The 144,179-nt window shown below is 40.4% G+C and overlaps 1 pseudogene; it reads right to left on the reverse strand.

Annotated features, from left to right (window-relative positions):
- Positions 1 to 57,967: 57,967 nt before the first annotated feature.
- LOC127644991 (tripartite motif-containing protein 29-like) lies at positions 57,968 to 104,815 on the reverse strand (annotated as a pseudogene).
- Positions 104,816 to 144,179: the final 39,364 nt, after the last annotated feature.

Consider the following 144,179-nt stretch of genomic DNA (forward strand, 5'->3'; position numbering starts at 1 on the left):
AACATTTTTTCTGCATTGTTTTTTCTAAACCCTGTCGTTCCGTGCTGATCCGGACCACTTGGCTTGGTTACGGTTTCATTTTCCACTATGGTGCTGCAAAATCAGGATTAGAATGTACGTAACTGTGATGATTAGGAGGGGGTGGCCGGGCCGTGAGGATGCACGCCTGCCACTGAGTTGCCCCAATCAGTGGGAGAGAGGGATAAGTGGGATCCAGAGACACCAGAGAGAGAGACACACACCTGTGTGTGCGTGAATAAGTGTTTTGTGTGCTGAAAAGCACTTTTATGTTGTGTCTATATGAAACGTTTTAGTTATTAAAGTCTATGTGAATTGTTCACCCAGTTCCCACTTCCTTCTTGATAGGGAAGGCAGGGATCTACCACATTGGTGCAGAAACCGGGGATTGGAGGAAGATGCGGCGTCAGGAGCCCGCTGCCAAGCGGAGGATCCCCTGCTGTCTGCCAGGAGGCGAAGGAACCCGCTGCTGGTTGCCAGGGGGCAAAGTCCAGTGCCATCGCCAGGCGTTGTGGAGGATTGCTGCAGCTGGCTGAGGACTGATAGCTGGCGTGGTCGGGTTTGTTTTTTTACCCTCTATCTCGGGCTCTCCCAGTCTCTTTCTCCCTACCCATCCCCTCGTCCTACTCAGGTTCCCAGGAGAAGACCGGAACAGCCGAAGTGGGGATTGGCAGAAGGTCAGGCTGGTTGGTTCCCCAGCCTGAATCAGGCGTTGGGAGGAGGGCATGGCCGGGCCATGAGGATCCATGCCTGGCGCTGAGTTTCCCCAATCAGAGGCAGAGAGGGATAAGGAGGAGCCGAAGAAGCCAGACAGAGAGAGACGCACGCAGCTGCTGCTGTGTGTGTGTGTGCGTGTCAATGTTTTGTGTGCTGAAAAGCACTTTTATGTTGTGTCTACTTGAAACGTTTGTGTTATTAAAGTATATACCACAGTTAGTTTCGGTCCTCGAGAGAAGTTCCATGAGCATTGATGGTGTGACAGCATCAGCACTCGGACGCTTCACTGTGTGTGTATCACTCCGGGTTCATGCTGTTCTAAACTAAAGTGTATCTGTTAGGAGTTACTGGCTTTATTTTTGAAATTACATATTTTAGCCAGCAGGTGGTGGCAAAAGATAGTTTTTGTTTATTTGTATTTTTTGTCATTGTTTACATAGAACTGTGCTCCGTGATTATTTGCTTGTATTACTAATACATTACCAAAACTAGGAAATAGCTTTAAATGGACAACTTCAGGATTAAGGCTCATGCTGAGAGACACAACAGACTGATTTATTACAGAACTGATCTAACCTTTTATCGGAGTTTCCACATTGGATACATACTGTTTAAAATGGCAGAGGACATCGCTGTTTCTATAGTGAATGACTCTTGCACACCGGCTACCACAAAATAGAGAGGAATACTGCTGCTTAGATGTCTATTTTCCACTGAGAAATATCTGATTGGGTGTGGCAACAGGTGATTGTACTCTCTCTCTCTCTCTCTCTCTCTCTCTCTCTCTCACACACACACACACACACACACACACACACCCGTCTATCCTTGTTTATCCAATAACTTGTTAGAAACAGCACAAGCCGTGATACTATTTCTGAAGTTAACTTTTGAATTACTAACGGAGGCTTGGACGAATAATTTGTTTTGAACCAGCAACTGCAGATTCTGATCCATCACGTAAGAAAGTAGTTCCATGCACAAATGCATTTTTATGACCGTACTCGGTTTTTCCTAATGTTTTAAAATGTACTTGTTCATTGAACTGTTGTATCAGCACTGCTGTAATTACCTACGGCACTCATGCCTGCGGCCGAATCACAGCTGTGCTGATGTAAGCCATATCGCACTCTTGCTCGTGTGATATTGCTTAAATACGTAAATTGTTCACCCAGTTCCCGCTTCCTCCTTGATAGGGAAGGCAGGGATCTGCCACAGTAACAAATTTGTCAGTTGGCGATGGTGTGAGAAGTAAATATTGGAGTAAGTGGGGCTTGTGTTCATTTCAACCATTCCGTTTCGAGCACCCACCCATGTACCACCTTGAACCAGATTGTGGCCACTCACCCTGCACTGCCTGTAGTTCACTGATTCTTGAAGGGAGAAAAACGTCCTATATACAAAAGTCCTCTATGCCAAAAATCTGTTATAACAAAAATACTGAAAAAGTTAAATCTAAAGGAAATGTTTCTAAAGGAAACAATTTTTTTTTAATGAATGCTCTAAACTTGAAAGCACATGTAACTTAAGCTTTCCTCAGCAAGAGGTCACAGTGTTAAACTGCCAAACTCTCTACATAGACTCCAATAATGTATTTCCCTGTTTTTCACAAAGCTGGCAGTGGCCCTGGCTGAATATTTCTTACTCTTTACTTCAGCCTGGCATTTTTGTTCAGTCTTGTTCTCATGTTGGCTAGAAGAGAGATTGACTTACAGTATTTCCAGCAGGCCTGTGCATTCTAAGCTATAACTGCACCAGTTTAAAGACTTGTTCACACCGAACGTCATAATGCTGCATGATCTCAGCTGCTCAATCACAGCTAATGAGAACTTTTTTATTTTTAAATATACAGTTATTAGGAAGAGGATTTTGGAATGGCACAACATGCAGACATAAGCAATCAACAGAATGTCCTGTAACTGTGAGTTGGTTGACACAAGGTCATAACAACTGTTTAATACCTGATTGCTTGGTTCTGAAAAATATAGTAATACTTGTCACTAGTGAATTTTTTTAAGTATTGTCATGTACAGTGAAGTCCCCTCAGGACTACAGGAAACAGAGGATAGTTAAAAAAAATCTTAGTGAAACTGAACTTTTAATAACTTAGCGAAACTGCCATCGGACTCCAGCAGACCTTTCATTAAAGGTCATTGATCCAGACTTTAATTAAGGGCAGCATTAGAGAACCACCTTCTGGCACATTTAACACAGCTTTGATGTTCAGTCATTCATTCAATTTCCTTAAAAGCCTCGCAGAGCACTGATACACCTTCACAGTGATAATGGTGAGGATTGCATTGAATTCGCTTGAGAAACCTGAGGTAGAACTGGACAGTTTAACACTTCCTGCGTTGAAGGAAAATTTCTCTAAGTGTGCTGAGGCCAAATTGGGAAGAACACCATATGCAGTACAAAAGCAGTACATCAGTGTTGTTTTGTGAGTTTGAAACAAAATTACATCATTTGCCATTCAATATGATCCCACGGGAAGTTGATATGTTGCTACTGAAAGTTCCAGCACCCTGACATAGACCCCATTCTGCCGAGTAAAGCCGGGTGGACACAGTAAGAGTTGGGGCAAGGAAGAGGCAGGAAACGGTTGAACAGTCAACATAAAATGTTATGTTATAAATGAACTTAAAACAACATAAAACATAAGGACACACAAAAACACATGCAGCTTGGCCACGTGCATCTCTCTCTCTCTCTCCATCATGGCCCAGCCACGCCCTCCTCCTCGTCACACTCCTCCCCCAAACTATTCAGGCCGGGGTGCCACCATTCTGACTACCACCACCCCCAGAGTGAGTGGAGACACATAGAGAGAGAGAAAGAACTTGCTTGCGTCGCCTGGTCCTCAACCTCTTCTCCGCCCTCTGGCGGATGCCAGCTCGCGCCTCCCCGGCGGACGGCAGTGAGTCCTCCAGGCCTTGGTGGATGAAACCACTCCTCTTCTAGGCAGACTGCAACGGTTCCTCTGGCTCTCACCGGACGACAGCTAACTCCCCAGGTAGACGGCCGTGGCTGCTCACCTGGCAGATGACAGTGGTGAGGACTCTGCGACAGTGCATCCCTCCTTCTTCCCAGGTTTCAGCACCAATGTAATGCGGTTCAAGATGGGCAAGGAGGCAGGAACCGGCTGAACAGTCAACGTAAAGTTTAATGGTGTAAATTAACTTAAAACAACATAAAACATAAGGACACATGAATACACCAAGTGCATTTCTCTCTCTTGAACCAGCGTCTCTGGCTACCCTATATCTCACTCTCCCACTGATCAGGTGATTCAGTGCCAGCCGTGCTCCATCATGACCCGGACACGCCTTCCTCCTCGTCACAAGGAGATTGCTTTATTCCTTGTGGCAGTAATAGCATAAGATTTAGAAATACAAAAATAAATATTTCTTTTTAACAGTCCAAATGCTATCTGACTTTTGACAGATTTGGATATCAATGGGAGGATTTTAAGTCTGATTTTAAGACAGCATACAACAATCATGTCAGTGTATGACTGCCAGTTACCTCATGATATAAACCACTCAAAAAGTTATATACTATACTTGTATTCTAAGGGCAAATTTGATGTTTAGAGCAGAATTCTGAGTTATTTTAGTGGAGTACCTGTTTGTACCTAATTGTGCTTCAGATGTGTCAATGCATGGATCAGACATTAGAAGATCCATGAAGTCTTGTCCACGTGAATGTGCTTTAAAGTTGCACGTAGCAGGTGATGTGCCGAAATCTGACTCCCCACCAGATCCTTATACCCTGCTACCTGATTGGTCCCTATCCCTAAAGTCAACCCCTAACCACAGTAGGGAGGCATTGGTCCCAATCCATAAAAGTCACCCTTGCACCTAAACATAACCACACTAGGAAGTAAAAAATTAGAATGACACCTGCTAAGTTAAAAAATCTTGTTTTAGCGCAGCGGTTGATTAACAGATAGAACTTTCACCCTAGAAGTCCTTGGTTTCACCAGAAGACTCACACTTGATGAGTAAAACAAATCTATCATATATCCACTATTGTATATAAACTATTATAATGGATGCTACATACCCATGAATGTAGCCTGAGAACTGAAATCAATACAAGTATGACGGATAAAAATAGAACATGATGAACTCAGTCTGTCAGAGTGCTAAATTTTTTTTTTTACCTTTCTGTCAAATATCCTTCAGAGATGTGGTCGTGAATAATATGGAAAAACACAGTTGTAATGCGCCCGTTTTCTCCAAATGTTTAAAAGCGTCATGAACACTTAGTTTTCATTGAATGTACAATATGTTTCCCAGATAGCAATAAGTCGGCGGGCCGCTGGCGGTGCTCCGGCGGCAGTAGAAGCGGCAGAATGGCGATATCGCAAACACGTTTGACGGCGCACCACCGGCGGCAGCCGCTTTTTAAAAGTGGCAGCCGCCTTCCTACCGCCTTCGTTCCGCGGCCGGCCCGCTGGCCATCCGCCGTTCCGCCGCCGTTATATCGAAGGCGGACCTTCCGCGGAGCGTCGGAGGCAAACGCTTTTTCAAGCGATCTGCGCGCTTATTGTATATATATATATATATATATATATATATTTTTTATATATATATATATATATGTATATATATATATATATATATATATATATATATATATATATATATATATATATATATATATGTATATCTATAGCATGCAGTTTATCAAGAATAATGATTGATCAAACAAGACAAATTTCCATTTGGCGTTTTAATTACACATTTCAAAGTACAGTAACTGTCATTGAAACAAGATGTCAGATCACTGAAATATAAATAACAGAAAAATACAAACATTATATATACACACACACACACACACACACTAAAGAACATGCAGGTTTCCAATTCAATTTTGTTAAAAAAAAAAAAAAAAAGTAACACTTACAATAATTGTTAATAATATAAAGAGGTCAGCTCTGGGATGAAAAGAATTACCAGTAAACATAAGCAATGAGGATATTTGGTACCAAAGAAAGTGCAGGATACCAAATAAATTTAGGTATAACATCATATTTACAAGTCATTTCTAACAATAGGTTAAGTGGTAATAATTTAGAGTAAAGCTCTGGAGTAGAATATACCATTATAACTGCAATGCTGACCTGTGGCACAAGGATTTACAAGCTATATTTAACAATAGAATAAGATTTAAGCACTGAGACGGAATGAAAGTAGAATTTTTGGTACTAGTTAATGTGCAGTATCAAGTATCAGAGGTATGAAATAGGATTTACAAACTATAATAGAATCGTTAAGCACTGACGAAATGAAATAAGCCAATACTAAAGTCACGGTAAGTAGAATATTTGATACCAGATAATGTGCAAATATCAAGTATTAGATGTATAATCTAGGATTTACAAGCTATATTTAAAAATAGAATAGTTAAGCACTGTAACAATGAAATAAGCAGCAAATTGTATATGAAATAATTGAGATCTTTGGTATCAAGGAATGTGCAGGATAACAGGTATAATATACAGTTTGACATTCAACTTACACATGACAACAAGTGGTAATAAATATAATTAACAGCAGAATATCTGGCTGTAGAGAACACAGCCAATCAGAATGTCTGGAGAGGTTGGGGACTGCGTGGCGTAGTGGGCTAAGAATCACCGGTTTTCCCCGACCTCCAGAATGAGGCAGTGCAAATTGGCATATCTTCAGTGATTCCTCGTGCACCTGTATAAAAGGACAAACCATCCCATATTCATCCAAGGAGCTGCCCTCAAAGCAGGGTCACGAGAGAAAAGAAAAAAAAAAAAGAGCAATTTCCACAGTGAACAGTGTGGATTGGGTGAGTGTAGTCTGACACTTTTAGCAGGCTTTTTTAGGGGTCTTGATGTTACTGACTGCAGGATAAAGAAAGGGGTCCAGTTGTCAGTGATGCTAGGGTGTCAGTAGTCAGCCTAGGTTTAAGGGGTCGACTGTGGGTCCCTCTCAGCTGTGCGGCGCCTTTTTCCACCTTCATGTTCAGATGCTCCTTTTAGGTAACGCGTAACGTGGCATCCTGGGTTGCCGGGTTCTTCCGGATGGCTCCTGTAGAAAATAAAGATCTGTCATTCCATTTGAATGGCATAAGGTCATACACATCTACTTAAATATAAAAAAAATATCCAACTTACTTTGAACAATGGTCTTCAGGAACATGTCTCTAAAACATGCTTTATCCCCTACACCAGTCCAGGTTGTATTGATGGAAAGGTGATTAGAGAAGATACTCTGAAGCATTCACCACACGGTTGTCTTTAGGTCCCTCCCACATTTGATTGCCAAAAACCGAAGCTGAAAATAAAAAAAAAACATGTTACAAATGACATTTCTCTGAAGCTTCTCATAAATTTAAAATGTGACAGGCTGTGGATTCAGACTGTAGAATATGCAGTGTACGATCTTAATTTTACTTTTTAGATTACCCTATGGCGTTATAAACGAAATCGGCAGACTTACAAATCGTTGCTGGAGCTCTTTATCCTGCCTCAAACTGTTGTCAAGCAACGCCAAATCTTCCTGGGTGTCAAGGGGGGAGTAACAGATCCCCTGGCAGTGATAACTCTCCAACAGACACATTGGCACTAAAATGTTGCATCATAGCATTTTGTTGTCCATGCTACGCACAACATCGCCAAACTCCAAGACGTCGCAGCATTAGGGTTTGATCTGCACCTACAGGGGTTCCCAAAATAAAAGAATAAAGTAGTCAGTCCTGGTCCTTCAACTACTAAACTATGACATTTATATCTAGGTCTACTACATGTACAGGTGGCCCCAGTGGGAATTAAAACAACAACCACAGGTGTTGTTTGCAAGTTGTACCTGATTGCCCAGTGCGAGCAAATGTCTTCAACATTGTCCCAACTTGCTTCACCTGCTCTTGAAGTGAGCCGCTGTCACCTGGGAAGTAACAATATATTGATTAGCAATACACTAAATATAATAGTAATATAATATAACCACAATTATCATACCAGTAACTTTCCCTGTAATGTCTATCCACAGTATGTTATGCATGGCATACAAGTTCATAATGAAGAACCCTTATGATAACATCAATTTCATTTTTTTTCTTTGAAGCAGAATATTTGTTTGTAAAAGGGGAGGAAAAAGAAAATAATGAAATATTGGTATACAGATTTTGGTTGATATATCATACTGTGCAGTGAAATTTGCTATTGTTATATCCCTACTCACCTGAAGGATGGATAGATCAGGCAAATCTCCAGTCAGGCCTTTGTAGAGTGTGTGCTCCTTTGAATAACACTTTCATGAGTGGGAAGTGGCATATCCACAGGTATTTTAATTCAAACATGCAACATATTGTAATAAATCTACAATATTCAGCCTTTACCTTACACCCTCGGTTGTTGCTCTACACTTTTATTATATTAAAAACTTATTTATATAGCTTGCTCACTGTATAATCATGATAGCCTAATACTTATAACACAAGATTGCATCTTAAACGAATGACTGAGTTGAAAACTTGAATAAGAACGCATTTTACACAGAGGGGACCAGCTAGGTAAACTTACCTGCCTACAATAACTGTTTTCATTTGATTTGAGTTACATTAAACATGAATAACCTTAGCCGAGTCCCCAGGAACATCGGGCTATTAAAGTAACAAGCCTATAACTGCGATCTTATCAATTCTAGCTTCACCATACACTCAAACTGTGAGGTTTATCTGCTTTCTTCGTGGACCTGTAGCACAATGCCCTGACAGTGACTTCACCTGTGCCCTGATCTTTATTAGAAACTGAGAGGACAGCAAGTTAATATAATTTATATTACAATTATCACAAAAATTAACAAACAGTCTGCTTTAAAACTAAGAAAAAACAAGCTTCTATACTAACCTTACATAAAAAATGAACACGTGGCGAACTAGCTTAGCCGCTATCTGCCGGCACACCACATTAGATTAAAATACTTACCCTTGTAGTTGTGCAGATAACTCGATATGTAGAGTTTAAAGCCCTTGTCCCTCTTGCTTGTCGGAGCAGGGGACCAGGCATCAACAATGCGATGAACATCGCTGACGCGTATTTTCGGAAGATTCTGGAGACATAGAGTAAAAACAGACATTTTGGGCAATGTGCAAGTAAACCGGAAACAGATATGGCGACAGCGGAACTTCACAGTTCAGTCTTTGTCATGTGTTTTAGCAATACATTTAACATTTATAATGCGTTTTATTGCCTTTACAGGGACTTTAACACTTTCTTAAACATTTGTACAGGTCATAATTGCAAAACCTGTAAAAGGTAGAATAACAAAAAAAATCGAGGTTGGAAAAAATGTAGACATAAACCAAATTTCTGCGCAACTGTGAAACCAGAGGATAATTTCGCTTTTTCATTGAGTTTATCCTTCATGTCAAAACAGGGATTTTCATGTTTATGATAGATATCACCATGGTTGCAAATTAATAAAAAAAATTAAAGTATACCCGAGATTTTGGCCATGTTGCAGATGTCTTTCACTGTTCACTGATAGTCAGGCATTCGTGAAAAGTCTAACTTCATCAATTTATTCTGCTAAATTGTTCATACCATGAATTAAATATCTATTTTAAAACCTAATCAGAATCATAAAGATATTTATTGCCAAGTAAGTTTTACAAAAGGAATTATTTTTGGTTTATTGGTGCATGTCTCAAATGCGCAGCAATCAAAGAAATGTAAACAATTTTCAAGTGCATAAAATAATTCAATATATTTTACATATATTACTGTATAATCGCTTCAGAGTTTCAAAGTAATTTAAATGTCATTTTCTAAACCTTACCTTATCATGGAATCAAGAGTCAAGACTCTGTTATAAACCCTAATGGCTTTGGAGCAAAAAATAATAATAGCCAACATGGCTGGACGATTTTGAGAGTAGAAATTCTTGTATTTCAAAGATCAGCCCGAGGCAACCGCCAGAGAAAATGAAGCGGGCGGCCCGCCAGCTTTTCGCGGGCGGCAACTCGCAAGAAATGGGAGTGACGAATTCGGCGGCAAACGTTTCATCCCCGCCAGTGGGACGCACCTATAGCCGACAGCTTAGGGACGGCGGCAAAAAGAAGCCGTGCGGATATTTTTTCCTATGTGGGTTGTTACGCCTTGTCTTGATAGGGCAACATGCAGGTAGATCGCCAAATTGGCTCGTTCAACCGCACATTTTTTCAACATATTTAAAAATGATCGGGAGGTCGTAAGCTGCTCATAAGCCGCTTGTCTTTGCTTGTAACTTCTCTCAAATGATGCGAGCCGCGACCACACAAGTACCAGTGCATGATGAAAATTGCACCATGTACACCCGGTGTAACTAACAAACGCCATCTCTCATCACACATTTTTCACAAATTCAAATCTGTTTACCCTTTTCCTGTGGTGCTACATGGCTTCTGGGCCCTGCATGGAAACCTGGAAATAATCATGTTCACTTAATCAATGAAGAGTGCGATTCTGATGTAGCATTTTACCTCTTAAGTATAAATACAAATGCATTCCTCTTCACTGTATACATCATTTACAACTAAAAACAACTTGCTTTTGGTGCCCCTCTGTGGACATACATTCAAGAACACTTCCAGCTTTGGCCAATGGGGGATGTGCTTCAAATTTTGGTAAACACAGATTTTAGATGAAGAAGGATCGACCTATTGCTACCAAATTCACAGTGAAAACAGTCTGTAGTGTCAAAATTCTCTAAAAAGATAATGTCTTGCCTGAGTGGGGTTGGCAAGTTGGTGCTTCTAACCAGACCAGATTTCGTCACTAAACCACCTTCACTGCGCCAATACAGAATGTTGAGATCACAGCTGGCTTGTCTAATCAGATTATCATTTAAGGTGTTTTGGAATCATCATTCCTGCCACCCACAGCATCAACTGTCAGTCACTTGACAGATGATAAGACTGAATGCACTTTAATTGCAGGTGTCCTTATTACTGAGCCAAACAGAACCTCAAATGAGAGAATGTTGTTTGTCACTGAAATGTGATGACACGACTTTGACAGAACACTTAACAGCTCCGTTTTCTGTTGTTTTTCTCTGTGTGTGCTAGAGAGACATTTTTGTAGAGAAGTCATTTACAGCTTTGCTACACAGATTATGAAATGTCCACAAAAAAAAAATGCTTTTTCAAAGCTTTCCTTTGTTTTGGGCTACTATTTGAAGTATTACATGTTTTTGACATAGCCCCTTTGAAACCATCCTTCAGTGTCACATGATGTATTTGTTTTGTCTCTCATAAATGACATAAAGCTGTTGCCATTTGCTGTCATGTCCAATATAGTTGAAACTGCTACATTGTTCAATAGGCATTGATGTGCAAATATATTTATAATCATAACAAAATCAGATTTTAGAATGAGGCATTTTCACAGATTAGTTTCCTTTCAATTAAATGAAATTATTGAATTGTATTCTAAAAGAGGATGTAGAGATATAACATCTGTAATACTTTTCTCAAGTTGACAGTTACAATTGTATATGATCAATTGTCTTGACAAGTATGGTGGTATTAAACGATTTTATAAAGAATACTAAAATAATATTTAGACTTTACCTCAGTAAGGTAGCATCCAAAGTGTTAACTCAAGGTTGATTTTGTCTAAATCTACACAGGCTCAAAACATGATGCATCTCACCAACAAAATCATCATCTGGTTCTCTCTGGCAGCCGTTGTTTGGGACGACATGCTTGACTGTTTTTCCAGCACTGCTGGTCCAGCCAGTAAATACGGCCAAAGTGATGCCAAATTTCGCTGCTATTTCTGGCATTCCTTTACCAGACCAGTGAGTCCAGACCTTCTGCAAATCTGGTGCTGTATGACACCTTACCAACTGATCATCAATCTTCCAGAAGCCTGGTGTAGTGTAATGACAGTCACTGGCAAAGAACAGTTGTTCCTGAGTTTGCTCAGGTTGGGAATATAGGATATAGACTGCAGATGGGTTTGGAAGAAGAGAGAGAATAAACAAGCATAAGGGACACAAAATGAAAGCTGTAATTAGAAAAATATATAGCGTGATGAAAAAATGCTGTAGATTCAGATGTCCTTTCCTCTATTTAACCAAGCATGGACAGAAGATTGTAGATGCTGGCAGGGTTAGTAAGCCCAGTTCTGGATGTGTGCTATTCAGAAGTATACTTTCCCTTTATAAGACATAAATACACTGTTGTTTTTGTGTATTTATACATTGACATTGTATAGTATATGTGAAAGAACTGCTAATAATTTACAATAAGGTTGTATTAGTAAACATTAGTTAATGTATTAGGTATTAAGAGCTAAAAAATATCTGTCTAATTCATGTTCTGTTCCCTTTTTTTTTTTTTTTTACTAATGTTTTAACATTTAAACTTTTTCAGCATGAATGCAATACAACTTACCTGAACTTTCTGAATCCAAAGAATAATGCTGTATTTTATGCTCATTGATTTTATTTCTTATTGAGTTTAAGACTCTAAAAGATATTGCTGGGGGGGATGACACAATTATAATATTCTACTACTTTTCCAAAGTTTTCCCATTGCAATTCTTTTCAATAATGATCTGTTTATTATGAGATATAAGATAATATTTTAAGATATTTTGAAATCACTTCCACAAGTTTTCTGTTGTTCTTTCTGTGTAAACAACACATACACGTTCACGTGGGGTGACCGAACTCAACTGAAATGAGAATAATTCCTTAGGATTCAAAGAATGCAGACAGTGCACGCTTAGGTCAGTCCATCCTGTTATAATGGACTTATTCAACAGAGCGTTGCTAATGCAGGTGCACACACACACACAAACACATGTCACTGACAAGGTGTTAGGATGAGCTTATTAAATTCTGCATTTCCATAAACAGCCCTGGGGGCAAGAGGGAGAGACACTCTCCAACATGCTTCTGGACTGAGTGTTTGTAACACTCTATCTCCCTGAAAATCTACATTATGTACAGTGCTGTGAAAAAGTATTTGCCCCATTCTGATTTCCTCTGTTTTTGTGTATATCTCAAACTAAATTGTTTCCAAAATTCTAACAAAATCTAACATAAAAGCTATTTCAAAGGCTCTGGGTCTCCAAAGAACCACAGTGAGAGCCAAAATCTCCAAATCGAGAAAACTTGGCACAGTAGTGAACCTTCCCAGAAGTGGCTGACCTTCCAAAATTCCTCCAAGAGCACAGCGACGACTCATCCTGGAAGTCACAAAAAACACAAGGACAACATCCAAGGAACTGCAGGCCTCTCTCGCATCTATAAAGTTCACTGTTCATAACTCCACTATCAGAAAGACTCTGGGCAAAAACACCTTCCATGGAAGAGTGGTGAGGCAAAAACCACTGCTAACCCAAAAGAACATTAAGGTTGTCTGAATTTTGTCAAAACACACAATGATGATCCTCAAAGCTTTTGGGAGAACGTTCTGTGGACTGATGAGTCCGAAGTGGAACTGTTTGGAAGACAGGGGTCCCGTTACATCTGACATAAATCAAACACAGAATTCCACAAAAAGATCATCATACCTACGGTCAAGCATGTTGGTGGTAGCGTGATGGTTTGGGGATGCTTTGCTGCTTCAGGGCCAGGGTGACTTGCAATAATTGAGGGAAACATTAATTCTCCTCTTTACCAGAAAATCCTAAAGGAGAACGTCCGGTCATGAAGCGAAACTGGATTTTGCAGCAAGAAAATGATCCAAAACATAGGAGTAAGTTCACCTCTAAATGGCTCAAAAGAAGCAACTTTGGACAACTTTTTTGCTTCAATAATAAAAAATAAAAAATACATGTATATGTATATATATATATATATATATATATATATATATATATATATATATATATATATATATATATTAGAGCTGTCAATCGATACAAATTTTGTATCGAATTAATTACATGGTGTCCCGATTACTTAATCGTGATTAATCGAGTTTAAACACATATAAAAAAATTTGCTGAGAAAGCCCCTCATATAGCAATAATTCAATATATAATGATGAAATAATGATATATACTTTTTCACAGCACTGTATTTCTGCACCAATGAAATATGTTGTACATTGATTTGCTGGTGATTTTGGAGGGAAAATATTCCAGCCTCCCTCCCATCCCCATCTTTTTTGGCTTTGAGGTCAATACAGGGCCGGCGCTACCTTTAGGCGAACTAGGCAGTTGCCTAGGGCCTCGGCCTTGGAGGCGGGGCCTCCAAAACATACACATGCTTATCCACCAATCAAGAGCAGCAAAATACTATGCTGTTTGTCCATTGGATATAACAATTGTCATTCACCTGTAGTTAAACCAATTAATATCACCGTTTACATGCGAGTCACTCCCAACCTCTGAATTTATGAATGAAGAGATTGTAGATGAATAAAATCCAACTTTTCTGCAAATTTATCTGATGGCGCTGGCGTAACTCATCCTTCAGGGGCTGCTAAGCGTAAGGCTAAGCAGGCACGCAAAGAAAGTGCAGCTCGTGATTCAGGTATCATCTATTTTTGAGTGATTGTAATGTATTGTAAAAAAATAAACTGATTCTAACGATCAGCGTCATTTTGAGATAGATCATTTGACGGTTATTTCCAGTTCAAAAGAGCGCGAGCGCCGTTGATGGACTGAATTCGCTTCTGACACTTTGAATCCGAGCGTATGTAGCTACAATGCAGAATTTTGTTAGAAAAAAGAAATACGTTCTAAATGAACCGTCCGAAAGAGTCTGATTCGCGGAACTGAATCGGACTTCCAGTCACTGTTGGAGAGATAGAGGCGAATTCATGATTAACTGTTGAACTGAATCTTACAAAGGAGTCGATTCTCCTCGATGGAATCGATTACAACCTGTGGAATAGAATCTTGATTCCTAACGCCTCTGAATCAAGGAATCGATTCTTTTAGAATCGATTTCCAGCCCTAGTCAGGAGCTCACTCGCAAAATACTACAGAAAAATTTAAGTTTGTCAGTCAAAGAGCAAACGCACTATACTAAAGCATTGTTTATTGTGTTTTAAAACAGTCTGTATATCTTCTAAAACGCAGATGTTTAGCCTACATTAACTGCTCTAGTCTATCATAATAGACTATAGACCATAATAGACTTAATTTTTATCATTTTCCAATCATAAATACTGTTGCAATATTTATTGAAAATAAGTATGCAATCTTAAGCATATGAATAAGCACACAATTACAGTTGACGAAATGAACTTGTCTTTTCACTTCCACTAGCAGCTGATTTGTGTATCATAAGGTATTTCTCTACAATACATTACTAATATGACTATATTTAGTCTATCAAAAACAAAACTGTTCATTATCCCAAATAGTGAGTTAGTGAGTTACCATAAATAAATTACTGAACAAATTACTGCAAAAAACTTCCTGACTGCTAAAAAAAAAAAACATGGCTTTTCAGATGATTTTTTTTTTTTGTTTACCTAAATTAAAGTTACATTAATATGCACATTTAAGTAAAAATATAAAAATACTGATAACAGGTTTTGTATAAATAAAATGGTTAGGAATCATATTTGTTTTCAAGTCTTTTTTATTAAATGATGTTTTATTAACAAAGTTCGGGAGGAGCACATTCAGATAATCAACGAGATAAGAGGTATATATACTGCAGACTTACCTCTGTTCATTGACAGTTTATCAGCATCCCTCCACCGCCCCCATCTCCTCACTTTGATTTTTAATAATCTCTTACTGGATGTAAACAACACAATCCAAAATACAATGCAATCTAATGTAATCTGACCAAAATTCAGAGCCTGGAGCCCTCCCCTGGACAGCATGCCAAATACGCATAATCTTTACTCTATTTAATTTGATGTAAGTGTGAACTCGTGAATTCTGAAAGGTGGAGGGGAGGAGGGCATGGCGGGGGGCCTCCAACATACATTTTGCCTAGGGCCTCCAAATGTCTAGAACCGGCCCTGGGTCAATAGAATATTATTCCATTATCTCTATCATTTGTGACAGCATACTTTGCGCTGCATTTATGCTTAAAGGGATATTTCACCCCAAAATATACAGTAAATGCTGTCATTATTTACGCACCCTTGTGATGTTCCAAACAAGTATGACTTTCTTGCTTCTGTGGAGCACAAAAGGAGATATTAGGTTCAGTCTCAGTCACCATTCACTTTCATGGCTCAAATGTACAAGTACAGGGGACTGAGGCTAACATTCTGCCTCCTTTTGTGTTTTACAGGAGAAAGAAAGTCATACAGTTTGGAACAACCCAATGGTACAAAAATGATGCCAGAAATGTTATTTTCGGAGGAAATATGTCTTTACATACCACTGAGATATTGAACTTACTGAATGGGGAATTACAATCAAATCTTTTTTCAAATGCAGAATAGGGCTAAACGCCTACTGAAATGACTATGCACCACCTTTACAATCACACACACACACACACACACACACACACATATATCCTGAGCTTTGAGCAAGATGCTCTTTACTGTCGATTTCCCACATGGTTTTGATGAGTGGAATTTTTTTGCTCTCAGACTGTGATGGTGGAGAGAGAAGATATTGTAATGCCTGATCAATCTGCAAGCGAGCGTTTCCACGGAGATGCATTAGTCCACTTGCTCGAGCAGAAGATTCCAGAGTATTTCTTAACATGGGCCATTTCAAGAGAGACTGTGTGCCTGTTAGAGAGAGACAGTGATAGAGCAATTGGGACTTTACCAGCAAATCCAGAAAACTGATGTCACCAACACTGAAAAAAAGAAAATAAAAATGCATTGGATTTACCTGAAATATATGCATAGCATTATTTTTTTTATTTTTTTCATTTTATGTCAGAACAACTAGAAAACCTTGTTAGATGCACACAAACGTATCAGTTATCAATTCAACTTTATTTACTTAAAGGAATATTTCATGTTCCCCAAAACCTCAGATCTGTACTTGATTGTTTGAGTTAATTATAGACTTTAAATCTTAATTTTATGGATTTGTAAAATGAAGATCATATCACTTCTGAAGTCATGGATTAAACCACTGGAAATTTATGGATAGGGTTGGGAGGGTTACTTTTGAAACTTATTCCACTACAGATTTCAGAATACATGCTGTTAAATGTCATTTGTAACTTATTCTGTTAGATTACTCAAAGTCAGTAACGTATTCTAAATACTTTGGATTACTTCTTCAGCACTGGTAGATTTTTTCACTTGTTTTGACTATAAAAACTCTGCCAGTACAGTAAGACAAAACACACAAAAATACATTCTCTGAAAAACCTAAATATCTTATGCAGTGTTGTTTCTAAAAGGATTTATAGATATTTTTACAGGAAAACTATACAAAGATTATTATCAAGAATACGATTTTTGCCCAAATATCAAAGGTCTTACTAGAAAAAATTAATTATGATCCAAAGTGAATTTTCTTGATAAAAAAATATGATTGCATCATTTATATGTATAAATGTTTTCCATCTGAATGGACTAAATATTAAATGAAACAAATGACAATAAATTCAAAGTAATCTCTTAAGTACTCAAAATACTTTTTGAATGTAACTGTATTCTAATTTCCAATGACTTAAACTTTAACTGTAGTGGAATACAGTTACTTATATTTTGTATTCCGTTACTCCCCAACCCTTCTTATTACTTTTATGCTGCCTTTATGTGCTTTTTGGACCTTCAAAGTTCTATCCAGAATTCACTTGCATTCTATGGACCAACAGAGCTGAAATATTTTCTAAAAATCTTAATTTGTGTTCAGCAGAAGATAGAAAGTCATACACATCTGGGACAGCATGAGGGTGAGTAAATGATGAGAGAATTTTCATTTTGGGGTGAACTATCCCTTAAATGGCATAGAGGGATTAAGTTGAAATGATCAGAAGAAGAGGTTGATCGTTCAGCATACCTTTACTCCAGTCACCATGACCTTTAGTCAGTCTTTGTGCCAGATCCTAGCAGGAGACTCATGCTTCACCTCTCTGATCTCTGCTGTCTCAATAATGATTCTAATTGTGCCTGTCTCACAATTGTCTGTCATGTGTTTTTGCTTTTTTTCTCTCATTCACTCTCCCTCTCTCTTTTATAAGAGTTTTGAAATCCTTTGCATGCAACCATTACTGAAAATCAGAAGTTGATGAATGTACATGCAGTGCTGTACATATACACTGTATACTACATATACATACAGTACATATACAAATATCTATAATTACTGTGTATATAAACTGCAGAATTTTCTGTAAAGCTGCATTGAAACTATGTGTATTGTGAAAAATAATGAACAAATACATAGATGAAATGAAATTTGAAGCAGTGTCCAGTTGTTTGACATGCTATAAATAATTCAAAACTATCTTTTCAAACACTTCTTTGATCATTATTATACACACAAAATACATTATACATATTAATTGAAAGACTACATGGGATATTGTACTTTTAAAATTGTATTTGTCACACCAGAGGACTGTTTAAAACTAATTGCTAAAGGCAAAAAGGCAAACTTCAAAAGGCAGCACAAGATACACCTTTTCCCTTTTTCCCAAATTTCAATCTAAAATCTTTTTGTTGAATCAAATAAAGTGTATTGACATTATGTATGTGAACTACTCACAAATATACAGTACACATATACATACTATACATATACATGTGTAGTACAGAACTGTGCAAAAGTCTCAGGTGCATTTTATTTTTAACTTAAGAAAAATATGTGTCTTAAAATTGTTGTTTTATATATTTTGCTTTTAGTGTATCAGTAGGAAATATACATTTTAGATTTCAACATTCCCTTTGGAAATATAATTAATCAGAAGTAGAACAAGGAGCCCTTCAACAGATGGTATGGCCCCCACAGAGCCCGAATCTCAACATCATTGAGTCAGTCTGGGATCACATCAAGAGACAGAAGCAATTGAGACCGCATGAATACATAGAAGAACTATGGCAAGTTCAACAAGAAGCTTAGAACACCATATCTGCCAACAACCAAGAAAAGGTGTAGCTAGGAGAATTTGTGCTGTTTTGAAGGCAAAGGTGGTCACACCAAATTTTTATTTAGTTTTTTTTTTCTCCTTTTTTCTCATTTACTGGACTTTGTATAATGTTACTTGAAAAACATTAAACAATTTATGGCATTATTATATTTAAATATGCTATTATTCTGTATATTATATGTTATAAACAAACATATGCAGTATAACTCATTATAATGCCTATACACTGTATAATGGATGACACTACACTGGATTTCAGTGTTCATGCCTTCAGAAAGCCAGGTACAAATTGCCAGTGGCAGAGGAGATAAAGCCATCAGTATCAGCCACACCGTAGAATTCACTTCATTAGGCTGATGGTGAGAGAACTAGCCACAATCTGGAACCATTGCAAATGAAGCCAGAGCAAGATGAGAGAAGCTGCCAGTATGACAACATTGCCACCTAGAGCCCACAAGTATAAATGCAAAGTGGAGGTAAAGGGAAGAGTTTTGATATTCAGGGACAGATGCAGAGTTGTTCTTGCTCTGCATTGTAAGGTAAGACTAGATCTTGCCTCTAAAATAGATAATAAGCAACAGTCAGTGCATATGGGCAGAATTAGGAAATCAGTGTTGAAAAGGGAAAAAATAAGAGAGATGTTAATTCATTTTTAATCTGATACACATATACAAATAATATAATCCAATTAATTATTTGCCAATAAAATTGAACCAATTTAACCCAAGAGGTGCTAGGTATGGTGGTAATGTGGTGAGACAACCACATGAGACAACACTGGATTAGGTTAAAGAAGCTTTCATAAAACAACAGTTCAGAATCCTGTCTTAGATTCACCCTCATGCTGTACCAAACCCATATGACTTTCTTAGGTAGGGTGCAAAGGTGAATGTCTCCTTTTTTTCCATACAATGAAAGTGAATGGTTATTGAGGCTGTCATCCTGCATTACACCTCCTGCACCTATTTGTTTGAAGACTTAATTAATTGATGTACTTAACATGATTTTAAACCATTTGTTATAAAAAAAAATAATAATTAGTGCTCAGTAGGTGTGTGGCTTCAGAAAGCATCTTCCTCTACCAGGAACAAAAGAAAGAAAGAAAAAAAGAATTGTCAGTTCTCTCCACATCAAAGGCAATGGGGACCACAGCCTGCTGTTAGCTGAGTGCTCTATTGGTCTTTAGTAAACATAGCTTTAGTTCTCCTAGCCTGTTGTTATCCATGTAGGGTGCCTTCAATTCCCTGTTTCAGAGATTGTCTGACCCCTGATGATGCTCCATTATCAACGTGGAAGCATAAACTGTCAAACATACTCCCCCGCCCACTGCACATAGAGTTGTACCATTGTGTGATGTAAGTCAAAACTAATATTCTGAAAATTGCTGATCATTACTGTAACAAGGCAGGTGAGAAATGAGGATCTAAATGCAGCTTTAATAAACAAAGATAAAAAGTAACTCAGAATATAAAGAAAACAAAACACAGGGAACCAAGTGCATAACAAACACATGTGAAGACTGACAAAGAAACCAGGGGAAACAAGGGCATAAATACACAAGGGCAAACAAGGGAATGAGTAACACCTGGGGAAAACAATCAGGGGAAACCCAATCATGAAAGAATACTACAAAGGACTACAAAACTAACAAAAAACAGGAATAATTAACTAAACTAGAATTTCAACATAACAGTCTAAGCAAAATACGGGGAATATGTGACCGAGTCCCCCTTTAAGGAGCGGATTCCAGACGCTCCACAAAAAAAATGAATTATCCATGGGGTGTGGGGGGAAAGGGGAAACAAGCAGTTCAAGGGGCAACGGGAGCAGAGGAACAAGGCCAAGACAGGGAGACTTGAGACCAAGGCAGAGCCGGAGGAATGGAGAGCCAGGGCGACGTTGCATGCTCGAAGGACCAAGCTGGAGCCAGAGGTTCAGAGGGCTGAATTGGAGCTGGAGACCAAGGAGACTAGAGCAGGTCAGGCGGACAACTAGGAGACCAGAGCAGATCAGGTGGATGGCCAGGAGATCAGAGCAAATCAGGCAAATGACTGGGAGACCAGATAAGATCAGGCGGATGGCCAGGAGACCAAGGAGACCAGAGCAGATCAGGCGGACGACCAGGAGACCAGAGCAGATCAGGCGGACGACCAGGAGACCAGAGCAGATCAGGCGGATGGCCAGGAGACCAGAGCAGATCAGGCAAATGACTGGGAGACCAGATCAGATCAGGCGGATGGCCAGGAGACCAGAGCAGATCAGGCAAATGACTGGGAGACCAGATCAGATCAGGCGGATGGCCAGGAGACCAAGGAGACCAGAGCAGATCAGGCGGACGACCAGGAGACCATGGAGACCATGGAGACCAGAGCAGATCAGGCGGATGACCAGGAGACCATGGAGACCAGAGCAGATCAGGTGGATGGATAAAAAAATTTTTTTTTTTACTTTAGCATTTTACATTCTTTTTAAAATAAAATTATTATTATTTTTTTATTTTTTATTAAAACATGGAATTAAACTTTCTAAAAGTAATATTATTGTGATTTGTGAAGCATCTACATTTTATGGCTGATTAAGGCCTTGTTTTACTCTATAGACCATGGGAAAAGTTACTCCAAACAGCAAAAATATTCACTTAATTTTTTTATTTATTTTTCATACAGTTAATTTGAAAAGGTACAGCTGAACAAATCATAATCCAATCCCCACGTTATATACAGTCAGTATTGCTATTGCATGATTTGCACCAGAGACAATATTTTTTTTTTCTGTAAAAAACTGTAGAACTTTCGAAAACTATATAGACAATGAATTCATGATATTTTAACTTTTTAATTAATGTTTCTTATTACATATTTTCCATCAAATTTTCATTGTGGTAAATTAGGACATGCAGACTCTGATATTCCAACGAAATAAAACAAAGAAATAAATTAATATTATGTATTACACACAGAGTTAAATCTATCAAATAATATGACTCAGTTCAGTATCCTGTTAATAATATTAGTAGCATAAAATGTTTTCCTGATAATGACCTTTTAGCTTTTACCAGTGTTCCAACTGTTCGTCAGTAATAGACTTGGTTGGAGACTCCTCAGTTCCTCTTTACCCTGAGTGTAAAAGTCCACACATCTTTCATTCTTATTTCTTTCTCAGATCTAGACAATGTGTTATCATGCTGGAAGGCCAACCTGCTCTCCCGCAATCACCTTTAATCAAACATAGACTCTGTCATATTACAGTTATATCAACCCTTAACACTATCACCGGTCTGTTACCCTTTCACCCCTGACAAGCTCATGTAACAAACTCCAGTGACCACGACTCATGACAACAAGCACCAGTTTTGTGCTCGGCTGCCCTCAACAGCTACATATTACAGCTGTGGCTAAAAGTCCTGTCACGGCCGTGATTTTGAAAATAGCAGGAGAATGAGGATGACACGAGAGGGGATGTGCACCCTCTGTCCCCTGTCATTCCTTGTTATTGAGAACTTACCGGAAAAATCACCTGAGGGAATCAAGGTCCATCTGGCTCCCGTCACAATCAACTTGTCACAAGCTGATGGCTCCAACACTGAGGCCTCTCTCTGTTTCTTTACTTATTTTAGTCATGACAACTCTCCGAAAGATTTGTCATGTTAATATATGACATATTGTTAGGATATTGGCGGACTAAATCTGCTAATGCTACTGCTGCTGCTGCTGCTTCAAAACAAGTTAGAAATATTCAATATAAAATATTCAGACTGAGTTAAGCATGTGGACATGCTGCTGCCACAATTACAGAAACACAATCATGCTGATTGAGCATGTGTGAACATGCTGCTGCACAAAATGACATTACAAATATTCCCCATGTAGAATATCTAGATATGTGGAGCTGGGGTGGAGGTGGGTTTCTGAGAACAATCTCTTGCAATGCACTGCAGTGAAACAGGCTTGTCTGCAAAACTGAGCCTTTTAAATATTACACAATATAGACAAGTTGATTGGCTACCCGATTACATGTCAAGGGACGAATCAGCTTACACAAAGTGCTCTGATTGGCTTAATATGTCACATGTGAGTGAGCCGACTGGCTAACAAATAACAATCTCAAGAACCTATAAGCTTGCGCCACTTAGAGTTTCAGGGCTGTTCTTGGGTCGTTTCTCTCCTGCATTATCTTTCTTTCTTGCGTATTTTCTCCATATCAACCTTGTTCGTTTTTCTACACCTCGACTCTTGACCACTTTCTTTTTCTGCAGTGAACACTATTAAAAACTAAGGTTTCAATAAGTAACACAAACTGCATTTACATTCTGATGCTCGTTTAATTATCTGCAGGGCTGTAGTTAAAAATTATTGGGTCCGGTACAAAATATATTCAACGGGCCCTCTCCAGTTCTTCCATCAACGTGCACTGTTTTCACTGTTGTGCGCTGTCTCCATGTTTATATTCATATCTCCCGCTGAACGCGCTTAGATGCGCTACTATATGGAACAGACTTTTTGCCCAGAACTTGGGTCTAAACTAAGCAGGCTGGCACTAAGGGTAATGCCAGCAGGACTGTGCTGTACATATGATTCAACTCTCTGGGGATTATTCATTAACATGACACTTTGAGCAGAGTTTGAGTGTGTGTGGTCTCTGAGAGCAGATGTTTGCTAGAGGGCATCTTTAATTTCGCATCTACACATAAAACGCTACGTTGTCTGAAAGAGACACAGCAAAGTGCCACGTTCAAGAAATCTCGTCCTACTTATAATAACTGTTATGCATTTCTTTAAGCACTTAGCATGTAGTTTATGCCCACCTGATTAGTTTATCTATTTCACTCTTAATAAAGACAAAATAGTGATAAATTAAAACAAAATAACCTAAAGAATAACGCTTTATATTGAATCAATGTATTGTTTTAGAAGAAAATGTAATGATTTTAATAACATGAACCCATGATGAACTCTATTAGAGAGAAAAATACAATACAACCAGAATATAATGAGCATGTTATGTTGTCTTTTTAATCAGGTTACATAAAAACAATTAAATTAACCATAATGTTCTGAATTAATACCAGGATCAGATTCTGCATTTTATAATGATTAGATTATTTTTTTATTTTATCAACCAACAATTACAGTATGTATTGCCCATCTAGAACTACACTGTTTACTGGAACAAGAGGAGACAATACCAAATAAATAATAATGAATGATCATGGAAACGGCTGATTCATTAAAAAGAGCCATTAAAAAGCAGACTGTAATATGAACTTTAATCAAGGCAAATATCACATACATAAAAAAAGGAAAGAAAAAGAAAACCCAGACTGGACCCAATTGAAGACTTTTTAATTAAATGTTTAATGATGACATGCCGGCCTTCCACAATGTCTTAATTAATACACTGAAGTCAGTTCATTAATAGACTTTAGTCAGTTAAATAAATAGATTTGAATCAATCTGGTTTAATAAGCAAAAATCAAATGATGTTACATTTCTAACATAATCAAGACTTTGGCATTCTGCCTTTCACTTTTTATCCTTGTTATAATAACTTGGTCTCTTATGGGAATATTTATACTATAGATAGTTATATGAGTTTAAACTTGAAGTAGGCAACCATGTACTCCTGAACAATGCTTCCTAAAGTTGAAGAAAAATATATATTTTTAGAGTGCTTTCGAAGTCTTTAAATGATGATTGGTTACTTTAATTCCCATATAAATATTCAAAGCTAAATTATTGCAAATTATAGTGCACAATATTCCTCTGATTTGTGTTATTATCCTAATCACTTCCACATGCCTGTATAACATGTTCACTAGCTAAAGATGACAGTATTTCTGCTACAGGACTACAAAAATCTTCTTGCACTGTGCCTTGAATTTCCAGTCTGAATCACAGACCATACCGATGAGCAGAGAGGGTCAGGTTTAACTTTGGTGTCTGGGGCCGGATTAACATCAGGAGATGAGTGCATAGCTCTATGAGATGTTCATACAGTCTCTGCAGGAAGGTCAAGAATAATTGGATTACCTTAAAACACCTGATGTCTGAATTGGTGTAATTATATCAGTGGAAGTAAAGCTATATAATCCTGATTTCATTCCTTATTTGGACATTTTTATAAACTTTTGATCAAACAGCTGTTTCTTTTGAAATTCCTGTAAAAAAAGAATGTATTCCATAAACAAAGCCAATTTCCTACCCTCTTGTTCTCCCTCTCTTCCCCACAAACATACACACATGCAGACAGGAGCCCGTCTGCCTTTTTCACAAGCCATTAGCTGCTGGAGCTACATTAGAAGGCTGGAGGAGCCGAGCAAACATTTCAGCAAGACACAGATGTCAGGATCAAAAGTCAAAGAAGTTGCTCTGAGCTGCATGGAGGATCCGTGTGTGTGTGTGTGTGTGTGTGTGTGAGTGTGTGCAGGTGCGGATCTAGAAATTGTTTTATGGGGTGGCAAGGGGGTGACATGTAGTCTATGAGGGGTGGCAACACTAAAGCAAGTGCCCATGCATAGTTATTATTGATTTAAGGTACCAAGCTTCATTGCAGCAAGTACTAGTTCATTAATTGGAGTCAAATTATAAATGTCCATGAATTTGTAATACAACTGAATTTCCACAGGAACCACATAGTTACCATTTTGACACTGATTTGCCAAAAAAATACCTATGCTTGCATAATAAAAAATAAGAGCACCAAGACATTGTCAAATTCTAATTTCTAAATGTTCCTATGCTTCACATAGGTGGTGACGTTCTGTACTAAACATCACCACCTTTGTTATGTGTACTCATGGATGGAAAATGCATGCATATCCCATGTTATTCTACTAATAACGTCCTGTAGGCCTATCACCATTGTAACAGCTGGAATAATGAGTTTCAAAGCAAAGATTAACACAAAGATAGGTCTAAATATAAATTAAACTGTAAAGAACTTTTATTGTGAGAGGCTGTGCTGCAAAACTCATGAATATTTACAGGGTTGGACTGGTAATCTGGCAAACCTGGCATTTTCCCGGTGGGCCAACGCACTCTGGGGGCGAACAGGGGAGGACTGGCCATTGGGAGAACCTGATCGGGAAAAAAGTTTTGGGCTAGTTGCCATGTAAAATCCCAGGCCAATTTCTCTTCCTAGTCCAGACCTGAATATTAATTATGTTATGCACAGTAAAAGATTATTTTAAATTACCTGTTTTGATCAACAGTCATACTTAATGAAAGCACCCACATACATATTTAACATAATATGGTAATTTAATTTCTACATCTGCAAATATGGGGCCTGGGATTTTGTTAATCAGAAAGGTGAATACATAGATCAGCACCTTGATGGATTCTAATTTGCCCAAATATAACTTTTTAATGGAATAAAACAAGATTGCATTTTTACATCAGTGGATGGGCATTACACTTTAAATACTAAAATGCAATAAAAGATGCGGGGAGATGAGAGTAGCTGAAACACAGACACATTTATTGACGATTTTGTATGTGAAAGAATGTCAAACTTCGAAATTCAGTCAGCCACAAACTCTCAGCACCGAAAGCGGGAACGCGCCTGAACACCCGTGAACGAGATGCCACAGTTCACAAACAACCATCTCCCATCACACAAACCGGCCATAAAACACTCTGTTTATATAGGCAGGAAACATACTGCGCACCGGTCCGCCAGATCAACAATCAGCTCACATGCTTACCCCACAACTGAGAGCGATAAAGAGAGAGATGGAGAGAAAGAGAAAAAGACAACACACACAAACACGGTCGAGAAGGCCATCACAATGGGGGGCACGAAAAAGAGCGCGAGCTGCGGCAAAACTGCTGACACAAAACGACAATAATAACAGCCGCAACGAACACTTCTCCTAACATTTCAAATAAAACATTTGTGCGCCAAAACATTCAACACAGATGAAATAGAAACGCTATCTCAAGAACTGGAGATATTTAATCTGGATTATACACATACTTGACAAAAGCTATTTAAAAAAGTGGCGAGGACATATTTTACCCCTCTCCACCAATAACTGACAGCCATGTATCTAATAATCATTCAGTGAATACTCTTTTTTTCCATGTATTTGTCCATGTGGTCATTGCAAAAAGGTCGATGTTGTGTGTGTGTGTGTGTGTGTGTGTGTGTGTGTGTGTGTGTGTGTGTGTGTGTGTGTGTGTGTGTGTGTGCGTGTCAGATAGACAAACATGGACAAACATCTAGTTATGACTCTGTTGGTTATTTACTCTAATTCTATTGTCGTGTTAATTAAATATTTGATAAAATTAGGACTAAAATAAAAGAAGCAGTTCTATATATAGTTCAATCTGAATCTGACATTACAATCTCAACATCTGACAAGTGCAGGCCTATTTGAAAATGTCTTAGTCATCATCAGAATTTAAGCTGAAATGTGTCATTTCTGGACCCCTACTGGCATCACCAAACAGAATTGGAAAAAAATTGAGAGTTTTCAAGCAGGTTTCCTGAACATGTATTGTCTGCCATTGGTCCATCAAAGACAAATTCACACAAGTGGTTGAGCTAATGTTGCTATTTTGATTTCTTGACTGCCATGGTCTGTCCCACTCTTTGTCGGCACACTGATGGACTCAATTTGAGGATGGTGTTGCTTATTTGGACCTATACAATGGGTCAGCGAAACAGAAGTTTAGTAACAAAACACATTTTCATCACATTAGAATCTGACATAGAAACATGATGGAGCACATGCAAGATTTCACACTGAATGTCCAAAGCTAAATAAAATGAGATGACTACATCGACAGAAAACATCACCTATTTTACAATGAGTGTATATTATGTTCAATTACAGCCATACAGCATATAAGATTCAATATGAAAATGGATTTTACACTTTTAGTGAGGAGCAGTAATATACATGACTTACCAACTGGAGTTCTCCATAATTTTGCTGCAGGTTTCCCATCCTACAGTTGCTATAGTGGCAAATCGGCTGCTAATAAGAAACACCGAACCCATCTGAGCAGGATTTAACCTTATAGTTGAACGTCATAAACTTTACAGTTTATTACGTACAATGTGTCAGGCTGGTTGGGCTGCTCAAACCAAGGAGCTGGAAGACCTGGAGAGCTATCCGCTAGCATTCCAATTCAAAGGGATCTGCTCGATTGGCGCAGTTTCCTGGAAGGACACAATCTTGAGGCTGCCATTTTTGCTCATGGGCGCATAGTTCTGGGATCGATGACCGATCACTCGTCAATGGTAGGCGAAAATAAGTTTTTAAGTGCTCTTCAAACAATCTGTCCCTGGAAAAAGATGCACTATAATAACATTTAATTATTGTGATTTATATCTTGCTTGCTGTTGGCTTGCCATACTGCTCTTGATGAGGTAACTTATAGTCACTTGCATTTTTTTATAATTAGCACTATATTAGCAATTGATGTACCATACCATGTTTTTGTGTTTTTATTGGCTCTTAGTCTTAGCAGTTAACTCATATTTAAATTCCTATTTACTTAATTTGTGTACTTTCTTGTTAAGACACTTTAAGCTGTGGCGCTTATGTGGGTTCGAATCTGGCCTCCATAGTGGGTTCAATTTATAGTGGGTTCAATTTCCTGTTATCTCTTTTACTTTCACTATTAATAAAATGGCAATAGCTAAAATAAATAAACAAAAACAAAACATGATTGAAGGCCTACTGTATGAATTTCCATGTAAGATGAGTGAACAGAATCAGCTGCTGCAGTTTAACACACACACACACACACATACACACACACAATGGTTCATGGACCAGATGGTTCATTTGTAGCTTCTAGATCCTGCAGAACTGGCGCATCACCAACTGGGTCATGCATGCACACATTGAAAGAAAAAAAAATCCACCATTTCTTAATTAAGACATACAAAACCACACACACACTCTCCAACCTTACATTTCCCACTGCTGTCATAAAGGATCTGAACTCTGTCATACAGTATGAAGTGTTGAATGCTCCTAATATTAATTTGCCCCCTGCAGAGCCTTTTGATTGTCAGAAAGCTGTGGTCAAAATGATTTTCATATTCAATTTGTTGATAGAAAGAGGGTGTAAACTGTCATAAATAGTTGTGTTCAAGATCTTACAGAACACAACTCAAAATTAAATTCTGACTGAGTCCTCAGGAGACATTTAGACAGAAATGGAGACCTTTGGAGCTCCAAGTATCATGTCTTGTCCTGCCAATTTAAACACTGGCATAAAAAGGCGACTTAATGTCTGCCTCAGGACTTTCTGAACATTTAGCATTTAGAGTTACCACATTTAATTTGGTGTTTTTAACTACTAAGATTATAAATTAACCATATGATACAATCGGCACTATTTTAAGAGCCGATTGTATCATATTTTTCGCTGGTGCGAATTATCGAAGACAGAAAATTCATAAGAAGTTCATAGTTTAAAATGGGCTTGTATGCAATGAATTAGAAGAATAAAAATATGGATGTATATTCTTTTGTGCATTAATTACATCCTTGTTGAATTTTAGGCATATTTCTATGACAGTGACATGCTCCTTTTATACACATGGAAAATGTGGTCCTTATTAGGATTTGGATGTAGGCGCATTTGAATTATAGAGAATGTGAGTATTATTAATCATATTGATCAAGTGACACACAAATCTTGGTTAACAGTGATTGTATTGGCCTTCCAGGTTAGGCTGTGGATTTTTGCATGCACGTCACTTCTACATGATGATTTTTTATGTAAAAAGTATATTAATACACACACACACACACACAAAACCGGGAGCTCTCTAGCACAATGTATGTTTTCACGTTATGAGAGAGTGCCGAAAAGCTTGTTTCAAAACTCTGGTTCTTAAAGGGGCCATGTCTAATTTATAACTACAGTTAAATTAAATGACATTTCTCCACTTGGCTACATAAATATAATTTATAAACATTTATTAGAGGATCAGCCTCATGAGATGAAACATCTCGTTTTCATGGGGGTCCTCAAATTAATGAACTGATTAATTAAAATAATTGGGTGGTCAAGAAATTGGATATAATCATCCAAACATTTTGCCCTCTCCAACTACTTCCACCAGCCTATTTTGAAGTAACTTAAAAATCCCTTTACAACATGGTGTGAATTATGGGGGGTCTAGGGGGGACTCAGACCCCCTGGAAGACTCCTGGGACAGCTATTTAGCGAATAACCTGATTGGAATCTTAGCTGGTGGTGTAATCTCCAAACTGCTAATGTATGAACTGATTTTAAACTTTGCGCTGAGATGAGATGTGTGTCTCAAATGTCTTAGCACAATGACCTACAGTATTTTTGTGCTTTGCACAACTTCATTAACATAAAATACACCCACCGTTTGCACACATACACCCAAAGATAGCGCAAACACTCCCATCCATGGCCACTTGCACTTTGTGCTGGCACAAAAATTGCGCTTACATTTAGTACACTCATGAATATTTGATAAGACATAGCACAGTTGTGCATTGCCCTGCGCTTAGCATGTTCACAAAAATAGAACCCAGTGTACAGTACAATGTAAAGTGTCCATATGTGTACATACAGTATGTATGTTCAGGGGTGATGTTAGGTTTAGGGTGAGGGGCAACAGTGTAATAAATGATGCAGATTCTTTAAAGGTAATAAGCAATGTATGTACAGTGTGTTCACAATGCTAAAGTAGTAAATTATCATTGTATCAAATGCTTCATACTTTTATTGTAACAACATGATCACACTGGAACTCCACATGTTTCAACCAAATGATGTTTATCACAAGCACCATCTACCATCAGTCATTTCTGCATCCATTTAAGTGTGTTCACCTTTTCCTGTGATGCTACTGATTTGCATGACTAGTCTCAGAGACACAGGTGAAACCATAGAAACCAGGAAGTAATCGCATTTACATAATCAATGATGAGCATGATTCAGTTGTCGCATTCTCTTTCGTTGACTAGCGCTTGCAAGGGGCCATCTGAAAAATCCACCCACAAAAAATATAACAATTTCCAGAGTTCCAATACATTGCCTATTAAACACATCAATAAATGTGAAATGTTTCTTAGCTTGACATAAAAATGGCAATCTAGAATAAACTTCATATTATGCAGGCCAAATTGTTTTATTTTGTTAAGTGTACCCATGGATGGAGAGCGCATGCATGCCCAATGTTATTCTGCTAATAAAATCCTGTAGGCCCATCAACTTTGTAACATCTGGAATAAGCCATTTGAAAGCAAGTTAGTTCAAAATAAAAACAAACTCTAAGTACTTACAGTATGTGGCATTGCTGTGAAACTCATGAATATTCATTATTTTATTCACAATGAAAGATTATTTTAAATCACCTATTTTGATAAACAGTCATTCTTAATGGCTGATTCAAGCACCCAAATAGATATTTTATATAATATGTTAATTTCATCTCTACATCTGCCACTATCAGTCTTGGGATTTTGTTTGTCAGTAGATGAACACATAGATCAGCAATTTAATCAAGAACATGCCTGACTGGTCTAGTGGTTTTAGTGTTATATACCAAGCTTGCATCTGCATGTCAGTGGCTGGGTGTTACACCTTAAAAATAAAATTCAATAAAAGATGTGGGAGACACCGCCCCTGGGGTGAACCCAAATCGGATTGATTCTGGTGCACTAGGTGAGATATAGACCATAACATGACCCATCCCCTAGCCCCCCAAAATCATAATATCCTTTTAATGATTTAGTAATAATAGTATATCGTTTCTTGTTAATTATATTATCAGCATAAAAGGCTGAATTTAGCCTACATTAACATAATATTTGAGTATTTGATATATGGAAATACATTTACATTTTAACCTTGTACTCAGTTTGTAATTCTTCTCTAGATAACTGACTAGAGAGAAGCATAATGCTTATGTTATTAAATTGAAAAGTTTTTTGAGTAAATACACCAGCTAAATGGAGCCAATGGAGACGGAATGTGTGAAATGGATCAAACAAAAACTGAATTGGAGCATACAAGACATGGAATGGATTGAGAAACAAAGCTGACATAATTTTTTATTAATCAAAGAACGCTGTCTGTAAGACCCCTAATGTAAAGTGGGTCAGCATTTACTGATAAAAGAAGGGAAAACAGCCTTTGTACCCACAAGGAGGGCTCACAAGATGTGTAAGTTCACATACATATTAAGCACATTCTGCAGAGAATTGACAAAGGTTGTAACCCCCTGCTGGCCACTTGTCAGAATTTTCTGAAATGCTGGGATATTATTCATACTGATGTCCAGAGCCTGTAATAGTGGGGGGGGCCAGTTGCCAACTCCGCTTATTATGAGGGACAAAAGATTCTGGGGCCCAAAGTTTCAGGGGGCCTCACAACAAATTCTAAACTGTATTTTTTGATAGGAAAGGGGCCCAGAGCAAGATACAGTCAGGGGGCCCAGATTGCATTGCTATGGCCCTGCCTTGACCCACCATGAAGAGCAGCAGTCAAATATCCCCATCTATTTTTTATTTAATTTAATTTGATGCACAATTTATTTTGGGACTAAACTGAATTTGAGCCCTGAGTTTAGAAATGTAGTTCACACTGTACTAGAACGGTTCTTTATATTCAAGTCTCAAGGCTCACTCTATGTGGAGTCCAGTGGATGTCACCATCATAAATGTCCTTGTAACATTGACTTTAAGAGATGTGACCCACTCTCACAGCAAGTGGTGCCTGAACCGCTGGACCAGAAAAATCAGCAGTGAAAGTATTGGGCAACTTTAGCGTCCACCCTGCTGGGTTCTGCCATTTCGCCCACGGGGCCAGAGCCCCAACCGGTCAGAGGCGCTTTCTGTGGCTGCACTCACAGGGCTGTGGACAGGGGGTCATAGCAGGCACAACAAACAAACACAAGGGAGGATTTCATGGGTTGTGGAGATGGGTGTTGAGGTTTGTGGACTATAATAAACCAACATGATCACACGGGAAGTCGGCATGTTGCGTCAGCAGTGTGAGAGCCTCAGTTCAGATCCGGTGTTTTAACCAGGAAGTACTCCTATACACATTATATGTGAAAAGGGCGATTCGGATGTTGCATTTTTCCCTCTAACGTCCCATTTTTACTCTACTGATGGTTAGGTTTGGGGTTTGTTTTGGGAGTTACATTTGATAAAATATGCATTCCTCTTCACTCTATTAAAGCCTGTAGAGCTGAAAACAACTCATTCAAAACTCGCTTTTGCCGCCCCTCCATGGACATATCAACACTTACACCCAACAACACTTACCGCTTTGGCCACTGGGAGCAGTGTTTCGAATTTCAGTAAGCACAGACTGATTTCAGCTAAAGAAAAGTCAACTTACTGTTTCCGATTTCACCGTGAGATCAGTGTGATAAACACTGGTACACATTCTGCTGTACCTACAATCTTTGAAAGCTTTGAATGACATTCTCACTATGCCAAAGGCCTGTCTGCATTTTATTGCCAGAGACACTGATTATATTACCAATACACAAACTGGGAAATAAAAGTGTATTGTTATGTTGCTCCTTTTGTTATCTGGGAATGTGCAACCAAACCTTGGACCTATGCAAAATATACTTACGGCAGCAGACTTTAAAAGTAGATCTGGTTTTGGCCATGTGCATTTTAATGTTAGATGTCTTCTTCCCAAAATGGACATGATAAAGCTTTGGGTTGTTTCAATGGATATGGATATTATGGATTTATCAGAAATCAATACCTGATAATGTGATTGCAATTGATGGTTACAATGTTCATACATCTGATAGAGTTGGCAAAGGCGGTGGAGTGGCGATTTATGACAAGTTAAAACCTTGTTATATTTTGAAAAGGTATTTTAAAAGATTTGAAGAACAAGCATCTCTGCATGATTTATACAATAGTGATATGAGCAGAGTCAGTTTAATCCATGATGTGGAGTGTGCATGGGAACATTTTTACAATTCTTTCATGTCGATTTGTAATAGCATACCACGATAAAGAAATTTAGGATCTCTGGGAAAGACAACCCTTGGTTCACAGTTGAATTATCCAACCTGATCAGGGAAAGGAATGTCTCATGAGCCAAGGCTAGAACCACTAACTGCCTTTCTGATTGGACTTCCTTTAGAGTCCTGAGAAATAAATTTACAAGTCTGACTAAAACATCAAGTCAGAATAACACTTAAAATCCATTTCCGAAAATGTAACTAATCCTACTAAATTCTGGAAACAGATAAATTCACTGACATATGGAGCAGAATCGGGGAGCTCTAATTCTAAATTTATAACATCTTTATCATGTACTGATTTACCTAGGGACCCCTTTGTATTTAGACCTATTTCTAGTGTGGAGATCTGTAAAGCTTTGAAGGCTATTGATCAGTCACCTGGACCTGACAATCTGGATCCTTATCTTCTAAAGATTTCAGCTGATTTTATTGCTGAGCCGATTGCTCAAATTATTAATCAGAGTCTCCAGACTAATACCATCCCTAAAATCTGGAAAGCAGGCTATGTTCTTCCTTTACCGAAGGGTGGAGACATTTGAATTTAAACAACTGTAGCCCAATATCCAAACTCTCTACTCTTGCCAAGATTCTAGAATATCAAGTAAACTCTCAACCGAAAAAATTATTGGCTAACAATAATATTTGAAGTGAAAGACAGTCTGGGTTTAGATCAGGTCATAGTACCATATCTGCAGCTATGTTGGTTACAAATTGCCTGATCCAAGATGGCGGCGCGGTAGCACGCAGCGGCCACTCCGGATCCACAATGGTGCTATTTTTGTTAAAAAAGCCCGACTTTTGCAACACATGGACATCGGAGCAACCAGTGTTCGTGTCTACCATCGCCAGACACTACTCAAATATAAGACTCATGCAAAAACCAAGCTGCATGATGACCTGCAGGAGGCGCTACGCGTACTCGGCTTGCTGCGGAGACCAGGCCTCCAGCCCTCGGCGTCGCCTGATGCCGGTGGCCGGGGAGAGGACGTCGTAAGCGGTGTGCGAGAAGCGGAAGCGCGGAAAGAGGGCGGGGGTCCATGCTAGGCTAAAAACAAACCCTAGCCGGCCGGCTCTCCCGTCTATCCTGCTCTCAAATGTTTGCTCCCTGGACAATAAACTGGACTATATCCGACTCCAGCAGGCTACGCAGCGTGAGTTTAGAGACTGCTGCGTCTTTGTTTTCACGGAGACGTGGCTCAGCGACAGAGTTCCGGATGCCGCCATTCAGCTAGACGGGCTCGCCTCGTTTCGTGCCGACAGAAATACAGCTCTCTGCGGTAAGACTCGCGGTGGTGGCTTGTGTGTTTACATCAACACAGAATGGTGCAAGAACTCTATGCTAGTCTCTAGTTACTGTTCATCGCTGTTGGAGCTTGTGACTGTTAGATGCAGACCTTTTTATCTACCACGGGAATTCACCACTGTTTGCATAACCGGAGTTTACATTCCCCCAGCGCTAACGCTAAGGAAGCGCTCTGTGAACTGTATGGGGCTATGAGCGAACTGCAGAACGCTCACCCCGACGGACTGTTTATTGTCGCCGGAGATTTCAACCATGCAAATCTCAAGACAGTGCTCCCTAAATTCCATCAGTATGTGGACTTTGCAACGAGAGGGGCGAACGCGCTTGATCTTGTTTACACAAACATCCCAGGCGCGTACCGGGCGGAGCCCCGCCCCCACCTCGGCTACTCAGACCACATCTCTGTTATGTTAATTCCAGCATACAGACCGCTCGTCAGACGCACAAAACCGCTTCAGAAGCAGGTGAAAACCTGGCCAGCAGGAGCCATCTCTGCTCTTCAGGACTGTTTTGAGTGTACTGACTGGCACATGTTCAGGGAGGCTGCAACATATGGCGATTCTACCAACTTGGAGGAATACACAGCATCAGTGACCAGCTACATCAGCAAGTGCATTGATGATGTCACTTTCTCCAAGACCATCACCACACGCTCCAACCAGAAGCCGTGGATGACTGCGGAGGTGCGCACGCTGCTGAGGTCCCGAGACTCCGCCTTCAGAGCAGGCGATAAGGCAGCCCTAAGAACAGCTAGGGCCAAACTGTCACGGGCAATCAGAGAGGCAAAGCGCGTACACGCCCAGAGAATCCACAGTCACTTCCAGGACAGCGGTGACACGCGGCGCATGTGGCAGGGCATCCAGGCCATCACCAACTACAGGACAACATCAGTTGCCTGTGACAAAGATGCCTCCCTTCCAGATGCGCTGAACGACTTCTACGCTCGGTTTGAAGTGCAGAACGACGTGATGGCGAGGAAGTCCACCCCTCCTCCCAACGACCAGGTGCTCTGTCTTACCACGGCAGATGTGAGGAAAACACTACGTAGAGTCAACCCACGGAAGGCTGCTGGACCAGACAACATTCCTGGCAGAGTGCTCAGAGGATGTGCAGACCAGCTAGCAGATGTTCTTACCGACATCTTCAACATCTCTCTGAGCAGCGCCGTTGTTCCAACGTGCTTCAAGGCCACCACCATCATCCCCATGCCAAAGAAGTCTTCAGTGTCCTGCCTCAACGACTACCGTCCCGTCGCACTTACACCCATCATCATGAAGTGCTTCGAGAGGCTCGTCATGAGGCAGATTAAGACCCAGCTGCCCCCTCACTAGACCCACTGCAGCTTGCGTATCGTTCAAACCGTTCAACGGACGATGCCATCACCACAACCCTCCATCTGGCCCTCACCCACCTAGACAATAAGGACTCATACGTTCGAATGCTGTTCATAGATTTCAGCTCAGCATTCAACACAATCATTCCCCAGCACCTGATTGGAAAGCTGAACCTGCTGGGCCTGGACACCTCCCTCTGCAACTGGATCCTGGACTTCCTGACTGGGAGACCTCAGTCAGTCCGGATCGGGAACAGCATCTCCACCACCACCACACTGAGCACTGGGGCCCCCCAGGGCTGTGTGCTCAGTCCACTGCTGTTCACTCTGCTGACTCACGACTGTGCAGCAATGCACAGCTCGAATCACATCGTCAAGTTCGCCGATGACACGACCGTGGTGGGTCTCATCAGCAAGAACGACGAGTCAGCATACAGAGAGGAGGTGCAGCGGCTGACGAACTGGTGTAGAGCCAACAACCTGTCCCTGAATGTCGACAAAACAAAAGAGATGGTTGTTGACTTTAGGAGAGCACAAGGTGAACACACTCCGCTGAACATCGACGGCTCCTCTGTGGAGATCGTAAGGGCACCAAATTCCTTGGTGTTCACCTGGCGGAGAACCTCACCTGGTCCCTCAACACCAGCTCTATCACCAAGAAAGCCCAGCAGCGTCTCTACTTTCTTCGAAGGCTGAGGAAAGCACATCTCCCAACCCCCATCCTCACTACATTCTATAGAGGGACTATTGAGAGCATCCTGAGCAGCTGCATCACTGCCTGGTTTGGGACTTGCACCGTTTCGGACCGCAAAGCCCTGCAGAGGATAGTGAGGACAGCTGAGAAGATCATTGGGGTCTCTCTTCCCTCCATCAAAGACATTTACAAAAAACACTGTATCCGCAAAGCAACCAGCATTGTGGACGACCCCACACACCCCTCACACAAACTCTTTACCCTCCTCCCGTCTGGCAAGAGGTACCGAAGCATTCGGGCCCTCACGGCCAGACTGTGTAACAGCTTCTTCCCCCAAGCCATCAGACTTCTCAATACTCAGAGACTGGTTTGACACACACGTGTCCTGAGTTGCACTTTAATAACTGTCACTTTATAACTGTCTGCTACCTCAATAACTGCTATGTGCATAGAACATTATCTCATAGTATGTTATGTTTACATTTTTAGAAACTGTCATCTTTTTGCACTACTGAGTACTGGTCGGCGCTGCACTGTCTATTGTCCTGTTCATTGTCAGTAATTTGTTGTACTGTCCTGTACTTTTTGCACATGTTTGCACGTGCACTTTATATAGGTATATATAGGTAGTTTATATAGGTATTATTTCGTTGTGTAGTCTCATGTGGTCCTATGTTGGTCCTTTGTTGTTTTATGTAGCACCATGGTCCTGGAGGAACGTTGTCTCGTTTTGCTGTGTACTGTACTAACTGTATATGGTTGAAACGACAATAAAAACCACTTGACCACTTGACTTGAAATGACATTATAAATGCCTTGGACAGAAAACAACATTATGCAGCCCTATTTGTTGATCTGTCAAAAGCATTTGATTCAGTTGACCATGAGGTTCTGTTAGGTAGACTCAGTGATGTTGGGTTGGATGACAAGAATATAGAGTGGTTTAAGAACTAACTTGCAGATAGAACCCAGTGTGTATTCACATATGGACATAAGTCAAGCCTTTTGGAAATCTCTAAGGGTGTCCCCCAAGGTTCAATTTTAGCCCCTGTGTTATTTTCTATTTTTATAAACAACATTGGGATGGACATGTCTACAGCTAAAGTGCATCTTTATGCAGACAATACAATAGTTTATTCAGTTGCCTCTTCTCTGAACCAGGCTGTTGTTGATCTTCAACTTGCTTTTCAAAAGCTACAAGTCTCCTTATATGATCTTAAACTCACATTTAATACTAAGAAAACCAAATTTATGATGTTTTCTAGAGCCCACTCCCAGACCTCAGATACTGTTTGCATTTATTTTTCAGGAGGGGACTCAATTGAAAAAGTTTCATCTTATAAGTACTTGGGTATCTGGGTGGACAACAGACTCTATTTTAGAGTACATTCTGAACACATAATGAAGAAGCTGAAGGCTAGGCTGGTTTTTTATTATCAAAATAGGGCCTGCCTTAATTTAGCAGCTAGGAAAATGCTTGTACAGGCTACATTCATGTGTTCTAGATTATGGAGATATTATTTACATGCAAGCTGCTTTCTATACTTCGCCGTCTAGACTCTTTGTATCATTGTTCTCTTCATTTTATAAGCAAATCATTGTCTACACTTCATTGTGTACTTTATCATTTTGTCTCTTGGACTTCATTAAGCTTAAGGAGACAGCATCACTGGTATTTTTTTATTTATAAAGGCATGCAGGGAAAACTACCACCTAATTTGTGCAATCTTTTGTCACTCATCAATAGCTGTTTTGATTCTCGCTCCTCTAGATGGCTACTCTACAGTGTACCCAGGATTTGCTCTAATCTGGGTAAAACAGCATTTTCTTATTTTGCGCCTTAGTCATGGAATTTCCTCTAGAACACATTACATCTGAATCACTTTGTTACCTTCAGTGAATTCAAATCTTTGATAAAAAAAATGTATGACTGAAGAGTGCAATTGCTATGCACAAGCTGGATTCTGTAATTGTAGATCCATCGTTTTCATTAATGTGTCCTATTTTTGTCTTATGTCTATTTTTGTTATGTTGATCTTTTAACTTTTTTACCTTGTTCGGTGTGCTTTTTTGGCCAGTTCTCCCTCGAAAAAGAGATTTCATCACAAGGGACTTCTTGGTTAAATAAAGGTTAATAAAAAAAAACCTATGCATCAGAATGAGACTTGTCGTATATATCACTCAAACAATCATACAATAAATTTACTCTCACTATGTTAAGTATAAAATATACCAAAAGATGTTGAGGGGGGTTCTGCACAACCGCTGATCATTTTAGCTAATCGCGGCCGACCCATCGGCCCGCTCTGTTCTTCCAGTGGCCAGGCCGCCCCTGATCGGCCCCAAAGTGCGTTGGCCTACCGGGAAAATGCCGGGTATGCCAGATTACCAGCCCTGCTCCCAACAGATTATTCTCCCGAGAAAAAGGACAAAGTGATCTCACCTGTGTCTTCTCTGAAGTTTCAGAAGAGATCTCAACAATGTCACACACTATGCTCAGATTTACCAAGATACCAAAGTCAGCAATCAAAAGATTTCACTCAGACATTTGAACACAAACATTGAACACAAGTTTTCCATCATCTTCCATGACCTAATTATCTATTCCACATTAATGTATAGCTCAATACTCTTACAGAATTTCAACAATCATCTCATTTCTGTTCCTTTTGGTTTACTCCTGAAGAATTTTAAGAGACACATCTGAGACATTGACTTAAATGAAACAACTGAGAACTTCCATTAAGTATATATATACTGTGTATACCCCTCATGTCCTATAGACTCTATTGTACACTCTTCACCATTGAAAAATGTTAGTCAAGTTCTGTGTTACTCCAGTGATGCCCAATGACAGGCCACACAAATATAATGTTAATGCCTATTAAAACGTTGTGGTCACAACACCAACATTACCTCTAATTATACATGTTAAATAAAGTTCACTAAGGAGGGACTTTAAAGCATTATAATTAAATCAAAGCATGAGAGCAGAAATATTAGTAGAAGGCAACCCATCTGAATCTATTCTATTGCTCTTTTTGTAAAAGGCGCATGTAAAGTTAAGTGTATAAGTGAAAAGGTTGGTACAGAACAAGGTAATGATATTAAAGTGTGGCAATAAATATCCAGTTTTACAACTGACACAGGCTCACAGTGAACAGTCCTCTAGTGCCTCCTATTGACTGTCGTAACAGTCTCAAGAATTAACAGAGCCATTTCAGCCATATAAAAGAGAGAAGAGAGAATTATAGAGGTGCATTCAAGTCATTGTCTACATGAGATGCTTTTAATGTATTTTCAATTAAAGAAACAAATACTGATCCAGACAAAATAATTAACCCACACTTGAGATTTAGTCTACTTGACTTGCATCCTTAGCAACCTGCATTAGTAACAGCCAGTTGCACAGTTACACTTAAATATTTTTAAGGATCACACTGCAACACATTTTTGGCAGCAATTTTGTGTGTAGTCCTGAGAAATATTTCGGATCAGGTTCCATTCCTCTCCTCAATGCCACATTCAGCCTCTCTCTCTCTAAGTCGCTCATGCTGCCTTGAGAGGGAAACATGCTTTTCTGTGACCCGTCTTTGATACTTGTCATGTTTAGGATGGTCTGACTTCCAGCGCATCTCTGATCCGGAGCGAAAGGAGATGGAGAAGGGGGAATGTGTGCTCAGTCAGAAAATATGTTGTGATAACACAGCTCTAGTATCCAATCCGATGTGTCCTTAAGACACCTAACTTTTCTTGCAGGGGTTTGCCAACCTTAAATTTAGTATAGGTGCTGTTTTTGTTCTGTTTGAGTAGTGAATGATGTGTGCAAGCTGTATTGTTTCTACCAAAAGATAACACTTTACCAAAATGTTCCCTTTGTTAAAGGCTAATAGAGGGGTTCATTAATGACTAATAAAACATTTACTAATGCATTCTAAATTTTTATATGTGTTTATAACAAATAGCTTGAAAAGGGCGGCTTTCGTGAAATACTGCCAAAGAGCGAACCATTTTGACTCACTTAACATTTATTCAACTTTAGTAACCTATGAAAATGTATATTCATGTAAAGTGGACATATATGAAACATTTATTAATGTACATAAAGTTATGCATGTTTTATTGGTCACCATGCTTTATTTTGATACATTAAAGTACACTATGTAGTGAAACACAAAGCGTACTGTAGTAAAATGACATAATCCCTCCTAATAATCTTACTATAGGTGTCTATTTTTGCTGCATTGGGACTCAAACATAAATAGGGCATTTTATGTGTTTGATTAAAATAAGTATGAATAAGTGTGCTTATTAGCCATTTATACCATGTGAATTAAAATGTTCACAATTTGGCACGAATTTTGTGTAAGTTGTTATAACTACATATGAATGATTATAATGCATTTGAAAATGACTAGTTAGTCATTAATAAATCCCTTTATAAACCCTTTACAAAGGGGACATTGGTGTAAGGTATTACCCACCAAGTTACTACAGCTATTGTAAATACAACAAGATTTGTACACTGACTGAAGGAAATGTGAGTAGAGCTTGCCTATTTAAAACTGGCTGCCACAGTTATATATGCTAGGTGGTTGCTAGGGCATTTTCTATGTGGTTGCAATGTGATGTTACTAGGAGAGGGTGTTCTGGGTTACTGGCCAAGTCAAAAGAGTCCACCCCACCCAAGACACTGTGACATTCTGATCGCAAGATATGACTTGGATTCCTCCTGTTTTATGGTTCACCAAGCTAAGTGATTGCTTAAAAAAGCAAGAGCAGAGCTGTGCACACCACTGACCCTTCGTGAAGCCTAGCCTAAAAAATGTTGCTAACCAATCCTACCTTAGAAACTGTTGCCATCCAACATTTTCATCCTGACAAGCTTTTTTCTTTTCTTTAATGAGAGTCTGTGGAAGTCATGTGTTTTGGAGTAGTTTTAAGTGGAATTTTACTGGAATTTCCCAAATATGGTGAAACAGTGACACAAAGTACCCGGACAGGATACACTATATTTTCTAAAGAGTTAGCGCATGCTATGGATTTCACTATGTGTCAGCCCTGATTTCAACATGTGCATATGTAATATTAGTAAAAAACACATTTGCTACAAGGTAAATTAATGGTAAGAACTGGCAGTAATTGTTATTCATTTATCTATAAATGCAGACTCAGTCTAAGGATTAGAGATTTGTTTAAATCCCCAACATTAAAGGAATATTCCGTGTTCAATACAAGTTAATCTCAATCGACAGCATTTGTGGCATAATGTTGATTTCCACAAAATTAATTTAGACTAGTCCCACCTTTTCTTAAAAAAGCAAAAATGTGGGTTACAGTGAAGCACTTACAATGGAAGTGAATCGGGGACAATTTTTGAGCGTTAAAATATTCAAGTATAGCCACAAGTCAAAAACAATATGCATGCAAACATGATTTTAGTGTGATAGAAAATCTTTTCTGTATAAAAGTTTCATCCTAAGACAATTTTGCAACTTCGTTGCCATGACGATGTGACGTCAACAAACGCTAAAACCCTAAAATGACTGAAAAAATGACAATTTAAACTACTTTACAGCTCAAATAATTCTACTTTTAAATACTGTTAAAAAAATTTTTACAGAAGAATTAATGCAAGGGCCTTATCAAATTATAAGATTCACATTTCTTCCTTTAAACCCTCCAAAAATTGGCCCCATTCACTTCCATTGTAAGTGCCTCACTTGTTTTTATGGCCATCAACATTTTGCCACAAATGCTGTCGATTGAGCTTAACTCTATTGAATCCGGAATATTGATATAATATTTGATTTATTATGGGTTTATAGTAGTACAAACAACTACTGATGTACCTATAGTATTTTGGTCATTTTGAATGGTACATCTATCCACCTAGTTGCAATGCCACTATATGCAGTTCCTGTGATAATTATGATTCAAGAACATCCATTCAAAATGTTGACATCTCTAATGCCTCTACTGTACCAGGCGACCTCTGGGAAACACTCTACCAACTCTGACTGGCAGGTTAGCATGGCAAATGCGATTAACATTAATATTGCTGACTGATTACCCTCTCTGTGAACTGCGCAATCAACAGCTAGCGTGAATGAAAGATCAGTCATTAGCTTTAGCAGGCCGGGTGTGAACCATGATTACAGCAGTTCTCTCAGCCCACTGAGTGGCCTACTCTAGTGTAGTCGACTGTGTGAGATCAGTGCAAGACTCCTCACTGGGGCATATGCTTGCGTTTAACGCTCCAACCTGCTTTCGCATGGTGAGTTTACATGTCCTCTGCAGTGAAGGGGCTGTGTGTGTGTTTGTGTGTGCATAAAGTTTGTGTGTTTTATGAGTGTGCATTGGGGGTTAATGTCAGTAATCATTGTAGTACAAAGGGTCGGGGTATAACTAGGCCTGGTGTCTGGGACCTTGTGGTGTAGTCAGACTGGTCGTGGTTCTGTGGATGTACTTGCTGATTATTGGAAAAGATGGGATTCAAAAGGTTGACGTGGACCGACAGTCTTCTTAAAACATCTTGAAATATCAATCAACAGGTAAAAATGTAAAATCTCAATGCTAGTTATGATGTATGTTTACATGTATGTTTAGTTCATACCACCAAAGGTCTATCCAAGAAAGCTATCGTCTTAAAAATGTACGGAATCTGAATAAACTGTTGCACAATATATTGTTTTTTGAGTGTGCAATGATGAGTTCAATTTAAACGATAATAAATGCTCCATGTGGTCTACTAGAGCAATAAAAGTGATTGGCGATTGAGTCTAACTTTCTAACTTACATATCCTTATTGGAACAACATAAGGATGAGAAAATTATTTACTTTTCATTTTTGGGTAAACTATCACTTTAACAGAGATGCAAACAGTATTACTAGACTTTGATTGCTATGTGACTGCCTACTGACACAAGTCAAAATCCCACCCACTCCATAATATTCTGGTCCCTAGGTATGAATTGGGTCCTTCCTTCAGTTAGTTAGTCTATGGGATTTCTCTCATTGCATATATATATATTTTTTTTATCTGGCAGGCAAAATGTCTGATTGATTGATTCAAAAAGCAAGAGCATACATAGTACCAACTAGCCTAAAACAGTTGTCTGAACAAACAATTTCATATTGAACAATGTTGCTGATTTGCGAGTTCCCAGGATGCATTGCGACATGAATAAATTGTGTAATTAGGCTTATTTTTTGCTGTTTGCTCACTTTATGTATGCTGTTATTGTTGTTTTTTTCGTTACCACTGTTAGTTAATTGTTGTTTGGGGATTTTAAGAGCTAATCTTTTAACTTAAGGAGGTTTGTTGAATGTCACCGTTATTAAGGTTTGTGTGTTAACGGTTGAGTTCTATTGTGTGTCAATTCAATGTTTAACAGCTGCAACATCTGTCTTGCCAATGACTTCCAAAGCAAAACATTATTTCAGAAGCAAAGATCACAGTGAACTTCATGTAAATGAAATATAAAACCATGTATAAGATAGAAATGCTGAAAAAAAATTGTTAAACAACAAATTGGTAGTTCTCTCAACAAGAATTTTTGCATTTATTGAACAAACAAAATGCAATGTTACTGAAGACAATTATTAAAATAGTTGTTGAGAGCACACAAAGATTGTACGGCATCATGTTGCTTTAATTTTTAACTTTGCTCAATATCTCTTTTTCACTGTGTGGTTAAAACTGCAAGTCTTAATATTAGCAATAGAATAACTACTGATGAAAATGCTGATTCTTAATAGCTGTAAATACATTTGCAATATCATTTTTGCCATAATAAAATAATGTAATTACTCGCTGGAATACCCTGATATTAAAAATGGAATTTCAACAAGTAAAAAAAAAAAACATAATTACTAATAAATGTTAATTGCAATTCACTTGTAGAGTTTTCCAATCTGTCATTCGCTCCTGTTCAAAATGCAATTACAGATATCTTCAATTAATTTCTTTCTAGTTGGAATAACAATTTCAGATATTAGAAATGTACTTCTTACTAGTAGAAATTTTTTATTTTTTATATCAATAATTGATATTTAAGATATATATATAAAAAAATGAAGAGCAATTCAATATTTCTTAAACGCTTTCTTAATAGTTACAAGAACATAGGTATATTAAATTAGCATAGCCACTACTAAAAATGCTAATTGCCGACATCACAAATTTGCACTTTTACTATCTGTAATTCAAATGTTAATATCAGGAATTGATATTTGCACTAGTAATAATGCAATTATTTATGGTAACACTTTACAATAAGGTTAACTTTAGTTAATGAATTAGGTATCATGAATTAAAAATGAACAATATATACTTGGAACCTTATCGTAAAGTGTTGCCAAATTAAATTATAAATAATTGGCAGATCATTTCAATTTGTCTGGTGAAAATGCAGTCACAGAAATGAATAATTATGTTTATTATTATTTATATCAAGAAGGGTTACTTCCAAAAGTAATGATGTAATTTTTTCATATCAAGAATGAATGTTTTTAGTAGTGCAAACAAAATAACTGTTGTCAAAAATGTGCATTTTCAAACAGTAATTTCATAGCTAATTGTAAGAATTAGAATTTTAACTAGAGAAATTAAAATGATAGATATTGTTAATTCATATCCTGCACATGATTAAATGTCCAAAGAGCTTGCTATAAATGACTTCAATACTAAGGAAATATCATATTTCAGTAAAGAAATTTGTTTAGATTTTTTCTATCTATAAATCTTTGTTCTGCAAGCTTAACTCTTCAGGTATAAAAGCACTGTCTGCAAACACTTCATTCGTTTTTCAAGCATTTATTACATGTATTCATTTATTGGCAAGCAATGTGAAAGCATTTTCCAGAATTATATATAAAGCAGTCTGTGATCTGAAAACTCCAGGATTAGGTTGTCAAATTTTTGCAATAGTGTTGATGAACCAAGTCTCATCTTTGCACAATGCCGTTTGATACAGAGGCCCACTGGACACATCTGATTGGGTGAATTCAATGTGCCATCACAATGGGTGAACTCAAAACACCACAGGGTTTGAGAACAGCTTTTTACAGAGCCATGCACTATTATATTCATCCTGGAGAAATTCACTAATTCTCATGCTCCTGTGTGTATTTTCATTTCATAGTAGTTTGGATGCAATGGCTGCACTTTCACCTCTCACATGAGAAAATCAGGCTTTACTCGTATCGGTGGCCATTCCAGCGGTGCATTCGTTACAAATGTGTCCTCATTACTGGCAACAACAATGTATAAAAAGAAAGCTTGTTCGGATAGAACTGTGCCATGTGGAAAGCCAGGGAACCTTCACACTTTGGTTGACTTTCACTTCCACCCACTGGATTTAGCTTTATGCGTCCATGGGTGCTGGATCATAACCCCATTTGTTTAAGTTATTATCGAATCACTTTAACATGTGATTTTCCTAATGTGACACAAATTATGTTGCGGGAGATATAATTGGCAGTTAGTGTTGCCAAGGCCCCAGTGCAGAAGGTAATCTTCAAATTGAGTTGCTTACAGTTTGTAGAACCAAGTGTGAAATCCATAAACACCAAGCCTAGGAGACTACACAACATGTACACGTAAACACACTGGATGGGATGTGAGCCATGGTTTCTGTCTTCTCAAGTGTGTTGAATGATCTTTCTGGCCATTGCACGGCCTAAGGGTCCAGTTATCAAATCTACAGACTGTAACCCAGCAGTGGATTATCAGTCTTGTTTGTGTCTGCATGCGCCTTTATTACATGAGCAAATTTGCTGAGCAAATTTGCATAATATGATCCTCTTCTGAATGCAAAGCAAGATGTGCTCATTGGTTTTGGGTGGCCAAATGTGAGACCAATGTGTATTATTGTGGGAATTATTGTGGGTTGTAATGATTCAAAGCTTTATAACATCAGTTGTTTATGTTTTACAATCAAATCTAACAAGAATTATGGAATTTAACAAGTTATACATTTTAAAATGTAAGTGTGCATGGGGCAAAGGAGAAAATTTCAAAATCAAAATAACCAATATTCTGTGCGCTTGCGTTTCTGCATATGCTAGAGAGGTGCCATTGGTCAAGGCCCAGGAGGCAGCTATACTCCTAGTGGAGTGTGCTTGTAGTCCCAAAGGGGGTGGCACATCCTGGGCCTGGTACTCCATAGAATCCACAATCCAGTGCGTGATCCTCTGTTTGGAGACAGGCCTCCCTTTCCGCTGTCCTCCAAAGCAGACAAAGTGCTGCTCAGAATATAAAAAGCTGTGCGTGTGGTCCAAGTGGATGCGCAAAGCACTCACCGGACACAGCAACAACAAGGATGGGTCTGCCTCCTCCCAGGGCAGTGCTTGGAGGCTCACCATCTGATCCATAAAAGGGGTCATGGGAACCTTGGGCACATAGCCCAATTGGGGGTCTCAAGATCACGTGAGAGTATGCCGGACTAAACTCCAGGCAAGTGTCGCTGACAGAGAACACCTGCAGGTCCCTAACCCGTGAACGTGAGCGTAGTCAGGAGAGCAGTCTAAAATGAGAGAGCCTTTAGCTCAACTGCAGGATATGTTTGATAGCCTCCATCTGCTTCTTGACTGGCGAGAACTGCTAGGCAAAATTCTTGATGGCATCGCCAAACAGGCCAGCTTGGGAGATGGAGCATCAAGGAAGAATTTCTTGTCGGCATCTTTCATCTCGACCAGGTTAAGCCACAGATGGCACTCCTGGACCACCAAGGTTGACATTGCCTGACCGAGAGCCCACGCCGTGACCTTCACATGCAGCTCTTTCAATGCCTTGGCCTGGTGCACTTGCAGGAGGGCCATGGCTATCAGGGCGTAGACAGACTGTCCAGTGGCACTGTAAGCCTTGGTCACCATGAGCGACGTGGACTTACAGGCCTTGGACGGGAGACTCTGGTGATTCTTAGTACTCGGCCAGCTCCACGTCGACTGCAGACTGGGTGACAACACCTGAAGGTGGGAGCCCAGTCGATTCCTCTGCTTCCGACTGGATCAGCTGTGATCGAGAGCTCATCCTGCTCTCGAGCCCCGAATGAGACATCAAACTCGCCCTGGGGTGAGCCAACTGTCTCGTTCCAGGACTCGACCAGGGTAAACGAGCGTTCTGGGGAATGGGAGGTCCTTGGGGGATTACCCGGCAGAACCACTCCCATTGGGGTCCCCAAATCGCCCCCAGCGCTAACCATTGTGACCTTGTACCCGTAGGTAGAAGGACCGGGGCGGAGCAACTGGAGTGGCTTTTCCCCAGAAGAAGGAAAACCACGACCTCAGCGTTGCCATGGTCATGCTCTCGCAGTGAGAGCATGAGCCATTCATGAACGCTGTCTCAGTGTGGATGTAGCCCAAACAGTTGAGACAGCGATCGTGGCCATCAGAGGTGGAGAGGTAATGACATCAACCAGGAACTATACACAGACTGAAAGGCATCTTTAAAAAGATGCTCTCCGTCACTGCCACTCTTTTAGAGGAAAATAGCTGTTGAAGCGCCCAGGGGCATTCTCTGCACTTATCCGTGCACGAGGGGGAGAAACCGCTGAAATGCAGCATATATCCAACAGCATACACAGAGGTGAATGGAACGGCAGTGGAATTCAATGAATGAACTCCGCTTGGGTCCGAAGAAAAAATCTGAATGAGTGGTTGGGAGCCAGCTCCTTTTATACACGTATTTCCGGGGGAGTGGAATGCAAATTCCACTCGCCAATTAACATTGGCCTTTTTTCAAAGTTCAGAGTTGTTTAGGGCTCCCAAGAGCAACCCCTATTGTCACTGCATCAACACAACTTTGAGTGAGTGACAGACATCTTTACCATTAACCAAACCTAACCCTAACTGATAAAATCCAAATCGGGAAAAAAAATAATTAAGAAATGCATTTACTGAAGCAACCTTGTCATTCTGTGTCACTTCTATGCTACTTTCTCTTTCATGCACCTTTGGCTGGTAGTCATCATTACCAAAGTCCAATACTCTATAAGGTGAGCTACCATGCAAACTAATGCTGAAGGAATAAGTGTGTATAAGTAGGTGGGTCTGTAATACAAGTATTACAATGTACAGTTTTATAAGTCATGTGTTAAAGTAAAAGTGTTTTGATATCATACCATAGCAGGGGGTGAATAAAAAAGTGAAAAGTAAGTTTTTATAAAGTCATAATCAGCAATTGTACTCGTGATTTGTGTGAAAATGAATAAAACGCACAGTTGTTGGAGCGCATCTAGTGTTAATTTCACCAGGAAACTACAGCGAAATGTGGACAAATGCATGTAAAAGTCAGTTTGTAATAATTTATATAGAGTAACTTTCATTCTATGAGACCAGCTTGGCTTTATCAAGTAAATCTTCAAAACCGACCTCGCTACCCTAAACCTCTAAACCTAACCGATAACCACACTTTTCAGCTTGCATGCTTGACTGGTCTCAAACCGAGTTCTTCCAAGATCAACGTCCTACACAGTATCACATGAGTTACCATGGAAGCTTATTACAATACATTGGAATAAGTGTGTAAATATAGGTGAGTCTGAAAAACAAGCATTGAAATGTATTGTTTTTCAAATGATGCGTTATAGTTAGTGTTTCAATATAATGACACAGCAGTCTGTGAGTAATATTGCTAAAATAAATGTTTATAAAGTCATGATCAGCCATTGTACTTGTGATCTGTGTGAAAGTGAAAAAACGCACAGTTGTAGTGCCTCTACTGTTCATTGTACACGGAAACAGCAACGAAATGTAGAATTCGGCATATAAAGGTCTGTTTGAAAAAATTTACAATGCAAATTTAGTAACTTTCACAACTTTCATTCTGTGAGACTACAGTAGGCTGCAAAAAATAGCATTGTGAGAGGAACAGGGAAGAAGAGTAAGTGTTTATGATCTTATAACGTTCTCTTGTACTCGTGATTTGTGTGAAAGGGAATAAAATATATTGTTTTTTCATGGTAGGGTCTGGGAGGGGGGGGTGCTAAGGGAGCCACTGTCCCCCTAGATTTCACTTGTTCCCCTTAGAAACATCTGACGCCCCCTACAGTCCAATGAAGGAACAACCACGTGACCACTCTAAAGATCAAAAAGCACCCCACAAAGATTGCATCTTAGTACTGGCCCTGGTTGTTTTAGCACCTCTAGAGTTCATTTCACCAGGAAACTGCAGCAAACGTACAGCGAGCCACATAGATATCAATTTGCAAACTTTTAGGTAGGCCTATAGTCATGTGTTTCATTATGGACATTATGAAAACAGGTTGAAAAAAGTAGTCCCATTACAAAAAGGATGGTTTTGACAGCTTTACAGATCAAATGAATAATAAGCAATTTCTTACAGAAAATGTTTTATCAAAAAGTGTTTTAGTAAAAATTAAACCTTCACATTCCTGCTTTTAGACCCTCTGTAACACTGGCCTCCTCCATTGTAAGTAGATTACTGTAACCTTTGAAAAGTGTTAAAAGTACTTTCTGTGGTAATCAACGCTACGCATACGCTAGCCATGGAGGTGCCATGGAGGTACGTTTATTGAACCTATAAATTTTCATTTAACCATAATTCATACGATGTGAAATAAGATTTTTAAGAGAAAGAGGAAGACTGGAAAGCTTGTTAATTGTGATTTCTATACATTTCAATTTATATTATGGACAGCATATATAAAAAAACTTTCAGATTTAAATGTCATATAACAAATCCACAAACATATGACCAAAAAAAAGGACTGTCTATATCCTTAAATTTACAAGTCAGGGTTATGTGGAAATGTTGAAGAAAAGAGCAGTGTGTGTGTGTGTGTGTGTGTGTGTGTGTGTGTGTGTGTGTGTGTGTGTGTGTGTGTGTGTGTGTGTGCGAGTGTGGGTGTGCGTGTCTCATGATAAGACCGAGAGGCCAAACACACCCTAGGCAGTAGCCCTGAGGTGAAGTCGTTGACAGGAGAACAGGAGAGAGTTATTGCTCAATGACATTAGATGTTTTCCTTCAGTTTCATGTTGCATTGATTTTTCTGAAATACCTCCAGAGCCCCTGAGCGCTGTGACTGCTATTACTGAAGAAAAACAGTGACAAGGACAGAGAGATGGGGAGGGATGAAGAAATGGAACATTACATTTTTTGGATTTCATTTTATTGAGATTTTTGATTACTTTAAAATAAAACTAGCTTTCTAAGGCAATCATCACTAAAGCTATCACTTTTAATTTAAGCTTCATTCATATATGCTATAGACATTAATTATACCTACAATTGTATAGCTTGAACAGTACTCATCTATTCACCTGCCTGTAATGTTTGTCTGATGGATGATAAAGGGGTGATAAAATCCCATAGACTTACAATGAAGGGGGGACTCAAGCCATAACTAGTGACCAGAGTACCCTAGAAACTTTGGGGAGTGGGGGGGTCTTATGACTTGGATCTTCTTTGGATAATTAAAAAATCTAGTCAAATAGTTTATTAAAGTAGTTGTTCTTCAATCTGTTATTTTATAATGGCAATTTCCTTGTTTATATGAAAAAAAAAAATGTGATCAGTGAACACAACCGCTGTTTGCCGCTGTATTACTCAATTATCCTTTGCACGTCCTGGCATTTAATGCAATTTCACAATAACACTCACTCTGCGACTCATTAGCATCCCGTGTTAAATCGCAAGGTTCAACTTGCGACGTAACACAGGGTCACAAATTTTGTACCTCACTCCAGATGTGGTACTACGAGCCAGAATAATCGCTTAACAATGCCCATTGTGTGAATGCACACCTTCATAAACACACACTGTTCTCGGATCAGAAATGTATTCTGCACAGCTGAAGCAAATTACATTAGGTTTAGAGTCTCTCGCCCTAATTTACATGCTCTGTTTGCAATGTGTTGTGACGTGAAAGTGAAAAGCAATTCATTTACATAAGAGCAAACAATACATGAGCCTTAAGACAAAGGATGAAGTTATATTGCAAAACAACAACAAAAATAATGTCGACGACAGTCCTCTATTTGGCTTTGACATTGCTGATATTAGGAATCTGAATCCAGAAAATAATCTTGAACCTCACTGAATCTTAATTAATTGCCAAATGACTGAAATTTACTGAAATATCTCCAAATCAAGTAACAAAGCTCAAAATCTAAGTGGGATGCTGACTGATTGAAAGAGAGCTAGTGTACAACTATTGTAACAGTTCACTTTTCACCTTGGTTTATCCACTGAAATTCAGAACACCTGGTAATGGACCAGTTTATCTAGATTTGTCACGGAGGGCAAGACTGATTTGGGGCACATAAACTAGGAAAATGTCTTGAACCAATTTACATTATATTTAGAAAACGTATGAATGTATGTGAAATGAAATTACAATGCAGCAATCAAATAAACAAATAAAAACACAAATTAATGGTTTGTTCCTTTTTAGATCCTTTGAGTTCCTTTTTACAACATAAAATCTATTATTTTACTTATTTATATCTATTTATATTTTAAGTGTATAGTTTAAGGTTTAAATATTTTTTTCGATATTGATTTTATAGATATTTAAATATATTAACTCATAGTTTTATAGCTTAGTTTAGTACTTTTGCTAATCTTTTGGATTGTATTTGTTCTGCACTATTTATTTATCTCTGATATGGAAATTATTAACTCATAAACAGAAAAAACAGAGTCACAATAACCAGGTTCAAGTCAGTAAGAGAACAATTCAACTTCTCAAATGCTACAACAACTCAGTAACATTTCACAGTCTTTAGAAACTTAGTGTGTGAATGAATGTCCTTTTGTGGCATCCAAAGTAGATATAATAGTCACTGGGTGTAAGTAGTAAGTAGTAGTGCAATATTCAGTGAAATAGTCAGTTGAGAAGTACCAACGGAAAGGAATGGGTTCCACTTGGAACAGTAGCGGGGCGGCTGTGGCTCAGGTGGTAGAGTGGATTGGCTACCAGTCACAGGGTTGGTGGTTCGATTCCCGGCCCACATGACTCCACATGCCGAAGTGGGCAAGACACTGAACCCCAAGTTGCTCCCAATTGCAGGCTAGCGCCTTGCATGGCGGCTCTGCCGCCATTGGTGTGTGAATGTGAGTGTGGATGGGTGATTGGGACACAGTGTAAAGCGCTTTAGTAACCTCTAAGGTTGAAAAAAGTGCTATATAAGTGTAGACAATTTACCATAAGTGTAGACCATTTAGTGCAATATTCAGAGAAATAGTCAGTTCAAACCTACTGATGAGAATTACCAACGGAATGGAATGGGTTCCACTTGGAACAGTAGAAAGGCACTATTCTGGTGATGAACTGTAGAATCTCTTCTTCTCTTCTCCCCTCTAATCAATAATCATTCACTGGGTGGCCCACCATCTTGGTTTTTGAAGGGTCCGATCACACAAAAAAAAAAAACCTGACCAAATCTGGGGGATTTATATACATTTGCCATCCACATCGAATTTTACAGAGGTTCACAATCAGCACCCATTAGCATAAAAATCAACAATCACCACTTCTTTGATTGCCGTAACGTGTTTCGTTCACTCTTCCGTGTCTCGTCTTTATGACGTCACACAGAGATTTCCCATCTCAGCCTATACGTATCACACTTTCCATGTTGGATTATTTTTTAATTCTTTTATTTTTTTAAATGACTTTGATTAGACATTTTATTGCGTCTTTTTAGTATTTTTGATGAAAATATAATTATTGCAAATTATATTACATTTCTAGTCAGTCAAATTCTGACCTGTGTTACACAAATTTTCGTTGCTATGCGCATTACACCCTAGTTTAATATTAATCAGTCAGCAGGTTGTCTTTTCACGGTAGATTTGGAATGCTCATGATTGGTGTCAGGGCATCAAGCACTGCATTGAACTCCATATGAAAAGTGCGTCTTGTACTTCTTTTAGAGGTGGCACTTCCAATATAAAGATAAATCATCTGATCTGTCCGGTGATCATTAGCTGACACTTCAAAAAGCTTGGCAGCAACAGGACTTCTGAAGGACTTTACTGAAGTCCTGCAAAGTCCCTTCAGCATTAGTTTTATAAGGTTCTTTCTTAAGCACTTGATCATTGCCAAGGACTCGCTGTTGTGTGTTTGTTTTCAGTGTGTATCGTGTCACAGTCCAACTCACTGAGATCACATTGTTCCCCATTCTGATGTTTGATGTGATTAACTGAAGCTCCAGACTGCTGCCACACGATTGGCTGATTAGATAATCACATGGATGATTATTGGTGTCAGGTGGGCTGTTTGAGTATTTCTGTAACTGCTGATCACCTGGGATTTTCACTCAAAACAGTCTCTAGAATTTACTCAGAATGGTGCAGAAAACCAAAAACATCCAGTGAGTGGCAGTTCTGTGGACGGAAATACCTTGTTGATGAGAGAGGTCAACTGAGAATGGTTAGACTGGTTCGAACTGACAAAGTCTATGGTAACTCAGATAACCACTCTGTACAATTGTGGTGAGAAGAACAGCATCTCAGAATGCTGTTCTGAGATGTGGGTTGGCGCTTCTTTTGGTGGACCTACACAATATTAGGCAGGTGGTTTTAATTTTGTGGCTGATCGGTGTGTATATATAGGATTTGTAATGAAAAAATAATAGCCTAAACACATTTAAAAACTTTAACTACAACTGCCACAGTCGTAATAAACATGAGGTCTAATAGATTCTACCTTATGTATTCTTTAACTTATTTGATTATTTAAATACTGTAAAATTGTATTATATTTTAGTAAGGGGCTGTCAGGATCCTGTAGCCATGGTCATGTTTATTGTGTGGTGACAGGATGCTGACATGCATGTTCTGTGTTTGTTTTTTCATGTTTGGAGCATGGTGTCTGGGTCCTGACTCTTCAGCCTAGTTTGGTTTCTGTTTTGAGTTGGGATCTGGACACTCGTGCCCCATACCTTTTCTTTGTGAGCATATGGCTTCTGGTTCGGCTCTCTTGCTATGCGCTATTCTGTCAGTCTTGTGTGTTGTGTGAGTGCACATGCCTGTGTTTGATTCCTCATCACCATGTACACTCATGACAGTTTGTCTTGTATGTTAGCACATGGCTTTGAGTTTGTCTTCCCATGTGCTTCCCCGACTCCCCGACTCCCCCTCCTTGTTCCCTTATCACTCTCCCTTGTTTAGTCCTTGTTATGTTAATTAGTTTCACTTTCTCCTCATGTGCTTTCCTCTCTGTATATTGGGCCTTCTTCCCTCTTGTGTTTGTCAGATCGTTTTGTGAGTTTGCATGTTCCTGTTCTAGTGTTCCTTTCTAGTCGGTCCTTGTTGTCTTCCTTTTCAGTTTATGTTTTATTCTAGTTTTTTTTTGTATTTCTCCCCTGTGAGTTTTGTTTTCCTGTTTGTATTTTTATTCATTCCTGCATTTGGGTCCTCATTCCCTGCAAATCCTGTAACAGGGGCAGGGCAATGATGTGTAATTTGTAAAAACCTTTATTTTGACGCATTGATCAATGTTGTATCTTTTCCTCCTCAGTGCTATTTAGACGGTGCTTCTCAGTTGGAAGGCTGAAGCCCGATTAAGCTGGATTTCTCAGCTGCCACGTCATCAAGCACCATCGAAGGCCATCTCCAATGTGAGGACTCTTGCCTTGTTTCACAGCTTTTGTTCGATATATTTTGGAGGATGCATCAGGTGCAGCCTTCAATCACCCACAATCTTTGCACAATTCAGATTTGTTTTTTATTTTTTTAAAGAATATATTGGAAAACAAATCAAATGGAAGTGTAACACCTGGTGGCTCCCTTTATTTCTACAAAGTGGTTGTAGTGGTTCACAGATAACTTATTTTCGAAATGTTCACACAGTGATTGCGGAGGCAGAAACTTTTATGATGTAGCCATGCGGACTTAGTAGACCGTAGTGATGGGAAGTCCAATTAATTTCTGCAAACCGGTTCTTTTGAACAGTTTGTTTCCATGAACCGATTAAAAACCTATTCAGCAGTTCTTTTACATCATCGCCTAATGATGTCGCCTGTACGTAATTCTAACATTCATAACGTAATTCTTTATCAACTCACCAGAAACCATGATTCAGCTTATAACAACTTCAAATATAATCTGCATGAACAATCAACAATGGTAAAATTAATTTACATCTCCATTGACATTTTTTTTGCCACTTTTTTAATAAAAATTTTATTCGATAAAGCTTGTCATTAGCATATTTCCAGGATGTTTTGTTTTTCATTAACAAGACATACATTTCACCCCAGGCTCGTTCAAGTGTTTGGTACACACATGTTGCTCATATGAGCAGCTCCTCGGTAATCCTTGGCAAACTTCGACAGTAATTTGGACCGGCTCCTTCGGTTCTTTCTGAGTCAGACACAACCAAAAAGCTGACTTAAAATTATGCCTGTAGGTTTGATTCAAAAATTTTGAATGTGATCTTTGGTTCAATATCCAGTCTAGTAAGAGCCACTTAGCCCGCATGAGTTCAACTTGTTCATTTCTAACTCTGTCTCAGCACTCAGGCTTCTAGTCATCTGCATTTAGCACCATTTTAGTATGTTGTGGCTGATACATAAGTTAATGAAATAGCAAGTCCTCGGTAATCCTTTGGCAAACTTCGACCGGCTCATTTGGTTATTTTTGAGTTGGACAGTTTGACGTGCTGTGTAGCCAGTGTCATCAACCTGAAACTAAAGTTCGATTCAGTTCGATTTTGTGAACTGGCTCGACTGGTTACTTGGTGAGAATCATCTCAATAGAACGATTTGTTCAAGAATCGGACATCACAACCAGACTGTCTCATTCACAGCACTGAACGCTGAGCCTAGCCTACCATCTCAGAAGGACTGGTCAAGGAAGGACACAGCCTTACTAAGCTGCAGATTTAGTTTGAAAAGCACCCAGCATCTCAGGGATGTTTGACTTCCCCCATAGTGCTTTAAACGAGAAAATTGTCACTAGAACTCAAATATGTCGCATCATTTTTGTGGTCTGCCCTTCGATATTGAGGGAAGTCCGGCCGTGTACTCTCCAGAGCTAAAGAAGTTTAGAGCAAAGCAGATCCTTTGTGCAAGTGGTTCTGTGATGGCTTGCGCCACACTCGCAACAGGCTTCAATATCACCATGATAATATTTTGTTGCTTAAATTTGTGTTACTTCAATTTGCTTTGACAGCTGCCATAGAGAACCATGACCTTGTCCTAACAGACCTGCAACACAGTTTTGGGTCGTGACCCACCAGTCAAAAAACGCTGCCCAAGAATATCTTAGCAGCCTTATAGCAATGCCCTAGCACCCACCCAAAACAACAGCATCCTGAATTGAACAAGTTTTGCACTAAAAGCACACTTTCTTCAGCAAATATAAATGTCTGATGTCATAAATGTCTTAAGACACCAAAGGTTGCAAAAGGAAACCTGAAATATTTCCCATGAACCATATGCTGAAGCAAATCAATAGATTTTTTTTAACTGTGACAAAATAGAAAACATATCAGAATGTGTATGTTAAAGAGTTTATCAAATATTTTAGTATTTTTATTATCTAGATATGACTAAACAGCTGTTGAAAGATTTTACATAATTTAAGGAAAGAGTTACTTTTGGGACCATGTCTGAAGTATTTTGAGTGTGAACTTGAGTGCGTCAGTATGTTTTAGACAACTTTTGGCTGATGTGATAAGAAACAATGTGTGACAATATCTAAAAACAATATACTGTTTTAATGCAGGAGGGTGATGGTTATACAGTTAGGAGGGATGTGTGTATGTATGTAAGGAGTGGGGGGGGGGCATGTGGTGGCCCAGTGGAGCGCAGTGACCTGGCTTGTCGCTCACTGACCTGTGAGATGGACATAATGAAGTGTGAGTGGCCGTCACCTTAACCGCCTGTGACAAAACATCCCCGCCTAGAGCACATCTGTGTCAGGCAGCCCCTCCATCTCACTGGATTTGGGCCACTGCTGCACTCTCACCAGTGACTCCACATCCATCCACACTGCTCCTGGGATGGCCCCAGCACTCACCGGTGCAATATGGGGGAGCAGTGCACAGGGAAAGACCAGCTGTCACACACCAAAGCCAGCATCAGTGACATAAAGGTTCTGAGAATTTGTATTTATTTATATTTTGTTCATTGGGCTATCTACCTGAACATGTTAGTCTCTTTAGATGTGCATCTCAATGCTGATTATCTTTTGATAACTGAACACCGTTTCCTATTAAAAAGTATTTTATTGTAAGTTTTTGTTAGTTATTCTTGAAGAGAATAGTTGGTTCTACATTTTAAAGTAAATGGTGATGGAAGCAAATACTCAAATTTTGTTCAACAGTAGAAAGTAAGTCAAAAGGGTTTGATACTAAATTAAGGTGAGTAAATGTTGAGAGCATTTTTATTTGGGGGTGAACTATCCATTTAATATTCACTTGAGTATGTAAAATGTACTTTGATGAGTAGATGCGGGTCACTTTTATGTTACCGTCAGTGACACCTCAAATTCAATTCAATTAATTCTGTTCTGATTAGTTATTACATGTGTGATTTCCATTATTTATTTATTTCAGTTCCCCTGGCTGTTCCCAGCTGGCATGGGTTGGCACAGCTGTGCCAAATATACAGGTTATTATGGGTGTGCAGGGTGTCTGCAATATGTTCTCGTCATAAAATGTCACGTACAATACAAACATACACACACATTGACACACCAGTGGCCATGACTTCATGCTAGGATTGTGACATTTTGCGTCGGTGGCAGAGATGCTGTAGAGTGGCACAAAGAACCCCCCATCTGCACCTACAGATCTCCACAGAAAGCACAGCAGATTTCAGAATTAGAATTTCCTGTCATTCAGTTCTATCCCAGTCTCTGGCGTCTTTATTTATGAAATATTATGGCTTATTTGAGCCATCAAAGAGTGTAGTACTACACATGTCATCACATAACATAACACATCTGACTATGTTTAAATCCATTCTGCAGAAAATCTTGCCTTAAAAGAAGTGGGGAAATGTCTGATCCAATGATGAGATGTTTTTGGATGAACAGACCATGTTGGTCCTTGGTCAAGTCACATATATTCCACTATATGCTGTGTCGCATGACAGCTTCAGAGATTGTATTCATGGGAAAGGTCAAGCAGCACCAAATATAGTGCAGTGTTGCTGTAATAAAAACTAATTAACTGTTTCAACTTCAGTGCAGTTAACCTTTGCCAACTATATCTGATCTCTGTGGAACCGTCAATCAGTTTTTTTTTATAGTTGAAGAGTATAATATAGATATATATAGATTATACTTATGTTTAATGATCGATCGTTCATTTACTTAGGTGCTGAAATACATAGGACAGGTTTTGCAGCATTTTTACACTCTCTTTTCTTCATGTTTAAAGAAGCAGTGACTTATTATTTTAGTTTAGCATGAATCCTGTCCTTTTCAGTCATTATGAAAACTTTACGATAGTAATGATAGGCGGTTTTACATGATACCTCGATAGCCGTGGTTTCCTTACAGGTCCTTCTCAAAAAATTAGCATATTGTGATAAAGGTCATTATTTTCCATAATGTAATGATAAAAATTAAACTTTCATATATTTTAGATTCATTGCACACCAACTGAAATATTTCAGGTCTTTTATTGTTTTAATACTGATGATTTTGGCATACAGCTCATGAAAACCCAAAATTCCTATCTCAAAAAATTAGCATATCATGAAAAGGGTCTCTAAACAAGCTATTAACCTAATCATCTGAATCAACTAATTAACTCTAAACACCTGCAAAAGATTCCTGAGGCTTTTAAAACTCCCAGCCTGTTTCATTACTCAAAACCGCAATCATGGGTAAGACTGCCGACCTGACTGCTGTCCAGAAGGCCATCACTGACACCCTCAAGCAAGAGGGTAAGACACAGAAAGAAATTTCTGAATAAATAGGCTGTTCCCAGAGAGCTGTATCAAGGCACCTCAGTGGGAAGTCTGTGGGAAGGCAAAAGTGTGGCAAAAACGCTGCACAACGAGAAGAGGTGACCGGACCCTGAGGAAGATTGTGGAGAAGGACCGATTCCAGACCTTGGGGACCTGCGGAAGCAGTGGACTGAGTCTGGAGTAGAAACATCCCCGCATTCCCCAGGTCAAGCCACTTTTGAACCAGAAACAGCGGCAGAAGCGCCTGACCTGGGTTACAGAGAAGCAGCACTGGACTGTTGCTCAGTGGTCCAAAGTACTTTTTTCGGATGAAAGCAAATTTTGCATGTCATTCGAAATCAAGGTGCCAGAGTCTGGAGGAAGACTGGGGAGAAGGAAATGCCAAAATGCCTGAAGTCCAGTGTCAAGTACCCACAGTCAGTGATGGTCTGGGGTGCCATGTCAGCTGCTGGTGTTGGTCCACTGTGTTTTATCAAGGGCAGGGTCAATGCAGCTAGCTATCAGGAGATTTTGGAGCACTTCATGCTTCCATCTGCTGAAAAGCTTTATGGAGATGAAGATTTCATTTTTCAGCACGACCTGGCACCTGCTCACAGTGCCAAAACCACTGGTAAATGGTTTACTGACCATGGTATTACTGTGCTCAATTGGCCTGCCAACTCTCCTGACCTGAACCCCATAGAGAATCTGTGGGATATTGTGAAGAGAAAGTTGAGAGACGCAAGACCCAACACTCTGGATGAGCTTAAGGCCGCTATCGAAGCATCCTGGGCCTCCATAACACCTCAGCAGTGCCACAGGCTGATTGCCTCCATGCCACGCCATATTGAAGCAGTCATTTCTGCAAAAGGATTCCCGACCAAGTATTGAGTGCATAACTGAACATAATTATTTGAAGGTTGACTTTTTTTTTGGTATTAAAAACACTTCTTTTATTGGTCGGATGAAATATGCTAATTTTTTGAGATAGGAATTTTGGGTTTTCATGAGCTGTATGCCAAAATCATCAGTATTAAAACAATAAAAGACCTGAAATATTTCAGTTGGTGTGCAATGAATCTAAAATATATGAAAGTTTAATTTTTATCATTACATTATGGAAAATAATGACCTTTATCACAATATGCTAATTTTTTGAGAAGGACCTGTATTTTTAATGAAAAGGAATCGGGTGGCTTAATGGATTAAAGTTGCGATGGCTGACCTTGGTGCCCCCTCAAAAAAAATAGGTGCATGACGCCCCTGGTCCATCTCTAGTTAGGGGCTTGACAGTATTCTTTTCAAACAATAATTTCCATCTGATTTTAGAGGTAGGTTAGGGTGTTTGGCCTAAGATTGTTTGATTACTCCGGGACCAGACGTGGTTCTAGGGTCAATGGATATCCAGGGCTTAGCACAGAGACATCCATTTATGAATCATAATACAAAGGATACACTTTTAAATACTGTATGTGTTTAAAAGTTACATTGGCACATAGTATATTTTTAAATGAAGTCTTTCAATATGGTAAATGGTCTGCATTTATGCTATATAAGTGCAGACCATTTACCATTTACCATATTGAAAGACTTCATGGCCTTTTTAACCTTAACGGTTTTCAAAGCGCTTTACACTGTGACTCATTCACCCATTCACACACACATTCATACACCAATGGCGGCAGAGCTGCCATGCAAGGTGCTAGCCTGCAATTGGGAGCAACTTGGGGTTCAGTATCTTGCTCAAGGACACTTCGGCATGTGGAGTCGTGTGGGCCGTGAATCGAACCACCAACCCTGCGATTAGTGGCCGACCTGCTCTACCAACTGAGCCTCAATATTGTTTGTTATAGGAATAGTTCACCCAAAAATGAAAAATCACTCATCATTTACTCACCCTCATGCCATCCCAGATGTGTGTGACTTCCTTTCTTTAGCAGAACACAAATGAAGATTTTTAGAAGAATTTCTCAGCTCTTTTGGTCCATACAATGCAAGTGAATGGGTGCCACATTTTTTAAGCTCCAAATATCACACAAGTCAGTATAAAAGTAATCCATATGACTCCAGTGGTTAAATCAATGTCTCCAAAAGCGATTTGATAGGTGTGGGTGAGAAACAGATACATTTTAAAGTATATTTTTACTATAAATTCTCTTCTTGGATAAGTCCGTCTTCACTTTAACTTTCACATTCTCATTCTTCATGCATACGCCCCCTACAGGGAACTAAGAATAATCTCTATCAAAAATGTATTTCTGGAAATATGGATTAAACCACATGAGTCGTATGGATTACTTTTATTATGCCTTTATGTGATCTTGCATTCTATGGACCTACAAAGCAGAAATATTCTTCTAAAACCCTTAATTTGTGGTCAGCAGAAGAAAGAAAATCATACAAATCTGGGATGTCATGAGGGTGAGTAATTGATGAGAGAATTTTCATTTATTTATGGTGTTCCTTTAAAGAAAACAAAAAATAAAATGTATGCCTGTGCATAAAATTAGCCAACTACTTTATTCCACCACTATAGACAATCATCCACAATTCAATTTAAAACTACTCAATGCTATTATCATATACAATCAAACTCATCGAACACATACTGTGGCTATAAGTTTAAAACCTATAAATCCAGAGCCATGACACCAAGCTGATGTTCCTTGTGTAATTAAGAACATACTAACAGAACATCCACAAAATACATCATATTCATGAACAAGAATGCATGAGCACAAAGTGAAAATACCAGACATGTTAGATTTACAAACAAACGTACAGCATAAGTTATATTTAACATGTGCACTACTGCTGTCACAGTGTGTCACCATTATGTTTCCAAGGACTCTTATTTTTATATAGTTTTTGTCTGCCCTCTGTTTTCCATTAACTACATTTCCCACAGTGCACTGCCCTCTTCACAGCTATCTGTTCCCCATCATCCTCACCTGTTCTCCATTCCCTCATTTACTCCTGCTTGTATAAATACCATCTAGTTTTGTTCCCTCTTTGTCAGTTCTTGTTTGTTTTCTGAGTTCAGTTTTATTTGTATTTATATCATCATCTTCATTAAATGCCTCCAGTTTGATCTAGTGCATCCCGTCTCATCTCAGCAACTACTCGTTACAGCTGCAGCCATTGATGACAGGAAAATCAGTCCATTCCTCTTTTATATTATGTTGAGAGTATATCCCAACTTTTTTGCAACCAATTAATTGAAGCTATTTTTGTAAGAATAATTAAAACTATAAATAAAGTTTCTTTATAATAAGTAATGATTCCATTCATTCAAGCACATTTTATATCGTCTAATTCTAATAATTTTATATCGTCTATTCTAATTATACACCAACACGTAGATATACAACACACACACACACACACACACACTCACTTGTTGAAGCCAATAATAATTCAACAAAAATGACATAACAATTTTAATAATTGAATGATAAATAATATAATTTATAAAATAATATAAAAGTTACAGAGTTGTTAAGTGAAAAATAGTTAGTCTCATTTGACAGTGCAATCAATATAGTAGTTACACATACCTGAAGCAGCCACATCTTGCCATTTAACTGAGTTTTACTTAATCTTTTTTCAATTGTCCTTCAATTTTACTATTCGAATAAATCTCACCAAGACAACCGTCTGTCTAAAGCAATTGAGATATTTACATCCAAAAATTCCAATCTCATTGGATGGATCAAATGTAACTTTTTGGCAAGTTGACATGTCAATCAGTATTTCTTGTCTGAGTGGGCAGTTCTTGTCAAGAGTGAATGAACGTAAAAGTAGACACTGTTTGATGCGCAGAGAGCAGAATTGCAGTTCTAAAGGATTTAATTTTACAGCTTGCATGAAAACTCTATGATTAGCAGATGGTAATAAATACATTCAGGGCTTAAACCCGGTAAGCCCGCCCCTAGCACTTCCACAGTCCGGGACCTACAAAGGATGTTGATTCAGGAACATGTCTTACTTGTAAATGTTATTGTGCAGGGACTGTAGCTCAGGGAGGTATTCATTATAATAAAAAAGTGATAATACAAATAAATAAATACAATTTGAGCGAAATGTAAAGAGCTGTCAATTGGGAAAAAATAAAAATGTGACAAAGCAATAGTCAAGTGTACAGGAAATATGTATGTGTTAATGACAGTTAATGATGATGGGTAGGTGGAGGAGTCACTGGTACATGTAAATCTTTTGTGTGTGTCATGATGCTTAAGAGTACCTTAAATTCAGACATAAAGTGTTTTACAGTGATGAACTACAAGACAAGTGCAAATACACACAACATTTCCCAATCCTGCAAACAGTGTGTTGCCATGTAATCCAGCTAAGACCAATGAAACACATATCACAATGCTCAGTGGTATTTCTCTGGACATCCATATGGATCCATATAATGTGCCTTTTATGATGTCAATTAGTAATGATAATAAGTATATAGTGTGTGTAATGATAATGAGAAGATGGCTTTTGTGTTGTTAGTGTAAAACTGCTAATTGTTTTTGTAATTATATATTAGGCCTTCACATACTGTATACAGTATTTACTTTAAGTTCCTTTTGAATTTGTACAATTTATGCTTATTACATATTTAGCTGTATTTGAAAAAATGTTTAGTGCTGTTCCTGCATGATCATGTTAACACACCACATGAAATGCTACACAAACTCCACAAACAAAAATTTTTTTACTGGACAATACTCAGATAGATAGATAGTTAGATAGATAGATAGATAGATAGATAGATAGATAGATAGATAGATAGATAGATAGATAGATAGATAGATAGATAGATAGATAGATAGATAGATAGATAGATAGATAGATAGATAGATAGATGGATGGATGGATGGATGGATGGATGGATGGATGGATGGATCATAGATAGATGGATAGATAGATAGATAGATGGATGGATCATGGATAGATAGATAGATAGATAGATAGATAGATAGATAGATAGATAGATAGATAGATAGATAGATAGATAGATAGATAGATAGATGGATGGATCATGGATAGATAGATAGATAGATAGATAGATAGATAGATAGATAGATAGATAGATAGATAGATAGATAGATAGATAGATAGATAGATAGATAGATGGATGGATGGATCATGGATAGATAGATAGATAGATAGATAGATAGATAGATAGATAGATAGATAGATAGATAGATAGATAGATAGATGGATGGATGGATCATGGATAGATAGATAGATAGATAGATAGATAGATAGATAGATAGATAGATAGATAGATAGATAGATAGATAGATAGATAGATAGATAGATAGATAGATAGGTTTTATATCAATATTGGGATATGTCAATGGTTTTTATAGGCCAATTATAATTACTACTCTGTACCCCATACAATCACATTTATAAATTAATAAGTATTATTTATACAATATGTAAAAAAAAATACTGTATTTGGTTTCATTATCAAGACATAGTGACACACAGTGACACTTCTCTGTTGTTTACACAGCTGTATAACAATAATTGTTCTGTCAGGAACAGTCTGTTAGAGATTTGTCTGTCTCACTCACTCAGTGTCTGCTTGGCTGGACCGTCTGTGATGCCCACAGAGACATTGCCTTCCTCTCCTGTCATTGGATATTTCAGTTTGTGGTTTGTGTGTGTGTGTGAAGGAGGGCTCGAGTACCCTGGGGCAGGACTGACACATCTCTGTTTGTCAATAGCCAGAACAGAGAGGACAGAATGACAAAGGCTGAACTGACTCAAGCAGATGGTCCTCTTAACCTGCAGTTAGATATAGTATCAAGGACAAAGATACTGTAGCGGTGAACTGCACACTTTTTTAGCATTTTTGACAGCATTCAATATGTTATAGTTATGTTTCAATTATGAATATTCATTATAGTGATCCAGTAATAAATCCAGTACTTTATTCAGATTATTTCATTTATTTTGATATCATAACAGTAACCTAAAATAAAATCCATGTAACTTTCCATTTAAAAATGCAGAAAGAAGAGCAATAAACATTTCTGAAGCCTTCTGAATCCTATAGAAAACGTATTCAAGGTTCGTGCAACATTTTCCAATCTGTAATAACAGCAGATATGCAAAGTTGAAAAACAAATGTGTAGTTCTTTAAATGATTATTTTTATTTTGTATTTCATATTTGGGGTGCAAATTCATTTACTGTAATGAACAGGTGAGCTGATCAGTGGGGCTGAATTTTTTCCTCTCTCATTAAGACATGAACTGAATAATGGATAGAGATTCTCAGTGAAAGGATGATCAGTGAAAGAGTAGATATGAGATCTGGACTCCACATCATAAAAGCAGACCAGACCCTCACCATAATCCACAAACACTTCCACCTTCACAATCATAGATAGAAAAAAGGGGGTTCCAGCAAAAGATAATCATTCTCATCTCTCAGAACCACAATCCAGTATCAATCCAATGATCTGTCCATTCCGGTTAATAGATTCTATGGCCATCTCTAATTCCCAGCCAGTCTTCACCTCAAAATAAAATCTCCCTGAGCTGAATACCTCTTTTCCCAAGACACAGTGGCAATAATCAAACATCCCTGAGTTGTTTGGACAAGGGCGAGATCAGGATGAGTTGTATCAGGATTCAGAGTCACATCCACTGAGAAAGAGAATATAGCCAATATAATCCCCGGTTTAAAATTCTGATTATTATTTTTTTTTGGTGAAAGAAATACATAACTTAAGAAAGCCAAATATTAGATGCCATGGATGAATATTTACTGAGTAATCCTCAATTTTTTAGAGGGGGGTCAAAATGGCAATTTTCGCCTATGATTTCACATAGGTGAATCCTGATTTCACATAGGTGAATCCTGATTCCACATAGGTGAATCCTGATTTCACATAGGTGAATCCTGATTTCACATAGGTGAAATCATAGGCAAAACCACAGATCAAATATAAACTTAGAAAGGTGGCAGCATGATTATTTTATTTTTGCACAGAGTTAGGTAGGTCTGTTACTAAAATCAGATGACTTTAGCTATGCTTGTTCCATTATATGCCAATGGTGTCAGTCCAAAAATTGGACAAAGAACTTTTTTCGCCAAAGTTGGCATGCAACTCAAAAAGTATTAAATATATCTTAATATCCTTTTAGATTAGGGTTCTGAAGAAACTTTCCTTTTGGCATCTTTATTTTTAAGGCCCTGTATAGTTCAGTCCAGAGATTTGGGGATCTCAAGTCTGTCTGTCTGTCTGTCTGTCTGTCTGTCTATCTATCTATCTATCTATCATCTATCTGTCTGTCTGTCTCTCTGTCTGTCTGTCTATCTATCTATCTATCTATCTATCTATCTATCTATCTATCTATCTATCTATCTATCTATCTATCTATCTATCATCTATTTGTCTGTCTGTCTGTCTCTCTGTCTGTCTATCTATCTATCATCTATCTGTCTGTCTGTCTGTCTGTCTGTCTATCTATCTATCATCTATCTGTCTGTCTATCTATCTATCTATCATCTATTTGTCTGTCTGTCTGTCTCTCTGTCTGTCTGTCTATCTATCTATCTATCTATCTATCTATCTATCTATCTATCTATCTATCTATCTATCTATCTATCTATCATCTATCTGTCTGTCTGTCTGTTTCTCTGTCTATCTATCTATCTATCTATCTATCTATCTATCTATCTATCTATCTATCTATCTATCTATCTATCATCTACCTGTCTGTCTGTCTGTCTATCTATCTATCATCTACCTGTCTGTCTGTCTGTCTGTCTGTCTATCCATCTATCTATCATCTATCTGTCTGTCTGTCTATCTATCATCTATTTGTCTATCTGTCTGTCTATCTATTTATCTCTCTATCATCTATCTATCTTTCATCTATCTGTCTGTCTGTCTATCTATCTATCATCTATCTATCTATCTATCTATCTATCTATCTATCTATCTATCTATCTATCTATCTATCTATCTATCTATCTATCTATCTATCTGTCTGTCTGTCTGTCCGTCTGTGTGTCTGTCTATCTATCTATCTATCTATCTATCTATCTATCTATCTATCTATCTATCTATCTATCTATCTATCTATCTATCTATCTACTCCAAAATGTATCTATACCTTTGAAATTGCATTATGTAATCAGTTTGGACAGAGTAAGATTACTGTTTGATTACTGATGTTTGACTCATGTTTGTTCACTGATTTGATATTGACCTACAGCAGGAGAGAGGAGAAATCCCTCAGCATCGGGAGTGTAGTTTTGTGATGTGTGCAGAGAGAGGGACATTGACCTGTAGGAGGTGGAGGTGATCCTCAGTAAGTGAGAATTGCTCCAGCTCAGTGTCTCTCCACTTTACCTCAGTGATTTCCTCTTTAATGAGTTACTCATCCTGTTTCTCTGCTACTTTCTCCTCCATCATCTCAAGCAGCTCATCATGACACCTCAAAATAGTGTATCAGAGCAGTGAAGCGCTCAGCATGCTGCTTTCTCATGCTCTGTGCTTTTCTGACAAAATTCTAAATTCACTATATTCAGATTCAATTCATATCCTTCAAAAATTATAATACATAAAATATTTAATTTAAGTCTTTTTTTTCTTCAAATATTTTTAGCTCTGTTGGTTGTTTGATGTCTTGAATTTTCTTAATTCTTTCCTGGATCATCTGCTGTACGTCTGTCTGCATCTTCATCAGCTGACAATGACAAACAGAATCTCGTTGTATCACTCAACGTGGATTTTCCACCTTCTGATCAAAGGTCTATGTAAAAACAGATCATTAAATTATGTTTTATTGTTGTTAGTTTCTCATGCCATTTTCTCCTCACTCTCCTCCTCTACAGGAACTGTGTTGTGAGTCTTGTGGTCTCCATCGGTGCAAAACACACAAACACATGTCTGATCATCTCTACAGAACAGCTCCAGAGGTCTCTCATGTTTCTGGTATAAAAAGTCCTTTATATTCTCCACAGGGTCCATTAGTTTGTGTTTCTTTAAGTTTTGGACTCTCTGATGAGGTTCCAGTTGAGCTGCACAGAAATAATTTTAACAAACGAGGCAGGCTTTCAGCTTTCTTTCATTGCAGATGTCACAGAGAACATATGATATTCCTAAACTGAATGTATTTTTAAAGAGTTACACAAGTCTTAGTGTTGTGTTGATCTTGAGGTCAGGTCTCCTAAGTCAGAGGACCACTGGAGCATGTCAGAGCTGAAGACCAATTATTAAAATGCATCACTTACAGTTCTGGTTTGTATTTTTTTGATAATACTAAACATACAAGCACTACTATTGTACAGGAAAAACTCTCTTAGCAATTATATCAACATTTAGAAGAGTGAGGTAAGATGAGCCACTTTTCACCTAAAGGAATATTTTGGGTTCCATGGCTTTTTCTGAGCATATGGCAGCCCTAAGCGAAATCCTACTTGGAGGCCCCTAAATATATATTAACTGTAAAAATAAAAAAACCTAGCGCAAAACGTTAGCTAACTAATTGTTGCAATTTAATGCATGATAATGAACAACACCATCTAGCCAGGTAGCTTGCTTATATACATTTCTTACCAGTAGTCTGGCTGTGTTCCTCCTCCTCTTCTTTTTTCCACTGCCGGCTTGTAGGTACGCTTCATGATGACGAAAAACTCTTTGAGCGGGCACCTGTCACATCTAGTAACATTCTCCCTTCCCTCTCGGGCCACAAGGGGGCCCCCTATAACTGTCTCATTGAGCCATAATAGCTAACTGAGTCTTACAACTTTTAGTACATTTAAACATAAATAATACAAATGAAAAATTTTATAAAATGTCTATGCCTTGCAGGGCCCCCTAGTGGCTCAGGGGCCCTAAGCAGCAGCTTATAATGCTTTTAGCTAGAAATAGCACTGCCAGGCTCAATACAAGTTAAGCTCAATCGACAGCCTTTGTGGCCAAATGTTGATTGCACAAAATGTATTTCGACTTTTAAAAAAATAAAATGTAAAAAGGAAGGACGAGTTGAAATAATATTTTGTTGTAATCAACATTATGCCTAATGCTGTCGATTCAGTTTAACCTTTATTGAACCTGGAATATTGCTTTAAGTTGTCCTCTGGACAAACAAGACAGAAGTAAAAGAAGTCTTAAGTTTAAAAGAAGGTCAATTACTGGACTGAACAATCAAGCCTACAGAATGCATGCCTTGGTTATAATATTCAACAATTAAATAACAATCAAGATAGCTGTAAAATATGGAGGGTTTTCCTGTTTCCTCCCTCTTCCAGATCAACCACCTTCGTGAGGATGAGAATTCTTTAGCAAATCAGTTTGTTGGCAAATGTCTGTACCAATTTTATTGAAAGCCAATTTTATTTATTTTTTCAAAGAAATTCAGTATTTGTGTAAGAAAATACGCATTTTGGGATATTCGGTAGAAATGCCTGAAGATGACGCCAGAGGCACAACTCTCGCAACGTTGAAGAAATATTTCGACTTGAAAAATAGAAATAAGAAAGAGCGGGATAATTAACAAAATTTCAGCATCTTAGACCTGCTGCTGATTCCCACAGAAAATAATACTGACTCGTCCTTCAGTCTGTAAAAACACACTCATGGCCGATAGCGCATATCACACTTCATAACCATCATAGCTCTTCTATTGTTTATATCAACTGTTATTAACAGACAATGTATTGAGCTATATACAGGGTTGAGAGGGTTACTTTTGAAATGTATTCCACTTAAGATTACAGAATACATGCTGTAAAATTTAATTGTAACGTATTAAGTTAGACTCAAGATCAGTTCTTCAGCACTGTTAGATTTTATCACTTGTTTTGACTATAAAACTCTGCCAGTACAGTAAGACAAAATACACATGTTAAAAATACATTCCCTGAAAAAAACAAATATATTATGCAGTGTTGTTTCTAAAACAAGATAAATCAAATTGATCTTTAGATATTTTCACTTGAAAACAATACAAAAAAATAATTATCAAGAATATGATTTTTTCCCTAATATCAAAGGTCTTATTAGGAAAAAAAGAAATTATGTTCCAACATGCATTTTCTTAATGAAACAAATGATAATAAAATGCAAAGTAATTTCTTCAGTAATCAAAATACTTTTTGAATGTAACTGTATTCAAATAACTAATAAGTGTAGTTGAATACAGTACTTATATTTTGTATTTTAAATACGTAATCCTGTTAAATGTATTCCGTTACTCCCCAACACTGCCTATATACACCAATCAGCCACAACATTAAAACCCACCTGCCTAATATTGTGTAGGTCCCCATCGTGCCACCAAAACAGTGCCAACCTGCAACTCAGAACAGCATTCTGAGATGATATTCTTCTCACCACAATTGTACAGAGTGGTTATCTGAATTATGGTAGACTTTGTCAGTTTGAAACAGTCTGGTCATTCTCAGTTGATCTCTCTCATCAACGTCGCCATTATCGTATGGCTTTATGCTACGTTGTTCACCTTTCGGAAAAGATGAATATCAAACAACGCCTCCCCTCATCGGAGAGTTCATGATCAAATGTTTTTTATATCAATGAAGGGTATTGCAAGCTACCTCGCCATTATCGTATGGCTCTATACTACGTTGTTCATCTTTCAGCAAAGATACTCCAAACAACACTTGCCCTCATTGGAGGGTACATAATCAAATGTTGTTTATCTTCAACAAAAATACTGCACAATCCTCAATGGGCCCAAAACAATGAGGACAAGGACAAAAAATTACACTCAGGGACAAAATAAAACTCAAGGACACCCCAAAAAAAAGAAAATATCATACCCTCTGTCATAAAAGCCATCAGTGGCTTTTCCTACTGCAAAGGTATTGCACAACCATGCCAGGGATATGGAATATTTAATGCCAAGTGTCAATCCTAGATATTCACATCTCCTTTTCTCTTCTCTAGATTGAACGCCAAACAGAAGACCTGGTTTGTAACCTGTCCGGATCTTCTCTTTTGGGGAATAATATTTTATCTCTTTCTTTTGGGGAGTAATATTTTATCTCTTTCTTTTGGGGTTGGCTCCTCGCCCCTGCCTCCTATCTCCGGCAGGATCTGATGGTTCTGAATAAAACTTTTTCGGACTACCAGACGGGGCTTATTCCAAAGAGAGACATTACATTCCTGTTTTATATTCATCAAATAAATGTAATCTAAAACTTTGCTCAAATCTGCGAGTCTTCCTGATATGTAAGCACAGCATAGTTCTAGCAGTAAGACTAGCAGCTGTACATCATCGCACCATTAGCTAGGTAACTCCTAGCAATCACATGTTCGACATTTCCTTAAAAGTCTGCTCACAATCTATCACATTGCTGTTTCAGTGTGCTAACACAGCAACCTCCACCACCCCACCGCCACAGGTTGAGTCCCATGTTGCACGGGGGTAGGCTCCTCGCTCCTGCCTCCTATCTCCGGCAGGATCTGATGGTTCCGAGTACAGATTCTTCGGACCACCAGATGGGGCCTACACCAAAGACAGACATTACATTCCTGTTTTATATTCATCAAATAAATGTAATCTAAAACTTTACTCACATATGCTAGTCTTCCTGACAGAAGTGATTTATCGCGATGGGAGAAAAGTTTCGATTTGTTTCTGAGAGGGTTAGGTTAGGGGCATCTGCTTCCTCCCAGGAACAAACTGAGTGTAAGGGTTCTCCTCTTTGGGGTGCTTTTCCCCTCCAGACCTGCAGAGAGCACCAATGCCCCTAACCAGGTTTAACCATCTGCTCATTAACCCTCATTCCCTGCACCTGTACATTGCCCTATATAAACCTGCTTGTTTCTCAACCACGTGTTCAGTTTTGAGCCTTCGTACCGTGTACGTCCTGTGACCAGTTCTCAAGTTAAGTCTTATCCTTGATGTACCTTTTGACCCTTGTGTCCCTTTTGTTTCTCAGTTTTGTGGAAGCTCGGCTCTCCCAGTTTATTTGTACTTTTGACCCTTGTGTCCCTTTTGTTTCTCAGTTTTGTGGAAGCTCGGCTCTCCCAGTTTATTTGTACTTTTGACCCTTGTGTCTCTTTTGTTTCTCAGTTTTGTGGAAGCTTGGCTTTTCTGTTTATTTGGTACTTTATTTTTTTCAATGAGTTAGCTCAGTGATAGAACACCTTACACTTGAGCACTACAGACCCGGGTTCGATCCCCAACTACAGCAGCCCCGTTACACTGAGGCCCCTTTTTACAATGGGCTGATTTTATAGAGTGGCATGTAATATTTATATAGCACTAATGTGAATACATTTTAAATATTTATAGATTTTTATCATCCAGGAATATGCAAAATATATATATTTTTTTAAATAAAACAAATTGCCTACCCCTATCTGTTTCATAACAAAATTCCATAAAATTGATTTGAGTAATCTTTACAAATATTTATATTAAATACAAATATTTAACTTTTTTATATATTTTAAGATATTTTATATTTTGCAAAAAATTACACAATTCAATTTGATGGAATTTCCTCATGAAATTGAAATTTGTTATTCTTAAAAATAGGCTAGAATATTTTTTTTATGTGATTTCATTTTAGGTAACGATTTAAAAAGAGGTACATTAGGTGAATTTTACACTTTAAATATACATTGTTCACTAAATAAAATCCTTATTATAAAAGAAGAATCAGATTATGCATAAATAAATGCACAAATTATGATGATAAAACAATTTTAAAACTGCTCTGAAATCTGTTACTTGCACACAGGTGTGTTTCTATAGTTAACTACACTCCCAATGTCCTATCATGCACATAAACATGGATAATTTGATAGATTCCTGAATGCATTGAAGCACATGCTCAACAGAACACCGATGTTTGTGTATTGCCTCCATCTTGTGGACAACAACGAATCCAATTCCAGGTCAAGTATATGAAAAAAAAACAACAACAAAAAAACAGAGACTACATAAACGACCCTGTTAATCACTATAACGAACCAAAATTATTATAATTATTTTTTTTATTTATTTCATTCAGTATAGGCTACTCGACTTTAGATTAGACTATACGTCTGAAGAAAAATGTGTCTCGTTCACTTACTCATGTGCGCGTGCGCGACAAAATTTGAAATATAAAGCCACTTGCACTCTTTGTACGGTGGAATGTATTCATAAACGAAGCTCAACAAATGCAACATGTGAATGAAACATGAACACTAGCGAAATTATCTGCAGCATCTTCAGTTTATTTTTCAGAATCAGGGAATTTTTCAGGGATCTTTCCTTTCATCTTTCCAGTCGTTTTCACACTGGCGTGATTTTTTACTTAATTCACCGGTTGTGCCTTACTCCCTTTCGAAGATACTTGAAAAATATACAGCATGTGTAGGTTATTTATAATTAATTTAATAGGCTAAATGCATAATAGCCTAATATATATTTATAAATGAATTGAGGGCTGTGTTTTTGCCCGTGTTGTTCAGGAACCCAACATTCACAAACCCCCCTCAACCCCAAATGATAAATGCTCAGAAACTTTTACAAACAAGGCTGCACGTTTGTTCAATAACTCTGCGGTCTTAGATGATCGGCCATAAGAAGTATGAAGAAGGCAATATGGCCCGGTATGAGAAAACGTGAACAAAACTGCCCCTGAAACATTACACGATGAAACAAAGAAAAGACCATTGACAAAAATGTTGCCGTTTCCTTTGTCATGGTGCCTTTTTACTTCTACAGGCAGCAGGTGGTGCTGAAGTATTAGTATCTATTGAAATGTAGAGTTCTAATGGTCATGGCAAATCTGGTGATATCAGGGAGTGTTACATTTCCAGTTTTCCAGGCCTGAGGAAGTTATGGAAATAAATTAAATCTTTATAAGTCATGGACATTTAACCTAGTTAACCTATTTTTTTTTTCCTTCTAATTATGCTCAACTCTAAAATATTTAATTAGCTTGAAATGTTCTTTGTTTTTTTCATTTTATTTTATAAAGCTTACCCAGTTGTCATGGTAATTCTGTGGTTAAAAGGAGTGGGAACACTCTGTATGACACAAAATGAAGTGCAAACATACTCAGCTCTGCCTCTTCTTGAAAGTTACAGCTGAGAGTAAAACAAACATTAACACTCCAATCAGTGACCATATCTGATTTTTAAGTTTGAATTATGGCTAGCGTGATATTACGGTATATTCACCCTCCTGCGTCTTGTGATCCTGTAGAAAACAAAGTCATGACAGCACTACCCCTAGATACAATTTTGATAAATTATCTCTCTGGATGGTTTAAAAAAATACTGATTTCAAACATGCTATTTTACAATTAATTGATTTTGAAAATCTGCTATGTTCTATTGGTTTTTGTACTAATGCAGTTATAAATTTATTATTTATAAATTTTAAACAAATCTGAAAACATACCTTAAAACAATCACCAACCTTGACATGGACCACATTTACTGTATATGCACCTCAGCTCAGTAAGCCGCGTTCTGGAATGTCATGTAAACCAAACATGTTTTCCTTTCACTTAGGATGTAGCCCTACATCATCAATTCAACAAAGCAGAAAGAATTCAACATTTCTGGGAGAATAGTGGGAAAAGGGAAAGTCACACACACAAACTCACAATCTATAAACTATGCCAATTTAAACACACTGTCATGTTCGCATATCTATGCTCTCAACTACATTGGGGGAATCTTAGAGTTTGACATAAGAGGGAAACCCCACTATTGCAGCGCAATTTTGCTACAGGCCAACTTCGAAGGTGAGGGAAACAGACATACTGTAGCAACAACTCTGAAATATCAGGAAATAAATCAAAGCAACAGTGAATACAAAATAGTGAAGTCGTCCTCAGACGCCATGTTTGTTTTAACAACATGTAAACAAGATCATGGTTTATTAATCTCCATATTATCTCAAGTCTAGGCCCAGTCTTTAACTTCAACTGAAGAGCATTATGCTTAAATTGACTGAGAGTTCATCTGGCATTAGAATAGAAGCATCCTGCAATCACACACACTCACACAAACGACTATAGCAGCAGCTCACACACGACTGCTTCAAGTAAATTAAAATAGTGAGAACGCAGCATTATGTAAACGCAGGCCCATTCCCCTCTCCAGCACTCAGAAAATTGGATGATGTGTTACAATGGTACTGGAGTGAATGGAAGGGTACTGTCTCGTTCCCATCAGCAGCATTTCCTCCTCTTCTGTCATCTTACTATCCTCATCTCTAGTGTGCTATCCTTTCCTTTATTAGTGCTGTTTTCTAAGCCAAAGTGCCACTTCAAAACCCCCAACCCTAGTGTGAAAGTATTAGTGTGCGTACACACAGTGAAAGCTCTGACTGAGTGTTTGATGGATATGAATGCATAAGATGATTTTTGAGGGAATGGGAAGATCAATATCAGGTTGAAGTCAACCAGGAATTCAGCAAGTTTTATTTTTTAAAGCACAACTTGATACATATATCTGCAATTGTCATTGGTCAAGGTACGTCTCCATGAGACTGCACCGCAGCAGATGTTACAATTTTCGTAACTTTTGGTTGCATGAAAGAGGGTCACTTCGTAAACCCTTGAGTTTTCCTCTATGCCATTCTAAGCATTCCCTTACACAGCATAAATCAGCGGTAGGGAGCGTCAGGCCTCAGAGCTGTGTAAGGCCCACAAGACCATTTTTACCCAGCCCGTGAGGCCATTTGAGAAATAATTTGAAAAGCAAAAAGTTCAATTAACTGTCAAAAATAATACAATAAAAATAATAATAACAATAATATTAATGCAAAATGTTGTATAATAGACAGAACCCCTGAAGTATGTGGTTTGAATGCTGTCATCTTTGCTCATGGCCACTCAGTTTCAGATATTTATTTAATTTGCAACAGTCATCGAAGCCATGCATGCCATATGATTAATCACTCTGGAGCTGCAGGAAAATTACATTATGACAGTGCTGATGGCATGGTCCAAAGCCCTTAAAGGGATAGTTCACCCAAATATGAAAATTATTTCATCATTTACTCACCCTCATGCCATCCTGGATGAGTATGACTTTCTTACTTTTGCAGAACACAAACAAAGATTTTAGAAGTATATTTCAGCTCTGTAGGTCCATAAAACTCAAGTGCATGCATGCTACATTTTTGAAGCACCTAAAAGCACGTATAGGCATCATAAAAGTAATCCATACAACTCGAGTGTATTAATTAGTGTCTTCTGAAGCGAAACGATAGATATGTGTAAGAAATCAATCAATATTTAAAACTTCTACCGGCCAGCCATTCAGATCCACTAAGAGTACAAGAGAGAGGTGCACTTCTTCAAATATATATCCTATTGTTCTAAATTGGCTGATTTTGGCTGACTTGATATCACACTACACTGGGAAGGCGGTGCAATGAAGTTATGAGAGTAAGTGAGGTCAAAATCCTTGCAATAAACAAGAACCTAATTCGGTTATATCTACAGAGGGCAGGGTTAGAGGAAGGGAGGCACAATATACAAGAAAGAGAGGTACTTGCTCTTAGACATTCACACATATACACACACACCTGGGCTTTGTTCTGCAGTGGCTGGTCATACATCTAACAGCCCCCAGTTTCCATTTACCTCCAGATTGCTGGCGACCGCTGACCTGGCGACCCCAATCCACAGAGGGCCCTGAGGAGGGCCCATCAATACTGGCAGCAGCTTGTTTTTGTCTGCCTTGCTGGATAAATGATGCCATTGGCTGGCACACACACACACACACACACACACACACACACACACACATACACATCGTCTCGCCTCTCTCACTTGATAGAGTGGGGCCTTTTGGTAAAGAGGCCTTGCTTTTGGGATGCCAGCCAATTTTGCAGACCTTGCTCTAATGTAGAGAGATGCTATGGGGGGCTCTGGAGGACAAACCCCCTCCCTCTCCATGTCTCTAACTCTCTCTCCTTCCCTACATGCTTGGCGCCCTCTGCTCCCATGACCCTCCTTGTTACAGATGCAGCAGATTTAGTTAAGGGCGCCCTGGATCTCGAACCACACTGACCCAGGTCCCCAGTCGCTGTCTGAGTAATGTATTCATCTCATCCTCTGGCCGGCCCTTTGGGTTGTAGCCTTATCTATCCAGCGTTTGTACTGCTGTCATCTTGCTGGCCAGAACCCATAAGTTCTCACTTTGCAGAGGGTGTAAATGTGATGAGGGTAATGGAGAGAGAGCGAATATTTTTCAAGAAGCCTCCGCTAGGGCTCTGTGCTTGAGTATTCTCTAAGCATGGAAGGAAGTTGCTGTAAGGTGTTCAGAGTATTGACTTGGGCTATGAAAAGCTTACAACCATACCACACTTACTAATTCTGCTGTATGTACACTCTGCACAGTATGCCCATTTTTTGTATGCACAGATAAAATTGACAATGTACTACAGTGTAGTAAAACAAAACACACTGCACATAATACTGTCTCCATGTATGCAGTTTGCTTGTCTTGACCTCCCATTTTCACGTGACAAATAAACCAGATGTAATATAGGTCATGATTTTTATCCTTCCTTACTCATAATTTGATCTAGATGGACCACTTGTCCATCTTACCACTTACCACTTACCACTTAAAATTAATGGGAGAAAATTGGAATGCCCAAATATGGCAAGTCTCGACTAACATGAGCAATCATCTTTTTGATAGAGATGCACATTAGGGAGTCTTCCCAAGATTGAGATTACCAAGATTATTTCCCCATTATCCAAGTTTGTTAATGGGCACTTATTGTTTGAAAGTCATGAAAACTATATTCTTTTAATCTTTTTTCCTAGACTTTATGCATAGTCAAATTTTTATTTCAGTATTAGACTGGGAAAATATGCACAAAACAAAGGTTAAAATGCATGTAATTAAAACATGTCAAAATATTTTCTCCTACGCAAGTTATGCTGAGACAACTGTTTATAAGCTACAGTATTTATATGTATATGTTTATATGTATGAGTACCTAGAAAAGTGTAAACAATGTGGCTTTGTGGCACTTCAGACTGATCGTACTGTGAATTTGGTGAAGGTAGGTTGAAAGTTCTTCAGTTTAAATCGGTATATGGTAACAGAAATTTCAAGCACTACCTCCAGTGGCTGAAGCTGGAAGTGTTTTTGAATATATGGGCAAGTGTAGGCTCCATATTCAAGCTGAAATGTCCACAGAGTAGCACCAAAAACGTCTAGGTTACGGATGTAACCTCCGTTCCCTGATGGAGGGAACGAGACGTTGTGTCAGAGAAGCGACACTAGAGGTCTCTCATGAGCACCGAATATACCTCTGATCCGTTGAAAAAAGGCCAATGAGAAGTTGGCAGTCAGTATTTGCATACCCCGCCCCCGGACATACGGGTACAAAGGCGAAGCAAATACTAGAGTTCATTCAGGATTTTTCTGAGGAGCCGGAAATGGTTCTGGCCACTACAGCGGTTCGGCTCAGCGACGTGGCCGGGAAGACACAACGTCTCGTTCCCTCCATCAGGGAACGGAGGTTACATCCGTAACCTAGACGTTCCCCGTCTGTCGCTCTCTCCACGTTGTGTCGGAGAAGCGACACTAGGGGTCCAATTTAAATCCGCCATGTGCTGAGCCGTGTACGTGTTCTGCTGACACAGGAGCGGGCAGGTATTTGTTACGTGTCATACGACCAGCTGTGTCAGACTGCACGTACCCTTCCCCAATGCCCCAGAAAAGTCGTCGGAATCCTTATGGTTACCCTAGGCAGGGGAACAAGGCGACACTTGCCAACCTGGCTGGGCCTCTTTTCTCTCTATGTTTCTCGCATAGAGCAATAGACAGCCGGGGCCCTTACACGCACTGAGGGAAGGGGGTCTTACCCAATTCCCATTCTTCCAGGGGGGAAAAGACCCTGCGGAGACCAACCCTGCTCAACTGGGGAGGTACGGTGGTGAATACATCACATGTGTTTTTAGGCGACACGTGGAAGTGGCGCGGTGGCAGATCCAGCCTCAGCGAGGGTGGAGTTGCTACACACGGCGACCGGGGGGCAGCTGAAACTTACCCAAGGAAAACGCGGGTCTGCTCGTAAGGGGACCGTATCGCGGAAAATACACACAGGGGGAGTTCGCGTAGGAGCACCTATTCCAGTACAGGGTAGATCTGAGTACCCGCAGTGGATTGGGTCGGCAAGTTCCTCCGCCGAACTGCGGACCCATGAGGGCTAGGGAGGAATCGACCAGGGATTCGCGTTGAGTGAAGTCTCCTGGGAAAAAAGACGCACTGTTTTAGGGGAAAGGGCGTATATGCAAGCGATTCACCCGGCCAGCCCATCAGCGTGTTACCGAGTTCTACTGGCTCGGACCTGAGAAAACACGGGATGAAACTGACTCAACCCTGAGATTGTAGTCTCTCGTAAAGGTGTTGGGTGTCGCCCAACCCGCTGCTCTACAAATGTCTGCCAGGGAGGTATCCTTGGCCAGTGCCCACGAGGACGCCACACTCCTTGTCAAGTGAGCTCGGACCCGCAAGGGGGCATGACCTGGGTGTGATAAGCCAACGAAATGGCATCTACATCCCAGTGGGAAAGCCTCTGTTTGGAGACAGCGTTTCCTTTCCGCTGTCCCCCAAAGCATACAAAGAGCTGCTCAGAGCATCTAAAGCTCTGTGTGCAGTCCAGGTAGGTACGCAAAGCACGTACCGGACACAGAAATGAAGGGGCTGGGTCTGCCTCCTCCCGGGGCAGCGCTTGCAGGTTCACTACCTGGTCTCTGAAGGGCGTGGTAGGAACCTTGGGCACATAGCCCGGTCGCGGTCTTAGGATCACATGAGTGTCTGCCGGACTGAACTCCAGGCAAGTGTCGCTAACAGAGAACGCTTGCAGGTCCCCGACCCTCTTGATGGAGGTGAGCGCAATCAGCAGGGCAGTCTTAAGAGAGAGGGCCCTGAGTCCAACTGATTCTAGCAGCTCGAAGGGAGGTCTCTGGAGGCCCGCGAGGACTACCGAGAGGTCCCAGGAGGGGAATAGGCTTGGCCGGGAGGGATTTAACCTCCGGGCACCTCTTAGGAACCTGATGATTAAGTCGTGCTTACCAAGGGACTTGCCATCTACTGCGTTGTGGTCAGCCACGATAGCAGCGACATACACCTTTAGGGTGGAAGGGGACAGCCTCCCCTCCAGCCTCTCTTGCAGGAATAAGAGTACCGACCTAACTGCGCACCTCTGTGGGTCTTCTGCCCTGGAAGAACACCAATCTGCGAACAAGCGCCACTTCTGGGCGTAAAGCTGCCTGGTAGAAGGGGCTCTGGCTTGGTTGATCGTGTCTATGACGGTAGGTGGTAGACCAGCTAGATCTTCCGCGTCCCATCCAGGGACCAGACGTGGAGTTTCCAAAGGTCTGGATGCGGATGCCAGAGCGTGCCCTGCCCCTGAGAAGGAAGGTCCTTCCTCAGGGGAATTCGCCAGGGAGGCACTGTCACGAGGAGCATGAGGTCCGAGAACCAGGCCCGGTTGGGCCAGTAGGGAGCCACTAGTGTGACTTGTTCCTCGTCCTCCCTGACCTTGCACAGCACCTGTGCAAGAAGGCTCAATGGGGGAAAATGCATACTTGCGTAGCCAGCGCGTCTGTCCCAAGGGGAACCTCTGTTCGGCCGTACCAGAGCGGGCAGTGGGAGGTCTCTCGGGAGGCAAGCAGGTCTACCTGGGCTCTGCCGAACCATTCCCAAGTCAGCTGGACCGACTGGGGGTGGAGCCTCCACTCTCCACTGGGTAAGCTTTGTCGTGACAGTGCGTCTGCTACCACATTGAGCTTGCCGGGAATGTGAGTGGCACGCAGCGACCTGAGTTGCTGCTGGCTCCAAAGGAGGAGACGATGGGTGAGTCGTGACATGTGGCGGGAGCGTACGCCGCCATGGCGATTTATGTACGCTACCGCAGTGGTGCTGTCTGACCTGATTAGGACGTGTTTGTCTCGAATTAACGGGAGAAACCGCCGTAGGGCAAAGAAGACAGTCAACAACTCCAGGCAATTGATATGCCAGCGCAGCGGGGCCCCTCTCCAATGGCCCGCTGCTGCCTTTTGCACTTTGCCCTTTGCACATGGCGCCCCAACCCAATCTGGAGGCGTCGTAGTGACCAGGACGCGTCGGGACACCTGCTGCAGGGGCACTCGTGCCCGAAGAAAGCAGAGGTCTGTCCAGGGTTTTAGTGTTTTTCGGCAGGCGGGGGTGATTGTCACACTGTGCGTGCCGTGGTGCCATGCTCGTCTCGGGACTCGAGTCTGAAGCCAGTGCTGAATCGGTCTCATATGCATCAACCCCAGTGGCGTGGTCGCGGCGGAGGATGCTATATGCCCCAGGAGCCTCTGGAAGAGTTTTAGAGGGACCGTTGTGCCTGGCCTGAATTTGGCGAGGCATTTCAGCACCGACTGCGCACGCTCCTTGGTGAGACGTGCGGACATTGAGACTGAGTCTAACTCCATGCCAAGAAAGGAGATGCTCTGGACCGGGGTGAGCTTGCTCTTTTCTCGGTTGACTTGAAGCCCCAAGCGGCTGAGGTGCCTGAGCACCTGGTCTCTGTGAGCGCATAGTAACTCTCGGGAGTGGGCTAGTATGAGCCAGTCGGCGAGGTAATTGAGTATGCGGATGCCGGCTTCTCGGAGCGGGGCAAGAGCTGCCTCTGCGACTTTTGTGAAGAAGCGAGGGGACAGAGACATGCCGAAGGGGAGGACTTTGTACTGAAAAGCCTGGCCGTCGAACGCGAACCGTAGACAGGGTCAATGTCGCGGCAAAATTGAGACGAGGAAGTAGGCGTCCTTCAGGTCTACCGCTGCGAACCAATCTAGGTGCTGGACGCTTGTCAAGATACACTTGTGCGTGAGCATTTTGAACGGGAGTTTGAGCAGCGCTCGATTGAAAACTCGCAGGTCCAAGATTGGTCGTAAGCCGTCGCCTTTCTTGGGTACAATGAAGTAAGGGCTGTAGAGCCCTTCTTCAATTCGGTTGGAGGGACAGGCTCTAGCGCGTCTTTGAGTAAGAGAGTAGCGATCTCCGCGAGCAGGAATTTGGCCTGTTGGCCATGCACTGCGGTAAAGCGGACGCCCGTGAAGGGGGGCGGGGGCCTGGCAAACTGAATTGCGTAACCGAGTCAGATGGTCCGGGCCAGCCAGCGAGACGGGTTGGGAAGTGAAAGCCACGCATCGAATCTCCGTGCTAGGGGCACCAAAGGGACGGTTATTTTTGACGTACCCGGCGGGGCTTCGCAGCGGGGTGGAGCAGGTAGTACACCGTCGGGAGGTGCGGACGCGTCCTGAGGCTCTGGTGCTGAGAAAAGACTCAAAGCACTTACCTTGCTCCGGACATCCGGCAGGGGGCGGGTTGGTGACTGAGGAGGAGGTCCTGTAGTGGCATCCTCTGGACTCGTCAGAACCGGCCGGCCGGGGAACAGTCGTGGGGCTGAAGGCGGATCTGGGGCCGCGTTCAGCGTGCCGGGACTGTTGAGGCCTGGCGGCAGAGTGCCGTGAGAACGGCATTTGCGGGCCAGGTGACCCAGAGACAAAAAAGGAAATAGCTCCATTATTGAGAATGTGAGTACCGCAGCCCCCATTAGGGGGTGTGGCAAATGAAATTAATTCAACAAAAGATGCTCCTCCCGGCCCCCCACCGGAGCTAACGTCTCAGTCTCTGGGTCGGTCATCTCAGGAGCACCTGGGAGCCTTCCGGGTCCTCGAGGGGGTCCGTGAGATGAGGGGGCGTCCATCTTCTGCAGGGAGCTCGACGCCGGGGCGGAGAGCTGGGCCCATGTTTGTTGAGGCGGAGCACCGCTTTTCTTTCTTTCTTGAAAGCCGCAGGAGGACGCCCTTGGCGAGCAGACAGGGCATGGCCCCTGGCGGCACGTTTGCGGCAGGGCAGGATGTGTGAAATAGCCTCCGTCTGTTTCTTCACCACTGAGGGCTGCTGGGTAGAGTTGTCAGGTGGTGTCGCCGAATGGACGGAGCTGGGAGACGGGAGCGTTTGAGAAACTGTGCTTTGTCTACCTCTTCTACTGCGACCAGGTCCAGTCCATGTGTTGAGTTTCCGGACCACAAGGGGGGCCATCGCCTGTTCGAGTGCAGTTCCTGCAGCACGTCAAGAACAGGACTACCCAAGTGCACATTTTTGGAGCCTTGGCCCGGTGGACTGTATGCCATGGCGTGCAGGGGGGGAGTGGTCTGGGACTGCTCTACTGCCGAGGGTAGTGAGAGTGGAGGAGCGAGGAAGCTTGGCTTGCTCAGCTCGTCATGCACGTCCGGGAAGAAAGGAACCGGGGGTGGGGCGCGGCTGTGAGCGGCGCACATGCCCGTGGAACCAAACAAGTAGCTGTGAGGGGTGGGGGATGGGATTTTCCGGTCCAACCTCGCGCTCGCGGTACACGGGGACGCATATCGGACCTCTGTGCATCAGGCTCAGACTGGGTGCGCAGACCCGAAGGTGGCGGCGCAGACGAGTCACCAACATCAGACGCCGCTGTAACGCTCTCCGATGCAGCGGTGATTATCGTCATCCAATCCTGGGAGCTCAAGGGACCGGCAGGCCGGCCGTGAAGTGGGCCGCCCTCATCCCGAGCAGATGGGAGCAAGCAAGCGTGCTGGGGAGGTGGGTGGTTCGCGGGGATTTACCCGGCGAACACAGCCCGTCTTTATCCCCAAATTGCCTTCATCGCCCGCGGCGCCTGCCCCAATCCCGTGGGAAAGAGGCGAGGCGCGGGGGGGCGGCTGAAGTGGCTTTCTCTCATGACAAAAGAAAGCCCCGACCGCAATGCTGCCACAGCTATGTTCTCGCACTGAGAACATAACCTTATTGGAGAGAAAACACTCATCCCGAGCTCGGACGGAAGCCAGCAAGCGTACCGGGGAGGCGGGAGGCTCGCAGGGATTTACCCGGCGAACACAGCCCGTCTTTATCCCCAAATCGCCTTCATCGCACGGGCGGCTGAAGTGGCTTTCTCTCATGACAAAAGAAAGCCCATGACCGCAGTGCTGTCATGGCTATGTTCTCGCCCTGAAAACATAGACCATTCATAAAAACGCTGCCTGCGTGTAATCGCAACCCAGGTACGCCAGGCAGCTTTTATGACCGTAGGAGGTGGGGAGAAATTGACCGCATCCAGAAACTACACCGAGATGGAAACACGTCTTTAAAAAGACGCGTCCTGAAAAGGACGTTCAACGCCGCTGTGTATTGCTCTTTTAGAGAAAATCACTCTCTTAAACAACTCTCTTAGAGTTTGGGTTTCTGCACTGTCAGGCTCCAGGGGCAATTGCACTGCCGTGCAAGAAGGAGAAATCGCCGCTGTAATCGCCCTCAATCCAACAGCATGCAGAGCGTCAGAGGAATACTGGAACTGGTGTGATCTCACGCTGAACAGCATGCACAACCATCAGCTCGAAGAAAATTTCTGAATGAACTCTAGTATTTGCCTCGCCTTTGTACCCGTATGTCCGGGAGGGGTATGCAAATACTGACTGCCAACTTCTCATTGGCCTTTTTTCAATGGATCAGAGGTATATTCGGTGCTCAAGAGAGACCCCTAGTGTCGCTTCTCCGACACAACGTGGAGAGAGCGACAGACGGGGAACAAGTTGTAAGGAGAGTTGTTTGTAAATGTAAATAATGTTGTACAGTAAAAAGGAGTAAATATGTTATTAACTATATGCCCTAACCCAAACTCCAACCCTAAACCTAATTAGGTAAAGACAATGTTTGTTTGAATGACCAGCCTGAAACAGCAACATTGGCTTATCTAATGACGTGTTTTTCGAAAAATGAAAGACGGAGAGTATTCGGGAAACTTGTTTGAAAACTCATACAGGCCCAGACGAAATCTGTTTGCACACAACTAAGCAGAGAACTCCACAAATTTCTGAAGAATTGCAGCCTCTGTCATTCACAACAATTCTGCACATCCCCCACCTTTTGCCTGTTTGTTTATAAGGGCTGACAATCTTTTAAACATTTTTATTTAATTTATTAAATGGTGTGCTGATTAATTAATCCAGTCTGGTCTAGTTAGGCTACTTAAATCTGATTTTTTATTAATTTTTTTGCTCTTAATTTTTAGCAGTGTCTACCACTTTGCCCCAAACACAGCTATGTTGCCAACTAAAAAAAAAAAAAAAACATCCTTATATTTACAATTTTATTTATAACATATACAGTACATATGCAAATGGCAAAAGTGAAGGTTTATAATCATTAAATTAATTGTGTTTAATAAACCACATAATAATGCAACTACTGAATGACAGCAACTGTGTTTTCATTCAAAATGCTGCCAATCACGCACATCACCGTTTCAAAGATTGTTATGTGGCTGGGCTTCCAGGCAGAACCCAAAACGTTTAGAGCTTCTTATCCAAAACACATCAATCTTTTGCTCCACTGGACTCAATGGGACACTTATCTGCCTTAGACTCCAAGGTTGTATGTGCCATGTGTCCACTAACTCCAATGGACATAATCATGCAGATAACATCAATGGAACAAAAAATGAAAAAGTTTTGTATGCTATTTCACACTTTTATTAAATAAAATATTGAACTGGGACAATAATTATCTGAATTATAGAGAGATTATTTGCAATTTGATAAACATGTTAGTGTGCAATTTTAATACAATTTTAAGGCAAGCTGTGCTAACCATGTAGTCTTAAAGGGGTCATGAGATGAGGAATAAAATATTTTGACATTTAAGAGTTTTTTGACATATTACTATAAAACATACCATAAGTTTCAGAACTGAAAACTTCCTCCTTAATAGAAAAATAAAATGTATTTAAACCTAGCTGCTGAAAAGCCTTGTTTGGAATTTGTGGAAGTTGTGACGTCAAAAGGACAAAATGCATCTGCATATATCTACTTCTTCAGCAAGACATCAACGCCTATGTTTTGCCATTGCACTCTTGGCCCCGCCCACTGGTGCTCAGTCTGTCACAAGTGAAGAGGAGAGAGGGCCTGTCATGGGAGATTCATCCAAAATGTACTTCACAGGACAACTTCATGCCTATCTGGAATTAAATATTTTTTTTACATAAACATGCACTAGATGAATGGCTTTGACCGATATCATCCATCTTGTGCTGTTATTTAAAGATGCAATGTCAAGTTATAACTCTCAAGTCATAACCTCCATTCTGTTCCAATAGAGCTGCTGTTTCTTGCTGTTTTGAAGGCATCCTGGACCATTTTTGCACTCATCTGTTCTATTTTAAATTGTTGGTCTTTTGTAAACATGCACTAGATAGATGTCTTTGATAATGTTGATGCATTTCCGGTGATGTACCGGAAATGCATCAACTGAAGAGTGGTACAAGTGCAACTTTTAAAAACGCATCTGATTCTGCTGCTGTCATTGACTGGGAAATACACATGCCGTTCTGTGTGTAAACAAACACGGAAGATGTGAGATGTGAAGACCAGCGTCTTTGCTTTGGCCTGTTGAAGCCGGTTGAAGCACCCAACATCACCGTGGATTGTATAACGTTTGCATAATTGTTACTGTAACTGAAAGCAGGGCCGGCCCGACCCAATAAACAAACTAAACATTTGTTTAGGGCCCTGTTATTGGTTTGGGGCCCCACCCACCACCCCCATTTATTTTATTTTTTGCCCATCAATTACTCTAATCAACAAAACACACAACCGTATCAATGAAACATAGTATGTTTCATTTCGTATATTTTTCTAAATTAACTAGAATTTTCTAGAAACCTGTAGGGCCCCATACACTATTTTTGTTTAGGGCCCCCAAAACCCTAGGTCCTGACTGAAAGCAAATATTTTGGGTCATTTGTGTGTGCCTTCAGCTACAAATAAGATTATAGTACTTTCAGCTACGTGTAACGTTTTAGTATGCTTAAATACCTTTGGATGAAATCCGCAGATTTTCTCTCAAAATCAGCACATTTAATGTGAAAAAAGTCCAAAGACTCCGTCTGGGCTTCATTAAATTTGCAACTCAGTTTGGTGACACTAGTAATGCAGAAATTACACACTTCACTTTTGAAGGTGATATAAGTGTCTATGGCTACAAAACAAGATACCTCACTTGCCCTCCTCCTGTTGTGCCCTCACCTTTCCACAGCTAGGTGTACTACAATGCCTCCGTCAGTTGTAGCAGAATGGACTGCAGTTAATTAAGCACACAGGACCCTTAATATAATCCATTTTAATTAAACTGAATTTTAATCGGAATGGGGGAGGCAGGGTGGTGTCCAGCAAAGGAGGTTGTTAGCACAGAATAATCCATGTGCTGTCAGTGCAGCCATTATCCTTCTTTTTTCCCATCCCCCCATCCTTTCTCTCTATCCTTTTCTTTTTCTGTTCAGATTTGCTGGTGCCTAATTAATATGGATAGGGCATTAAGCCTTTTGGACTCTGGTGACTCTCATTTCATGACTATTAATGATTTTAATGAACTGCACTAATAACAGTTTTTCTCAGCCATGCTTTCAAGAGCAATCCGCTGAGTATTCAGAGAGGAATGGGGTTTATTGGAATGAAATGTTCAGCATAAATCATTTTGTACAGGCATACTCGCACATAAACAGCCACAAAAAGAGAAAACAGTAAAAAGCAGAACTTTAAACTGCAGAATTTAAACATCAAATAGGGGAGAGTAGATGTAACATGGAGACGTTTGTAACGTGTAATATCTTGGAAACTATAACTATATTTTCTTATCATTTATATAATGGAGGTAGATTTGAACTGGAAGACTGTTTTCTATTTTCCATTATTGTCTGGTTGGGGAATTTTGCCATTCATTTATTGCAATTTGATTAAGAACATGTAACTACAATTTCATTTAGCCAAAAAAAATAAAAATGGATTGATGTTTTTTCATTAATAGAAAGCATTTGATTCTTTGCTATTTAATGAATTGTTTATTGTTTAATTGTTCACATTGTGACCCCATGTAGTGTAACAGAATATTGTTACAAAAGGTCAACATCTTATGTCCTGGGCAATAAAAATAGATATGTCCATAGTTTTTTTTTTTTTTGTGGCTTAAAGTTATGTGCCTATACAGAAAATTACTTCTGAAAATAAACCCAACCTGTGAAATATATTCTGGAGTAAATAGACAACAAGCCCCTGTCTCCCCTATTATAGTATAGAGTGATGGATGCACACTATAATATAATTTGGCCAGCCATGAAGGTTTCATACATTCAAGTTTAGTCTGTAACCTTAAAAATGTCAGAAAAAGAAAAAGAAAAATCTTTTCATTTTTGTATAGTACTTATAAAATGCAGCATTCTCTTTCTCAATATGAAGGTCGATGAATTGTACTGAGGCCAACAGATAGTGATAATGAAAAGAAAGTCTTTACCACAGAAAATCTTTTAATAGCTATATGAATAGCTTTGACAATCAAACTGAAAGAGTGAAAGACTTTTTAATTTTTTTAGAAATAAAAAAAAACCTTTGCCTGTCCATGAGGCGGTGGATACTCAGTGTAGTTTTTCAGTTGCTATTATGATTCTTAAGTCAGGACAACCATAAATCATTTGAACAAGTACAGAATAGATGGCCACAACTTCCTGACCTGGGATTTGAGACTGATTTATAGGTGTGGACATTTATTTGTGCAATTTTAAAGGAAATGTTTAGAGTCAGGAAATCATTGAGTTTGGGGTCCCCATGATGTTTGATTAAAACCAGAATACTAAACATGGAAAACAAGAATTCTTTACATATTGCATTGACACATCACTACGTTGTCCATTATCTGTCCCAGTTTTCATGAATAATCTAAATGAGGTTTATCTCAGTTTTTTTAAAGAGCCCATATTATGCTCATTAACAGGTTCATAATTTTATTTTGGGGTCTACTAGAATAGGTTTATAAGCTTTAATGTTCAAAAACCACATTATTTTTCTCATAGTGTACATTGCTGCAGTACGGTGACCAGGAGGGGACATGTTTGGTTCACTTGGTTTTGTCGTGGCTACGTCATATTAACTCAGTGGGAATGTGATAATAAGTCGTGGCCACGATATAATTTTGTTGAGGTAACGACATCCTTATGTCGTGGCCACGCGAGATCTCATGTTGAGGGAACGACATCCGTCACTGTAACCATACAGCAGTCGGCATGAGATGGAGATGACTTTGACTGGTCAATGATGAATCCGAATATTTAATTCAAGCCAATCAAATTTCCAACAACAAAGACCATTAAACTTAAGAATCTGCTTCAAGTGTCTTTCACTTATATTGTACCCATGTCTTAATGCCAGAGGTCACACTATATCTTTATATGACAGTCCTAATTCAAAGTAAAATGTTATTTCATTAGTCATCTCCATCTCATGCCGACTGCTGTAGCATATGGTTACAGTGACGGATGTCGTTCCCTCAACATGAGATCTCGCGTGGCCACGACATAAGGATGTCGTTACCTCGATAAAATGATATCGTGGCCACGACTTATTATCACGTTCACACAAGTTAATATGACGTTCCCACGAAATAATATGTCGTGGCCACAGAATATTATCACGACAAACCCAAGTGAACCAAACATGTCCCCTCCCGGTCACCGTACTGCAGGACCTCATTTCACTCTCTGTCTGAAACGCTCTGTTGTAGCGCATGCCTCTTTAAAGCCCCACCTTTCTGAAAAGCCCAGTCTGCTCTGATTGGTCAGCTGGCCCAGTCTGTTTTGATTGGTCAAACGCTTACAGCGCATGTCGGAAATGTAACGTCCCTTACCATAACCGAGTTTCAGCTCTGGGTGCTTCCTGCGCAGCGCATTCCTGAGGTGGGCTTTGTGCAAATGTGTTACATAGTGATTTTGTGCAAATTATATCATGGAAGTAATGGCTGTAAACCAGGCATTTCAGACAATTCATCAATTCCTTTGATGTGGACATTGTGCTTTGTAACATGGCAGACCTTTTACATGCACAAACAGCGGTATTACACGCTAAAGGTAAAATCCCAAAAAGCATAATAGGGCCTCTTTTTTTAAAGAATTTACAGACAGCAACTGAGGGACACTGTCAGAGTCCTCAGTTGCTTTTTTTTAATTAATTAATGGATGCTGTACAATGTGTAGAACTTTTTTGTCCACCTATTTTGCTCTGTCTGTGACAAGCGCTTCTTTACAGGGTTTCACCCCAAAATTTTAATTCTCATGATTTACTCGCCCTAATGCCATCCCAGATTTTTAGAAGAATGTTTCAGCTCTGTAGGTCCATACAATGCAAATTAATGGGTGCCAAAATTGTAAAGCTCCAAAATCCACATAAGGGCAACATAAATGTACTCTGTTGGTTAAATCCATATCTTCAGAGGCAAAATAATACGGTGAGAAACGGATTCATATTTAAGTCCTTTTTTTACTATAAATTCTCCTCCCTACTTAGTCAATCTCCACCTCACTTTCACATTTGGTGTTTCACATCCTTCATGCATTTCACCACCTACTGGTCAGGGAGGAGAATTTATTATATAAAATTAAAAAGTTTCTCACCCACACCTATCATATCATGTCTGAACACATGGATTAAACCATTAAACAGTCATATGTTTTACTTTTATGCTCCCTTTATGTGGAGTTTGGAGCCAGTCACTTGAATTGTAAGAACCTACAGAGCTAAAAATATTCTTTTTTTTTTATAATTTGTGTTCTGCTGAAAAAAGAAAGTCACACATATCTGGGATGACATAAGGGTGAGTAAATCATGAGAGCATTTTCTTTTTTGGGTGCACTATCCCTTTAAAGCACATAAAGACAGTATAAAAGTAATTCATACAACTCCAGTGATTAAATCCATGTTTTTAGAAGTGATATGATAGGTGTGGGTGAGAAACAGATAAACATTTAAGACCTTTTTAATACAAATGATCCTCCCTGCCCAGTAGGTGGCGATATGCACGAAGAATTTGAATGGCCAAAACCAAAAGAAGAAGAATTTGAAAGTGGAGATTTATGGTACAAAAAGGAATTCAATATTGATCTGTTTCTGGGGTCGAGGGTGTCGGGTGTGCGGTGGTTTAGAAGTGGAATGACGTCATGACTAGTCGAACTCGACTCAACTAATGGTCTAGATTAGTCGACTATTAAAAATCAGTAGTCAGGCAACCCTTAGTAAGGAAACAGGCCAGCTATAGTATCAAATCTGTGGTTAGACTGCAGTAGTCTCTCATACAGATTAGGGTGCGGACAAAAAAACTGTTCAAACTCATCCTTGACTCCTTCGTCTCCTCCCTCAGTTTCTCCACATCACACCCTCCATGATGATAACACCAAAGAGCTTTTGAACTTTAGGGGAAATGTATTGCTGTATGCTGCATCTGTTGCATTAAAAAGTAATTGTGCAGCTGAATCACTTATCAGTGTACACACGTAGAAAGCAGAAACATGACAGCCCCAGATGTGGTATTCATAAACTAAGCATGGATAATAATATTTGCATGGCATCCTGATATTTTTGCATGCATTGATATGAGATACAATACAGCTCCTTTGAGTAAACACCACATATTGGAAAGCTTGCGCAAATCTCAGTAACCTATATAAACAGCTCTGTAGATTATCATATGTATCTCAATGTACAAGAATTTTATTTCAAACTCTCATAACTGATTTTCCATAAGATAACCTTTTCCACAATTATAGTACTATTAAATCACAATAAAGCCTAATGTGGAAGAAAAACAGAAAGGATATACAGTTATTCATTCCAGTGGAGGCTTTTGGTAGTGTCAATTAGCAGTGATTTTTTATTAAATGCAACTTTCAGTACTTGAATCGTAAAGACATCAAAGGATTGTTTGATGCAACCTTTAGGTTATGTGCCTCATTCAAGGGCATTATTTTAATTGTGAGCCTCTGAAACCTGAGATCACAACTGAAATGCTTGAGTTACCTGGAGTGTAAAATGTTTGGATCCAACCATCACTGGTATTTTGTGTTCTTGTGTCCTTCAGCATGTAATTCTGTTGCTTGTCAATACAACATCCCCTCACACCACTCTTGAGCTTTGAGACTGATAAAACCAGACAAACAAGATGGAAAAATAATCTTGCATCTGCTAACACAAAGCAAGCATGCAGGGATGCACTCAGAGACTACCAAATAATGTATTCTTTGAAAAGCAATCCAGCACTAGAAACACACAACATACAGGACGCAGAAAAAGAAAAGGAATAAAACTCAAAACTAAAATTGTTGAGGTTTCAGATATCTCTTATGCTAAGTTAATGAAAGACCCTGAAAATATAGCATTCATGAACTCTTAAACACTGAAATTCTGAATGGCAATTACATTCTTTATGTCTCATTCTTCGTATCTAACTCTTAAAGACCCCTTTTCTTGTGTTGATGTGTTTTCAGGTTGGATGGAACAGATCACAGATTGTACAACAGTTATTTCTAGTCCTGGAATCGATTTGGATGAGCGGCATTCCAAGTGTGCTGATGTACTGCATTGGGACACCTCACTATTTGGATCATTCAGCCTCCATATGTTTGTGGCTTTCCAAATAGTTTTGGGGAGTTTGAGTCATTGTTCATTTTGATTTTATGTACTAATTCGTCCAGTGACTATTTCTGGAGATTACATATTTACTCCAATAGGTGGATAAAGAAGTGTCTTTTATTTTCACGAGTGAGTCATTTAGTCATTGAGCACGTTTAAATGCACAATAACATGCTGATAACTTTCTCAAATCAGCTTATTTAAAAACTGACAACGTAGGAAATTAGCATTTACATGACTCTTGAAATCATCAGATTATTATCTGCTTTTGACGTCAAACATTAACAGTCATGTGCACAACATTATTGGTAAAGCGGGTGAGAATAATTGCGTTTACATGCACGTTCTTCCACCGATAAATCTTAGCGGTAATAAGCCAACAACGTGTGTGGTCATGTAAACTCATTAGACAGTTTTCCTTTATTGGTGTAAGATCATAAACCTTTAACCTTTTCATGAGTAGGGTCTAAATTCCTCTGCAGTGACCCCTGGAGTGAGTTATTGTTGCATGTGACACTGCACAGCCAGTAGAGGGGGGCAGAGTGCACATGAGCTTTTTTTTATAATTATTATAATTTTATTTATTTTGTATTTCTTGTCATAAAAAAATTCAGTACTATATATAATATAGTAAACATGTTTACAAATGGGTTATGTGTGCTGTACTGTATTTTATTTATTTAGTTTATATAGCTGTAAAAAAAACGAATGAACTAATAATATCAGCAGTCCTGTTTACCTATCTACAGTTGGCTGCCATGTTTTAATGATGTTCTGTCTTCCACGGTTCCGTCCGAAGGATCGAGGAATCATGCTGATTCATTGGGTGTGTTTGTGCTCAAAACAGCAAGAGGCAGAGCAGCTGATGAAACCAAATGGAGTTTCCTTTTCAGAGTTGTAACTTGATACTACGTCTTTTAAAAGCAGCATGAGATACACGACAACGGTCAAAGATGTCTGTGTAGTGCATGTTTATATACAAAAAATGAGCTGAGAGTTCTGAAATTTACAGTATATTTTTATAGTAGAATGGCCTCTTAAATGTCAAAATATCAAGGAAAGTTTATTCCACATGACCCCTTTATAAAAAAAAGCCAATAGATTTCAGTTTATGCAACAGCCCTGCAAAACAACAATTGAGCAATGAAGATACTTTCAAAATTAATTCCAGTCCCATTCGATGTTGGGAAAGGAAAAAATTAACACAGAGTGCAACCAAAGACAAACACAAACACAATGATTTGCTACTTTTTATTGCTTGTTGGAGGCAGGTGGTATTTTTATTTAAAAGGAAAGGGACATTCTCATTTTATGGAACCAACATTTGGTCTGTCAGGGTTGCCGTTTTTAAAAAGACACCCCAATGACCAATAAATCCAGCTCAAAAATCTTTTGACTAGAGCACAGTTTGCAAAGTCTGTTTAAAAGGATTTATCAAAGGAGTTATCTTAATTCTATTAAGTTCCAGAATATTGTCTGTTGTTGGTTGGTCAAACTTAGTTGTGCGATATGGATATGCCAAAACCCCTACATAAATTAAAATTTACAATTTAAATTACCGGTAGCCTAATTCTGTGGGAAATATAAACTAATTTGTACACGTACGATAAATTGTCATTGTGTTTGGTCTGTTTGCCTGAAGATAATGATTGGGCATTTTATATGTGAATTTTGTCAAGTAGGCCTGTCAAGATGATTAAATAACCGTCTGAACGCGGTTATTTGAGACAACCGCAATCATTTGACATTCAATTTCCAATCACATATGAACGGTATGTTTGTGTGTAATTCAGTTAAACTCAGAGTCCAAGCATCACTGAGCTGCACTGCGAAGGTCAACCCGCTCCTATGCTGTAGAGTGTGTAAAACGTTCTGATACCCACGCTGTCAGCAGAGGGTCACGCCAAACTCCTGTGAAAATATAAACTAACAAGTATAAGCTTTAATAATGACCGCAAAGCGAATGTTCATACATGCAGTGTTAATGACGCAGTGACAAAGAGGAAAATGACGGTTACTCTATTATTGTGGAGTGATAAAATGATTAAAGGAAATCTCAAAGGTTTTGCTTCATGACAAATAAGGGCTCGTGGGTTTAATCATAGAGCCTTAAAATAATGTGTGAAAGTGAAGAAATTAGGACAGACATTTTTTACTAATGCATAATATAATATATATATATTTTATTAAAGTAAAAAAAACAAGTGTACATGTAAAATTGACCAAAACTAAAGTTGACCAAAAAGAGAGACATTTAAAAATATTGGTAAAGTATTTAAAAATATTTTGATATTAAAAACGTCATTCATATGTTTTTAAAGCCTTAATAGGAAATCATAGCTAATTCGTATAAAATATTTTTTAACTATATTTATATAGTTTGCATTAGATTTATACACTCACCTAAAGGAATATTAGGAACACCATACTAATACTGTGTTTGACCCCCTTTCGCCTTCAGAACTGCCTTAATTCTACGTGGCATTGATTCAACAAGGTGCTGAAAGCATTCTTTAGAAATGTTGGCCCATATTGATAGGATAGCATCTTGCAGTTGATGGAGATTTGTGGGATGCACATCCAGGGCACTAAGCTCCTGTTCCACCACATCCCAAAGATGCTCTATTGGGTTGAGATCTGGTGACTGTGGGGGCCATTTTAGTACAGTGAACTCATTGTCATGTTCAAGAAACCAATTTGAAATGATTCAAGCTTTGTGACATGGTGCATTATCCTGCTGGAAGTAGCCATCAGAGGATGGGTACATGGTGGCCATAAAGGGATGGACATGGTCAGAAACAATGCTCAGGTAGGCCGTGGCATTTAAGCGATGCCCAATTGGCACTAAGGGGCCTAAAGTGTGCCAAGAAAACATCCCCCACACCATTACACCACCACCACCAGCCTGCACAGTGGTAACAAGGCATGATGGATCCATGTTCTCATTCTGTTTACGCCAAATTCTGACTCTACCATCTGAATGTCTCAACAGAAATCGAGACTCATCAGACCAGACAACATTTTTCCAGTCTTCAACTGTCCAATTTTGGTGAGCTCTTGCAAATTGTAGCCTCTTTTTCCTATTTGTAGTGGAGATGAGTGGTACCCGGTGGGGTCTTCTGCTGTTGTAGCCCATCCGCCTCAAGGTTATGCATGTTGTGGCTTCACAAATGCTTTGCTGCATACCTCGGTTGTAACGAGTGGTTATTTCAGGCAAAGTTGCTCTTCTATCAGCTTGAATCAGTCGGCCCATTCTCCTCTGACCTCTAGCATCAACAAGGCATTTTTGCCCACAGGACTGCCGCATACTGGATGTTTTTCCCTTTTCACACCATTCTTTGTAAACCCTAGAAATGGTTGTGCGTGAAAATCCCAGTAACTGAGCAGATTGTGAAATACTCAGACCAGCCCATCTGGCACCAACAACCATGCCACGCTCAAAATTGCTTAAATCACCTTTCTTTCCCATTCTGACATTCAGTTTGGAGTTCAGGAGATTGTCTTGACCAGGACCACACCCCTAAATGCATTGAAGCAACTGCCATGTGATTGGTTGATTAGATAATTGCATTAATGAGAAATTGAACAGGTGTTCCTAATAATCCTTTAGGTGAGTGTATATTTGAAGTTAAATATGTACAAATATGTTATAAAATGTGTTAAAAAATATAACAATTTATGACAATTAATTGCAAAAGCCCTTAATGAGACAATTAATCGTCACAGCCTTAAAACAGGCAATAAATTATCATAATCGCAATTATTTGTTTGACAATTAATCATCAGTCATAATCGTGACAGACCTATTGTCAAGTCAAAGCAGAGCTAAGAGACGTTGGAGCCACAAAACTCCAATTTTGAAGTCATGGGACCTTAAGCTTAAGTTTCTCCATTAAACGTCTCACGCTCCACAACAAACCTGCGTTTGGGATGCAGAACAGGCCTTGAGGATTTAAAATGTTGGAAAGGTATTAAATTAATTTGCCCTCCACCCAAGCAGTAAGCCCACTCAACATAACATTAAACTCAGCTGCAGCACTCTCTGTGTGCTGAATTAGTGATGGTTGTGTTCAGGGCTTAATACAGGCCAAACGGCATTTAACTGAAAATGTAATGGAAATAGAAAGTGCCAATGAGGTGAGACAAGGGAGAGGCAGGGAAATTGCTAACCTGGCTCCCATGCTACAGGGTAGAAATGATATCGATTCACTTTAAATTGTCTCCTGTACAAGGAAAGAGTGTCAGGGGAGACAGCTGGAGGTGATGAGGTGCCATGTGCGACTACTGGCACTTTGAATGCTGCCTGAAGTATAGGACTTTGGATGCAGAATGATATACTACCATACTACTCCTGCTTGGAATGCAGAGTGCATGTGTAGTATTACGGTACATATTTATAGCAAAATGGATTAAAATTTAAATGTTAAACTATTCTATTTATTTCAGAGATAGTTATTGGACTCCTCTCTGTGATTAGATTACAATATCTGCAGGCCATTTTTGTATGTGACCTTTTAATTTTTTGCTGTCTCATGAATAGATTACGTATGTGTTTCATAATTGTTTTACCGTTTAAATATAGCTGAAAAGCCTAAAATACATTTTAAATACACATATATTTTGGAGCATAATTTCTGCACTACCAGTGGCACCAAAAATAATAAATTACTCTTCCCATACTCTGTTGTTTGGCAAAACTGGTAGTCCCGTCCAAAACTCATGCTATTGATATAGCCAGTCGGGTGGCCTAGACAACCAGATTGTAATTCTGTTTGGTTCTGCTAGTGGTGCAGAAATCACATACTCAACATTTTACTTTTTTTTTAACTTTAAATCAGCATCAATAAACAGCAGGTTACCTTTGCGACGACTTGCCCAACATAGTATGGGATGTTGCCCTCATACCACAAAGTGTTATATTCGTTGTTGTTGTTGTTGCCCCATGCAATACTGGTAAAACTTTTCAATTTTCAAGACTTTGTGTTTATACAGAAACTGGCTTTCAAAAATAAAAATAACCCATGAGTAATATTAACTAGGGTAAAATAAGTGTGACATCTAGCGCCAGTCTACCCCACTATGTACTAAGTTGTAGGCAGTTCATTAGAACTCAATTCTGACCATTCCCTCTGTCTCAAGAGTACTGCTATGCTAAATTGTACATGAATTTTGAAAACGACAGACTTTCCTCATCCAGCAAGGCTTAATATTTCATCACTGAAATGATTAAGAATGTGGTATTTGCCTGTACAGTTCTAATTTAAGTTGTAATCAAGTGTGACTAACATTTCCCCTTGAAAGCATTCTGAGCTCATTCGAAACAGGTGTGGTGCAAATATGTCTACCCATATCAAGTCGGTCTAAACACAATATAGAGCATCAACAAATGCATGATGTGGTTTCATTGCATCCTTGCTCATCTGCCCTTAGGGTTTTAGGATGTGCTTCATTTCTAAGAGACCATCAGTTACAGGCCCATTTTATCATCTGTGTCCATCCTATTCCCAATTTCTGCCATCAGCATGACTCCAGAGACGCCTGCAGGAGCCCCATCTGCCAGCTGTTCCTGGGCCTAGAAAGCAAGCTTTTTTACTGGGCAATCTTCTCAACCAGCCCCCTTTGATTCTTCTGATAGAGCAGAAATAAGCCTGCAGCAGCAACATGAAGAGGACCTACAACTGAGCCTTGGGGATTCCAAAAGTTTTGATGGTCATGTTACTCACCTTCCTTCTGGCTATTATGTAGCTGCTATCTTACGGTAAGTAGATTGGTTAAAGGGTGGTTAAGACAACCAACATACAAACAAATACAAAAAAACATGCAGGGAATGGTGTTGATATAATTTTCTCATGGAGATGGATGCCAAACTTTATCAAGCTTGAGTGCAGAGCTTCCTGTGGAAATGAGAGTGGGATTAAGTTTTATGCTCGCTGACTCAAAGGGAAATATTCATTAGAACTGCCTTGGATGTCTGATTGCAGGATAGTGAATGTAGGTCATAAAACTCTAGAAATTTTTACAGCAGTGTATAATTCTCTCAAAAGTAGGTTGTGATGAATCCTACAGAATGACACCTACAGTGTGCTAAACTTAAGTATTAGCGTTCAGTGGCCCTGATGGTGTTTAGGCAAGGGATAAAGCTAAAGCTGTCTTCTAATAGATTCAATATCGTCATAGTTACTGTTGTAACCTCAATTCCCTGATGGAGGGAATGAGACGTTGTGTCGAATGAAGTGACACAAGGGGTCTTTCTTGAGAGCCTCTTAAAGCGGCTGGGGCTCTCTTAATGCCATAGATGTGTCGGGAAAGGCGTCCTTTTCCATTCCTATTCTTTCAAGGGGAAAAGGCTCTGTGGAGACCACAACCTGCCCAGACTGGTGGGAGGTATTTTGTGGCCAATACACACGGGAGTTGTCAGGCCACACATGGACATGGTGCAGTGGTAGATAATGCCTGATAAGGGAGGAGTTACTACAGACATGGCGACCGGGGGGCAGCGGGGACTGCCCAAGGGAGAAGTGGGTCCTGCCAGCAGGGGGACCGTACTGCGGAAAATACATCACAGGGAGTTGCCTGAAGTGGGAACTATGCATGTGAAGCCCAAGCCCAACATGGAGCACTTGACTCGTGGTGGGTCTGGCGGTGAATTCCTCCGCAATTCCTCCGCAAGCCAGAGGAAGAGGGAAGAAGAACATCCAGGAAGCGAGAGCTTAGTGGCTAACCTGGGAGAGAAGGCGCACTGGATAAACTTGGTGAAGGGTGCAAGGTGCAAGCGGAACACCCGGCTTTTCCATATTACCAAGTTCTACATGTTTGGACCTGACAAAACATGGGACGAGACCGACTCAACCCTGAGGTTGTAGAATCTAGCAAAGGTGTTGGGTGTTGCCCAGCCTGCTGCTCTGCAGAGGTCTGCTAGGGAGGTGCCGTAGGCCAGTGCCCACGAGGAAGCCACACTCCATGTAGAGTGTGCTCAAACCCGCAAGGAGGCACGGTGGGCACGGCCTGGGTGAGATAGGCTAGGGAGATAGCATCAATGACCCAATGAGCTAACCTCCGTTTGGAGACGGCGTTCCCTTTCCGCTGTCCGCTAAAGCAGGTAAAGAGCTGCTCAGAGCATCTAGGAGCCATGCATGCGGTCCACATAGATATGCAAAAGTAGCGGTCTTAGGATGAGGTGAGCATCTGCCGGACTGAGCTCCAGGCAAGTGGCGCTGACAGAGAACACTTGCAGTTCCTCAACCCTCTTGATGGAAGCAAGCACGATCAGGAGGGCCGTCTTTGAGGAGAGTACTTTGAGCTCGACTGAATCAAGTGGCTCGAAGGAGGGTCTCTGAAGGTCTGAGAGGACCACTGAGAGATATCAGGAGGGGAACAGGCTTGGCCGGGAAGGTTCAACCTCCGGGCGCATCTTAAGGAACCTGATAATCAAGTCATGCTTACCAAGGGACTTGCAGTCCAATGCATCATGGTGGGCTGCGATAGCAGCAACATACACCTTCAAGGTGGAGGGGGACAGCCTCCCCTCCAATCTCTCTTGCAGGAATGAAAGCACTGACCGAACTGCGCATCTCTGCAGGTCTTCAGATGTGGAAGAGCACCATTTGAGGGCATAATGCTGCCTAGCTCTGGCTTTGTTAATTGTGTCTACGACTGCAGGTGGTAGACCGCTTAAGTCTTCCGCGTCCCGTCCAGGGGCCAGACATGGAAGTTCCAGAGGTCTGGGCGCGGGTGCCAGAGGGTGCCACGAGGGGCTTCCATTAGGGATGGGGGTGGAGCCTCCACTCTCTGCTGTGGATGACCTGTTGTGACAGCGCATCTGCCATCATGTTGTGGTCACCCGGGATGTGAGTGGCATACAGTGACCTGAGTCACGGCTGACTCAAAAGGAGGAGATGGCGGATGAGTTGTGACATATGACGAGAGTGCAGGCCACCTTGGCGATTTATGTACGCTACCGTCATAGTGCTGTCTGAACGAACCAAGACGTGCTTGCCCCGAACTAGCGGGGAAAACCTCAGCAGGGCAAGGAATACAGCCAACAACTCGAGGCAGTTGATGTGCCAATGCAGGCGGGGCCCCATCCAGGAGGCAGCAGCTGCATGCCCATTACACACGGCGTCCCAACCCCGTTGTGAGGCGTCTGCGGTGACCACGACACATCTGGACACCTGCTTTAGGGGGACTCCTGTCCGCAGAAAACAGAGGTCTGTCCAAGGTTTGAAAGTCTGATGGCAGGAAGGGGTGATTACACCCCAGGAGTCCCCCTAAAGCAGGTGTCCAGACGTGTCGTGGTCACCGCAGACGCCTCACAACGGGGTTGGGACGCCGTGTGTAATGGGCATGCAGCCGCTGCCTCCTGGATGGGGCCCCGCCTGCATTGGCACATCAACTGCCTCGAGTTGTTGGCTGTATTCCTTGCCCTGCTGAGGTTTTCCCCGCTAGTTCGGGGCAAGCACGTCTTGGTTCGTTCAGACAGCACTATGACGGTAGCGTACATAAATCGCCAAGGTGGCCTGCACTCTCGTCATATGTCTGGGGTGTAATCAGGAAGGGGTGATTACACCCCTTCCTGCAGCAGCGCCATGCCCATCTCGAGACATGCGTCTGAAGCCCGTGCTTAAGCGGTCTCATATGTATCAACCCGAGCGGCGCGACCGTGGCAGAGAGAATGCCATATGCCCCAGGAGCCTCTGGAACTGTTTGAGAGGAACCGCTGTGCCTGGCTTGAAGCAAGCGAGGCACCTGAGCACTGACTGCATGCACTCGGTTGTGAGGCGTGCTGACATTGAGACCAAGTCTAACTCCAAGCAGAGAAAAGAGATGCTCTGAACCGGAGAGAGCTTGCTCTTTTCTCAGTTGACCTGAAGCCTAAAATGGCTGAGGTGCGCGAGACCTGGTCCCTGTGGGTGCATAGTAACTCTCGAGTGTGTGCGAGGATGAGCCAGTCGACAAGGTAATTGAGTATGCAGACTTTCCTGGAGGGGAGCAAGGTCTGCCTCTGTGACCTTTGTGAAGACGCGAGGGATGGGCCGAAGGAGAGGCAGAATGCAGACGTGGAAGTACGTGTCCTTCAGATCCACTGCTGTGAACCAATCTGATGCAAATGCACGTTATAATTTGTTTCTGCGTGAGCATTCTGAACGGGAGTTTATGCAAAGTCCGGTTGAGAACTCGCAGGTCCAAGATTGGCTGCAACCCTCCGTGGGTATGATGAAGTAAGTGCTGTAGTGACCCTTCTCCATCTAGGTTGGAGGTACAGGCTCTATCGCACTTTGAGTAGCAGGGTTGTAACCTCTGTACGTAAGTTACTGGCATTTCTCCCGCTCATGAAGTTGCACGAATACCGCTGAGGAACTGAAACGTGTAGCCGAGTCGGATGGTCTTGGCTCGGGAGTGCGGGACGGGTTGGATAGCGAAAGCCATGCGTCCAAGCTCTGTGCGAGGGGCACAAAAGGGACAACTGTTTTTGAGGGAGCAGGTAATAATGCGTTGGGAGGCAGAAGCGCGTCCCGAGGCTTGGGTGCTGAGAAAAACTCAAAGACCCTTGGGGGGGTTTACCGTTCTCGGGACACAGGTGGATCGCAACCACCCTGTCCAGCTGAGGGACCCCCGTGTACACGAGGGCCACCCTAAGGTCAAGTTCCGGGCAGTAAAAAGTGCCATCCACGACCTCGTCAGCTCATCTTGCACTTCCGGGAAGAAAGGGGGGGGGTGATTGAGTTACCGTGAGGGGGGGACGGAAGTGTCCAGTCAAGCCTCGCACTCATGCTGGTCCGGGAAAGCATAGCGGACATCTGCACATCAGCCTCAGAATGGGCGAGCAGACCCGAAGGTGGCAGCCCAATGCTATCCTATGTCGTCATCCAATACCGGGGGCTCAAGGGAGAATGCCAGCTGACCGTGAGGCAAGCCGCACTCATACTGAGCTCGGATGGAAGCAAACGAGCATGCCGGGTGGCGGGTGGTTCTTGGGGATTTTCTCGGCGAAACCGAGCCCATCATCATCCCCAAATCGCCTTCATTGCCAGCCGGGTCATCCTCAATCCCGTGGGAAGAAGGAACGACGTGGGGGGCGGCTGAAGTGGCGTTCTCTCATGAGGAAGGATCGCCGCGACCGCAGTGTTGCCATGGTTATATTCTCGCACTGAGAACATGAACCATTCATAAAACGCTGCGTGATCACAGCCCAGGCACGCGAGGCACCTTTTATGGCCATCACAAGTGGAGAAAAATCGACCGCATCCAGGAACTACAAAGAGGCGAAAGAGAATCTTGAAAAAGACGCATCCTGAAAGGATATTCAACGCCTGCTGTGTGTTGATCTTTTATGAATGGAAACTCAAACTCTTTTTGAGAATATAAACTCTTTTAGGAGGAGAACACTCCTTTAGGCAATAAAAGCGCTGTCGAAGCGCCCAGGGGCGTTGACTGCAAAGCGTGCAGAGAGATCCAACAGCAGTGATTCTTGCCAGTAGAGGTGAGTGGAACAGTGGTGAACTCAGCTTTACTGTTGCACAACCGCTCGGCTCCAAAGAAAAAATATGACTAAACAGACACACGTCCGCTCCCTTCACCCTTAAGTCCAGGGGTGGGACATGCAAATTCTGTCTGCCAATTTCCCACTGGCTTTTTCTCATGTTCAGAGGTATACAAGGCTTTCGAGAAAGACCCCTTGTGTCACTTCATTTGACACAATGTCGAGTGAGTGACAGAAGGGGAACAATAGTTTTTATACACACACCTTTTGATTGCCATTGATCTTCGAATTAGATGCATAAGATTGAAATAGGATATCCAATGAGAAAAAAAAAAGTAGGATGGGACTCGATTCTATAAACTGGGAATTGAAAGGATAGTGAAAAGTGAGTGCTACTTACCAGAAATGGAGCCAGCTGGTTGGAAGGGAGGGGTTGGAAAGTAAGGGATCAGCTGCAAAAAAAGAAAAAGAATTTCAGAGGTAGAGCAAGTTGCACAGTAAAACCAGGTAAGTATATTAAGGAATTTAGTATAAATATAGAAGTACTTAAAGCATAGCTGTATTTACAGTATTTGTGGCAACTAGCCAAAGGGTCTGCTATTGCTAACTTAATTCGCTAGCCTGTGTGCCCAGCAGGGTTTGCATCCGGATGCAAACATCACTGGCAGTCCATCCTGAATGATGGTGCAGTTATTGATTTCACTGAAGCAAAAGTGAAGTGCTTTGCTAACCTCAAGCACGAGTTAAATGACTAAATGATAAAAGGTTTTAATCTTATTAATAATGTGTTACTAAATGGTCTAAATGCAGCTTTACAGAAAATAGTGGCTTATTACTCTCAAGACAAGGTGAGTATGGCAAGGAATAATTTTCTCACCTTCATATCGTTCTATACCAGTATGCTTCACCCCCCAAAACCCCAATTTGAAAAACAATAGGATATTTTTTATATATACTGTATATACACAGTAGTTCATATTGGCCATGGATGTCAAGGTCCAAAAAAAAAAAAAAAAAAAGGAAACACCACAACAATAATCCACATTACTTGAGCGCTACAGTATTTTTCAAGTCTTCTTAAGCCATATGAATTTAAGTAATCATTAACTGAAAATCTTCCCATCCACTGAAGCTTTGAAATCTAATTCACATTTGTGTTACATTTTTAAATATGGCACATCTCCACAGCAAATGTTACATTATTTACATCAAATGCTATTTGTGCTTTGTTGTAATAGAACGTGGCGTACAGGTTTGAAAATGCAGAATGAAGATGAATCATAATCAATCATTATAAACTTCTAAAACCACATTATGAGTTTGATAATATTTTATCTGACCTTCAGTGTACCTGCTGTGATATAATCTGTCCTCCAGTGCATCTGCTGTGAAGTGTAAGGTAAGATTTGTATAATTACAGCATGCATTAAAGAACTCACACTGGGGGGGTCCATCAGTACAGGACAAACTCACGTGTGAAATGGTTAAAGCATAATTTTCTGGACATCTGCTTTGAAACGGTATGTGTGTAAAAATTGTACCACAGTTAAAATTTACTTGAATTATGAACTGTTTGATTATGACAACATTTTCTGGGTGAACTATTCCAAAGATGTTTCGATAGGTGAGTAAATAACCTTGGAAGCAACCATGACGGCAAAGAGCTAGTTTCAAAATGTTGAACACCTATTCTAATCTAAAACATTGCAGAAGTCATGGATCAAGCCTTAAAACATTCCACCTTGTTGCTTTAGCATAGCAGCTTTTGACCATATAAAAGAATTCCGAATGGGCTCTGGATGTCCCTGAAGGGCTATCTGCAGTTCTTCCAAAAGCCCCCACATACACACCTTAATGGTGCAATGGGAATTGAGACAGGCCTCAATAACCCTTACTTTCAGCCCCATCTGACAGGGAAGACTGCTTCTGTGGATCCCCCAGAGATGCTCACTGCTGGGTCACCTCTACCAAACCTCTCCCTGTCGGCTTTCATCGATATGCTCTCAGCAATTGCCAGTCACCCACTTCCGAGACTCTAGAATTCTCGCAGTCACCCTCTCTCTCTCTCTCTCTCTCTCTCTCTTTCTGTCTGTCTCTCTTTCCTCCCCCACAACCCCTTCTGTCCTACCCTTCAATCTTCATCCCTGCTTTCCTACTATATTGATTTTCTATTCTTTTCTTTTTTCTTTCTTTCCATCTCTTGCGCTCCTCCACAAATCTTGTCTCCTTGGCTTGTTTTTACTCACTCGCATGTCAGGGAGGGCGAATGCCAGGATATCTTTCCGTCAAATGAACCTTGGCAGTGTGCCGTGGTCCTTAACCTGCACAAATGTAGATGTAATTTAATTGAGAAGAGGGTAATGGAATCTATGACCAGTGGACTTGATCTTGTTAGAAGGGCAAGTTCTGAACTGGCTCCACGAGGAGATGACCAAAGGTTTTGCTTGAATTAAGGCTTTTGGTGGATCTCTCGCTCTCATTCTCTCTCTGTATTGACCCCTATTAAGATGTGCCATCCGTAAAATAAGAGCAACTGACTTTAGATCAAAGCAGTATTTGTGGTTTTTTGAGAAAATTTGAGAAAGCCCTAATCCAAACCCCAAACCTAAACCTAACAATAATGTTTCATCCCTTACCCAAACCTTAACATAACCAGGATTTTAATATTAAAATAAAGTTTGTACACCAAAGAAGAAAGAAAACATTCAGGTTTGGAATGTGATGAGGGAAGCCTATTACAGGTTACTGACATACTGAACATCAATTGTTTGCTTTGCATAAATAAATATGGAATGAGTAGCCAAATTAGTTTGTTAACAGTTTCTTAAAGTAAAGTGCTAGATAGGAGGCTAACTACATTTTGATCCCGGTATTGTATCGTTTTAAAATTCTGTTTGTTGATTGGTTGGTGTATGATGAATATGTTGGTGCATGAGCCAAGTCATAAGATATATTATAATTTTTCAAGTTGTAACGAGACTTTGTTGGCTCTTCCCTTGGCTCGAGGTTCAGCTTCTTAGTTTGGTATTCCCTTTCTTTATAGCCGACAAAAGTAATATGTAGTTAACGATTCTGGCTAAGGCAAGCATCATTGTTACTAAAGCTCATATGCTCAAAGCTCATGTTATCAAAGCCCCTATCCCTAAAGCCACATTTTCACTGCTTATGATAGACGATAGACTGCAAGTCTTTCATTTCCAATGGAGAGTTGCATGGGGGTTGTGTGGAGTTCTGACCCTCTGTGAATTCGTTTTTCTGATCCAATTTGAGTTTTGGATGTGTTAAAATATTTCAACTTCTGTGACGAGACCTGATGCAACCACTTAAACGGATGCGATACATTCAAAACTGTGAGTGCAGAGTGAGTGGTGCAGCAATGCCGTATTTGAGAGGATTTGCAGTGTCTTGATACTCTCTTCTTTTTTACTTTAAAAAATAAATTGGTTTATTGAAAATAAATAACAAAAATTAGACTATAATGTTTAACACATAGCCAGAAAACAATCCTCTATATTAGATCATTTTTATACTACACCTCAATAAAGCACAAGTAACTTTAGAATGTGTGATACACTGATTCATTTATAAATAAATTTTTTGTCACGTGCCACAGCAGTAAAATCAGGGGCGAGGGTGGTCTTTATTATTTAGGCCATCCACTGGCAAGAACATAAATGCCGCCCATGACAAGGGGGTAAAATTTAACCTAGTATCTGAAGGTCGAAGACAGTGAAAAGGCAGCTTCAGTATTCAAATTTGGTACATAACTTTTGTACTAGTTGTATTCCAATCATTCGAAGGTATGCAATTACTATACTTCATAAGTTATCAGACCCGTAATTTCGACCTGACAGATGAAAAAAAACTGTGAAAAACGTATATTAAAGGAGGGCCATAAAGCCATAGAGACAAGACTGATCTCACAGTGAAATCGGAAACAGTAGGTTGACTTTTCTTTTGATAAAATTGGTCTGCGCTTATCTAAATTCAAAACATGACCCCCAGTGGCCAAAGTGGATAATTGTCGTTGGGTATATGGACACATGTGAGCTCAATTTTCTGAGTGTAATGTACATGTAGGGATGCCAAAAACAAGGTGGAAAGCGAGTTGTTTTCAACTGTACAGGCTGTACCAAAACCAGATCACCCATGCTGCTGATGCAACATGCCACCATTTGCACCACAAGGGAAGGTAAACATGCTGGAGCCAATTCAAAAATATCTGATAGAAGATGGTGCTTGTCAATGAGGCATGATATGGCAAATCCTATTATACTGAAACTCTCGGAAACAACATGCCGACTTAACGTGTGATCATGGAACATCATAGAAAATTGGCGGTGGGTTCTTTTGAGCTTAGCCAATAAGCAACCACCTAGTGAACACATTGCATTATCCAATTGCAACCACAGAGAATACCCCAGCAACTGCATAACAACGTACTTAAAACCACTCAGGCTAAATCATTCACTTCAAATCAATGTGCAAGTCATTATTAACTGAATTTTAAACTTAAACTCAGTTAACCACTCTAGGTTTTGAACTCTTCTGCTGTCCATGATGTTGGTGATATTAGCTTGATAACACCACAGGTGATCATACAGAACGACAAAAAGCAAGCAGAAAAGAAACTGTCTTTGTAGTTGCATGAAAAAGCTTCACTGCAATAAAACTGCATTAAATGGATTTAGGTCATCTGCAAATTTGCCATTTCATGTCTTTAAGGCTTCAGCTAGTCTTAAAGTTCTTCAAGTTCTGTGCATTTTTCCTTGTACTTTTATATCCATTAGTCTTTTGCTTTGTGTGCCCTTGATTCTCATTTCTCTCCACTCATCACTCATACCTTACTGACTCACACTCACATCCCTGTCTTTCTCCCCCAACCTCATTTTCCATTTATATTACTTTTATCCTCTCATTTATTCTTCAAATGAATCAAATCAGGTCCTGTCCTCTTAGTATTGCATAAGAAAAAACATCTTTCACTCTTTTGATCTTGTGCTCTCTCTCTCTCTCTCTCTCTCTCTCTCTCTTGACTACAAATCAAGTTGAATGTGCATTACAAACTTTTTCAATGGAGTTGTCAGTCTGGGCAAGTAAAAAGTATATAGAAATTTAAAAAAGGCAATAGAAATATAAAAAAAAAAGATAGACTGTTTGGCCAGGAGTAGGGGAACTTAAAGCCAGAGAGAGGCATTAACATTATTAATCTAATGAGTCATGCCTACTAGGCCACGTCACACGCTCACTCCAAACCCATTTAGTCTAGAATACGTACTACATAAATACATGTTGTTCTGCAGGAGCATAGTGTAGTCAGACAGGAAAAGGTTAAGTTAGAATGTCATGTCTCAGCTCCCCAGGGAAATGTACGCAAGATGAATCCCCGCTATGTATAGATCAGTTTTCGACAGTGACCTTCAGTAGAAGTGCACCCTGATTCAACATGCACTACAAGCAAGGCAAGGGCACTTGTGCACCCTATCTATCAGCCAAATAAACGGCCATTTCCTTTAGAAGTGACGCCTGTATACATCAAAACCATTGCAGGCCTTTTTTTACAGCTCTAGACTTTTTTCATTTGCAAGACAGCAGGTGCAGGTGCACATACTGAACTCATGCACTGCAAAGATACATGATCCAACTAAACCGTTATTACACCTACAAGAACCCTGTCCTCCAACTCCTTTCTTGGAATGGGAAAGATTTTCTTATTCCGATTCCACTCAATGATTCAATCAACTGTTCAATCTGAAGAGTCTAACTACACATTTGTTATATGAACCAGTCAGCCAGTAATTACATTGATTTAAATCTCAGACCCTTATTTAAACAGTAACATTTACTAACACAGTATGCCAAAAGTAATGACTCAAAAGTGGCCAATTTATAAAGTTACTCATTAAAATTATTTTCACCAATAAATCAGGTGACTCTTTGACCGATCGAATATCAGGAAAAGCCCTTTTACACGCCCTTTTGCTTTTGATAAACTTCCCCAGACAGCTCAGATAATTAATGACAGAATGAATCAAGGTTAAAAAAGACAGGGGCCAGACAGAGAGTGACTGAAAAAAGGCCAGGTTGGTCTTGAAGAAGGCACGGTAAATAACTTATTTACAGAAATATATGACAGGGGCCCTCCCCTTTGCCATGCCCAGTAATTACTTGCCCAGGCCCTCTGTAATAATTCCTATTACAAGCAGAACGGAAAAAGACTGGAAAAACTCACAGCACTTGGACAAGGTGAAGGCAAGGCCACGGAGCAGCGGATCAATATTTCATTTACTCACCCCTTACTTCCACACATACACCTGTATCAAATTCTTCACAGCCAGTTGTAGAAGATGGGAGAGAGACCAGGCGAATCAGAGAGATGACATGTAGAGTGAAGACAAGAGAAAGAAAAGAAACAAGGATCACAAAAACAATGACATAAGGCCTCTAATTTCCTTGGGGTGTTGGCTGTGGTGGAGATGGGGGTGGGTTAGTGAGCATACACTCAAGGTCATTCATTATGCACTACTGTCAAAGAGAAAGGCATATAGAGCCATTAGAACTCTATTAGTAAACACACTTCAATCCAGCTGGAAAATGAAAAGGCCAATGTCAACTTCATTATGAGTCTGAACGAGTAATGTTAGTCAAGCCATTGTTCTTCACAGGTGTTAAAGTGTTTGAAAGCTAGAGTGTAAATTAACATGTTTGAGTCAGTGAATGCCTGACATTATGTATTAATATTGTCCAGCATTCTCTCTTTTAACCCAAAATTCCTGCACCAGTCAGAACTAGTATACATGATTTGGACTTGATACAATCACATGATCCTTAGTCCACAAGTCCACAGGGTGTCCCAATTTCATTTTATGGTTCAAAATGGGCACTAACAAAATGTTCCCCAGATGCTCCGAATGTGCCCTTTTGAAAAACCTGCAGTGGTTTGTACTTCGCAAGGAGAGTCGCAAGGGTGAAGGATGACTTTTCAGACAGAGCCAATATACTTTAGTCAGGGTGGATGCCATACATAATGTGGCACCAATAAAAATGGGTCGCAAAGGATGTATGTGTAATTTGTTCAATAGGTTGGATTTTCTTATGGTTCAATGTATGTTTTTCAGAGTACCCTACCCTAAATAAGATCTATGATTAGCATACTCTCTGAAGCCTATGAAACCAGCAAAATGCTTCTGTTTAACAATTCTACAACTACAGGCATCACTGAGTGAGCACAACACATCTGGATGCTTGACTGTCACAGACACTCTTCTGGTGTGCACATTTGTCAGACATTCAGATTTCAAATTGGTTTAAACTGGTTTAATATCTGGCTAGTCGGTTGTCAGGTGTGTGCACTATCCTGATGAGTGAGACAACAGCAATGACCAACAGCCAAAGAAATAGCGAGTGAGTGTAAGAGGAGAGTGATTGTGAAGTGGGAGCCATCAAGCTGCACCCCAACCATCCATATTTTCAGCTCATTTACTGATTTTGTATTGTTCTGTACTAATCAAAGCAGAAATAACTGCAAGCCCTTCCTTAATGAACTCAGCAAAATAATGAAACGTCCCCTTTTCAGGACACTGTATTTGAAAGATAACTTTGTAAAAATCCAAATAACTTTACAGATCTTTATTGTAAAGTGTTTAAACAATGTTTTCATGCTTGTTCAATGAACCATAAACAATTAATGAGCATGCACCTGTGGAACAGTCGTTAAGACACTAACAGCTTACAGACAGTTGGCAATTAAGGTCACAGTTATAAAAACTTAGGACACTAAAGAGACCTTTCTACTGACTCCAAAATCACCAAAAGAAAGATGCCCAGAGTCCCTGCTCATCTGTGTGAACATGCCTTAGGCATGCTGCATGGAGGCATGGAGGACTGCAGACATGGCCAGGGCAATAAATTGCAATGTCCGTACTGTAAGATACATGGTACATCCTGTGCAGACAGATACAGGATGGCAACAACAACTGCACTAATTACACCTGGAATGCACAATCCCTCAATCAGTGCCCAGACTGTTCGCAGTAGGCTGAGAGAGGCTGGACTGAGGGCTTGTAGGCCTGTTGTAAGGCAGGTACTTACCAGACATCACCGGCAACAACATAGCCTATGGGCACAAACCCACCTTTGCTGGACCAGACAGTTTAAAATATGTTTATTTACATATAGTAACTTTGTTTGACAATTATAGGTTTCTCAAAATATGTATAGTGTCACAAAAGGCAAACTAATAAAACTAAATTACAAAAATAGCAAAGAAACCCCCACCACCCTCCCCAAGTTATTTCTCCACCCTTACCCACCCCTCCCTCCCTCCCCTGGAGTGCACTCTAACTCTGGTCTCAGTTTGTTGCCCTTTCTAAATAAGAGAGTAGTGGCTGCCAGACTTTCTGAAAATCCCTTGAGTTTGTCTTTAAGAGTGAATCTAATTCTCTCGAAGTGGAGAGTGTCTGTCAGTTCTGTCTCGCTGGACCAGACAGGACTGGCAAAAACTGACTGACGAGTCATGGTTTTGTCTCACCGGGCGTGATGGTGTGACTAACATTTATTGTCGAAAGAATGAGTTTTACACAGAGGCTTGTACTTTGGAGTTGGATCGATTTGGAGGTGGAGGGTTCGTCATGGTCTGGGGTGGTGTGTCACAACATCATCGGACTGAACTTGTTGTCATTGCAGGCAATCTCAACGCTGTGTATTACAGTGAAGACATCTTCCTCCCTCATGTGGTACCCTTCCTGCAGGCTCATCCTGTCATGACCCTCCAGAATGACAATGCCACCAGCCATACTACTCATACTGAGTGATTTCCTGCAAGACAGGAATGTCAGTGTTTTGCCATGGCCAGCGAAGAGCCCGGATCTCAATCCCATTGAGCACGTCTGGGACCTGTTGGATCGGAGGGTGAGGGGTCAGGCCATTCCCCCCAGAAATGTCTGGGAACTTGCAAGTGCCTTGGAGGAAGAGTGGGGTAACATCTGACAGCAAGAACTGGCAAATCTGGTGCAGTCCATGAGGAGGAGATGCACTGCAGTACTTAATGCAGCTGGTGGCCACACCAGATACTGACTGTTACTGTTGATTTTGACAAATGTCTGTGAAATTTGTTTAGATTATGTCTTAGTTGTTGAATATTTATGTTCATACAAATATTTACACACATTAAGTTTGCTGAAAATAAAAGCAGTTAAAAGTGAGAGGACATTTATTTTTTGCTGAGTTTATTATTTTGGCCAGGGGGGCCATTGCCCCCATGTCAATAGGCCACACCCTGTCCTAAAACTTCACTGGTGTCCAAGTGTTCAATGCAACTGCCTTGCATGTTCTGTCTTAAACATTTACACATTCTAAAGATAAATAGTATGCACAACTTACAATTTAATTGAATTAATAAATGAATGAATACTTGGACACCGCCAACATTTTAGTGCTCTGGGTAGAATTTTCAGACTGTCCCTTACAATTGCTGAAAGTCCATGTGAGCATTTTTAGGCATAATTCTCCAGCTACAACAAGCATTGACCATTTGAGTTCAATGTTTTATGCCTGTATGATACAGTCATATATTCTTTAACCGTGCTAATTATTTCGTTGTAATATTGTCGGCTCCAGAGTGCAGGGGTAGGATAAACTGAATGTCAGACAACTTCGGGAGATAAGGTAGAAGTTCAGCATTAGTTTTGCATATTTGGATCTGCCAGATCCAGTTCAACTTAATGTGGATTATACATGCTGGTGTAAATGTAAGCGTAAGTTAAATTACTTGTATACCGCAATTTCCCACATTATCACGAAACTCGATCTGGATCTGATTTTCTGCCTTATTGAATGCACCTGAACCCAATTGGTTATCTGGCAAACATTCATTATAAAATATTTTTTGTATGTGTATCTGTCAGATTTTCATTTCTGGAACAACATAAAGTACACACTTATGTTATTTATAATTAAGTATTTTTCTGCAGTCTATAATTTAGTGTTTTGTATTGTACAATGCAGTAACAAGACAAATGTAGAGCAACAAGTGCAAAACAAATAATGAAGTGACTTGAAACCGCACGCAGGACAGATGTAAAGAAACAGGTATGAAGAAACAGCAGCTAGCGTTATACAGGGCCACATTACACCTGCAATGGCAAATTGATTATTAATACACAAAAATGGAACCCTTATAAACCACCCCACTAATGCCCAAATAAATGTCATACCTTACCATGCACTAAGCTCACCACATCCACATACTTAAACCTAAAAATATATGCAGATTAATATTGGTACTGTTGGGTGCAGGTGCAAGAATAAAAAGCAAACACACAACTAACCAGGAGAGAGAAAACAAAGCTTCAGAGTTGATACTGCTGCTTCTCTAGCAAACTATATGCAAGAGAGGCACTAAATAGTTTACAGGGAAGATAACAAACACAATGTCCTCTTTATAAACACCATTTATCAATCAAATACTTAACATGCATCAGTCACAAGAGAGAGGCACACATGTGCTCAATAACAGAGATTTGAGCTAAATATTAGCAACCGCATTTGCTAATAAAAGCCACATAACAAGAACGCTCTATAATGAATGTGTATAGACACTGACAGACAAAAAACACATTAAATTAATCTTATTGGTCACTTATAATTACTATGCATACAACTTTTTAAAATTCATATGAATTTACATTTATGCATTTGGCAGACGCTTTTATCCAAAGCAACTTACAGTGCACTTATTTCAGGGACAATCCCCCTGGAGCAACCTGGAGTTAAGTGCCTTGCTCAAGGACACAGTGGTGGTGGGGATCGAACCAGGAACCTTCTGATTAACAGTTATGTGCTGATTAATAGTTATGTGCTTTAGCCCACTACACCACCACCATTACATTAACAATTTGTTTAAAAAATCTTAAAGAATCTTAAAGAAAATGGTGACCATTTAAAATGCCTGTATAGTACATGCCGATTATAGCCTACTGATTAAATTCTAACCTAAAATCTTGATGTAGAATACCATTAATTTTACCCAAGAATTTTACTGCATTTGTCCCTGTAAAGAACAGCATGGCAACATGGCTAAAGTTTGTGGGTAAAACCAGAATGTTAGGGTGTATTGTCTAATTGAAACAATTGTCATGAGTCTGTTTGTTTATATATTTTCAAATGCTCAATCAAATTTGGTGAATCTTCGCTTGTCTTCAAAAATGTCTGCAAATATTTAGACAGCTAATTATGTTTTATATGTGTACAGGGGACATTTAAGGTATAATACATTTGCCACCCCTACAAGCACACCCGGCTCCACCTTGGCCCCCCAGTCAAAATGTTCTAGAACTGCCCATGTTTGTGTGCCATCTTAACTACAGTCAAGGAGCAGAATGATCTTGTAATTGATTCCCCGAGTCTGTGATCGTTGTGCAATGTGCGCACCAACAAAAAAGAAAACCAGACAGGGTGACAAACTTCACTCTTGTTGTGTGCACTTGGCTTCAATTATATTATGTGGATCCTTATGTGACTTCACACTTGGAAAATGGTCCAAGATAGCGGCGCGGTAGCACGCAGCGGCGGCTCCGGATCCAAATGGTGCTATTTTTGTTAAATAACCCAACTTTTGAGGAATATGGACATCGGAGCAAATGGTGTTCATGTTTACCATCGCCAGACACTGCTAAAATATAGGATTCATGCAACATTCATGAGGCACAGTAAGACCCAGCTGCCTGCCTCACTAGACCCACTGCAGTTTGCGTATCATCCAAACCGTTCGACAGACGATGCCATCGTCAGCACCCTCCATCTGGCCCTCACCCACCTAGATAAAAAGGACTCATCCATTCGAATGCTGTTCATAGACTTCAGCTCAGCATTCAACACAATCATTCCCCAGCACCTGATTGGAAAGCTGAACCTGCTGGGCCTGGACACCTCCCTCTGCAACTGGATTCTGGACTACCTGACTGGGAGACCTCAGTCAGTCCGGATCGGGAACAGCATCTCCACCACCACCACACTGAGCACTGGGGCCCCACAGGGCTGTGTGCTCAGTCCACTGCTGTTCACTCTGTTGACTCACGACTGTGCAGCAATGCACAGCTCGAATCACATCATCAAGTTCGCCAATGACACGACCGTGGTGGGTCTCATCAGCAGGAATGACGAGTCAGCATACAGAGAGAAGGTGCAGCGGCTAATGGACTGGTGTAGAGCCAACAACCTGTCTCTGAATGTCGACAAAACAAAAGAGATGGTTGTTGACATTAGGAGAGCACAGAGTGACCACTCTCCGCTTAACATCGACGGCTCCTCTGTGGATATTGTCAAGAGCACCCAATTCCTTGGTGTTCACCTGGCGGAGAACCTCACCTGGTCCCTCAACACCAGATCTATCACCAAGAAAGCCCAGCAGCGTCTCTACTTTCTTCGAAGTCTGAGAAAAGCACATCTCCCACACCCCATCCTCACTACATTCTATAGAGGGACTATTGAGAGCATCCTGAGCAGCTGCATCACTGCCTGGTTTGGGACTTGCACCGTTTCGGACCACAAATCCATGCAGAGGATAGTGAGGACAGCTGAGAATATCATCGTGCTCTCTCTTCCCTCCATCAAAGACATTTACAAAAAACACTGCATCCGCAAAGCAACCACCCCTCACACAAACTCCACCCTCCTGCCATCTGGCAAGAGGTACCGAAGCATTCGGGCCGTCACGGCCAGACTGTGAAACAGATTATTCCCCCAAGCCATCAGACTCCTCAATACTCAGAGACTGGTTTGAAACACACTCACACACATGTACTGAGTTACACTTTCATTTTTTCACTTTATAACTGGCTGCTACCTCAATAATCTTATAGTATGTTATGTTTACGTTTGGCATTTTTAGAAACTGTCATCTTTTGCACTACTGTGTACTGGTCGGCGCTGCACTGTCTCTACTGTGTCTATTGTCCTGATCATTGTTAGTAATTTATTGTACTGTCCCTTACTTTTTGCAAACGTTTGCACGTGCACTTCATATAAATATGTTTTTTAGTCTGTGTAGTCTCATGTGGTTCTGGGTTTGTCCTATGTTGTTTTATGTAGCACCATGGTCCTGGAGGAATGTCTCGTTTCACTGTGTACTGTACTAACTGTATATGGTTGAAACGACAATAAAAACCACTTGACTTGACTTGACACGAATCGTGGTAGGTGTAATGTCCACTGAGTGGCGCTAAAAGTAAGTACAATTTTCTCCCAAACACATGAGGTGTTTATGGCTCATGCTCTGTCGAGTTTTAAATCAGCAAAATCTTACTCCCTACCAAATACCTTAAACCTAAACCTAACTGATAATGTCAGAAAAAGCAAATGTGGGATAACAAAACGCAATTGCTGTAGAATTGCTACTATGACACTTTTGGTCCAACACTTTAACTAGGGCAACTCTCTATCATTTGATCAACTGTGCATAATTGATCATGGTGGAGCAAGCTTGTACGTGTAGTTGGTAATGTAATGACATTATGTATTGCCTTATAAGTCATGAACTATAGTAAAAGTGTTTTGATCTATAGGAAAAGTGTTTACAATGCAGTCATAAGACTGCATTGTAACTGGTGATTTGTGTGAAAGGGAATAAAAGTCATTGTTGTTGTAGTGCATCTAGTGTTCATTTCTCCAGTAAACAGAAATGTAGGTATAGTAACGTGATTTTATGAGACCAGGTTGCTTTAGCAGGTATCTTAAATCTTTGTAGGATGTAGCATTTCCCCCACTTTTTTATAATTCATGCTGAATTTAGATTTCTCTTAAAGAATGATTTTTCCACATCTTTTCAATACCCTTCATATGCGTGAGCATGTTTCTCTAAGTATTTATCCTTTGCTCTGCCAGACCGAGGGACTTGAGAGTGCTATCCAAGCACCCAGGCCAAATTAACTTCAGTAGCCATAGGAGTTCGAATTTAATAAATAAATCTTGCTGTTTCTCCTCTGAGCTTTGCTTTGTGCTTAATTGCACTGTATTGATTTTCTGTTTGTAGCCAGGGCTGAAGTGCATGTTGCTGGGGTCTCATTCTCAATGTAATCAGGACCACAAAGTAGACCTTGGTACCTCTCGGTCCCCTTCTTTTCAATTTCGTCTACCCATAATGCATCAGAACAGAAAACAAACCAATTTGGCTCGTCCAGATTTATGTCCCCAAGCCACAAAATAGCTCTGAAAACATTTTAAACTTAGAGGTATCTGGTGATATACATTTAAAAAAAAAAAAAAACTTTTAATTCATTTTTACCTCCAGGTACAGTATAAATATATGTCAAACATTGCAATACAATTACAATACCACATAATTTTATTTTCATAAACTAAATTATAGCTTTTATTGTTCAAATATTTTGAAAGGTACGAATACAAATATGAACTTCACAAATGACATTTACTTTTGCCGGATGTCCTTCACCTTTCACTGAGACAGTGGGGAAAATGATGGGTTGTGCTCTGACTTTGCATACCACAGCATAATTAAATATAATGAAGGCAAAGTAAAAAGGCTTAACACAATCTCGAAAATGGCACTGAGGATCTCCAGTGACAACATGGGCATACCTTTCTTTCTTCCCCTTTCCAGGGGGAAACGCAGCTGTTTTTTCATCTGAAAAGGCAAACAATTGTGGCATACCCCTACTCGGGTAGGGGACTTGACATTTTCTGTCATTACTTACACAATGCACTCCATTAGTGAATGAATGGCAATTACACACAATGAAAAATGTCAGGGGAATTGCACATTGCTGGCATGCTTGGCGCTCTGAGAGTTTGGTTGTCACTGACACATACTCTCTTCTCTGATGCTTCCTGTTGCTCTTATTCCGTGAATGACATAAAGATGAAGAACAGAATGGTGGGGGGAATTAAAGACCACGCAGTATCAGTTTACCAACTATTCTCTTTGATGGATATAAGGAAAACAAATCCAAACATGAGACAAACATCCATTCCATGTGTATAGGGAGCATTTATGAGTTTGTCATAATTTACATTCATTTAGTTCATTCACATTCGTGATTTAAATGACATTTTATGCATTTGGAAGTTGCTTTTAACTGAAAAAATGGTGTTGCAGGTACTAGATGATCTACAAGAACACATAACCAAATAGTAGTCTTGGCCCAGTCTTTTTAGTGGTGCTTGCTGAGGCCATTAGTCTACTGTTATTGTTGCTCATACTTAGAGATATGGATTTTCACAAATCTTATTTAGCTGTATTAAACATAATGAATGAAACCTTAAATTGTGTGGCTTATTGCCCTGCTAGGCACCAGCATATGTTGTACTTTAAATGGTTCAAAACACTGAGTTTTGGTGAGCCAGTGTTCCAACAAGGTTTTTTGACATGCTTTACCAGACTGTGTTGACTAGTTTAATCAGAGAAACATACTAGAGATGGTGTATCCCAAAAGCATCGTTAGTGAACTATGGTTGCAAGTACTATCGTTAACAACATAGTTCAACGATTTGGTGTTTCAGTGTGGTTGGAATTGTAGCACACTGTAGAAGCATGTTTTTTTGTTAGTTTATTGTGTGGACATCATTTGACTTCAATGAGGCTTCTATATCTTTCATTCCAAATATACCTTTCATTCTGTCAAGACTTTGACCACATTTACGTGCACTTGAAAACGTTGTTCTGAAATGTCATGCAAATGCTGTTAAGGGATGTTAAGAGATTAAAGGTTGTTAAGAGAAAGTGCTTTGGCACATGGTTTCTGTTGGAAAACACTGGTTTTTGTCCATGTTAATGCATAAGTGGCATTGTTATATATTTTTGAAGAGTGCCCAAGTGCATATGTGTTCAAGTATGTTGGGGGAACCCCATTATTGCAGAGCAATGCACCTGTCGCCTTACACAGAGCAGCATTCTGGTGTCTGTTTAATATAATTTGATATCAGCAGAAGTCATTACTTCACCCCTACATAATGTCATTAATGATAGCTTTATATTTTTTAACTAACGTTGTTCAAATGATGTATGACATCGTTTGGGAAACAGTCGTGACTAGCTAATACATTTTTCCAACTATGCATCATATATGGTGGTTAAGCAGTGAGTTACTGTACGTCTTTGTGCCAGAAATCCAGCCCTAGTTGAACAGCTTCACCGGGCTAAATTTTGCTGCGGATGTACATGGCTAAGCTAGCTAGTTACCAGCTAGACCAGCAACAAACCAGCATAAACATGCCTAGACCAACATGGAAATTGCATGCTGGTTAAGCTGATTGTGGCAAGGCGGAGGGCGGGGCCGGGTCGTGATCCTACTCACCCGGTCCTGTATTAGGCTAATCAAGCCTTTGAGGGATAAAGGTCGACTGCAGAGGATCGTGCGGGAGAGAGAGATCGTTAACGGACATGTCCGTCATGTGTGTGTTTATGTTGTCTTTTAAGTTTATCATTAAACCATTATTTATATCGCCAAGCCGGTTCTCGCCTCCTCCATTCCATTGATCCCTTTACACTGGTGCCGAAGCCCGGGAAGAAGGAGGGATACGCCGTAGTAGAGTTCTCGCCACTACCGTCCACCCCAACGCAGCAGCCGTGGCCATCTGCCGGGGGACGAGGAGCCCAGCCGCCTGAAAGAGTACGATGGCCGCCGACCGCGAGGGGAGTAGGGGCTCCTAACCGACTGCCTGGAGCGGTCAGGGCCACTGCCAGGGGCGCAGGAGTAGCCTACCGGCTGCTGAAACGCAGCAGGGTTTAAGACCGCCGACCGCGAGCGGGGAGGGGCTCACTGGCGACCGCCTGGAGCTGGAGAACTGCTGACAGGGGCGAGGAAGACCCCTTCTGTTCCCTGAGAATGCGGCGGGGCGTTCCGTCCGCCAGGGGCTGGAGGACTGCCTCTGATCCACCCGGAGAGTCGCGGCTGTCGTCCAATAGAGGGTGGAGGAGTGGCCGAGGAACAAGCTGCGGCGTATCGGAGAACTGGCGAGTTTTTTATTTTTTTTCATCTCTCTCTCTCTCCTCTCTCTCTCTCTCTCACTGTTGCTCTGTGTTGGCCTTTCCCCCTTTTCCCTCCCTTGTCCAGGTAGATGGGGATGACCTGCTGGCAGATTAGACGTAAAGCACGCCCTCCCCCAGGGAAAGAGCGGGGTGTAAGTCAGGCCGGGGGCTCCCCAGCCTGAGAGAATGAAGGAGGAATGTGGCAGGGTGGCAGGGCGGAGCCGGGTCGTGATCCTGCACACCCGGTCCCGTATTAGGCTAATTATGCCTCCTTGAGGGTTAACGGTCGACTGCAGAGGATCGTGCGGGAGAGAGAGATCGTTTACGGACATGTCCGTCATGTGTGTATTTGTGTCTTCTTGTGTCAAGTTTATCATTAAACTATTATTTATATTGAAAAGCCGGTTCTCGCCTCCTCCTTTCCATTGATCCCTTTACACTGATCCTTTCAGCAGGGTACTATTATATTTCTAAGAAATAAGACAATTATCGCCATGTGAATGATACTACCATGTACTTGCATTGAAGGAGGGAGCATGCAATATTATAAAGACTTGGTAGAAGCCTGTTTTTACTTGGACCAGTAAGCTAAATAGCAGAACATAATTTGTGAATGAAATTGTGGAGGCCAGGGCATTGTCGAGCATTGGTCTGGAAAGAGGGTAAGTGGTAAGGGGTCTCACCTGAAATTAATTATAGGTAATTGCTTATCAAATCAAATCAAATCAAATCCTTTATTGTCACTCCAACCATATACACAAGTGCAACAGTGGGTGAAATTCTTGGGTGCAGTTCCAAGCAACATAGCAGTATGACAATTACAACATTTTATTTACACATAACACAATTTACACATCTTGTTACACAACACAATATACATCTAATAATATAAAATATACAGTATACACAAAATAAGAAGACTGTATATGATAAAAATGCATGTAATCAGTGGAAATAAATATGAGATGTTGTGTTGACATTCAGTTGTCGGTTGATAGTCAGTTGCCAGTGTGTTATTAAGAGAAGTATAAAATGTGAGTCCAGTCTGAGGCTAATAAAGTGCAGTACTGATATATGTATCATGAGTGATCAAGAGTTCAAAGGTCTGATTTCTTGAAGGAAGAAGCTGTCCTGTGGGTCCTGAGGTTTCAATACCGCCTGTCTGATGGTAGCAGTGAGAGAAACCCATGGCTAGGGCGGCTGGAGTCTCTGATTATCCTCTGAGCTTTTTTCACACACCGCCTGGTATAGATGTCCTGGAGGTAGGGAAGCTCACCTTCAATGATGTTTATGGCAGTTCGCACCACAGTCTTCAGGGCTTTGCATTTGAGGGCGGTGCTTTTGCCATACCAGGCAGTGATGCAGCCAGTCAGGATGCTCTCTACAGTGCTGGTGTAGAACAGTTTGAGTATGTGATGGTTAATTCCAAACTTCCTCAGCCATCTCAGGAAGAAGAGGAGCTGGTGAGCCTTCTTCACAACGGCCTCCGTGTGGACGGACCATGTGAGTTCCTCATGTGAGTGATGTGGACACCGAGGAACTTGAAGCTGCTGACTCTCTCCACCAGTGCTCCATTGATGGCGATGGGGCTGTGTTCTCTGTCTTTTATCCTGAAGTCCATCACAAGCTCATTGGTCTTACTGATGTTGAGGGAGAGGTTGTGGTCCTGACACCAGTGTGTCAGAGTGTGCATCTCCTCTCTATTGGCTGTTTCATCATTGTCAGTGATCAGACCTACAACCGTGGTATCGTCAGCAACCTTAATGATGGCATTGGAGCTATGTGTTGCCACACAGTCATGTGTGTACAGGGAATACAGGAGTGGGCTGAGAACAAAGCCCTGCGGGGCTCCAGGGTTGAGGGTCAGTGATGAAGAGATGTTGCTGCCCATTCTTACCACCTGGCGTCAGCATGACAGGAAGTCCAGGATCCAGCTGCACAGCGAGATGTTTAAGCACAGAGCCCGGAGTTTCACATCAAGCTTAGAGGGTACTGTGGGGTTGAATGCAGAGCTGTAGTCTACAAACATGTTAGCATTCTAACATATGTGTTCCTTTTTTCCAGGTGGGACAGAGCAGTGTGTAGTGTAGATGCAATGGTATCTACTAATGGTATTGTTGTGGTAAGCAAACTGCAGTGAGTCCAGTGAAGCAGGCAGCACAGCGCAGATATAATCTCCGATTAGCCTCTCAAAGCATTTGCTGATGATGGGGGTCAGAGCGACAGGATGACAGTCATTTAAGCAAGTCATTTGGATTGCTTTGGTACAGGTACAATGGTGGACGTTTTAAAGCATGTGGGGACCAGGAGAGGGAAAGGTTGAAAATGTCCATAAAAACACCAGCGAGTTGTTTTGCGCACACTCCGATGATGTGGCCCGGAATGTCATCTGGACCCGCGGCTTTACGAATATTCACCCGTCGGAAGGATCGGGTTACGTCCACTACACAGACGGACAATGAACTAACCTCTGTAGCTTCGGCCGCTGGAGCTCTCTCTCAAGGGTGGTGTTATTCCCCTCTAAATGAGCATAAAAAGCATTAAGCTGATCCGGGAGAGAGGCAGTGGTGTTCATGGTGGAGTTTTTTTGAAGTCTGTGATGACATGAATTCTCTGCCATATGCTTCTAGATTCAGTGGTGTTGAACTGTCCTTCAATCTTGTCCCTGTTCTGGCATTTGGCTGCTTTGATAGTTTTTCAGAGGATATAACTGGCTTGTTCATGCACTACATAATTTATTCACTTGATGAAATACGTTGTGGTATCAGTGTAGACCTCCATGTCGTTATCAGAGGCAGACCGGAACATCTCCCATTCATTGTGATCAAAACAGTCTTGGTGCATAAACTCTGATTAGTCCGACCAGCACTAGATCATTCTGAGGGGGGGGGGTTGATAATGACCACTGTGAATTTCCTCGGTAGCCAGTGTGGTCGACACAGAAGCATGAGAAGTTTCTGATCAGGAGAGAAGAAAGACCTGATAGAATGTACCTTCATCTGATCACACCAGGATTTGTTGATCTTAAAACATACACCACCACCACTGCTTTTGCCTGAGAGGTCATTCGCTCTGTCCACTTGGTGCACTGAGAACCCCACGGGTTCGATGGCTGAGTCTGGAATCTCCGCAGACATCCAAGTTTCTGCAAAGCAGATAATGCAGAGGTCCCTCATCTCTTGTTGGAAAGAGATCCGTGCTCTCAGCTGGCAGAGCTTGTTGTCCAGGGACGGAACATTTGCCAGTAGAATACTGTGTAGCCGGGGTCGATTTGCGCAATATCTTAGTCTGATGAGAACGCCAGCTCTCCTTCTCCTTTTCTGGCTACATTCCTACAGCTGGGCTGCCCAGACAAAGTGTTCCACTGTCGTGTTGAAAACAGCGGGTCGGCATTTAGGTATTTAAAATCCGGTTTTCGGTGTGCGATTGAAGAACCAATGTCCAAAATGTTTGTCTATCGTAGACAATGTCAGACGACATCCAAGATGAAAAACACATGAATTGTAGACAAAACAAACAAACAAAAAAAAATAGGAGCTTGAAGCGCAGCAGCCATACTCAGTGCCATCTTGAAGCTGTGTTCTGTGTTCGCAGTGAGAGACGGAGGAAATAAAAAGGGCCAGACTTCAGAGTATGGGGAGAGTGAGACAGATACAGAAGCTGTTTGTGAGTCGGCCGCTGCCATCTGTTTTAAACTTCACCGTCACACTTGACGTGGACGCGTTTTGTTTTTGTTTATTGTTAAAAGTGACATACCTGAGTTTGAAGTATGTCATCTCCCTCTTCTTGTTTTAAAGGGTTAATTTTCAGGGGATCATTGGAATTCTGGCACTGTTCAGCACCAGACAATATAAATAATACAGTTACATTTTATATAACAATGAGGACATGCAAAACACAAATTAAAAGGAAAAATTCTAATATTTTAGTAGTACACTGATTCATGAGATAAGTGACAAAGCATGTTTAAAATCTGACTACTAAATTAATACAAATTGACATATTTGTAAAGATCTCAGCTAACTTACCAATTAAGGGAACAGGTTTTTATAAAAATGTACACATTTTTCTGAAAATGTACATTTATTCACTTCATAACTTCTATATCTTACTGTCATTTGTGTCAAATCTGTCAGACACACTAAAAAGCTGTTTTAATTTGATCCATCCAACAAGAATGAAAAGTCTTTAATTATCTAATAATGGTGTTCAGTAAAGGAGATAAATGACAAAATACATGATTTCTGTTTTCACACTATTCTGAGAATTCAGTTGACAAAATGTTGTATTTTCTTATCTTAACCATGTGATGATGTACATACAATACACTGGATTTATTTCAGGTTTTTTCCTCCGTTGAAGCTGCCTCTATAACCTAAACTAAAATGCTCAAATTTATCCCACAATTCTTAATTATCATAATGGGAATGACGGTGTTGACATGTTGAAGATGTGACCGCAGAGACTTCAACATTGTTTGTTTAAAATGTAAAAAGTATCAAACTTACCAGTCCACGTGTCCTACTGTTGCATCCACCATGAGCAGAAAGTGGGGAAAGAGTTACTCACAGCTATAGCTGACCATGACATTGTCTGATTTATAAAAAAAAAAAAAAAAATCTACTTTGATATTCCTTTTTTATGGCAAATATAATTTAAAGTTTACTTTATATAATGTTTGATATTGTACAGATTGCTACCTTTCATTTAATATTAACATTTTGTTGCATTTTTAAACACTTTGTTTGGCAGTTTAACATTGTGACCTCTTGCTGAGGACATGTGCTTTCAAGTATAGATCATTAATTTTTTTTAAATATTATGAAATTATTTAAATATATACGTAATAAATGCCCTGAGTATGCATATTTCCTTTAGTTTTAACTTTTCCAGTTTTTTTATAATTATGAATTTCTTAATTCTTTACATAAATAGGACTTCTGTAAGATGTGTTTTGTCCTCTATCTCAAGGTGGGTATATTATTCTAAAACCTGATGTTTTAACATTTCCATAAAAATAACAAAATGTTGTATCACAAATTAAGTCATTATTATTTTGAACGTCTGCCACATCCCAGAGTCCATTTCGTCAACCCATTTTATCCTGCCATTGTGTCCTCAAGGTTTCTCTTGGCAGAAAGCGTGGCGCAATGGTGAAGAGCTGAAGGCTGCAAACATTAGTGCAGCTCCTCTGCACCTGTGCCCCTCTTGAAAGTGACCTCACCCATAAGCATGTAATTTCACAGGTTGCAGCTTTTCTTCAGATGTATTTCAGGGCTCTTCATGGCCATTGAACCTTTTGCCACTCAACAACACAGTTTGATTATAAGAAGGCGATGAGTGCTTTTCCAATGTCAGAGGTCAGAGGTTAAGCCTTTAGGGTTGCTAGGGTCAAGATATTGGTGTGGACGTGTCTATAGTCATCGAATGGTAAATTCAAGAGGTCATAACAGATTTGTATTTATTTATTCACTTATTATAATTTTTTTGTTGTTGTTGTTGTTTCTTTAGTTCATGAGTTCAAGATGTTGTATTCATCTTGTGCGAACCGTTAAGGTTTAACCTTGCTTTCGGAAGAAAGAAAGCATGCTGTCCTGTCTCTTACATACACATTGAACGTGTGCTTTCAGAGCATATATCACAAACATAGTGGGTTATGGTTTAGGTGACATTTGCCATTCAATTTATCTTATTTACAGGCTTAAATAATTGATCGAAGACATCTTTTAGAGCTGCAATTGCATGGAGCATTACTGTGAGTGAGGAGGTATCAAAGATGCTTCCATCAAAACTTTCACAAGGATGTTGAGTATTTACAATGCTTTTTGTAGATATCAGTATCCTTTTAATTATTATTAAATCTAACATGTTGTTGCATTTTATACGAGAGTACGCAAGTAGATTGGCTACCTGATTACATGTCAAAGGACCTATTAGCTTAAAGTGAGCTGCTTGGCTTAACATACCACATGTGAGAAAGCTCATTGGTTAACAGATGACAAGTTAATGGAAACATCAGCTTGTGCTATGTAGAATTTCATGCCTGAAATTCAGTACTTACTCTTTTTTTTTTTAAACGTATAGGTATCTGAAGGATCCTCGTGGCTTTCCAAATTTTCAGAGATGAAAAACAAGCAATAAGATATTTCAGTCTGGGTCCAAAATCCACTTCTGCCATCTTTGGAGGCCAAAATAATGAATCTCATGCAGTGCCCTGGCGTGATTCTCTAGTTTATGTTAACTCTCAAGCCAGATCTTTTATCTGCTTTGGTATATGAGTATATTAAAGTTCAGAATTCAGGATGCAGTATATTCATTTTGCAAATCTGACACACACCAAAAGACAACAGCTTTCTGTGCTCCAATTCAGTAATGTCCTAAATACACGAGAACTCTTCCCCTTCAATTTTAAATGAAATGTTTTGTCATTTTTATGTTGCTCCAAAACTAAATTATTTCATTTCTTCCACTGGAAACAAAAGGAAAGGCCCAAAATCCAAAAGATATCTTTTTGTCTTCCATGGAAGAAAGAAAATCAAATAGGTTTGGGTTTTTGAAGAATTGTTGGCAATCATTGACGATGGCAATTCATAGTGACCAGGGGTTGGGGTCAAGCTACCTTGCAGTAGTTTGCTTCAAAGCTCATTTGCATGTTAAAATAAGGATTGGCAAATTTGCTGCAAGTTTGTGGCAACTCTAGATTCTTCAAGAATAATTGGTTTGGTTGGGCATCACCTTTAAGTCCATTACTATACACAGTATTCAAAGCAACTGCAAGACTGGTTCCTATTAGCAGACATGTCCAGTAGAGAGGTGGGCATGTCTTGGTGGGTGGTAGATTTAATCCAGAAGGTCTTAGAGGGCATCTTACATGACTAACTGGCTTTGATACTAATTGTGGTCGATGCCCGGGCAGCGGGGGGTCTTAGGAGACACATGGGCACAGATGCTCTGCCAACCGCCCCCATCCCCCATCATGGCTTGACTTTTCTTGACCCCCAAACTCCTTCAAGCCACAGGCAGACCAAACACGTCTGATCATAGGCCCAACATAACCTCTGCTGTGCAACGGCCAACCCAAACACATCCCCATGCTCTTGGATCAACAAAAGCTCATTGATCCATTTCAAAATAGGATTAAATTTGTTGTTATCCTTATCATTGTTATGGCTCAACTTAAAGAATGAGTTTTTAAATTTAGTATCTTAAATTGTACTCAAGGTTACATTAGTAGAATGGTCTAATTCTTGGTCAGAATGCAAACGTTCAAACAAATACATCCCTAAAAGACTGCTTTTTTTAAAAAAAAAAAGATGGATAGCTTATATATTATAGCTAATAGGTGAATTTTTTTCCATGTTTCAATAATTTATCCTTTTCCATCTAAATGTGTGGAGTCATCTATACTGTAGAAAACACATTAACTACACATTTGATCAGTATTAAGTTAGTGGCTAAATTGGGTCTCTTACAGTTATGGTTCTTAACTGGATTTGCTTCAGGACCCAGATTTTACATTGGACATCAAGTGGCAACTAAACATAGTTAAAACCTAACCTGTATTTAATGTAGCCAGGGTCACATTTTCTTTTACCTTGCAAATTTTCTTTCATTTTCAAATAAAAGTGCATGTATCAAGTGATATTTTTGTTGTTGATATGAAAAACAGTAGATACAGGATATTTTCTCTTCCCCATATTAAAAGTTGATGAGCCTATTTATTTATATATTATCCAGTTTATTTCCTAATATCAAACAAAACTGAAACAGAAGAAATATTTCACAGGAGGTATCCTTAGTACATATTTGTCAATAAATCTGGCAGGTCAAGACTTTAAATCCGTTAATGTACTTGCCCTTACTGTATACTGTATGTAGAATGCAGTGCCATATGAGTACATGTAAGACCATGGATGGATCCTCGTTACTGTGGTAAGATCAATGTGTCAGTATGATATGGCTATTGTCATTTGTGTGTACTACTGAATTATATAAGTGTCTGTCGATTTAGATTCAAAAAGTGCCTGAGAAAATGCATATGTGTAGCTCATGCGTTATGTATACCTCAATATGTGCTTGACAGCCAGTTGTGTCACATAAAATTTCAATGTGAAAGTAATGAATTCTGTTCTAGATATGTACAAATTTGTTTCATCATCTCTTTTATATGAAGAAAATATATATCAGAATATAAGTTATTTTATTATTTTCAAATTGTCTTGAAAACAATAAAAGTTTACACTATCTGGGCATTTTTGAAGGACCATTTGACCACATGATAGATAGCCTATACATGGCGGGTCACTGAAGACTCGAGTATGTAATCATGTTTTGCAAAATACTCTGTTATCTTCCCATTCATCAGGGGAACATTAGCCTTTCCTTGTCCTGTAAATATTGTGAATTTGTGCAGGAGCTAGATACTTATACTATAATCATTATAATTTTTAGTATAAGATAATTATTGCAGATAAAAACATAGTCAGGATATTCATGTCAGCGACTGGTGAAGTAAAGAGGACCCAAACAGGTAAGTCACAATTACAGTAAGTGTATTGACAGTCAAGGGTGAGCAGGGTGAAAGTGAGAGAGCAATGAAGCCAATCGGTCAGGATTGAGTACCAGTTGGAGAACCTAATGAAGGCTGCACTAGGTGGGGCCTGAGTGGTGAAGTTATGATGGCCAGGAGCTGAAGCCGGGGAAGGAGGCTCCGCACTGTTCGGTGCAGGCCAAGGAGCAAACAGACAGGAGGTATATGCAGTGGAACCGGGGGCCCACATAGGAGGGAAGAATGGCGCTGGGAGGAGGTCCAAGAGGGGAAACTAACAGTTGTGGTGGAATCAGGAGTTAGGATGAGGTTGGAGAGGAAGAACTGTCTGTGACCACAACACATGATATAACTAACAGGGCAGAAACAAACAGACAGAACTGAGAAACACTCAGCGAGGCAGGACAGCTTGGTTATACAACATAAGACAATCAGGCACAGGAATGAAAACACAAAGAGGTTAAATAGGGAGAAGGGTAATTAGAGAGCCACAAACAATCACCCCTGTGGTGAAACCCCAGTTTGCGGCCAGCACATGGCATCTGAAAACAAAAATACCCTAGGGAGGGAGGAAGCCTATGGTGAAAGGCTACCGGACTTAGGACTTTGGTTGTAATGTATGGTCCCACAAAATGAGGAGTCAGTTTCTGAGCTGCGGTCTTGAGGAGCAAATACTTAGTGGACAACCAGACTATCTGACCCGAGACAGAGGGAAAATAATGACTAAGGATGGCCCAGGCTTTAGTACACTCCCTCACCTGGTGAAGGGCCCAGGACTGGTGGATACGTCTGACAAAAGTGTGGGTGGACAGAATGGCAGAATCCAGCTCATGGGAAGGAAAAAGATGAGGTTGATAACCAAGACTAGACTGGAAGGGCGACAACCCCATGAATGACACAGCAATGAGTTATGTGCATTCTCAAACCAAGAGAGATGCTGGCATCTGGAGACTGGGTTCTGGGAGGCGAGACAGTGAAGCATCCATTCAAGGTCCTGGTTTGGTCCGGTCATTAGTCTATGGATGGACCACTGAGGAAAGAAATCCCTAACTGCCGGCAGAGCTCCTTCCTGACAATGTTGTCAGTAGAAACTGGGCGTCCGAGCTCCAAGAACAAGTGGGAGAGCACATCGGGCTATTCTATATTAGACATGCGGGTGTCTGTGAGAGATGATGGGAAAAGAATGCACAGGGGTGAGTTTAACCGTCATGAGGGGACTGTTGTGAGAGAACTGCTCCGAATCCCACCTCTGAAGCATCTACTTCTATCAAGCAGTGAGTGTATAAAAAGTTGTGAAATGCTGAACTTTAAGCAAATGTGTGGAAGTGAAAAAAGCTTGCTGTGACATCTGTCATAATTTATAATTTTATAAAAATGGCAGAGTGTAAAGCAGAAACTCCACCAGCTGCCCTTCCTCACATGTTATATGTTAATCAAGGACACGATAGCAGTCGCAGAATAAACGTATAAACAAGACTAATACACCAAAAACCAATAAGAACAAGACACATGAAACATGAGGGAAACAGGAAACCACATGACAAGAAACAGGAACAAGATGTAAACTAATAAAAAAAAAAAGATGTGAAAACAAAACATTAACAAAAACACACATGACATTAGTATTGGAGACAAAGCGAAGTGCAGCATATCTGTGGCTTCACTCAGTATGGGTATAGAGATACATTCTGCTTTTTTCTGGTTATGCCAACTGCTCAGGAAACCCAGCACATGGTAGCAGGAAGTGCCCCATGGGCAGCTGAAATGTCCACAGACACACACACAGGTTTTCTGGACATACTGAAGCCGCATTCAAACTAAAAGCGATTTTATCATTTTGATGATGTCAAGTGTTTGTCATTGCTAGGCTTTCATAAAGCTGGTTGCTCTAAAGTTATAGGTCAGCCTGATCTCAGGAACATAATGTGACTGTGACAAAAAAAAAATTGTAAGCAGGGGTGCCAAAGTTGAGTGAAATAGTTTCATAATTAGAAGAGGTTTTTAAGGTGAAAATTAGATGGAGGGTTTAATGAGTAAAACGTACCTCCCTAACCTAAATATTTAACCTAAACTTAACCAATAGTTTCCTGAAAGCAGTTGAGAGGTAAACAAAACAGACAACCTTAATCAATGCCTAAACCTTGCCAATACTGTCCTAAAAGCAAATGTGGCATGAAAAGCACATTTTATGAAGCAATTATGTCATGCCCTGTCACTTCTATGAAGTTTTCATCTCTTGTGTCAGCTTGCTTGTTTGGCTAGGCTCAAACCTATAGGTCTACCGAGTCCTAAGATCAACACTCGATCAGTTGAGCTACCACGCAAGTTAATCACATTGGAACAAGTGTGTAAATGTAGGTGGGTCTGTAATTCAAGGATTAAAATGTATAATTTTTAAAAAATTATGTGTTCTAGTAAAAGTGTATCAGAACATAGCAGTTTGTGAGTAATTGTAAGTGTTTATAAAGTCATAATCAGCTGTTGTAGTCATGATTTGTGTGAAATTGAATTAAAAGTAAAGATGTTGTTGTGCCTCTAGTGTTTATTTTATCCGAAAACTGTGACGAAACAGAGAACAGAGCACATAAAAGTCTGTTTGCAAAAATGTAGTCCCCTATCTGTCACTCACTCAACGTTGAGTTGATGAAGTGACACAAGGAGTCACTCTTTGGAGCCCAAGACACCTTCTGATCTTTGATAAAAGGCCAATGGGAATATTTGCATGCCACTCCCCCACACAAACGGGTATAAAGGAGCTGGCGTGCGAACCGCTCATTCAGATTTAGTCTTCGGAGCAGAGCGGTTGGTATTTCATTGAGAAATAAGCGAGCTGAATTCCCACTGCTTCCATTCACCTCTGCTGGATTCTGATGGCGCATAACAGCGGCTCTGGACTGATGCACTGCAGAGATTGCCCCTGGGCTCTTCAGTAGAATAAAATAAAAGAGTATATTTCCTAAAAGAGTATATTCTAAAAGAGCGGCACACGTGGAAAAGGCATCTTTTTAAAGATGCCTTTCCACCTGTGTGTTATTCCTGGTTGCACTCGTTATCTCTCGCCTTCTGATGGCCACAATCACTGTCTTTCATGCCTGGGTGCTGCCCATGTGGAGACATCGTTCATGGATGCGTCATGTTCCACCCCAGCAGCTCTCTGCCTCTGTCCTTCTACCTACTTGTTTGAGGCCAGCGTGGCCAGCACTGGGTGTGATTTGAGGACCTCAATGGGATCACCTCCGCCGGGTAAATCCCCACGGACCTCCCATTCCCCAGCATGCTCGTTTGCCCCAATCAGGCTTATCTCAGAGCGCGTTCGACCTGTTGTCCTGGGCCAGTGAAGGTGATGAGCTCTCGAGCGCTGTATCGTCCAGTCGGAAACGAAAGCCTCGGCTGGGCTTCCCCCTTCAGGTGAGGTTGCCCAGTCACACGTTGACGCGGAAATGATGGACATGCTTTCCCAGGCAGCCACGAGCGTCGAGCTAGAGTAGAACCCTCCATTCTCCCCTGAACCCTCGCGGTTCGATGATTGGTAACTGGGCCCGCGGCGCAGCTCACAGACACGCTGTGCATGAGTAGCTGACAAGATCATGGATGGCACCTTTTACTGCCCAGTCCTGATCTTTCAACTCACTACACTCGATGGTGGGGTGGTCAAGGGCTACTCGGCGATGCCCCAGAGTGGATAAAGCAAGCGCGGTGCAACTATGCCCGCAGAGTGCTGCCACTTGTTGCGGGTGCTCCCATCTAGCACCTGCAGGTTTACGTCGTCCCTGGTGGCCAAAGCCTACGGTGTCACTGGACAAGCTGTCTCCGCCTTGCACGCCATGGTAAGAGCTGCACAAGGGTAGTTCCATCCCAGGATTGATGCAGGAACTGCTCTCTGCGACTGACCTCGACCTCCGGTTGACGAAGGTCACGGCACAGTTTCTTGGGTGGGCGATGTTCTCCTTGTTGGTCGACCTACAAGGCACAGTTCCTTAACGCTCCATTTCCCATGCTGGCCAATTCGGCGACGACGTCAAGGACTTTGCCCAGCATTTCTTGGCAGTGAAGCAGCAGACGGAGACCATCCTATACATCCTGCCCAGAATGCGGTGCGGCTCAAGAACCCACACCCTGTCTGCTCGTCTCCAAGGGCATCCCCCTGCGGTGGCTGCACCAGCTCCGCTGTGGCCCGCCAGTGCGGCCCCACCCCAACGTCAAGCCCCCTGCAGGAAACAGTCGGTCGCCAAGAATAAGGCTTCAAATCGCCCCGGAGACGGATGACCCAGGGACCAGGAGACCCACTGTTCCGGAGCTAGTGATCAGACCACTCCATCCCCCAGTGGAGGGCCAGTAGGAGAATCTTTTTTTCCCTGGTTTTTACAGCCCCTACTTCATTGTATCGAAGAAAGGCTGTGGGTTGCGGCCAATCTTGAATTGAACCGAGCTCTACACAGACTTCCATTCAAGATGCTGACGCAAAAACTCATTCTAACGAGTATCCAACATCAAGATTAGTTTGGGCCGGTAGACCTGTAAGACATGTACTTCTACATCTCAATTCCACCTTGACGCAGACCATTCCTGCTGCTTGCACTCAAGGGTCAGGTGTACCAGTACAAGGTCTTCGCTTTTGGCCTGTCCCTTCTCCCTCGCATCTTCACGAAGGCCGCAGAGGCAGCTCTTGCCCCGTTAAGGGAAGTGGGCATTCGCATCCTCAACTAGTGTTGTCAAAATATTCGGTACTTCGGTACCAAGTCGGTACTAAAAAAAACGTCTCAGTACCAAGTACCAGTGGTACCGAGTACCCGGTCAAAGTTCGCGCATGCACGCACGAAGCGTGTGAAGTTGCGTCCTCCTCATGAAAGCGCTGAGACATGGCGACCGCCGGCGCTGCTGTGGTGACTGCTCTTGTTGATAAGAAAGGCGGAAAGAGCCATGTGTGGAAATATTTCGGATTTGCGGCTGATGACGAGGGGAACATCATAGATCATCAAAAACCAATTTGCAAACGATGTCATCGAAGTTTTATCTCAAAAGCAGGAAAGACATCAAACTTGATAAAACACCTTTAAAGACCGACACCCGGATCTAATGAAAGAGTTCAAGCAGGTAAGTTTCAAATTAATTTCAAATTTAGAGGTTCTGTTTTGAGTTATATACCATATTTTAATTTGAATGTCGGATTGAAATAAACACAATGTTAGCCGTGTAGTAAATCATTAGCATAACGTTACGTGGTGCAGCTAACGCAAATATAATGAGTGTTAGAATTAAGCTTCTTTATTAACTATTTAATGCTACTATACATTTTATTAGGGTTAAAAAAAAAAAACAGGAGGACATGAAGGTTTTTTTTAAATGACACACCAGAGGTTTTTTTTAAATGACCTTTTAATTTATAAAAATGTTTAAGTTTATAAATATAACACTGAGTGTTTATTCAGTCATGGCTTATTGTTGTGTTTTTTAGGTGTGTAATTTATTTTCATTTATTAGTTGTGGAAAAACTTGAAACAGAATTTTAAATAAGTATAAAAATGGCATTGTTTACCTTTATTAATAAAAATAGTGTGTTGTTCAATTAGCATGTTTTTGTGTTTTGCTTTGGTACTGAGAACCATGGATTTTTTCTTGTAAATTTAGTCTAAATTAAACTTTGGTTTGGTACCGAAATTGGTACCGAGAACCGTGGATTTTCACTGGTATCGGTACCGAATACTGAAATTTTGGTACCGTGACAACACTATCCTCAACTATCTCGATGACTGAGCTAATCATTAGCTCAATCTCGGGATGTGTTGTGTGCGCACAGGGACCTGGTGCTCACGCATCTCAGCCGGCTAGGGCTTCAGGTCAGTGAGGAAAAGATCAAACCCCTCCCAGTTCGGAGCATCTCTTTTCCCAGCTTGGAGTTGAACTCAGTCTCGATGATGGCACGCCTCATGAACGGTGTTCGGATGCCGTTGCTGACCTTTTTGAAGGTGTTCAGACAGAAAACAGCGGTTCCATTGAAATTGTTTTAGAGGCTCCTTGGGCATATGCCGTTCTCAGAGGTGGCCACACCGCTCGGGTTTATGCATATGAGACCACTTCAGCCCTAGCTCCAGACTCAAGTCCCGAGATGGGCATGGCACCGTGGGAAACATTGCGTGGCCATCACACGGTCTGATGCCACCTTTTCAGCCCTTAGATCAGCCTCACATTTCTATAGGCAGGTGTCCCCCTAGAGTTGGTCTCCAGGTGCTTCATGGTTATGACGGACACCTCCAAAACGTGCTGGGGCGCTGTATGCAATGGGCACACAGCCACCAGCTCCTGGACGGGCACGACCATGTTGGTATGTCAACTGCCTCAAGTTTTTGACAATACTGCTCACCCTGCGGAGGTTCCGGCCGTTGATCCAGGGCAAGCACATGTTGGTTCGGATAGACAACACGGCAACGTTGTCATATATCATCCGTCAAGATGGCTTACGCTCCCGTTGTATGTCACAACTCGCCTGCCGTCTCCTCCTGTGGAGTCAGCAGCTCCTTAAGTTGCTGCGAGCCATTCACATCCCGGGGACCTCAACACCGCAGCGGACGTGCTGCCATGATAGGTTGCCCACAGAGGAGAGTGGAAACTCAACCCTCATGTGGTCCAGCTGATTTGGAGTTGATTCGGGCAGGCCCAGGTAGACCTTTTCGCTTTCCCAGAATCCTCCCACTGCCCGCTTTGGTATGCCCTGACCGAGGCACCCCTCAGTAATGACACACTGGCACACAGCTGGCCCCCTGCATTTTCTCCAGTGAGCCTACTTGCACAGACAATGTGCAAGGTCAGGGAGGATGAGGAGCAGGCCATCCAAGTAGCACCCTACTGGCCCACCCAGACTTGGTTCTCGGATCTCATGCTCCTCGCATCAGCATGCAAATACCACTCGCCAATTCCCATAGGCCTTTTAGCAAAAGTCTCGGTCTCCCAAGAGTGACCCCCTAGTGTCACTTCATCGACTCAATGTCTCATTCCCTCCATCACGAAATGGAGGTTACGGAAGTAACCAGGACATTATAGTAATGTTCATTCTATTAGACTAATTTGTTTTGGTGCGCTGCATAATTGGCCATAGCTTTGAAAATCTTAATCACTGTGATACAAATCTGTATTGCTTGTAAAAGATTTCAATCTAATGTCTTGCTGCTTAAAATGAAAATTCTGCAGGTTGAAACATTTAAGTATAAACTGCAGTAGTGCATTATGCATCATATCATGAACAAGATTAACAATTTGCAGTATCAAACAAACTTGTTAAGAATGTCAATTATTTCTGACATGGTTTTCCCTCATATAAAAATAATTCCATAAAACACATATTTACATTTGTATTATGTCATAATTTGATGGCTTTACTATTATACTAAAATGTGGAAAATAGTGCAGTAAGCAACTTTAACCTCTTACTTCTGTGGCTTTGGTGTGCAGCAAAATGGTATGAAATGGGAAATAGTTGAATGATGGTGGTTTGAGAAGTATGTGAATATAATTATTAAAAAAAGAAACATTTTTGTAATTTTCTCATTACAGTACTGAGATTGATTAAGCAAACTTTTGGAAAATGGGAAAAGTTCAGTGGAATTCCAATAACTATGACGCAACAGTGGATCTTTGACGGTTTCACATGTAAAATGAGACCACTGGGCCTGACCTGTGTGTCACACACACAGATTAAACATAGACTCTTTCACATCCTCCTTGCACTCAGTGACCTCTGCTGATGTCATCTCAACCCCTTAACTCACCCTTGTTTTCCTGTAGTCTCATTTTTGGTGTTCAAGAAAGAACTTACAGGGCCCTTGATAAATGACCTTATCCTTTCTGTTCTTGTCTGCCGCTCATTCTTTTTTTTCAAACAGTGAAAAAATATATGCTTTTTTATAACAAAAATGTTGCTTTTGAGACTTGAAATACTTCAGAAAGGCTTTATAGAAAAATATACACTACCGGAAAAAAGTTTTGAAACACTTGACTGAAATTTTTCTCATGATCTTAAAAATCTTTTGATCTGAAAGCATATGCTTAAATTATTTATTATAATATCATAATTATCATAATAATTAATTATTATGAGTTTTGTAGAAACTCACCATATTAGTAGCCACCATATTAATTTATTCCATTATAACACTAAAATGTAATAAAAAAAAAAAAAAAACGTAAAAAAAACATTTTTGAAATGGATGACTGGGACCAAATAATAAATAAAAGCAACCAATAAGTGCCCAACATAGATGGGAACTCCTGCAATACTGTTTAAAAAGCATCCCAGGGTGAAACCTCAAGTTGGTTGAGAAAATGTCAAGAGTACATGTCTAGGCAAAGGGAGTTTTGATTACTTTAATATTATTCTTAAATGTGAAAATTAAAAATTATAATAAAGAATGAGTAAGTGTTTCAAAACGTTTGACCGGTAGTGTATATGCAGAATAGATGTTCTGAAGCAACAGCATGGACTGGCCATAAAGGAACTGCTATTTTAGTCACTCAATCTGAGCGGCGAAACACATCAATACCAGAACTGAAAGGCTTGCCTGCCTACTTAACCCCAATGCTTTCATGAAAAATTCTGATAAATTACAGGCTGCCACTAGCACTAAAACAGGTAATTTTCCCTTGTGACGTTTTTCTCCTTTTTGTTTCCCTGACACACAGAAAAGTCCTCTGACCTCATCTGCAAAAGAAATGGCAGAATATAGAAAGACTGTATTCTTCTTTTAAAGTGCGAAATAAAAGAACATTTAAGCATTTCCGTAGCATTTGGAGGAATGTGTTGTGTTAAGCACATGTTGCAAATCATAACATAATTCTTTGACACTACTTAACATTTAAATTAATATAATTTTCATAATTTACAACTATGTTCTTGGTAGATTCTTCTTGCCAAGGCAACCTAAAAGGATTGTTCACCCATCCCAGATGTGTATGACTTTCTTTCTTTTGCAGAACACACATTTTTATTTTCAGCTCTGTAGGTTGTTCATTATTTCAGCTCTGTAGGTTCAAACAATGCAAGTGAATGGGTGCCAAAATTTTGACATCCAAAAATCACATAAAGGCATTATATAAGGAATACATACAACTCCAGTGCTTTGATCCCTTTTCAGAAGTTATATGATTAGTGTGGGTGAGAAACAGATACATATTTAAGTATTTAGTTCTCCCTGCACTGTATAGGGCGATGAAGTATTTGAATCACTAAAGAATGCATGAAGAATGTGAATCAACAAAAACACAAGAAGAATGTGAAGATGTGGAGATTGACTGAGCAGGGAGGAGAATCACTTCTGAAGACATTTATTTAACCACTGGTGTCTTATGGATTACTTTTATGATGACTTATGTGATTTTTGGAGTTTCTCAATGTTGGCACCCATTCACTTGCATTGTATGGACCAAAAAGAGCTGAGAAATTCTTCTAAAAATCTTCATTTGAGTTTAGCAGATGAAAGAAAGTCATACACATCTGGGATGCCATAAGCATGAGTAAATTTTTGGGTGAACTATTCCTTTAAAAGATATTGCACATATCACATAATTGCCAAACCAAAAAGTATCCACGTCAAATATAACATGCTGCAACATATGCACGTAAACTTCTTCACCCTTCATTCATCTCACGTTCATTAGATTATAAACAGTAAATTCTCATAGCGGGGCGAATGAAGTATGCTTTCGCGTGAACTGCTTGTTTGGCGCCCTGGGCAAAACCCGTTTCAACACGCCCTCAAAGTATTTGACAGGGGCAGGATGTGGTATGTGACTCTAAATGAGAACGCTGCCAAAGTTGTTGACCATGTGCCGCCGCTTCAAAGTTGTTGACCATGTGTCACCACCTCAAAGTTGTTGAAGGAAGGGGGGGTTTGTCTGACGCACCATGGCAAGATGTCACCCTGGACAACTGCCCATGTCGCCAATGCCTAAATCCCCCCCTGGCCGCAGCCCACATCAGCATGCTCAAGAGACAGATCCAGAGCTCTGGGACAGCACGGGCGAAGCTTGCGTGATAACATGGTGGCTGGTGGAGACCACAAAACTTATGTGACCCATTTGAATTCTACTGAGAATCTTCTACAGTACATTAAAGTGCTTTATGGTGGAAATCAAACCTCTCAAACTGCTAAACAGCGCTGACATTATAAACAGCACTGATGAGGTAAAGAGACAACAGTGTGCATCACCATCGATCACAAGGTTTTTAAATATACACATCATCCAAAATAAAATGTTTTTACTATAGGAACACTAAATTTAACTGGTAAGGATGCATATTAAATCGATTAGGGCGAATCTATAAGACTTTTTTATTATTAATATTCTGTCATCATTCATTCACCTTTGATCCAAACGCCTACGACTTTCCTTACTTCCATGATTGGAAAAAATAGATTATTGTATTTATCCATTTTTAGAAAAAGGTGCAATGAAAGTGAATGGTGACAGAGTTTAATATTCCTAACATCTCCCTTTTGTACTCCATGCAATTGTTAATTGTGAAAGTTGTCATTTATAGGTTTCTAAATGTGTTTAGGCTATTAGTTTTCCATGACAAATACTATAGTTTATTTTTTAGAAAGACTATCTACACTAGCCTAACAATAGTAATGTGAAGCAATCCATGGTCTGATCCATGGCTTGGGGTAATATTTGGCTAGTGTAAATAAATCACACACACACACACACACACACACACAGTATAGACACTGTGTGTGTGTGTGTGTGTGTGTGTGTGTGTGTGTGTGTGTGTGTGTGTGTGTGTGTTATATTTATATTTATTACACCACCTATTGTTTGGCTTTCATGACCAAAGTAATACTGTACTGTAGAAGTAGGAATGTGTTGTTTAAAAACATGTGGAAGCAATCACAATAAAGATATTGAGAATTTGTTATTGTCTAAAAATGTTAGACAGTCATAGTTTCAGGACTGTAATGGTCCTTTAGCTATAGACGGACTGATCTTTTAATGTAGATTACAAAATTGTTGTATTTAATCTTCAATGCATCCAGTACTTTCAAAATGTGATAATACTACATCATGTTAGTTGTGGCAAACATCACTATTATTATTGCTCACACTTACTGTATGAGTACGAATACATTACTTGCATAAAAAGTAACAACTTGCATAAAAAGGGTGACTTTCATTTACTACTTGCCAAATAGGGAGCCATTTTACCATGCATTTTATAAATGCTTAATAACAATTCAAAATTAATAAACCTACGAAAATGTACCTCAATGTAAAGTGGGCATGTATGAAGAATTTATTATGGCGTTGTCAATATCAAAAATCTGAATTTCAGTATGGTTCAATGGTCAGTAAGCTTTATTATAGAGTATGATATATGTAATGAAAAAGCATGAAGACCTGAAAAGTGTTTGTAACTGGGTTCTTACAATGGGCAAGGAGGAGGCAGGAACTGGCAGAATAGTCAACATAACTTTAAAATTGTCCTTTCTCTCAAATATATTGGAGAAAGCAGTTCTCAGTCAGCTGCAGTCATTTTTGAATAAGAACTGCCTTTTTGAAGTATTTCAGTCTGGATTTAGGGAACATCACAGCACAGAATGTGCACTTTTAAAGGTTCTCAACAATGTTCTATTAACTGTGGATTCTGGCAATGCTGCGGTTTTGATGATACTTGATCTAAGTGCGGCATTTGACACCATAGATCACAAAATTCCAATTGCACGGCTTGAGCGGTTGGTAGGGATGCGAGGTGCGGTTTTAAATTGGTCCTACCTAGTCCTACCTAACTAACAGAAGTTTTTCAGTTGAAATGGGTGAATTTACATCATCGTCAGCACCACTTACATGTGGGATTCCTCAAGGATCCATTTTGAGACGCATCCTGTTTTCATTCTACTGTATATGATTCCAATTGGCTCTATTTTTAAAAAACACAAAGTATCCATTGTTATGCAGATGACACACAAATATATATGCCAGTAAAAAAGGAGGATAGTTCATTAGGGCCTCTTCTGGCATGTCTGAATGATTAAAAAACTTGGTTGGCTGTCAATTTCCTGCATTTAAATGAATGCAAAACAGAGATTATTGTGTTTGCACCGTGGAGCGGAGGGGGGCGGGGCCGGGCTATTACTATTACTAAATTAATACCATTTGCCGGGTGACGGAGTAGCCCGACCGCGAGTGGGGACTGGATTCCCCGACCTCCTGGGGCGATGGAGCCGCTGCCAGGGGCGGAGGAGTGCCCTGCCGTCCCCCAGAAACGTGGAGGGGTCGAGGGAAGACCGCCATCCGCAAGGGGAGGAGGGAAGTAACTCCCCGATCGCCTGGAGTGGTAGGGCCGCTGCCAGGGGCGGAGGAATGTCCCCAGGTGCCGCCAGAAAAGCGTCTACTGGGGGTCGGAGATTTGACTCCGGTTCGCCCGGAGAGGAGCGGCTATCGTCCGCCGGAGAGTGTGGCGTAGTGTTCGAGGACCACGCGATGGTACATCAGAGAACCGGTGAGTGAATTTTTCTCTCTCTCCTCTCTCTATCTTTCGCACCGTGTTGGCCTTTTTCCATCGCCGATTTAGTGTTTTTTTTTTTGTTGTTTTCCCCTCCTGTCTCCTCCCAGGTCGAGGAAGGCGGTGATGACCTGACTGGGTGCAAAGCACGCCCCTCCCCAGGGAAAGAGAGGGGGGGGTGTAGGTAACACGGCCTGAGGTAACGCCGGGAGGAGTGTGGAGCGAAGGGGGGGCGGTGCCGGGCTAGAATGTCGCACGCCCGGTCCCCTATCGGCCTGATGGTGTGCGCGAGGGATAAAGGCGGCCGGTGACGACGGTTCGAGAGAGAGAGAATTACGGGCATGTCCGTCGTGTGTGTTTATGTTTGTGCTTTTGGTTTAAGTTTCCATTAAATTATTATTTATATTGACAAGCCGGTTCTCGCCTCCTCCTTGCCCATCGTAACCCCCTTACAATATATATAATAAAAAAATATTCCGATTATTAATATGCATTACATTCTTGTGGCAGAAGAGTTCATCATTGATAAGATCATTCAAAAAGCGGCTTTAGAATACAATGTATTTTTTACAACCATATTATTGATCATAAGACAATCATTGGCACACAGTTCACAGCAATCCATTTCACAAGTGAATTTGTCAATCAGTTGAAGATTTATTATGAGGGCTTGTTTAAGGACCCGTCAATTTACACCTGCATCAGACATTTCTTTTTTTTTTAAACAAGCCAGGGGTATACATAGTACACAATACTACAGATATATTTTACAATAATGCCAAGACATATATTCATTACATAGTGCAATGGTTTTCAATGCTTTGGAGTTGTTGGAGGTACAAAGAGTATTTAAATAATATTTTGAGTCTTTACAAAAAAGTTCAAAAAGGGGTTTTATAGACATAAATTTACACTATATAAAAAAACTTGGCAAGAAAAATAAACAGATTAATCAGAAAATATTAACTTAATAAAATGTCTTTATAAAGCAAAGAAAAACTAGTTAAAATAGAGGTACGTACAAACAAACAATATTTTCTCCAAAATACAGCGTAGACACATTCCCAAAAAAGTGAGGGGGAGATTAATCTACAGCATTACAGAAGGTGCAAAGTGGATCTATTTCAGGGAGCATGTTTCTTAAATAAAGATGTACTGGGTAAGAATGGTGTAACAGTTTAAAGGACACCTCCTTAACCTTGTTGGTAGTTAAATATTTGTGAGGTAAAGACCATACGACCTGCGTCAGACATGCTTGTGTCGCTTCTCGGGTGTGTTGCGTCATAAAAGTAAAATGTTTAGGTCACTGTGTCAAGTTAAATATAGTTTAATACTCAATCGTTTAACACATCTTGAGATCCCTTGGTTCGCACGTTTATGTTGTGTGTCCGCTGAAGAGTTGTTAATGTTTTGTTCACTGCGCGTTGCTCACACAGCTGAAATTGAACTTACTGCCCTCTGGAGTAAACAGGTGGTACTACAAGCTTGAATCTCTCAGGAAAGCATTGTGATTAAATGCGTTATTTTTTTTTACGCGTTATTTTTGGTCAAATTAATCGCACTTTATTAACACATTAAATCGACAGCCCTAATATATATATATATATATATATATATATACACATACAGTATATTTACTGTATATATACTAGCTTCATATGTAGGATTTTAACCAAATACATTTTCTGTGAATTCTGCAATTGCCAGGCAATTATTGAAGACACATCAAACAAACATCTTCATTTGAAAACAATTTTTACCTGATATGTTTCATCCACTCAATCTGTTTAGTTGTAAGCATAATACTCTATTTCAGCCCCAGAATTAATATTTGGATTTACAGTGGCATTGATTTGGCTCACACACGAGAGACTGGATGACTGGGGATGCATGGTAAGCGATGGCAGAGAACGGATGTGGACCGAGGGGTGGCGAACAGAAAAAGGAAAGAGCAGACGGAGATTTGCACTGCATTGCAAAACAGCAAAGAGCAGTGGCAATGACATAGAGGGTTATAAATAGAACTTCATATACAGAGCCAGCTGCCAGAGGCTACCAGGCTGGCTGAGGGCGAGCAGTTGCTACAGTAATCAGAGATGATTTATACCTGGTCCGGTGAGGTGCCGCGCTTCTGCACCTGAGTTCTGCAGCATGTGGTGTCAATTTTGTGATTAAAGAACAAACAGTGGCAATGTTTATATGAACTGTTGCTGTAGATAATA

Source organism: Xyrauchen texanus, chromosome 1, assembly GCF_025860055.1.
Source record: "Xyrauchen texanus isolate HMW12.3.18 chromosome 1, RBS_HiC_50CHRs, whole genome shotgun sequence".
In the NCBI taxonomy this organism is placed as follows: Eukaryota; Metazoa; Chordata; class Actinopteri; order Cypriniformes; family Catostomidae; genus Xyrauchen; species Xyrauchen texanus.